Raw genomic sequence first — 117,500 nt, forward strand, 5'->3', positions numbered from 1 at the left:
GTGTTGAGAGGTGTGCTATGATATAACCCTGTACCAGTGTGAGTGCTGAGAGGTGTGCTATGATATTAACCTGTACCAGTGTGAGTGTTGAGAGGTGTGCTATGATATTAACCTGTACCAGTGTGAGTGTTGAGAGGTGTGCTATGATATAACCCTGTACCAGTGTGAGTGTTGAGAGGTGTGCTATGATATTAACCTGTACCAGTGTGAGTGTTGAGAGGTGTGCTATGATATTAACCTGTACCAGTGTGAGTGTTGAGAGGTGTGCTATGATATTAACCTGTACCAGTGTGAGTGTTAGAGGTGTGCTATGATATTAACCTGTACCAGTGTGAGTGTTGAGAGGTGTGCTATGATATAACCCTGTACCAGTGTGAGTGTTGAGAGGTGTGCTATGATATTAACCTGTACCAGTGTGAGTGTTGAGAGGTGTGCTATGATATTAACCTGTACCAGTGTGAGTGTTGAGAGGTGTGCTATGATATTAACCTGTACCAGTGTGAGTGCTGAGAGGTGTGCTGTGATATTAACCTGTACCAGTGTGAGTGTTGAGAGGTGTGCTATGATATTAACCTGTACCAGTGTGAGTGTTGAGAGGTGTGCTATGATATTAACCTGTACCAGTGTGAGTGTTGAGAGGTGTGCTATGATATTAACCTGTACCAGTGTGAGTGTTGAGAGGTGTGCTGTGATATAACCCTGTACCAGTGTGTGTGTTGAGAGGTGTGTTATGATATAACCCTATACCAGTGTGAGTGTTGAGAGGTGTGCTATGATATTAACCTGTACCAGTGTGAGTGTTGAGAGGTGTGCTATGATATTAACCTGTACCAGTGTGAGTGTTGAGAGGTGTGCTATGATATTAACCTGTACCAGTGTGAGTGTTGAGAGGTGTGCTGTGATATAACCCTGTACCAGTGTGAGTGTTGAGAGGTGTGCTGTGATATTAACCTGTACCAGTGTGAGTGTTGAGAGGTGTGCTGTGATATTAACCTGTACCAGTGTGAGTGTTGAGAGGTGTGCTGTGATATAACCCTGTACCAGTGTGAGTGTTGAGAGGTGTGCTGTGATATAACCCTGTACCAGTGTGTGTGTTGAGAGGTGTGTTATGATATAACCCTGTACCAGTGTGAGTGCTGAGAGGTGTGCTGTGATATCAACCTGTACCAGTGTGAGTGTTGAGAGGTGTGCTGTGCTATGATATTAACCTGTACCAGTGTGTGTGTTGAGAGGTGTGTTATGATATAACCCTGTACCAGTGTGAGTGCTGAGAGGTGTGTTGAAGCGAGCAGTGCGGTGCTGTGCTGCAGGGACCAGATCACCCTGGCAGTACTGAGGCTGAAGGAGGGAGGGGTGCTGCACACCTTGCAGCAGCGCTGGTGGATTGAGAAGGGGCAGTGTGGGGCGGCCGACATCGGGGGTGGGGGCAACTCCAAGGTGAGCCGCTAGCAGGCCTGCGTCTTGGGCTTGGAACAAAAATCTTTATTCAGAAAACACGTTACAACAATGACGGGAGCAACAAGAAGATGCTAACAGCTCATGTCGTGCTCAGGGATGTGGTGGATTTTTTTTTTTTTTTTTTTTTTTTTTTTTTTTGGTCGGTTTAGTTTGACGACTGGTGACCGTTACACAAATTGCAGTTGTGCCTGTGTTTGAATGGACGAGTCCGAGGTCGTCAGGGGGTGTGGTGAGGGGGTTGTCAGGAATAAGAAGATAACCGGAACGTTTATTTGTATTTGTATTTTTTATCACAACAGATTTCTCTGTGTGAAATTCGGGCTGCTCTCTCCAGAGAGAGTGCGTCGCTACACTACAGCGCCACCCATTTTTTAAAATATTTTTTTGTGCGTGCAGTTTTATTTGTTTTTTTCCTATCGAAGTGGATTTTTCCTCAGCATTTTGCCAGGAACAACCCTTTTGTTGCCGTGGGTTCTTTTACGTGCGCTAAGTGCATGCTGCACACGGGACCTCGGTTTATCGTCTCATCCGAATGACTAGCGCCCAGACCACCACTCAAGCTCTAATGGAGGGTCAGAAAATATCGGCGGCTGAGCACGTGATTCGAACCAGCGCGTTCAGATTCTCTCCCTTCCCAGGCGGACGCGTTACCTCTAGGCCATCACTCCACTTGATTGATTCAAACATTTCAAAAATCTGCCCCAAGGGCTCAAGAAGCGGCTGTAACATTAGAGAAACAAGTGCTGTAACTGCAGTCAAAGAACAGAATCAGTTTCCAAATCTTAGTCTATAACTGTACCCTTCAATACGGCATAACACCAATGAAAGTGGTGGTAGATAAAATATATATATATATATATATATATATATATATATATAATGGATACTTATATAGCACACTATCCAGAAATCTGCTCCAGGTGCTTTACAAAAACGCTTTTGTTAACATAAAACATTGTATCCATGTTACATACACACACCAAAATGTGACTACACACACACACACACACACACACACACACACACACACACACACACACACACACACACACACACACACACACACTGCATACATACATTTTAACATACATGTGTATCTAACAGCTACCCTAACACATACGCACACACAGGCAGGCACAAACGTACATAAACACACGCACACACAATACACATTCATATACATGCATGTAGTTATGTACACATACATATGTATACACACATAGTCAAGCACAGCTAACGCAAAGGAAGTGGACCTGCCACAATTATATATATATATATATATATATATATATATAATAAATGGATAAAAATAAATTTTAAAAATATATGTAATAGTAAAAAAAGAGATGGTAGATAAGATATGTATGTGCTGGCCAAGCATGGCTGTTGCTGAGATTGGAAGTGTGTGTGTGTGTGTGTGTGTGTGTGTGTGTGTGTGTGTGTGTGTGTGTGTGTGTGTGTGTGTGTGTGTGTGCTGCACAGATCAAGACCCCGCTCACTCTAAGCAATGTGGCGGGCATCTTCTACATCCTCATCAGTGGTCTGGTCTTTGCCATTCTCCTGGGCGTCTTTGAATTCCGCTTCTTCAGAAACAGAAACGGAAAGGTAAGATTCAGAGGGGAGGATAGGGGGTGGGGGGATAGGAGGGGTGGTTTGGGGGCGAGCGGGGGGGGGGGGTACAAGAGGGGGTGGTTGAAGGGGGAGGACAGGGGGGGGAGGGGTTGGGGGGGCAATGTCCTCAGTTTTTTCCCCTCAAGAAGGGATGAGCAGTGTTCACAACAATGCGTGGACGATCTCTCCGCCAGTCACACATGGTGGAGAAGTGGGGAGGGGGGGTGGTGGAAGAGGCATTGATGCAGCAGACAGGGGAAGGAAGGATGAGAGTGTTGGCGTGGGGAGTGAGAGAGATTGTGAGGGCCGGGGGGGCTGGGGGGGGGGGGAGAAAGGAGAAGTGACAAAGATGCGTATTATATAGACACCACCACTTGAACATGGCAGCGATGCAGGGTTAGCCTCCAGAGGGTGGTATAACATGAAGAGTTTTCTGTTGTGGTGCTAGCGCTGTGATGGATTGGGTCTGGGTGTGGCTGTGTGTGTAGGGGGACGGGGGGGATGGGGGAAGATATGGGACAAGTGGTAAGGGGATGATACATTGAGACAGCGTGAAGATTGGGACGGTAGATCTCTGCCTGTCTCTCTCTGACTGTCTCTCTCTCCCTCTCTCTCTCTCCCTCTCTCTCTCTCTCTTTCTCTCTTTCTCTCTTAATGTGTGCGTGTGTGTGTGTATGAGTGTACAGCGAGACAATAACACACACACACACACACACACACACACACACACACACACACACACACACACACGCACGCACGCACGCACGCAAAACCACCACCACAACCACAACCACCCCTGAGAGAGAGAGAGAGATGAGAAGTCCACCCACACAGAAAACTCCACCAGTGGCTGGCTGTTCCTGGTGTTTCAGTCCAATGGCTGGGGCGAGGCGGACATGAGGGAGAGCCAGACCCACACACAGAGCTCCCTGGTGCAGACGCCCTGCTCAGGGGAGGGGGCCAAGCTGCCCTTCGACGGCAACGACACTCTCTCCAGGGTGGCTACAGAGGTGGGTGGATGGGGGGAGGGGTGTGCATTAATGTTGTGTGTGGGAGGGAGGGTTACTCAGTTAACTCACTCAGTACGGCCGGTCCTCTCTTCTCCTCCACACAGACCCCTCGGATGTCCAGTGGGTGTCTGAATTGCCCAACCTTTAGCTTCCGTCGTCAGAATTGTGGTATTCTTTGTCAACATTCACGTCTTCAGTATAAGAGCCTTCCGCTTGCAATATTTTGATGATGGTAATTGGGGTGAAACGCTGTAACGTCGTCTCTTTCGCCGTTCGTATGGAGAGAGTTAACATGACACGTGGAGTGTTGGCCTTGTGGTAGCGCGTCCGCCTAGGAAGCGAGAGAATCTGAGCGCACTGGTTCGAAACACACCAGCAGTCGCCGGTATTTTCTCCCCCTCCACTAGACCTTGTTGTGGTGGTCTGGACTCTGATCATTCAGACGAGACGATAAACCGAGGTCCCGTGTGCAGCATGCATTTAGCGCACGTAAAAGAACCCACTGCGACAAAAGGGCTGTCCCTGGCAAAATCCTGTAGAAAAATCCACTTAGATAAGAAAACAAATGAAATTGCAGGCAGACAAAAAAAACAACAAAAAAATAGGTGGCGCTGTCAGTGTAGCGACACGCTCTCCCTGGGGAGAGCAGCCCGAATTTCACACAGAGAAATCTGTCGTGACAAAAAGAGTAATACAAATACAAATACTAAACATTTCAATGGACGATAGGTATGTTTCATTAAAGCACTGTCTGATCTTAACAACAACAACAAGAAGTTGGTGGGATGTGTCGTCTGAGATTCCTGTGAAATGACTAGATGTGCTGATACCACCTTTTTGTCATTATAAAAAGGTTGGGTTTTTTCATGGGCCTGTGTAGTTCTAGATATCACTGCCACCAGGTCAACAGGATGCATTTAGACCCTTTCACATACTCGTGTGTGTGTGTGTGTGTGTGTGTGTGTGTGTGCGTGTGTGTGTGTGTGTGTGTGTGTGTGTGTGTGTGTGTGTTACAATGACTTACTTATGATGATACTGCAATGCACTTCTGAAACAGGCATGAAAGATGGTTGTTTTGTTTTTGGTTTTTTTTTGTTTTTTGTGTGTGTGTTTTTCTGAGCAGTACACATATGACGCCCCACCTCGGTTGATTGGCTTCGAATCCTTCATGCATGACGACCAGCCCTGCTACAGCAACCAGTGACAGCAGCTCAACTTTTTTTGGTCTCCCTCTCTTCGAAGTTTTCTGCCAAAATACTTAATACAGGGTACGATTTATTTGGTTTATAAATACTCATTTCTTTTTGTCTGTTTTGGAGCTTCCTAAATCATCTTACCCATCCTGACCCCATTTATTATTTTCTTTTGATCATAACTGAGGGTGCTTCATGTGCTTTGGTTTAATTCCACTTTTCAGTTGTTCTTTCAACTAAATTGGTCAGCCAATGAAAGACAGAGAGACCATGTAAGATGGCGGAGGGTTTGGGGGGGGGGGGGGTAGAGGAGAAAGGAACAGTCTGCAGCTTAAACCATTTTAATCTTCTTCTTTTTTTTTATTCTCAAGCACTATTGCTTGTTACCTGTAGAAAGAGATACCTGCTTTCCACTGAAGCTTCACCACTGGAAACTGCTTGTGCCTCTTGGCTTTTTGCTTCAGTCCATTGAAACACAAAGAAAGGACCAACGGTATCTAGTTCATTGTTCAGAAAACTCAGTCTTATCACCACCGGCCAGGTTGCCTGCAATAATGATGATATTGTTCTGGACTCGACAGTATTTCTGCTAATCCAAGGAAGGCGAACTGGAAGGATTTTGTGAAGTTGTCAGCTAAATTTTGAGAAAAAAAAAATCACATCCAGCTTCATGGATGCTCCTCTTGCCACTGCTTCAGATTCCTTTACCCTTGTCTTACAGGGATAAGCTGATGTGTTGCTGGAAGGGGAGGGGGGAGGACACTCACTCACTCTGGTACCGTGACTAAAGCGATTGTCGTCATTAGGGGGACTTAGTAGGCAGCGACCTCGGTATGTTGAATCAGAACCGACACTACTGAACACCACAGAAGTGATTCAGCAGCAGTGCAGGGTCTCTTTTAGTGTGTGGCCTCCTGACGACCTAACATCGATGATTCCATGTGGACTGCTGAAGCTAGGACTGTGACAGATGAACCCGGGTGTGGCTGTGTATGTGGGACTCGGCGTGGGAGTAATGCCACCGAATCATAGCAGATGATGGGACAGCAAAAAAAAAAAAAAAAAAGTTGATGTGTTGTCAACATTCTCCAGACTTTGTTCACTGTTTTATGCTGTCCTTACACTTTCATAAACTTCTTGTACTTGGAGGTCTTGTGTAAACTGATACCATCAACATCAAAGGGAATAATTAAAACATGTCTTGATTAGAACTCCCATCTGGCTTAGAGGTCATGTTTTAATCCCCATGTGGCTGAATAGTATCTGCACCTGTGGGACTCTGAGCGTCGGTAGGCGAGAGAGTGTGGAAGGGACTGCACAACTCCTCTTCACTTTAAAAAAAAGTCACCTGTGCTGGTCAGGCAATCAGGCTACCCCATTAGGCTGAATATTTATAATTAAAAAAACAAAACAAAAAACATATGACTGAAGACTTTCACTAATTCATAAGCAACAGTAGTTTGAGAATACCAAGTTGCAGTTTGTGGAATCAGTCTGAACCCGGTTCGGTCCACAGAAAACTGATCACAATGTTAATTATTTGGATTCGTGCACCCTCTTTTATAAGGCAGCATCTGCTGATAATTTTTTCTTCTTCTTCTTCTTAATTAAACCAAGTCTGTCAGCCTGCCACGTTTTTGGCAGGTGGTGTTGATTTGTTTGTTTGTTGTTGTTTTTTGCCCCACCTTCACCATTCTTTTATTTTTGTGCCTTTAGTCAGCATTTAGTCAGAAGAAATATTGTTCAGTTGATTATAAGAGCAAAGAAGTCTGCTTCAGTTTTTTTCAGGAAAATATTGCCTAAAGAGCTGTTTGAGTAAACAAGTCTGGGTTTTTTTTCTCACTTCCTCTGCAAACCATTATGTGTCTGAAATACTGTCAGCACTTCTTTTTAGTCACAACAGGTTGCAGTAAAACACACACAAAATAATATCAACTTTTATCAGTGAAGTCTGTCTTGCATCAGCACGTTGTATTTATAAACACACTGCACACTGTAAAGCTGGTGCTGTGAAACAGACGCAGAATATTCACTTCTTTTTTTTTAAATGAATGCAGCATCATAACAATTTGGGTTTCTTTGTAGCTAGAAGAAAGAAAGATGCCTCTCCACTTGTCAGTCTTTTTTTTCTTCTTTTTTTTCCCAATTTGATTATGACATCCGCCTATGTGCTAAAACCATCAGGGCTGCTCTTTGATGATGATGATGATGATGATGATGATGATGATAATGTGGATGCGCTTGTACTCGGTCGCAGACCAAGCTCTGAGTGCTTTACAAACAGTCATTTGCGCAACAGGCTGCCTATCTGGGTAGAGCCAAATGACAGCATGCCCTGCGAAGCTTGCTGCAGTGTTCAAGTCATATAGGTCCTTGTTCAGTCAGAAAATACTGAAAGAGCATGCATTTGTTAGATCAAACAAGTATTTCAAAAAAGAATGTACAATTCTGATCAACCCACAAACATGTCTTCTGAATTTTACGCCTGGCGAAGATAACTTTTCTAATGATTTTAAGGTTTCGAGGGAGGGCTGGCTCAAATTTGAATTGGATCTTGCATAATTTAGGTCAACGCAGCGAGGCTTCCCATGGGACTCTTTACGGTGACAGCAGAGGTTCCCTTGAGAAGTGCCATAACTTTGTGCACCAATTGTACATCGCGCAAATCATGCACAGTGGTGCAGAAAGCATAAATGATAGTCCGGCGATATACCTTTCACGCACACTGTAAAGTACATGAGTGTACTTGGTTGTCAGTGTTGTATTGTGTGTGTGCGTGCGTGCGTGTGTGTGTGTGTGTGTGTGTGTGTGTGTGTGTGTGTGTGTTGTAAGTGTTCCAAAATGGGCGTGTTCAATGTATTCATGGGGCACATGTATTCATGCACATGGTAAAGAGCAGATGAGAGAGTGTGCATGTGTGCATTCATGTTCACAATCAAAGTGAGTTATGGTTGTGACAGAGAATCAAAATACTGAAAAATGATCTGTGTAACTGAACAAAAATCCTGTGAAGTGTTAATTTTAGAGCTTTGTACGTATTCGATATGATATTGCTGTCAGTTTATATGTCGTGTCCACTTTTCCTATCGATTTAATAATAATGATGTTAACCTGCGTTTAATGCATAACAAATTAAAAGCACTCCGGAAATGAGATATTTGGTATTTCAAAAGACTGGAATGTACACAAGATTTCTATTCCCTCGTGTGTCTTTTTTTTCTTCTTCTTTTTCTTTATATTTCTTTGAAATATTTGCCTGTGTGTTTGCTGTATTTACTCACCTAACCTTGAAATCGATGTGTCTGTTGTTGTTTTTTTAAATTCAGTGAACTTTGTTTAGTATTCATTTCACCATTTAAGATATATATATACTGATTGTTTGTCATTCATCTTGAAAGTGCAATATAGTTTTTGACTTTTGGCATTCGTTATCAGTTGTTTCGCTTGTCAGTTTAAACGACTTCTCTTTTACGAAGTCCTTTACGTAATGTCTTGTAATTGTATTTTGATTTTTTTTTTCAAATTTCACCCTCATTTCATCCTCATTTGCCCAGTTTCCCCTCAGCTCTCCATTCATTCACATCTCCCACCCCTTCAAACCGATAATACTCAAATGTATTCATGAATACTTTAACAAAATGTCATCAATCACCGATATGTGTGACGGGACATTAAACAAAATTCCTCCTCCTCCTGCAATAGATTTATTTTGGTTTATTTTCAATGTTGTTTGTCTTGTTTTGTTTTGGTGGTGGTGTTTTTTTGTTTTGTTTTTTGTTTGTTTGTTTGTTTTTGGTTTTTTGTTGGAGGGGGCGGGGAGGGGGGGGCTTGAGGGGTTATTTTTCAATTGATCTTTTCACTTGAAAATACAGGAATAATACCGTTTTATGACTACTTGCACTTAAATGTTGATCATCCTATCGAAATATGAATATATGCTCTTTAAAAAAAAAATCCAATAACATTTTAGATAATTTGTGATTGGAAGTAAAACGAACCTTTTACACAGCAATTCACTGAACCCCAGTTCAGTTTCTATTGTTTTTTGTTTTATTTTGTTGTTGTTTTTTGTTGTTTTTATTGTAACCCTTCGAATGTACATAATCCTTCTGCTCAATTGCACTGAATGTGTTCATGGATGCAGTTGTATTAATTGCACTCACTATTTTCCACTGGTTTGAATTTGAAATGCTTTTTATATGTGTGTGTGTATTCCGGTTTCATGGCAGTTTGACTGATGAATGTTTAACATTGTGTGTGTGCGTGTGTGTGTGTGTGTGTATGTGTTAGTGTGTGTGTGTGTTAGTGCTAGTGTGTGTGTGTGTGTGTGTGTGTGTGTGTGTGTGTGTGTTAGTGTGTGTGTGTTAGTGTGTGTGTGTGTTAGTGTGTGTGTGTGTGTGTGTGTGTGTGTGTGTGCTTGAATGAGAGAAACGGTTATTCACCATAGACAGAACGTGTTACACTGTGTAACAAAAGAAAAAAAAAAGATTGTTCAATATCTCTGCTTTCTGAATTTCTTTGTGTGAATGAGGTAACGCAACTAAGGTATCTCACGTTCTTCCGTGTCATAGTGGTGGGCCACACATGACTGGAGGAAAGCCTGCATGCTAGTACCCAGACACACAGCAGTTCAACATTCATTGATAACATACTGGTAGATTTACAGCTGTTAACAATATTGAAGACCAGTTTCCCGTCAATTCTGGAGTTGTGTTCTGCTGAAGAATATACATATTCCCCCGATACTAACTACCACCTCTATACAAATTCTTTTTCTTTTTTTTTTAATCCACGAGTTCTGTGCTTCAACGGTATTTTAAAGTGGTGTGACATTAGTGTGTTTCACAGAAATATTGGGTTGCAGAATCAAAATGATCAGTAAATCAAGTGCTTACAACTGTTTTGTTTTCATGCGAAACATTACACCAAGACTTCAGATTCAGTTGCATCTTGAACAGTCACGCTTGTCAATTTCAGTTTTGTGCAGATACTTTCCTGTCGATACACCTGAATCGGCGAATTATGGTAAGAACCAGTTTCTCTCTCTCTCTCTCTCTCTCTCTCTCTCTCTATCTATATATATATATATATATATATATATATATATATATATATACCCAAACTATTTCATCTTATATCCTTTTTTTAATTTTTAACCCAGACTATTTCATTTTACATCCTTTTTCTTTAAACACCTTTCATTGGGCTGTGGCTATGATCTGCATGAATGAGGAGGGGAGGGAAGGGGAGGGTGTGTGGATGGAGGTTGAACTTGAAGGAGATGGTGGGCTGCAGATGTCATGATGTCGTGATAGTGGATTGCATCTGCTGGTGTTGACACTGCGGGGATCATCTGAATGGAGTGTGTGTTCTCCTGTAGTGCGACTCAAGCTGCAGGTATTCTTGGATGAATTGATTTCTGTTTAATTTGTTGACTAATGTTATAATTTAGTAATTTTCAGGATGTTTATTGCGCTGTTCTAATTAATCATTTCTGTGAACCGTTTTCTTCATACGCGCGCGCACACACGCACACGCACACGCACGCACACACACGTCTAAGATCATTTAAGTGAAAAGATGTAAAGAAAGAGAAGAGTGGCTGAGCAGTCCAGTCCTGCAGCAGTCAGTCCTCCCTGTGGGAGGTCAGGTGGCATCACAGCTGCAGCTTGACGGGCAGCGTCCTGTGTCTTCAGTGGCCAGCTGTGTGGGTCACCTCTAGCTCTGCTTGGCTCACTGGATCCTCACTGCCACGTTAACCCCTTGACTGCCTTGTCTGTTAAACCAACGGAGCTCTCAGAGCCTTCTGTGAAGCCTATCTCCGTGCTCTCTGAGCCTTCTGTGAAGCCTATCTCTGTGCTCTGAGCCTTCTGTGAAGCCTGTCTCCGTGCTCTGAGCCTTCTGTGAAGCCAGTCTCCGTGCTCTAAGCCTTCTGTGAAGGCTGTCTGTGCTCTCTGAGCCTTCTGTGAAGGCTGTCTCCGTGCTCTGAGCCTTCTGTGAAGCCAGTCTCTGTGCTCTCTGAGCCTTCTGTGAAGGCTGTCTCCGTGCTCTGAGCCTTCTGTGAAGCCTGTCTCCGTGCTCTGAGCCTTCTGTGAAGCCTGTCTCCGTGCTCTCTGAGCCTTCTGTGAAACCTATCTCCGTGCTCTCAGAGCCTCCTGTGAAGCCTATCTCCGTGCTGTGAGCCTTCTGTGAAGCCTGTCTCCTTGCTCTGAGAGCCTTATGTGAAGCCTATCTCCGTGCTCTCAGAGCCTTCTGTGAAGCCTGTCTCCGTGCTCTCTGAGCCTTCTGTGAAGCCTGTTTCCGTGCTCTGAGCCTTCTGTGAAGCCTGTTTCCGTGCTCTGAGCCTTCTGTGAAGCCTGTTTCCGTGCTTCCAGAGCCTTATGTGAAACCTATCTCCGTGCTCTGAGCCTTCTGTGAAGCCTGTCTCCGTGCTCTCTGAGTCTTCTGTGAAGCCTGTCTCCGTGCTCTGAGCCTTCTGTGAAGCCTGTCTCCGTTAAACTAATGGTGCTCTCACAGCCTTCTGTGAAGCCTATCTCCGTGCTCTCTGAGTCTTCTGTGAAACCTATCTCCGTGCTCTGAGCCTTCTGTGAAGCCTATCTCCGTGCTCTGAGCCTTCTGTGAAGCCTGTCTCCGTGCTCTCTAAGCCTTCTGTGAAGCCTGTCTCCGTGCTCTCAGAGCCTTATGTGAAGCCTATCTCCATGCTCTCTGAGCCTTCTGTGAAGCCTGTCTCTATGCTCTCTCAGCCTCCTGTAAAGCTTATCTCCGTTAAACTAATAGTGCTCTCACAGCCTTCTGTGAAGCCTAATCTCTGTTAAACTAATGGTGCTCTCACAGACTTCTGTGAAGCCTTTCTCTGATAAATAATGGAGCTCTCGGTGTCTTCTGTGAAGCCTGTTAAATAATGGTGCTCTCACAGCCTTCTGTGAAGCCTTTCTCTGATAAATAATGGAGCTCTCGGTGTCTTCTGTGAAGCCTATCTCTGCTAAACTAACAGAGCTCCCCGAGCCTTCTGTGAAGCCTATGTTAAAAAACAGTGCTCTCACAGCCTTCTGCGAAGCCTATCTCCGTTAAACTGATGGTGCTCTTGGAGCCTTCTGTGAAGCCTATCTCTACTAAATTATCTCCATGAAATTAAGAGAGATTTCATTAAACGTTTGTGCCCATTTCAGGATGTGAGCCACTGACTGATGTTGATAGGCATAGAAAAGGTTCATTAAAGTGATATGCTTCCCTTTTCAAACTCACTGAGAGATAACAGGTCTTGCAAAATCTACCCCGCCTTCCCCCCCCCCCCCCCCCCTCCCCACATACCCCAAGTATTGAAACCAATCTTCTTCAAAATGGCAATGTTGTAACGGTCTCATACTCGCAGTCCTTTTAAACATTAATTTTGAGGAAATTATGAATGATGCAAAGATGAAGAAAACTTGCACAATGATTCAGAAGTTAATTCTGATGAAGAATAGACCAAGGTTTATTGCTTCTTTTTTTGTATGTTGTTATGCCGAGTGCTTGTGAGTTTTTTTTACGGAAATATTCACAAAATATAAACATGTAATAACTTTAATAAAAACTCAACAAATCATAAAGTGAGACCTTTTATTTTTTTGCCGTGTTCAAGTAGAACTTAGGCATCAGTCTGTGTAATTCCATGCACATTTCCCACAAACAGAGAAGCTACAGTAGTAGTATTAGAGTACATCATAGCACTGACTCGGCTTTTTTCCTTGACATATTGCACACAGCTGACCTCACAAAAGTGTTGGCAGTGTAGGGGTTAACCAGTAAGTGTTTTCTTCTGTGACATGTTCCCCATTGTCTGGATGTGAGTGTCAGCAAAGATCTAGTCTTTGGCAAACATCCCTGAAACAGGTGTGAGTGTCTGGGAGCTTGAGGTGCTACCTTCCTCAGGTGTATCCTCCGTTAGTGAGGTGAATCTAACAGCTGTTTGAACTGATCTTCAAAACCTTGGTTTTTCATTTAAGCATATGTTGAGGCCAACTTTTGCTGATGTGGATGCCAGCTGTGGATTTTAATTTTCCTGCATCTGCTTTTGGCGACAGGACAGTCGCACTTCTTCCATGGGTTAGCGACTAGGTCTCCACTCTTTTGGGGGAAAATATGACAATGAAAATATTTTATAAAACATTTTATTTTCCACTCCACAATCCAGCATAAATGCACTTAATTACAAAATCAGCTGAACAATGCCATTGTCTGTTCATATTATAAGTATAAAGATTTGTACAGTCATCACACACACACAACACACACACTGTTGCACATCAGCGCATACACTGATGTCAATGATTCTAAGTTCAGACAAGGCAGTGCTGGCAAAATCAAAGACAAACAATGGTTTATGATAATCAATGATGATGGTCACCCAAACCTCTTTCCTACACACATCAACACATGGGAACAGAAAGGGAACATAAGAGAAATGTGTTAGCACAATACAGTTGTTTGAGGGGAAAGGGGTTTGCTCTCTTTTCTTTTCTCCCCCCCCCCCCCCCCCCTTAATTTTGCAGAGGGGTTGGGGGGGATTTAAGTGTGAAGAGGTATATTAGTACACTTTGTTTCTTGTGAAAATTAATTTTCTTTGTGTAGAATTTTGCCAGATACTCCTCTCTGCTGCAGGTTCTTTACAATGCCTGCACAAAAGCACACGTTGCAATGAATTGATAGACTAATAGTCGTCAGTCCTTGTGGTACACTGACGTCCCACAACCTGCCAGAGACCAGTGCCACCAGTTTACTGCAGAATGTTTGGTAGGAGTTGAGAGTGCTGCACCAAGGACCCAAGTCACTGTCATCTGAAAGATTAACCGTCGGGGGGGCCTTACCCAACCTTTCATAGTGGGAGGAACGCTGCCAAATAACTCTGTCTCAATGAGATCTGAACCTGAGGTCTTGTACTGATGAGAGGAATGGCTGTTTCACTGCTCCAGGCCAATGTGGACATTTTTATCGAGGGGATGAACAAATCATTATTGACACGCAGCAAAAAAATAAGTTTTCCAACTACAAACTGATTTTACTTTCCTGATTGCTTTTTTCACTTTACAGTTCCTATACAATACTTTCATGTGCACTGGAGTTCTTTATAAGTAAGAGCCAGTCTATGTACACTCTGTTTATAATGCAGATCTCTATATAATGCAAACAGACCCATGATACCCGTAAATGCTGGTAACTAAATACTTGGATCAGTCAGACTGGAGCATCTACTTTGATGCATCCTTTTGACTTCACACAGTGTGCACAGATGTTTCTGGAACAGACGGTTTGTTTTTTTTTGACAACGGACCTTCCTGTACCTGAAGTCCCTCTCTCTCTTACACACACACAGTGAAATCCTGCTGCAAATCGGTGACATAGAAAACCAACACTGACAACAAACTGGGTGCAACATGAAGAATCTAAATGGTATGGTGGCAAAATGGTTAAGACGTGCTCATTTGACAACACAGTTTCCAAGATGGTCTGGCTTTGATTCCCACTCTCGCCCTTTCTGGCAAGTCTGACTGGAGTGTCAAGTCATTCGGACGAGATGATTAACACTCTCGCCCTTTCTGCCAAGTTTGACTGGAGTGTCAAGTCATTCGGACGAGATGATTAACACTCTCGCCCTTTCTGCCAAGTTTGACTGGAGTGTCAAGTCATTCAGATGAGATGATTAAGCAAACTCCCATGTGCAGCACACACTTCGCACACTAAAAAAAGAACCCTTGTCAACGTATGTTGTCCTCTGGCAAAATTCTGTGGAAAAAATCCATTGTGATATATATATATATATAATATATATATAAAAGAAAGAGGGATGCATACAAGACGTACACATATTCCTACACTTTCCCCTTTTTCTTTTCCTTCTTTGCTTGAAAGAAATACCACCGGTGTTAATCAAGAATATATAACTATTATAAGGATACATAAATACTAAATGTGAAACTGGTGAATTGTTGCAGTTGTAGGAGGAAGGTGGCAATATGGAATGGATAAGACACTCTCCTGCCAAATCAAGTGCCCATGAGGGTCTGGATTCGAATCCCACTCTCGCCCTTTCTCCCAAGTTTGGAAAATCAAACTGAGCATCTAGCCATTAAGATGAGACGATAAACCGACGTTCCGTATGCACCACGCATTTGGCACACTGAAAAAGAACCCATGGCAACAAAACAGTTGTCCTCTGGCAAAGTCTGTAGAAGAAATCCCCTCTGATGGTATACAATTATAAAAATACATCCACTCAAGACCTGACTGACTAAGCAAGTTCAGTTATGCTACTGGTCAGGCATCTGCCCAACAGATGTATACCGATTAGTTCGAACGCAGTGGCACCTTCTTGAGAAACTAAAACTGAAGTTCAAACTGTACTGTGGTGGTTTTTGAAGCAAACATATCTTGTTACAAGGGGAAAAAAAGGTTTGGATATAAATATTACACCCTGAACATAAAACATATGCTCCGATAAGCACAAGTGTGTACATCTTATCTACACACACACACCAATCACCCCTGATATGTATACACATAGACAAATATACAGTTTTAAAATAGAATTAACTGACTATCACGTCTATCACTTAACCGACTATCATACTCTCAATCACACAGATCTCTTAGCACAATCATATCATAAAAACTGGAAATTCCTCGCCCCTCAGCGCATATGCACAACAGATACATCTTTGTCAAACACTTCTTGGTAACAATTGTCATACACAGTTCCATCTCAGTCGAACACTTTTTAAACATAACACTCATCATATACAGTTCCACCTCAGTCAGATGCATCTGGGCAACAATTGATTCCCCCATCCCACCCCCACCCCCAAGTGTTTCAGCCACAGACAGAGTGTACTGGTGAAGTAGAATGTGTACAAGTCAGTATTTTATTTTTCATTCAGTTTTTCACTGTCCTGAATCATGGTGGGTCTGTCCCTGTTAGTATCGCTGAAGGCTGAGATCTGACATTAGATTCAATTATTCTGTTCATCAGATGCTGGTGCAGGTTTAAAGAAAAAATGCATTTCCATATACTTTGGCATTTCACATTCACCACTGTTTGCCTTCCATTATATTGCACACATGATGATTTCCACAGAAGTGTTTCACATATCAAGATTGGTCAACACACACTTATGCCAACTGAACACATTGATCAACAGGCACCAGAAAGAATCCGTAAAACCCGTCTCCACATCCCAGGGTGCAGATGCTCGTTAAGTTAACATCAGGAACACAACTTTTTACACACACACATATATATATAAATATATATAAATATATATATATATATTAATGTATCTTGGTTTCAAAGAAACTGCCTGCTGGTCTCTTAAGTCTTTCACTGACTTTCAATAAAAAGTGTCCGAACACTGGGTAAAGTCGTATTTTCACCCAAGTATGTTCAATGATTCAGTTTTTCATACATGCTACTAGACGCTTTCTGAAAAATTGTCCTTTAGCCACAAAATATGGCCAGCACAGCAAGAAGCCACGTAATATACCTGACACCAAATACTGTTTCTCAACGATGTCTGTTACTGTGTTTCTCACAGTCAAAATTATCACATTCAAAACAAAACAAGAAAGGCAAGGCCTTCAAGACTCACTTGTGATACACTTTAAAAAAAAAAAAAAAATCCAAGCTTTTTATGTATTGAGTATAATTTCAAAATGTCAGAATATCAGATCAAAGTGCCAAGTTTAGAGAATACAAAAAATATAAATATAACAGTAAATGCAGTTTGCATATAATTAGGCTTCATTTTTTTTTTTTTGTGCCCATCCCAGAGGTGCAATATTGTTTTCAACAAGATGACTGGAGAGAACTGAATTTTTCCTATTTTTATGCTTAATTTGGTGTCAACTGACAAAGTATTTGCAGAGAAAATGTCAATGGTAAAGTTTACCATGGACACACACACACACAACCTAACACCGGGTTAAAACATACTCACTTTGTTTACACAAGTGAGTCAAAAAACACACTGCTCCAAGTTCTCACACATTTCATAAGAGAACCTTTTTCTCTTGCTGCCAAACCAGTTGGTCCATGAAAGCTGCCGACTCAAGTTTCTGCACTGACACTTGACAAGTCAGCATCAGTTCTTCATGTCACAAACGCCTGGTTTGTGACCTTGCCACCAAACCAGTTGGTCCATAAAAGCTGCACTGACACTGGACAAGTCAGCATTAGTTCTTCACATTGTAAACACCTGGTCCCTACTACAGACACTGTAGAGACCCCAGGCTTTGTCACACAACCCACTCTGCACAGGGTTCATAGAGAAGAAAAAGACACTGACACTGTACCGTTGTTCAGCAGCTCTTCACTTCACAGATACTCATCAATGTCGAAACCCTCACTGTCCTGGTTCTCGATGGGGATGGGCAATACTTGACCAGTCAGCTTTAGTGTCATAAATACTCGGTTCTCTTACCAACACTCAAACAAGTCTTCGGCAGTCCTCTTTTTCACAAATACTTGTCAATGTCAAAACCCTCATTGTGCTGGTTCTTGATAGGGATGGGCGATGCTTGACCAGTCAGCTTTAGTTCTTCATGTCATAAATATCTGGTTCTCTTTCACCAACACTCTTCCATTCTTCAGCAGTCCTTTTCACAGATACTCATCAATGTCAAAACCCTCGTCGTGCTGGTTCTCGGTAGGGGCTCGTCCATGCTGTCTGCATCCCAATCCTTTTCACAGATACTCATCAATGTCAAAACCCTCGTCGTGCTGGTTCTCGGTAGGGGCTCGTCCATGCTGTCTGCATCCCAATCCATTTCACAGATACTCATCAATGTCAAAACCCTCGTCGTGCTAGTTCTCGGTAGGGGCCCGTCCATGCTGTCTGCATCCCAATCCTTTTCACAGATACTCATCAATGTCAAAACCCTCGTCGTGCTGGTTCTCGGTAGGGGCTCGTCCATGCTGTCTGCATCCCAATCCATTTCACAGATACTCATCAATGTCAAAACCCTCGTCGTGCTGGTTCTCGGTAGGAGCTCGTCCATGCTGTCTGCATCCCAATCCATTTCACAGATACTCATCAATGTCAAAACCCTCGTCGTGCTGGTTCTCGGTAGGGGCTCGTCCATGCTGTCTGCATCCCAATCCATTTCACAGATACTCATCAATGTCAAAACCCTCGTCGTGCTGGTTCTCGGTAGGGGCTCGTCCATGCTGTCTGCATCCCAATCCATTTCACAGATACTCATCAATGTCAAAACCCTCGTCGTGCTGGTTCTCGGTAGGGGCTCGTCCATGCTGTCTGCATCCCAATCCTTTTCACAGATACTCATCAATGTCAAAACCCTTGTCGTGCTGGTTCTCGGCAGGGGCTCGTCCATGCTGTCTGCATCCCAATCCTTTTCACAGATACTCATCAATGTCAAAACCCTCGTCGTGCTGGTTCGCGGTGGGGATGGGCGGGGGCTCATCCATATTGTCGTCGTCTGAATCTGACACCTGGAGGTCATCGGTGAGGTTGGTCCCACCCACCCCTGCCGCGGAAGCAAGGGCGCTGTTCATGAAGAACTCTGTTGGGTCGAAGCTGGCCTCCTCGTCCTCCGCCTGCATGGGGGCGCCACTGGTGGTGGTGAGGTAGCCTGCACCGCTCCCCTCCTCCTCGTCTTCCCCCATACCACCAAAGCCCTGGGCCGCTTCGTCCATGTATGGCTGGGATTCCAGGGGGGCTGTCTCCTCCTCTTCCATCAGGGATTCATCCTGCTCCTCCCCTTCACTCTCACTCAGGTTGCCTGCCAGTACACACAGCAGATTGTTGACACTGCTTTTGGTGGGGTTTTTCAACACGTTACACATTTCTTTTTTCAACATCTTTCCTCTTTTTCGGTTTTTTTTTTCTAACTATCAATGCAGTTTACCATTTCATAGTTCACATATTTCTTGAACTTATACACAAATTAAACCAAATATAACAAAAATACATCGGTGAAAAAGTGATAACATTGTTGCAATCATTATGTTCATATTTTGACACAGGATGGACCATAGGAAAAAAAAAGTTGTGTTAAAAGCACAATCTCTGTGAACTGAATTTAGCAACAAACAGAACAATAACAAGGCATTTTCTGAAATGAAATAACTGTTTTACAGACCAAGTAAATAACTAAAACATACTGAGGGGGCGGAGAGGAGATTCTCAAACAAAATAACACAGAAAATTGTACATACTTCACCATACTAACATTGTTTCAGTCACTCAACTCTTTCCACCGACTCACCAGGCTTCATCCTTACATTCTCACTGCTACTCACTTCCTCTAAGTCCCCCCGCACATTCACACACACGCCCAGTGACTCACCCAGAATGTCCTCCTGTGCCTGAGGTTCCTCCAGCTCTCCCTCCTCCAGGTCTTCCTCATACAGGGCAGAATTCTCCACTGCCTCATCCTCATCCTCCACATCCATCTGACCACCAAAAACACCATGCAAGCATTCAGCCTGGAAAGAGGTGGGATACAGATATGCAAACCTTTCTAGTTCCATTTACCATTTTCTTCCACAAAGTAGATCTCGTCAGACTTTCAAGGTTTGCAGCACCATTGAACATGCAATTCCTTTGAATATGTGTGCGAGCGCCCAAGCAGCATGTATATACATACATACATACATATATATATATATCAATGACTGAAACCGGTGGCTGTTGTGCTGTCAAAGCGCTGCCAAGTTTGCTGATACAACCCCCCCACACCCCCCCCCCAAAAAAACCCCACCCACGTGTTCTGAAAGTGAGACCTTCCGAAACAGTGCCCTGTTTTGCATGTTCTGCTTTGACTCTTACTTCCTGCATTCATCTGAATGTGTGTGTGTATGTGTGTGCACACGCATGTGTGTTTGTGTGTATACATGCATGCCTGTGCACGCATGTGTGCAAGGGGAAAGGGTGGAGTCACGAAATCTAACCCCCGTCATTCATCAGAACAGACTGGTGCTCCTCCCAGCATGGATTAAAACATATTTTGTTGACACACGTGAGACAGAAACACAACCACCCAGAAATATCATGAAGTGAACTGACGCACACACCGTCAAGCCAACCTCCACTGAGGACCACCACAAACCACGTGTGTACCTGAGAGAAGCGCCGTTTTCTGCCAGCCCTGTTGACAGTGCTCTGGTACTCCTCAAAGCTCTCCCCTTCCACATCCACAAACTCCGAGTCTGACCCAATCTCCATGCCCTGCAAACACACAGCCACACATGTGCATGACGAAGACCTTGACTTGTCTCACCTTGAATTCCACATGCATAGGTACACATACATTTTATTCACACACACATCAATGCTGGTATACAGTCACTCTCATACACACATGCCTGCATGTGTGCATCAAAACAAAAAACACACACATGGACACAAGCATACACACACACACACACACACACACACACACACACACATATGCATGTGAGCTCAAATATACTTGTCCCAGAGTTATCAACTCTTGAAACAATACACACAACAGAAACAATAAAAGCAATCTTCAAAACATAAAAAAGTACAAATACAAAGATTACACACATGCAATAATTCAAGACACACAATTTATAATTTCAAACAAGAGACTCAAAGTCATACCCATAATCAAGGAATGCAACATTCTTTATGACAAGAGACCTGGAAATAAGAACCGTTTACTAACAAGAACACAAACTAACAACATGACAAGAATGTTTACACAAACATGGCATTTTACAACTATCACTAACATCAGATAATAACAAAATGTGATCACCACCTACATTGTCTGGAAGTCCGAGCTGTTCAAAGCCCTGAGCATGTGAGGAGCTGGACATCTCGTCTTCAGCAATGGTGATGTTCTCCCGCATGGCAAAGCTGTCCAGGCTCTCATTGTCTCCTCCTGGTTGGGACAAGTGTCCTAGATAACTTAGCTTTAGTCTTTCTGTCTTTTGGAGAGCTTTCTCTCTCTCTCTCTCTCTCTCTCTCTCTCTCTCTCTCTCTCTCTCCATGTGAAACTGTTTAAAACATTACATGATACTATTTTTCTCATCACTGTTCTGTTGCTTATAGACATAGATGCATGAATTACCTCAGCGCACTCGGACAGACACACACACAGTTCATATTTCTACATATGTATAATAGTTGTCTCCGACTCTGACCATCAGAACAGCAGAGAAGTTAACTGCTGTCCAAGTTATCTGGGCTGGAATCTGATTATAGTGGAGAGTGTCTAGCCCAAGTTACATCCACCCCAACACTCTCAACCAAGAGGGCTTTAGATCAGTTGGCACTGGGATGATCCCCAAAGGCCAACTAACCCTCAAGGCTGCAGCACAAAGTGCAAGTCCAATAATGCCTCCTAATTTGAGTCATAGTCTTTCACAAAAGACTAAGCTGTAAATGAATTCCCATTGAAGTGAAGAAACGATTAATCATACTGATCTCATTTTGCTGTTGGCCCAATTGTAAGCTTTTAGTTATACCCATCTCTGATACATGCCGGGTACAGAAAAGGCCCATTTTCTACACATACATGCACCACATTCACACATCCCTTGTTGTTCTATGTCATTTATTCCATTTGGTGCATCTGATTGATGCATACTTCTGTACATCATATTTGTACAAGCCCCTTACCACCCTCACATCAACGTACTAAACCACGTAACCGCTCACTACACATTCACACACTGTGACACACACAAGACACATCCTAAATACTAACACATTCACAAAAGCACGCACCCTTCTACACACAACACACAAAAGCACACACACACTCCCCTCCCTGCCCCAATGCACTCGTGCACCACACCACCTAAGCACTCACTCTTCCATCCATCTAACCCTCCTCCCCATCCCCGCACACAGTCATCCCAAATCCCTCCCACCCCCACCTCCCCCACACAATACATCCCAGATTCAAAGGCCACTCACCCAGAACACTGTTGTCGTCAGGGTTCAGAGAGGTACCAGTCAGAATACTGTCAGACTCTGCAGCATCCAACGCAGCCTCCTGCGACGCTCGGATGTCCACTTCGAGCTGACCTATCTGCTCCTCATTCTGTAACAAACATAACAATAAAATCAATAATAATGGACATCTATAATGCGCTCTACCTCCTTAGCACATGCTCCCAGAGACACCTTGACATTCATGAAAGCAGTTTTGTACAGGAGTGTTCTATCTGTTCTGCAAACAGACCATGAAAAGGCTTTTTTTTTCCCACCATATTTGGCATGTCTAGCTACAATACTCTGCAAGCTTAGAGATGCAGGGAAAATGCTGTATAGAAGCATGTTATCATTTATTTATTGATTTTAGTTTTTTTACTACGAACACAATAGCTGGCAGGTAATGTATGGTATGGGTCAAGCGTGAGGAACAAAAAAACAAAAAAACAGAAAACTGGTCCATAGGTAAGCTGTACAGTTAGACAGTGAAACAAGAAATGAGGGGAAAAAAGAATATATGTCACTGAACAGAAACAGTCACACCCACAAGACGTCTTTTTTTTTTTATCCCCTTTTTCTGTACATCTAGCTTCTGGTACGTTCATTAAACCACTATGATGAAGACATTTGTCTAAATGGGATATGTCCAAAAAATAAATCAATTCACTTCTATTTTTTAAACACACACATGAAAATATATAAACAAATTTATAACATCCATCTACACAACTTGGGGATCAAGTTCAAGTAAACTTAACAATTTTTAACTCAAGAAACTGTACACACACACACACACAACAGCCAGCAAACGCAACGTCCACTAACAAACATGTCCACACCACACACACATAATCTCTTTAACCCACTCCACTCACCCCACCCCTTACCCTCCCCACCCACCCTCCACACCCCCTTTGCCACCACCCACCTCAGCGATGCTCTCTCGGCAGACCTCCATGAGCTTGCGAGCGGTGTTGGTGTAGGTGCTGTCGGGGCCGTTGTAGGCCAGGCAGTTGGAATAGATCAGCTCCACCTCCTCCATGAACTGCTCCCGGCTGTGGTACTTGTGGTTCTGCACATTCTGTGGCAACACCAGCCACCAGCACAACACATTCATCAACGACGTTCCAACAACCAGCTTTCTGAGGTCACCAGGTTCTGAGTAATGGAAAATCTACACATGAAATCTTGTGCTCCTCAAAAATGATAATCCAAAGCAAATTTGTTTGTTGTTGTTTTGGTTTGTTTTTTTTTCGTTTTTTCTCCTGGATCAGAACCAGCGTGTCAGCCTGTTGAATTTTACAGGTTAAATCTGGCTTCCCCCTATGAACCTCAGGGTCAATACAGAATAGCCTGGAATGAGAGACCTGGGGTCAAAGTTCAACTCTTCAGAACTGACCGCTGCAAGTTGGATTTTAGCCCTCACTGTAAAGGGTATGGGGGGGAGGTCATTCCAGGTATGCTGGCTTGAAATAATCCCCTGCAGTATATTTGGCCCACTCAGAAACAATATAGGCTACTGAAGTCCCTCACATCTGCTTCCATTAAGTTGTAATGAAGACAGGGGATGGGAGGGGTGGCAGTTAATGCTTTGTGTGTGTGTGTGTGTGTGTGTGTGTGTGTGTGTATAAAGGGAGATCAGACACTAGCAGAACTGCACATCTGTTGGCCTTGAAGATTGTATTTCAAATCAGAAGTCCAAGACTTTTAACCACAGCTTTAACTGTTGCCAGTCAACAGCTCTGTGCAACAGGAGGTGGGACAGACAACTCTACGGATTGCTCAGAAAGACTTGGACAGAAGCTTTAGGGGGGCTAAGGGGGGGCTTGCCATTCCTACCTTGTGCAGGGTGGACAGGTCCATGGGCTTCTTGATGATGTTGTAGTAGTCCTTCACATTCTTCTTGTTCACCGGCTGCAGGAAGGGCCAGCACTGCCAAGCACACACAAAGCACATGTATGTTTAGTTTAAAGCAACATTTCTTTTCCCTACAACTTCTACCCCTGCAGTTAGTACCAGATCACTTTCACCTCACCACTGTCAAAGTCCAGTCAACATTTTCCTGTTTTTAAAAATGTTCAATCATTTCACAGAGTTTGCTGCAAATCAAACACAACTTTCTCAACAAATCAATAGAACCACACAAATCGCCTGTGGTTCTGTTGAGTTGTTGAGAAAGTCTTATGTTTTGTTTGATTCACAATGAACTCTTCGAGCAATTGAAAAAATAATAATAATAAAAACTCAACAAAACTGTACCAGACTTTTTTTTTTTTTTTTTTTTTTTTGTTTAGTTGGTTTTTTTGTTTTTGTTTTTTGTTTTTTGTTGTTGTTGTTGTTGTTGTTGCCACAAAAAATTTCCCACCCCAAAGTCAATCCTAATAAATCACGGCCACTCACATTCTCCACAGCTTTCATCTTCTGCGTGATGCTTTCGAAGATGAATGACAGTGCCACCTGGTCATCATCCAACAGAGGGTTGATGGCTTTCTCCAGGCGCATGAACTTCTGTTCTCGCTGCACACAATAAAAAAAGGCATGGTTAATGAAGTCCCATCAGACAAACTAAATATTTTTTAATACTCCTAGAAAACCTCCAGAAAAGAATGTTTTAAGATGGGTAAGACCATTAAGGCCCAAAGTTCAGCTTGCATCACAAATTGACATTAGCTTACAGTTGGGCCAAAAGCAAAATGATAACTGTATGGTCAATGGTTTCTCCATTGCAATGGGAAGTCATTTACAGCTCAGTCTTTTGTAAAGGGCTCTCAAACCAGGAGACAAAATTGCACTGGCTCTTTGTGCTGCAGCCTTGGGTACTAGTTGGCCTGTGGGAACCATCACTGATTGTCCTAAAACCCTCTTGGCCAAGAGAATGGGGATTAACTTGGGCAAGAAACTCTCCATTATGATCAAATTCTAGACCAGATAGTTTGGACGGCAACTGCCTCCTCTGCTGTTCTGATGGTCACAGTTGGACAAGACTGTCTATCATACACATATAAAACAAATACAAACCCATTATGTACAATGGAGTTGAGTGGATTTGGTTCACCCTAGTTTGTGTATGTGTGAACATATACAATCACAAGCACAAGTGTGTGTGTGTGTGTGCGTGTGCGTGTGTGTGCGTGTGCGTGTGTGAGCGTGCGTGTGTCACTGATCATGTGAATAAAGTTTTAATATTTAACACACACCCTAGCCAAACCAGAAAACGAGAACACGCAGAACTGAAACTGACTGTGAGAAATACCAAGTGCCCCAGCACACAATCAGTCCCTGCCCCCTTACCTCAGCGAATCTCTTCAGGCACAGCTCCAGCATGGACTGGGCTGTCAGCGTCAGAATGTGAGGTCCTCCTGCACAACCACACCAACATGCAGCTGGTGCTACACTGCCACACACACTGTCATCCTCACTAACTTAATCACACCAACATGCAGCTGGTGCTACACTGCCACACACTCTGTCATCCTCACTAACTTAATCACACCAACATGCAGCTGGTGCTACACTGCCACACACACTGTCATCCTCATTAACGTAATCACACCAACATGCAGCTGGTGCTACACTTCCACACACACTGTCATCCTCACTAACTTAATCACACCAACATGCAGCTGGTTCTACATTTCCATACACTCTGTCATCCTCACTAACTTAATCACACCAACATGCAGCTGGTTCTACATTTCCATACACTCTGTCATCCTCACTAACTTAATCATACAACATGCAGCTGGTTCTACACTTCCACACACTCTGTCATCCTCACTAACTTAATCACACCAACATGCAACTGGTGCTACACTGCCACACACTCTGTCATCCTCACTAACTTAATCACACCAACATGCAGCTGGTTCTACACTTCCACACACTCTGTCATCCTCACTAACTTAATCACACCAACATGCAGCTGGTTCTACACTTCCACACACACTGTCATCGTCACTAACTTAATCACACCAACATGCAGCTGGTTCTACACTTCCACACACTCTGTCATCCTCACTAACTTAATCACACCAACATGCAACTGGTTCTACATTTCCATACACTCTGTCATCCTCACTAACTTAATCACACCAACATGCAGCTGGTTCTACACTTCCACACACTCTGTCATCGTCACTAACTAGTTTTACACTTCCATACAATCTGTTATGGTCACATACTAGTTTTACACTTCCACAAAATCTGTTATGGTCATATACTAGTTTTACATTTCCATACAATCTGTTATGGTCATTAACTAGTTTTACACTTCCACTCAATCTGTTATGGTAACTAACTAGTTTTACACGTCCATACAATCTGTTAAGGTCACTAACTAGTTTTACACTTCCATACAATGTTATGGTCACTAACAAGTCTTACACTTCAACACAATCCATCATGGTCACTAACGTTTTACATTTCCATTCAATCTGTTATGATTATATACTAGTTTTACACTTCCATACAATCTGTTATGGTCACACACTAGTTTTACACTTCCATACAATCTGTTATGGTCATATACTGGTTTTACACTTCCACACAATCTGTTATGGTCACACACTAGTTTTACATTTCCACACATCTATGTGGGTCATAACTAGTTTTACACTTCCACACAATCTATGATGTCACTAGCTAGTTTTACACTTCCACACTATCTATGAAGTCACTAACTAGTTTTACACTTCCACACAATCTATGATGGTCACTATGTCCAGGCCCAAGCCATCATTAGCACTCTGATATTTCACCCTACTGCTATATGGCTGCCAAGTCCTTGAAATGTAAAACACGTATTTCCAATGATTCATGTAATACACATTTTGTTTCTATTTGGAATCAAAACTTTTGTGTTTGCTTAGTTGCCTTAATAAGCAATCACACACACACACACACACACACACACACACACACACACACACAATCAAAAGCATGCATAAAAAACAGTACTTATTCTCACCATTGTACAGCTTGCTGTTTTCCACAATCTGGTTGACATCATTGAGAAAGTTTTCTCTGGAGTGGTACTTCTTATTGCGCACATTCTGCACACAGTCAGGAACACCACATCACATATCAGTCAGCACAGTCACCTTTCAGAATCTAGTTTATGTTACAACCAACCTGTCTAAAACAGCACTTACAAACAAGTCTGTAGTAACATCTCAATGCTTTCAAATCAACATTATTAACTTCCAAACACTAATGATAACAAGGATATATTTCTATTCATGCAGGCTTACAAATCAGTCATCATTTAACACCTATTCACTGTACTCTACACTTTTGGGGGTTAGGGGGCGGGGGGTGGGAGGGGTAGGAAGGGGAGGAGGGTACATACTTCAAATGGTATCAACTACATTTTTGTATCAGTAAAGGCTTTCATCTCCTTGTAATAAAAATTGAACTTACATGTCAGGATATCAGTCATGGACTTCTCTTGGGGATTGCATTACTCTTGTTGAACAGAAACAATTTTGTCACTTAAAAGTACACACACAAAAAAATTTTTTTTTTCTTTCTCAAGGCCTGACTAAGCACGCTGGGTTATGCTGCTGGTCAGGCATCTGCTTGGCACATGTGGTGTAGCGCATATGAATTTGACCGAACACAGTGATGCCTCCTTGAGCTACTGACACTGATACACAAAAAAGTGGTGGTCACTGCATTTTAGACTCCAGCCACATTGATCTCATTTCACCAGGGTTCAGCAGTTAAGGGGTTAAAAGTGTTAGGAAAGAAAAGAAGAGGAGCATATATATATACCTCTCTCATGGTCTGTAAGTCCATGGGTCTCTTGATGATTTTGTAGTAGTCCGGAACCTCTTTCTGGTTCACCGGGAACAGGAACGGCTGCGACTGGCAACACATCACACACCATAAATACCAGCACTCAAAAATGCAACAACAGAAAGCAACAACAATCCCCTACACCCCCCCCACTCCAAGCCATGCCAGTCAAGTAAGATTTTGCACCAGAGAACGCCAGCTGATCAGATAAAAAGCTGGACTGCTGGCTGCAGTCAGATATTCATACACACCTGATGACTATCTCCTTTCTCCTCAATCTAATACTGCCTCCATTCAGTTTGTTCTGTTCATCCCCTGCATTTTGTAGATCATACGTTCACCACACTTGTACAACTGTAACCTTACAACCTAGCTGCACCGTCAGTGCTTAGACTGGGCAGATATTTCAGGTCACATCAAAATTGCATTACTTCAGTCACCTCATACAGGAAAAAGGCAAGTGTCGCATCTAAGGACAGCTCAACAGCATTTTATTTCTCCTAAGACAGCTTTGACCTTAAATTCATTGGCAATTTATCTATCCCATATCAAGGAACTGTTACGTTGAATGATCATATATTTTACTCAAGAACAACCAATCAAAAAGTCACTGTAACGTCCTCATAAAAAAATACAAAAAAAAAAGGCTTGTGGGTGACAAGACAGCATCAGATAGCACAATGGTACAACAGCGTTAATACACATAAATGTGTAAAAGTATAGCAATTTCTAACATGAAAGTGAGCACAACATCAAAACAAAAACAAAAAAAAAAGAAAAAGAAAAAGAACGCACACAAAAAAAAACCACATCAATTCTTTCTCTCTTTCTCTTTCTCACATAAACTCCCCAACCTCCTCACCCCCTACCCTCTTTTGACCATCCCACCCCAAGACCCAATTCTTCCATGATCCCTCACAAATCCCACTTATACCCCACCCACTCACATCCACAAATCCACTCATACCCCACCCACTCACATCCACAAATCCACTCATACCCCATCCACTCACATCCACAAATCCCACTTATACCCCATCCACTCACATCCACAAATCCCACTCATACCCCATCCACTCACATCCACAAATCCCACTCATACCCCATCCACTCACATCCACAAATCCCACTCACCCCATCCACTCACATCACAGTGTTTAAATAAAAGGACAGTTAGAAGAGAAACGTGTTCAGGTGGTCACACTTACGCCCGACATCTGTCTCATCTCATTCAGGATCTGTTCAAACATGCTGGACATGGTCACCACGGGGTCTGTGCGTCGACGGTTGGACGACTGTTTGGGCTTCTGTCCAAAGGAGCACAAATGTTACTAATACCAAGACAGTGACTAAACGGTTCACTTATCTGTAGAATGGTCCCATCGGAGCCACAAACTCTTTGACCCACTCTCCTTCTCAACTCCTATGCCAATCGCCAAAGAAAAAAAAACAAAAAAAATTATTTAAAAAAATATATATAATAATAATAATGAATTCTTTTATATATATATATATATATATATATATATATATATATATCAGGAACAAACACAAAAATTCAGGAACACACTTTATTCTTTCAAATATGTTTTGTTTTGCTTTTGTAAACATGGCTACTGTTTAATGTATTCTTTTTCTGAAGGTCTGCCAGCATCAATTTTTCGTTCATTTGTTAAGGCGGTTTTTTTTTTTTTCACTCTCAATCTTTTTCATCAGTGTCACACATTCACTTGTGACAGCTGGCCACCTTTTCAGTCGAGCACACTTTCCCCAGCTGGTTATGGATGTACACACATGTGCACACTGTTGAGTAACAACTTCCCATCAACCATCAACATTTATCCATTCGTGAAAAAAAAGTGCCTCATATTTTTTTTTTTTGCCATAAAATATGTCCATGGCTGTAACACCTTGAATAAGCATCAACTGTTATGGGTTTTTTTTCAGTAAACAATCCAAGCTATTTCAGAATGTTCGGCATGTACACAGATCAACAGTATCCCCCCCCCCCCACCCCTTGTTCCTTGTTCTCCTCAATATTCACTGTAATATCACATCCTATCCTCTCCTCTCCTTCATCGATCCAAGAAATTATGTTCTATTATGCAGAACATCAAGTCCTACATTATTCGTCATGATGTTAATCAAAAAAACAAACAAACAAAAAAAAGATAACAAAAAAAAGTCTTTGAGTGCCATGATTCACCTTGAGATAGTCGCAGTGAATAGTGCTGCCGATGCGACGTTTTTTCTTGGTCTCCACAGCCTGCTTGGGGATCTTCAGCACCATTGATTTTCGCCTCACTTGTTCCGCTCTGTATGAAAGACACGCACACGATACATGTTACGATGGATCAGTGAAGTGCAAGAAAATGAAGGGTCGATGGGAGGGGGTGTTGTCAACTCAGACTTCCCAGTAGATTTATTGTTAGTCATTCCTTAATATTTCTTTTCTTAAATGGTAAAAAAATGAAGATTAAAAAAAACACTTTCCTTTCGAGGCCTTAATACAGTTTCTGACAAAACTAAAAAGAAAAAAAAAAAAATCTTATCAAAAATCAAATTGTAAGTTTAGCTTCAATTTTCACTTATTGAAATACAATTACAATAAAATAAGATTCTCTCTTCTGATTTCTTTGGCAGACAGTCTTTTGTTCCACCCTTTCATTTATAAATATATGTGACACAAGGGAGAAGATGTAAGATCAGCTGGATGTTGCAAACACAGACCACTTCTTTCGTTCCCCTCAATCTTCTCTTTCATCTTTTCACGTCAGCCTTTTGTATAACCACCCCCTCCATACCAGGCTTTCAACCATGTTGTTCCCCTCAACCCTCAAGTACATTGTTGTTGCTTTTGTTTGTTTTTGTTTTGTTGTTTGTTTCTTTGGGATTTTTTTAATCATTTTTTTGTTGCTATTTTTTGTTTCTTTTTGGTCTTTTTCATCAACAAACCACAACCACCACCACCACCCTATCTGACCCAGCCTCCCCACCCACCCCCCATGCCCCCAAACTTCTGACCTCTCAAAGACGGCCTTGGAGACGGTGATCTTGGTACCATCCACATTGATAAGCTCCTCGTCGGCCACAGGCAGGTTCTTCTCCTCCTCCTCCTCCTGCTCCTCTGTCATGGCCACCTGCACGGGGCCCATCACCCCGCCCTTGTTGTACATGGGGCACTCCTTGTTCGTGCGCATGTGGCCAATGCCCCCGCACGCCCCGCACTTCATCTGGTGGGGAGGAAAGTCAAAACCAGAATTGATATACAGGCGTAAACCATGAATTAATATACTGGTAAACCAGAATTAATATTCCGGTAAACCAGAAATAATACATAGTTTCGCAACACAGACTGGAGAAGAAGTAAAATCTGATTTCATATACAGGTAAGTTAGAGTTAATTCATATACAGGTATACCAGATTGGAGGGAAAGTAATCCAGAATGAATATACAGGTAAACCAGAATTAATATTCAGGTAAACCAGAATCAATACGCAGGTAAACCAGAATCAATATACAGCTTCGCAAAACAGACTGGGGGGAGAGGGGGAGGGTTACAATTTAAATTTACATACAGGTAAACCTGAATCAATTCATAAACAGGTAAACAATTAATCTACAGTTTTACGCCAGTCCGGGAGGACGTAAACCAGAATGAATATACATGTAAGCCAGAATTAATCTACAGTTTAACAACTAATGTCGGGAGGAAAAGTAAAATCTGATTTAATATACAGTTTAAAAAAAGGGTGAGTACAAAGTTAACCAAAATTAATATACAGCTTCACAATACAACATGGTTTGAATCCAATTCATTCTGCGTAGCTCAAATGATAGCGTTATGTTTCCAATGCCACCAAAGAGGAATTTTTGTTGGTGTTTTTTGATTTTTTTAATCACAAGAAAAAAAGAAAACGAAAAAAAAAAAAAAACCCAGAACAGAGCAGAGACACAGAATCTGTCTCTGTCTCTGTCTCAATACTTCCTTCAATCTACATGTCCATATATCTGCAAGTCATAGGGAAAAGAGAAAAGACATCAGGGATACAGACAAAAAGGGTGAATGAATGTAATAAATGTTACAATCACAGAAGAAGAAAAAAAAAGTTCAATATATTAGCCATATTTTCACCTTCAACAGCACTGCCGTTTCCTTCTTCTTCTTAGGCTTTTTGGGCGGTGGAGGGGCCGAGGGTTTCTCCTCGTTTCGTTTGATGCGGCGTAGCTGCTCCTGAATCCTGCACACAAAGAACACTAGTATAAATCTACACGGAGAGAACAGACTATGTATCTCCACCAAAAGAACACTGACAGTAAATCTTCTCTTTCAACTCGTGTACAAGGCATGAAAAGCTAAAAGGTAAGCCTACTTAGACTCGCATGTGATAATGAAGAGGTTTTCAAGCAATAATCTGTATCAGTCTTCGCTCTTCTGTAAAAGCCTTACCATCCATTCAAGTTCTACAGCTTAGGCTTCTTCCATGTCAAAATTCCATTCTTTTTAGTTTCAGCTTTGCTACAAACTTCCAAGCAACAGCGTGTTTGGGCAATGGCAAGACCTGTCTCCTGCTTTGTCGTTATGGTTAATTAAGATTTTTTTTGAGGGGTGAGGGGGGGGGGGGGGGGGGGGGGGGCTTGTGCGCTTAGAGTTGATTTCATCAAGATTTTGCGCCTTATCAATTGATACCATAATCATTATTATTATTATCTTCTTTTTTTCCTTAATTCTTTTTTTTTTTTTTCTCAAGGCCTGACTAAGCGCGTTAGGTTACGCTGCTAGTCAGGCATCTGCTTGGCAGATGTGGTGTAGCATATATGGATTTGACCGAACACAGTGACGCCTCCTTGAGCTACTGATACTAAGATCTTAAGATTATGACATGTTTTCAGCTTTCCTAGTGGTTTTCTGTCATTTCCTGAGGAGGACGAGGCTGGTGACAGGTGACAGTCCAAATTTGGTCAGATCTTCAAAAACATGGCTGAAATATGTCCATGGTTTACTTACAACTTCACTAATGCCTCTAATCTGCAGAATACCTAACCTGCAGTTGATTTGTTTCAGATTGCCTGTTAGCAAAGACTGCAATCAACAGTAAATTATTTCCCAATTTCAACTGAAGCACATTTGTTTTGTCAGTTGTGCTGTTTCTGGTTTCCCGAAGTTCAGGTACCAACTGTAGTTGTTAATGATTAATATGAAAATATTTACATCTTCTCCCAAATTTTTATCATCTTCCTACAATGCTGTTTTCATCAAAATGCAGGTTGTAAGACTCCAAAAGGTCAAATCCACTTCATCCCATTTCCCATGAAATAGACTGCAACCTCTGTTTCCTTCTTCTTTTTTTTTTTTATTTAATCAATGCAGATAAGCATTCAAACATTTGATTATATACATATTCTGCATGTATAAGCATTCAAACATTTGATTATATACATATTCTGCATGCATGTGTGTATGAGTGTGTGTTAGCATAATTTTTTTTCTTTTTTTATCGTAGGTAAGCATGCAAGCATTTGATTATATCCATGCACAGTACATATGTGCCTGTATGAGCATGCATAAGCATGAGTGTGAGTGTGAACAGGCAATGTCAATACATGTAGGAGGATGAAGAAACATGAAATACTTTGCAGTAAGCTTCTTGACCAAATCCTATCAAGTAAAATGAAACACACTTCCCTAACAAGTCGCAAAATAAGATGGTACAGTTTACATTAGTGCTAGAACAGAAGTTACTGTCATGAAAACAATGAAACCAACTATGTTCTTACCGCCGTCGCTCTTTCCTCATCTCCTCCTTCATCTGGTCATCCATGGCAGCAAACTGCTTTCTGCACACAGTATCACCATTTTCACAATGAGAAGCAACATTAAATGGGAAAAGGAACAAGAAAGAAAGAAAACAAAAAATGCACACACTGGCATACATGCACAAACATACATACTGGTCAACGATCCCGTAACCTGGCTCGGTCATGGGGCCTCTGCACTGCACAAACATACACCCTCAAACAGCATTTTCACAAGAACTCTTTTGATCACCAAAGAGTGATTCAAATAAATAACAATTATCAATTGAATCGAATCCCACCCTTAACAAAGAAAAACACCATCACCATCAAAATAATTAACTTCATTTAACACAGATATCCCTGATAGTAACATCAGTTTCCTCTAATACGGCTAATAAAAACAACACACACACACACGCACATGCATACACACACACACACACACAACATCAAAAAGGACAGAAATGAAGTCACTCACACACACAACACACACACACACATACACACACACACACACACACGACATCAAAAAGGACAGAAATGAAGGCACTCACATGAAACTCTCATCTTTGGTCTGGCGGATGCGGACATAAGTGTTGATGACGTGCGGGTCCCTGACGATTTCTGACCTTGTGTAGTGTTTCCCCGACTCATCGATGAAGGTCCTGGTGATCTTCAGCTTGCGGTCCTCCTTTTGATTTCAACACATTCTCATTTATTCCTTCAAAAACAATACAATGCAGCAATAAACAGTAAAACATTGAACACGATGAGCAGAACTGGCTGCAACAAGGAAACAGATCCTCCTCTTGACACAACAGAGCAAACAGGTGATGCTCATGGTTACTTATTTTCACTCCTCTCATCACACTAAATAGAAATTTTAATATCAAGGATCATATTTCGCAGTATCATCTTACAATATGCTCAAGAGACTATAAAGCTCATTTCTATCTCTCATCATGTACAAAGACAATTTTCTGAAATTAAGTAAATCGTACGACACTTTACATAGTGCGTAACTGCGTGAGCTACTGATATTTTTACAGCATCTTCAGCAGAGCTATCTTCTTCATGTGGATCTCAATTCTCTTTTTCTGTGCTCATAGGCTACAACTCTCACACTCACTCCAATTTATGAGCCAGGATTTTACAATGTGTGACTGTTTTTACCCCACTGTTTCTGATGGGTGAGCATGCTGGGTATGTTCATGTTTCTACTACTAACAGAACACCGACAAGGATCACAAGATCTTTAACATACATATTTTAAATTCTGCAAGTGTATACAAAAGAAGAAGGTTCAGGCCACTAGCAGGTCTGCATGCAAGCATGTTACCTAGGTGATCTGAACATCCCCACTCTCAACCCACCAGGCTCAGCTAGGGTTCAAACCCAGGACCCTCAGACTGGAAGTCTAACTGCACCCATCATGTGGATCTCATTCTGTTTCAGGATTTTTCCTGACTGTATCAACAACACCCTACAGCCTGTTCTTCATGTGACATAAAAACTCTCAAAGAATCATCTTCACTGATCGTAAGCCATCAGTCAAACCAACAGATTAGAAGAATAAAAAAAGTTCACTCATTCTTTCTCTATATAGGTAGGGCCGGCCACTGTGTAATGCTGTGTAACTATGGCTGACAGATCATATTTTTATCACTTTCACTTTGCCCTAGCAAGCGCAATACTGCATACATTGAGCTGAAAGATATATCAGAAAATAAAACCACCTTTGTTCGTTCCTGTAAGTGTTTCTTTTTTTGTGTGTAAGACAGTGTGACTGACACTGATCACCCGAAGTGGAGTATCCTTAGCTCTTCAAAATGCAGCGCAGGAAACAAGTTTGTCGACGTCTGCTTCTGGTCTGAGAGGGTTGGTGACAAAAATAGTTACGGACATTGCTCCTTACAACCAATTGACTTAAGAGACCTATCAAATAAAAGATCACGTTCTCTACTTTTACGTGGGCTAAGTTTCCAGTTGATATATTTTACTCAATTTATAAAAAATGTGGCTCAAAATGTACCTATTTTTCTTGACACTCTACTGCGCTTCCAGACAAAATAAATCTTCGAGTCGAACCCACCAATGAAAAATTCATTCTTTCATCTTTAAAATGCTTTATAAAATTACCTGAAAGCTTTTAAGGAGCGTCCATTTAACGAAAAATTGGAGACCTTGTATTTTTTATACCGCTGATCAACTAGATCTATTTTTAGATCTGAAGTTTCAAAGCCCGGCTTCATAAAAGTCTTGTTGTATAGCTCAACGTAGCTGAGGTTTTGATTCAAATACGGGGGGAAATATAAACAAAAGGGAAACCAACTTTATATTACTTATTTTAGTAAGTGTTTGAATGATAGGTTTCATAATTTTTGTTAATATCATCGTTTTCTGTTGTGAAAAAATTTTCTTTCTGACAATGAAAAACAGCCAAGAAATCCTTCAAAACAGCAGACGAATTTTTCAGTGAGAAGTTCAATTGGTGTTGTTCAACTTTGTGATCACACAACATACTCACTCTATTTTCTTACTTCTGTTTTATTTCACACACACACACACACACACACACACACTCATTTCAGTAACACTACCATCAAAACTGCAGGATTGGACATGCAGAAAATAAGCATTTTTCTCAGAATTTGACATTGGCATTCAGCCAATAACATGAACAGCCAACTAAAAAAAAATCTGATGTCTTCTGCGTACTACACAGATCAAATATGAAGACCATGAGAATGCATTAGTGGCAATTCTACACAGGTTCCAATTTGACATTTTGTGAAACTGTCTAAAATCGCTGAATTTTTTGAAAAATCAACACTCCGTATCTCCAAAACTTTTTGAGATATTACTTTGAAATTTGGTGTGGCTTCTTACTTTACTGCATTCTTTCATTCTTGCAAATATGAGGCTTCTGCTATGAATCTGAAAATTTGGCCGGACCTACCTACTCTATATAATTCAAACTTCAATTTCTTTTGACATGACCGCTGATCCATGTGTTAAACGTTTTCTCGAGGCTGTGATGAGCTTGTGTGCCCTTTATGAGGGGCTACTACGGCCTAATAATGAATAAAATAAATGGTTCACATTCACATTCTCAAAAAGAATCACGAACAAAAATGGTAAAAATCACTTACAAGATTGAGCGTGTCTTCTCTGGGGGCGCCCTTCTTCTTGTCTTTCTCCTTCTCTGGAGGCTCTATCAGCATACGCTGCAGCTCCTTCCGCTCAGCCTCCTCTCTCTCTCTGCTCAACTGCAAAGAAAAGCACCTGTTAGCTCCCTCCATCAAAGCTGACACACTCCCCTTTCTTCTCCTAAATAAATTAATAAACAACATCTGCAGCTGAAGATAAGTAAATAGCATCTGCTGCTGAAGCTAAATAAACCAAATCTGCTGATGAAAACAAATAAACAAAATCTTCTGCTGAGGAGGCAAAACAAGAAAAGTAAAACCTGATCCAAATGTCACACTGATTACAAGTGTACAACAGGATGAAAATGAACCAATTTCACTCCAGCAACAAGAACGGCCATGACAGAAACAGTGAAGAAAGACCAACAGAACAAGCCAAAAAGACAGCCTGAGACACTGTAAGAAAGATGTTAACAAAAAATCAAAGATACACTGATTGAAAACATGCAGATACAGACACAGACACTGAAAACACACACACACACACACACATACACAACAGTCTGCAGTCTCACCGACACAATGGCCCAACCCTCAAACAACAAACAAACATATGTGCAACCTGAACCATGACAAACAAACAATGTCACTGATCACAAGCACCAACCTGTGAGCTGGTTTTCTTGTTGGACAGCATGCTCTCAATGTTCTTCCCCATCTCCTCAAAGTCGGAGTCTTCGCCGGATGTAGACTCCTCATCTGTTGACAGCACCTCTTCCGAGCTAAGCACCCTGTTCACAGTCCACACATAAAGATCAGTCAACAAATAATGCTCATACTACTTCTGCTCAGGAAAATAATAATAATCCAGTTGCTGACAATTCTGTAATGGACTTTTTCGGACTTCTTACAATCCTCCCTTCCTCTACTTTAACAGAATCCCTGTCAGCAAACGAATCATCGCTGGTGACAAGGTCACTCATTTCCTGAGCTTTGTCAACTTCAGTGTCACTCATTGTTTACAAAAAATACGGAGATCTGGACTTGTAAACTCGGTCAAAGTTTGTGCAAACATAAGCAGAGAGGCAGTAACACCAGAACGAGGCAGTTTTACGAAGGCTGCCAAGTATAGCCAAACGATTTTGGACCTTATGTAAACAGAGCCACGATCGTGGCCCATCGCACTTCACAGGGAAAGCCACGATCGTGGCTCATCGCGCTCTCCAGGTTAAACACTGCATGTCAGTACAAGGTACCATCACAGTTTAACATTAAAAAAAGTCATGCATTCAGAGCATCAAGAATGGTTCAAAATACAGTGTAATCAATGAAAGAATAAACAAGAATTTTCAGTAAAACTAACTTTTTCAACCAGACAAAAACTGCTCTCCCCTTTAAAACAATTCTGATACAGCCTGGACTCAAAGAAGTCTGTACTTTTATTTAAGATATCCTTGTATAGTTGTTGCTTTTGCCAAACATTTTTGGCTATGCCTAATGCTCAGTAACAAAACAAAAAAAAAACTCTGTAAGAATGAAACCATGTCAACAAATCATACGAGTATCACTAAGACTGAAAGAGCATATTTTTTTTTGCTTGTGAGATATCGTTAGACGACCATTTCCATAGCACCTGCATGAGGTGTGCTTGTACGTTCATCAGTACTCACTTGTTCTGCAGTTCGAATAGCCTCTGGGACTCCTCTTTGTAACGTTCCATGTGCTCAGCTGCAGAGTAGCGATTGCCTCGGGCAAATTTCACCAACCCTTGGAGAATTGATACAACTCAATTAACCAGTGTTCAAGTTCTTTATACTCTTTCAATTAAATCAGCTAAAAACGGGAAAAAAAAAAAAAAAAAAGGCTTTGAAATTTAAGTAACAAACAACAAAACAAAAAATATCTATATAAAAAAAATTTTTTTTTCAAGTGTGGGGGTTGTGACAACAGGGGAATTTGGAAGGGGGAAATATTTACACATGTTTTCACTTTAATTCTGAGTAAATGCTCACATAAAAGCAGGAAGAACACATTTGCATGCATCCATACATACGCACACATGCAGAGAAAAAATAAACACACATTCTAAAACTACCTGCCCACACACCACTCAGCCACACACAACAGCACCTCAAAATTCATGTACACACACGCATGAGCACACCTGTACACTATAAACACACACCCAGAAACCCAAAAGCAGAAACACAGGTATACACACCTTTACCCGTTTCGTCCTGGCCCTGCTTCGCTTGCTCAGTTGACATCGTTCGGACAACATCAATCACTTCCCACCGAGACAGCTTCTTGATCTGCCACAACAATTTTTCTATTACTGTCTTTTTTTTCTCCCCTTTTGTGTGTGTGTGTGTGTGTGTGTGTGTGTGTGTGCTGGAATTTGGGGCATTTGGTTTTCTAATTTTTGATGAAGATGAATGATAACGCAGCTGCTGCTACTAAGACGGTCCATTTAGATTTAGAACTACTTGGCAAGGCCGCACTCTTAAAATATATCCAGGCATCAACCTGGCTGAGAGATACAGACACCTGCAGTGTTGGTCAGTAAATCTGAGCAATACTCACAAAGATGTATCCTTGAAGTAGACTAGATGACCCTCAACTGTGTAGTCCCTGTCTTCCCATATAAGCCTACAGCACACTCAGCTCTGGGTAAAAGCTGGCCACGGGCCCCAAAAAAAACACCTAATGGGACTTGAACCAATGTCCATCCAATCGTCAATCCATGATGACACTTACCAAATCACCATGGCGGATGCTTCTATTTCTGTCACAGTCAATCACTCACAGAATCAAACTGTATGACAGCAATTTACTTAGAACAGCAAAGTTCAGTCCATCACATCCACACACTTCATGAAAATTTGTTATGTCTTATCAACATCTCCACACGAACTTGGTACAATATTCTCCACTTAGTCCTGGCCTATTCACCAAATTTTTTTAGTCTTTCCTTTTCCATGGTCTGCTGTAACTGAGTGACATTTACTGCGAATGCCTTGTAAACACCCAAAATCTACTACAACCCACCCCCACTTTGGGTTAAAAACTGTGCACAGGCAAAAAAGAACCAAAAAACTTGTTAACACCCACCCCCACTTTGGGAAACTATGCATGAGCTAAAAAAAAAAATTAAAAAAAAACACACACATACACTAAAAAAAACTTGTTTACACCTTTGAAAAAAAAAAAGAGAGAAAAAAAAAAGAAGAAAATTATCATGAACTAATCATAATTCGATTTGCTATTTTGATCATGCTGTTTCACAAAGCAGTGCAGATTTAGACCCAGAGAAACAGAACAGAATACCTGCATATACTGATGTGTCACTTAAAACCAAGTGAGAGCATAATGCTATTCCATGACAGAGTGTCTTGTTTCAGAAGCAGGAGTGTTGTCTCCCTCCCTCTCTCTAACACATACACAAATGAGCATGTGCACAAAGGGTAAGACATCCAGGAAAACAGCCACCCACAACTTAAGGGTGAAATTTGTATAAAGACGGGGCCAGCTCTTACAAGGTAGTTTACAGCATGTATATATACACAGACATACAAGACATAAATACTTAAAGACATATACCTGAGCAACATTTCAAAGCACAGACACTGCACTGCTTCCCGTTGTCAGATGCAAAAAGCAGTCAAGTAACACGTAAGGTTAAATAGTGTGAAAGAATAATTCAGAAGCAAAGCTACCAAGTGAAGTTACTGTATTGTCAGGCATACATGCATGCTTCAGCGTATGCACATCTTTTCTTGTGTGACTTTTTCGCATTACCGTTTGTGAACAGTATTCAAACATGCACTTAAAGGTACATTCTCAACCCTTTACACACCAATCTGCTGTGAAACATAAGCCTGCAAACATATACTCTCAGAAGGTTAGGAAATGTACTGAGAGGCTACTAACCGTGGCTATTTTAGATTTCTTCACTTGGGCAGAGTAGTGTTTGCACAGAGCAGGAATAAAGATCCCTGCCAGAGTCTGCACCAGTGGTTCATGGTACAGTACATGTAGTTAAAAGAAAAGCATGGACAATCCTACACACTCTCAACTACATTTGTGTTGTGGTGTTGTGTTGTGTTGTTGTTTGCATCATGTTGCATTGCACTGCACTGCACTGCATTGTTATTACTGTTTCCAACGCAGATTCCTCTGACAACTACATTCCAACCCCACCACCCTTTTCCCAACCACCCCACCCCCCTCACCTCAGCCTCAGGCACGCCCATCTTCTTCAGCATCTGCTTGGCATCACGCAGGTAGAGACGGCGGAGATCAGCGTCAGTGCCGGTGACAGTCTTCTTGGCAGGCGTCTCCTTGGCCTCTTCCTTGGTGGTGGGCTTGTTGGGCACCTTGACATAGGAGAATCCCTCCCCACACCCTGTGGGGATCTGCCACCCCGTGCAGCTGAAGCAGGCACTTGCCCTTCATCGCCGCGATGTATGCGCGAGTCGTGTTCCAGGGGGCCGCTTTCACCTAGAACAGGAAGTGGGAGATGCGGGGGGAAGCGGGGGGGGGGGGGGGGGGGGAACACACGTTTGAGTGCACAAATACATTGTATAAAAAACAGTCATGCACACATGCAATCATGCATGCATGCATGCACGCACGCACACACACGAGGCAAATCATAGATTTTCAAGGATGTCTGATAGGGCTCTAAAGAAACAAAATAAAAAGGGAAAAACAAAAATTTCAACAGTCAATTTTTTTTCTTCCTCACTTAACATTTTCATGATAAAGATTTTACTGACTGCATAAAAAAATTACTATTTTCAGAAGAAGGCGTGACAGGGCTAAACAAAATTTTAAAATAGGAAAAGAAAATATTTCAACAGTCAAAATTTTTTGTTGTAACACTTTCACAATACAGATTTTACAGACAGCTCTAGAAAAAAATACTATTTGTTATGATTTTTTTTTTTCTTTTTCTTTCCATCATGGTAATTAAGTCCTTTCTGTACTGTATGACTAATCATTCAGTTTCAAATGGTTTAAACAGTATTTTATTTGGAACATGTCAAATGAATTTCTACCTCCTGGTAATCAAAGATTCTGTGTTAATCATGTTGACAGCGCAACTGACAAATCAAAGTGAGTGCTTTTGAACATCATCAAACCAAACAGACCGTTCTTTGCAGTCTTGTTTGTATTTCTCATTCTCTATCTCGGTCTCAAAGGAGCACACAAAAATTCTCTCTCTCTCTTGCACGCACGCATGCACACATGTACAATCACAATACAGATGCCTACATTTCTGTAGATGTACATCACACACTCCAATTAAGTATACTTGTGCACAAACACACAGAGAGCTACAGACACACACAGACACAGACACACAGAGAAACACACACACCACACACAGAGAAACACACACCACACACACACACACACCACACACACACACACACAGACACACACACACACAAGCATGAAAGCACAGTCAAATACATATAAACGTACATGAGCTCCAACACACACACACACACACACATTACCCTGCACCTCCTCTACCCCCCTCCTCCACACACTCATTTCTAGTCTATGTATCACAGCTTCCACGGCACGCACACACGCACGCACACCTACCTCTTCTTCGATCTTGGTCTGCGTGTCTTCCTCATGATCCTCATCTGGGGCCAGCAGAGATCTCTCCCCATAGCCAGCGTCCTGCAAACACACACACCAGATCTTACACTCACTGCCCACCATTTCTCACAACCCTTCCACTTTCTCATTGTAAAGACTCCAAAAGGCCCTCTGACTTCATTGCAATGCATTGGATTGGATTGGATTGTATTGCATTACAATGCATTGGATTGTACTGTATTACAATTTTGTCACAACAGATTTCTCTGAGTGAAATTCAGGCTACTCTCCCCAGGGAGTGCGTGTCACTACAGTGCAGCACCATACCCTTTTTCTTTCTTTTTTTTCCCCCTGCCTAAAAGCATGGGAATAAGAGATGAAAAAAGGACTGAAAAAAAAACAAAAAAAAAAAACATAAACATGAAAAATAATTAAACAATGAAAGAATAAATGGGAGAAAATGCACATCTGTAAATTTCTTCCTGTTCATAATGCAAACAAAACACTAAATCCAGCAAAACAACAAAAACAACCAACCATACACAAGAAGAGATAGGAAAAAAAAAAAAGAAAAGAAAAAAAGTGGGAGTAACCCCTAGACTGCTGAAACACCGGAGAAATGAGATCAGTGTGGCGTGGGTTTGAAGTGCTGATTGTGCTCTTATCAACAATTCTATTGATTTCGCTGAAAAAAAACAGTAATACAATCCAAAGAGGAAGAAGATAAAGAAAGGTAAACAGACATCCTGACCTGTAACATCCCGTCTTATCCCTGTGAGATTACAACCCTTCACTGACGAACATACTCATCAGTGAGCAGTCCAGAGGTTAAGTTAAAAGCAATGAGTACACACCCCCTAGAGCAGTTCAAAGAGAACTCAAGACCCGAAGCACACCAGGGTTACCATTCAGAGACTGGCCCAAAACGGACAAGAGTGGCGTAACGTGCAGTAAGTAAGTAAGAAAGTACCCACCTTGAGACGCTGTTCAGCGGCAGTCATGCTGTACCAGGCACAGCACTGTTCAGGGGACACTAATGACCGCATCTCTTCTTCATTGGGCAGGCGGAAGTCTGGCTTCAGCACCCACCAGTTTGAGTCCATACCTGTAACAGCCATCGCACTGAGGAAAAACGGACTTTAAACTTCTCCTTCGTGAGGATCAGAGCAAATCTGTCAATTCTTCAAGTCCTAGTGTTTCCATCCATCCCTCTCCCTGACTGTCCTCCATGTATTTGGTTATCACCCTCACATTCCACATTTAACTCACTTGGTACAGCGGGTTTTCTACTCAATTTTTCATCACTGATAGGCCATTCACAAAGGTCAGTTTAAAATTGGAAAGAAAAAAATCTTCCCAATTAGATAATAATGTTCATAAAACCTGGTCAATAACATCTTGCTTCAGCTGTTGACAAAGTATGAAGTTCGTAGGCCTTGCAATTGCAAAGAACTCAACAGAAATATTCATATGAGTCTTCACACTGTATATGAGTAAAACACAGGAATTCAAGCCAAATGCAGTCTTGCCATTCACACACAAAGTAAAGCAATCTCCTTTGAATTTGCTTTCAGATCATATAGGTCAATAATGCTATCATTTACTTTAAACATCACTGTGGTACTATGCCATCAAATCAAAACACTTCTAAAAATGTAATTCCCGATTCAGAACATGAGGGTAAAATAAGCGTAACCCAGACATTCCCACTCAAGAATGTTCAGGCGAAGAGAGTTAACTTAACCTGGATCATACCACCACTTTCCACGCTTCACCACCAATACCATCCCATCCCTACAACAGTCGCCTTCATAGTCCTTTCCACCATGACAGTAAAGCATGAAGGAGCCAGTCCCTTCAGATACACATTAACACATTGCATGCTGGTGAACAACCCTCCACAGACTGACACACAAACCACAGGCTTCTCCTACCCGTCCGTTTGAAGTCAGCACAGAGTTTGAGACGTTTTCGGATGCTGCTCTCAGAGTGTGCGCGAAACGAGTTCTTGATGTCTTCCATCTTGATTCTGCGAGGTCGGTCTTTGCTCTTCCAGAACAAGCGGTAGATGAATACCTGAAAGTAATATCAAGGTAAACACTCAGGTCTTTGCTCTTCCAGAACAAGCGGTTGATAAACACCTGAAAGTAATATCAAGGTAAACACTCAGGTCTTTTCTCTTCCAGAACAAGCGGTAGATAAACAGCTGAAAGTAATATCAAAGGTAAACACTTAGGTCTCTTCTCTTCCAGAACAAAAGCTAGATAAACACCTGAAATCAACATCAAAGGTAAAAACACTTCAATCTTTACTCTTCCAGAACAAGCAGTAGATAAACAACTGAAATCAACCCTTCTCTCCTTTTAAATCTCTCTCAATCCTTTTTTCCATCTCCATTTCTTTCTCTCCTCTTCAATCTCTCTCACTCCCTTTTTCTTTCTCTCCTCTTAAATCTCTCTCACTCCCTTTTTCTTTCTCTCCTCTTCAATCTCTCTCACTCCCTTTTTCTTTCTCTCCTCTTCAATCTCTCTCACTCCCTTTTTCTTTCTCTCCTCTTAAATCTCTCTCACTCCCTTTTTCTTTCTCTCCTCTTCAATCTCTCTCACTCCCTTTTTCCATCTCCATTTCTTTCTCTCCTCTTCAATCTCTCTCACTCCCTTTTTTCATCTCCATTTCTTTCTCTCCTCTTAAATCTCTCTCAATCCCTTTTCCCATCTCTGTTTCTTTCTCTCCTCTTAAATCTCTCTCAATCCCTTTTCCCATCTCTGTTTCTTTCTCTCCTCTTAAATCTCTCTCAATCCCTTTTCCCATCTCTGTTTCTTTCTCTCCTCTTAAATCTCTCTCACTCCCTTTTCCCATCTCTGTTTCTTTCTCTCCTCTTAAATCTCTCTCACTCCCTTTTTCCATCTCCATTTCTTTCTCTCTTCTTAAATCTCTCTCACTCCCTTTTTCCATCTCCGTTTCTTTCTCTCCTCTTAAATCTCTCTCACTCCCTTTTTTCATCTCCATTCCTTTCTCTCCTCTTCATTCTCTCACTGTCTTTGTCACTCTCAGATCACCGCTCCCCTCCACCCCTCCCGTGCCCCCTCCACCCAGACGACTCACCCAGAGCGTTACAGAAACAAACCAGCCCGCAATGCAAAGCCATAATAAAGACAACATCCAACCTGCAAGAAGTCCCTGACAAAGTTGTTGGCTCTCTTGGAATTGGGCCCTGGTACCTCATACAGAGGGCACTGCTGCCCCACCGTGTAGATGTTGTTCACTTCCCGGATGTAGTAGCTGCAGTAGGTGATAAACTGTGTCAGCATTTTGTCAAAAAACAACAAAAACACAACAACAACAAAAAAACCCATCTCACCCCCACCCAACTGATTATTTTACATCATTTGTTTTCTGCTTTGTCATGCAGTTTATCACTGTAAACATTCATGATCAAAATCACTGTCATCATCGTCTGTACCATCTCATCACAGGCCATAAGCAACATCATTTTATTCTTCATTAATAATCACTGTTGAAAATGGAAACTTATTGTCATCTTCCAAGACTGATAGTCCCATTTTCTACTTCAGTCTGTAACAGTTAACACACAATTCCAAACCACAAGAAGTCGCCACTTTGTAAAAACAATGAGAAGCTGCTACTTTCCTGAACTAACTTCCATCTAATTTCAGAACGTACTTTATAAAGCCTCGCGCCGTCTCCTTACTGTCCTGCCCTGCATTGCACTGTTTAATATTACATCACATGCCTTCTTTAGTATCAACAGTATATCACATCACATGCCTCCTGTGGTACTGAAACTTCATGGTTCACTGTAACAATTAATCATGCAATATCTTTATCCAAATCTACCATCATTACAATTACCATTTTCTTCTTTGTTGCCCTATGACTGATCCCACATAAACACATATACAAATAAACTGATCTGTCCCACATAAATACATAACATACAAATAAATCAAGTATCATCATTACCGCTACTTCATACACTGTATGCATATCATCGAACTACTATTACTACTACCACTGTCATGAGGTCATCCGCCATGAGGCAATGCAAAGCATCAAAGACAAGAAGTACTGTAATCAAAACAACAAGAACAACTACAACAGAAAGACATGTGGTGCAGGCATGTTAAAGAAAAAATTAAATGGAAAGACAAATAACGAAACAAAGATGGCAAACAAAACAAAGAAATCATTTACCACATGTAACAATTCATTCTCTCTCTCTCTCTCTCTCCCCCCCCCCCCCCCAATCCCCCCACATGCACGCACAAATATGCACATATGCGCAACACACACACACACACAAAGAGTATCAATGAGCAACACACACACAGCACACAATCTTACTTTTGTCTTGTGCGGATAATAAGGAAGTCTGAGGTGGGGAAATCATGCCGGAAGATCGGGGACCGGAACATGTTGTTCTCCAAGGCCTGCAGACTCATACCCGGTCTCAGAGCACCCAAGAAGGGTGACGTATGAGCGTATGCCAGCTCACCGTACTCAAAAGATGGCGGGTTCGAGTCTTTTCCTGGTTTCTGTTAACCAATGTACAACAATGCACTATTTGAAACAAAAAGGCCTATCTATCAAATATAAGAGGCCAAGAAAAAAATGCAAATCAGATGACACAAGTATAAAGTACTTAACACAGTTAAATGAAGAAAAAAATTTTTATGTATATATATATATATATATATATATATATAGATTTAGATACAGATATATGCACACAAAAAAATCAGATTCAAAGAAACTCTTCCGTCTTGGGCAAGAAACATGGACACTCACACTTGCGCGCGCGCACACACACACACACACACACACACTGTCACAAGCACACATCCACACTCATACATAATACACGCAGGTGATATACGTACACGCTTGTAATAATTCTTTATCTTCGATGCCATGCCAACTTGATTGAGGAGGGGAGGGTATTCCTCTGAATACTCCACAAGGATCAGATCCCCATCCATTCCTGTCAGATCCTGCGGTGTTCGCATGAAGAAAATCTCTCCTCCACCATAGGACTGTCGCTCCTGTTCTCTCAGCTGGAAGAAAATTGTTGGGAAAGCTCAAGGAACAATTTCATGTGAGACATGTTTCAGTTACAATGCTTGTTTTTATTGATGCAATGCTGGATTGAATTTTGTTCCATAACTTTTCATTCTCAAATCTATAAAAGAACATATGCACTGTCATGAAATCTTGTACTCATTTGTTTATAAACACAGACTAACATACCACGGCAACCACCATATTACCACCAACAACAGTGTCACTTACACATCAAGGTATATTACTGCTGTGGATAATTTTGTGTTAAGGTTGCTGTTTGTTTTTGTTATTTTCCCAAAATACTGTGCTGCTGTCTTCTTGCTGGTGTCATGTTGTATAAGAAACCTTACGTCTAACTGTACATAAATTCAAAATGAATAAAAGAAATAAAAACTATAAATAATACACATTTTTCAATGACAATTTTGTCTCATCCCTAAATTTCAAAAGTTTCTGTGTACAGATTAACGATATAACAATAAAAAGAATAATGAACTTAAACACTGAACACATTTATTACCAACAAGAACACAGAACAGACTGGTGATAAACCAGAAAACAGAAGAGACTCAATATCAACAACACTACTTTCTGCTCTCTTTAGGATCACACAACTTCAAGCCAGTGCTACTCCACACCTAAATCAAGCCAGCACAAATGTCATCAATAAAAACACTGCAGAGAAACAAAGCATGAAACTTATTTTCACCTTGGCCTTCCGCTTGATGTTCTTGACCAGGGTCAGCACTGCATGGGGACCACTCTCTCCAATCACCCCATGGGAATACCTCTTCAGTGGGGGCCGGTGGAAGTTGCGTGACCTTCCGGGGCCCATGCTGGTCGGGAAGAACGGCTGTCGAAGTTCAGCAGCTGGTGTGGAGTGCTGTTTGGACAAACACACACACAGGTGAATCAGAACAGTGTGAGCACTGGACATACAGTGAGCATACCAAGCACACAAGAGATACAAGAGTCATATGATCCACAACTTTCAAAGCATTCCAAAACAGTACTGGACAAACATACAGTACGCATCAAAGACAATATACCAAGCATACAAGAGTCACAATCTATAACTCTTTCAAAACATTTCCATACTGACAGACAGCCACAGGAAAACATGGCACCAACGCCTGGACATCGGGGCGTAAGATGAAAAAGACGGCATCCATGATCTGGACAGAGCAGCACAGGTCACAATCTTCAGACTGTGAACGGGACACTGTCAGCTCCTCTCCCATCTCTACTGTCTGAAGATATCAAATACTGACCAGTGCCCTTGTGGCACAGGACCACAGACCCCCTCCCATATCCTGCAGTCCTGCCCCACCTTTGATGCTCTGAGACGCCAATCTAGCGAGCCAGGGAAAGCGGAAGAAGAAAACATTTCCAGAGATGCCAACTTGATTTGGCCACATCTTCTCCTGTTTGGGCAAACGACCCACTCCATGCTGTTTCAATGTAAACACGCACGCCATTAGCTGAGCATCATCACACAGGACCAAGGTTAGTACTGACTGCCCTGGCCTCATGATCCATGGTCCAGAGCCTCTGGGAAATGTTACAACAGGAAAGCATGTGACCATGCTATGCAGTCAAAAATGAACTCGTCGAAACAATTTTGATGTTGGCGTAACGTCCGAACAAACTGCGATCAAGCATAACAAAATATGGCGAAATCATAATCATTGGCATCTCTGCATTTCCATCCCCACCCCTAAACACGTAAGTATTACTGCCTACATGATTGGGTAAAAACAGTCTTACATATAGAAGCCCACTCATGTACACAAGTAGAACGTGGGGGTCGCAGCTCATGACCAAAGAAGTAAACATTTTCAACAGTATCTGACAGAAGTACAGTGCATGACAGACAATATGCCAAACATGCAAGAGTCACCAATGACAACTTCTTTTAAACATATCAAATAGTATTGAAAATGCCCTCCTAAAACTGTGACTGACGTATCTGCATGAGGAAGAGCTCCTTTGGAGAAAAGTATACTTACTTGTATGAGACTGCTACCAAAATTTGGCCGTAGAGCATTATCCATCAGTTTGCGGCTATAATGTTCGTCATTTGACAAGTTGAATGGATCCCTTGTCTGCACAGCCGATGGTACCTGCAACATGAAGACATACACATAAGCGCACATGCACAGACACACACGCACACATACACACACAACCAGACACACACACATACATGCACACACTTTTTATTCTAAGTCCAAGTCATAACAATTAACAGAAACCATGGTAGTAATCTCACAAGCATGCTGCTAGACAAATGATCATACAAAAAAGTATGTGTATTCTGTCACAAGAGATTTACAGACAAAGGTAAAGCTCACAAGGCCCATTTACACAAAAAAATAATAATGACCCATTTAGTTTTTCAAATATTTATCTGCAGTAAGCACACAAACTGGTGAGATAACAAGCAATCTACCGAATCCACACTGCAAAAAGACCAAATAGTAATCATAATCAGATTATCTAACAATTACATCTTCATAAAAAAAAAACATATCAATGTTCCCCAAATGCTGACATGACAGTGTACATTATTTCATCTTGGCAGAATGGAAAAACAAAAATAACAACATCAAAAAATGGAGAAAACAGTAAACTATATTTACATCGTCTTTCTCTTCTTCTTCATCTTTGATGATTCCAGCTTTACCCAGGAGAATGCGAGACTTTCGTATTTCCTGAAACAAAACATTGACAGTTCATTTCAAAGTCAACATCCATGAGCTCATTTTCAAATTCAAACTTTTATCCAATGTAAAATATCATAGGGCTTCTACATTAGTGCATGGTTTAAACTGACAACTCCAAGATGTGGTTTCATTTGTCTCCAACCCCTCACTCTGCCTTACCACAAATGTAATGAATAGAAATAAATCATTTTCAACTGTTCAGAATTGGAAAAATTGACTACTATATTTGCATACATACTTAGAAGTGGAAAGCCATTTTCCTTCATCAATGATCACAGTAATGCACCTACCTGTGTATTCTATGTACTCATGTCATGAGTGTGTTAGGGGGAAGGGGAGGGGGGTAGACAATGTGTATATGTGTGTGTGTATGCATATGCGTGAGTGCGTCTGTGTGCGTGCTAGACAGAGGGTGAGACATACAGACACACACTGAAAATTTGATAGAAATTAGATAATTTAATATCTTTCTCTCACATAAACACACACAAGAACACACAGACATGCACATGCACACTCATATATGAGTGCACATGCACATATACACACGGAGGCATGCTCAACCCCCCTCCCCAAACCCCCCCCCACACACACACACACAAATTCCCACCCACCCGCCCATCTGCCCGCCCACCCACCAACATACACACACACACACACACACACACACACACACACATTCCCATCCACCCATCTGCCTTCCACCAACACACACAGACAAGCTCAGACACACTCTGACCCCTACTGCCCTCTCCCACCTTTTCCTTCTTGCCGGTGGGCTCAGTGGACTCCTCCGTAGGATCCACATCTTTGGGCATGTCCAGGATGATGTTCTCATCGTTCGGGTCCAGCGTCAACACCGGTGGGCTGGGGATCGAGTCCATGTTCTGCCCCAGCAAAAAGGGAAAACAACTGTATATCACTGGTCTTCTTGCTTGTTTATCGGTAAAAATAAAACAATCCTTTGCCATCAGCCTTTTTGTTTATCTATCTATTCATTCACTGCTGCACAAAGTCTGGCAAACCACAGAGGCCACATCAATGGACAGTTACTCCAGTAGAATTATGTCAGGAAAATAACGAACAGGCATAAGAAGGAAGTTAACAATAATAACTGAAGCTGAAGTGAGAGAGGGATGGGGTTGTTTTTGTTTTTGTTTGGGGTTAGTTTGTTTTTCATTTTTGTTTTTTGTTGCTTTGTTTGGTTTGGGTTTTTTTTGGGGGGGAGTGGGGGGGGGGGTGAGGTCAGAATCTGATGGGGGGAGGGGAGGGAGAGGGATCTCCTTTTCTTCACGTTTGTCTTGGAAACCTGTTTTCCATGTAAGATCACCGACTTCAATGTGATGCTGTTGTCGTTAAAGTGGTGTTGACAATGTTACAAAACACTGCTAGCAAAGCCCATTCACAGCATAATGCCATGCACTGTCTGAACACTTTACCAATCCTTGGACACTTTTCAAATTTATCAGAAACTGTTATTTTAGAAAATAATAACATAATAATAAAAACAACACATGATCTTTTCATGCAGAAACTCAGCAGCTGAAAAACTTTCTGCTTAGTGGATAATAAGGTCTTCATGATTTTTGTTAGCTTTTTTCGTAAGTGCTTGATAACCATCAATCTCACAATATTCTACAACCTATGCAGCTAACAAACTATGCAGCTAACAAACTGGTTCAGGCTACCAGTTCTTTCAGCAATTTGCTAGTTTTTATGCGGCTTAGACATAATGCAATATGTAATTTCAAAACATCCTGATACATAATGCAATCTGCCACACCAAAACATGATATAGTGATATTCTGAATGTCAGTTTAATCCAGCATCTGTCTTCTTCCCATTATCTTCTTCAGCACACTCACCTGGGAATCCCAGATGACTTGGTCCTCCCACCTCTCATAAACCAGCTCCTCATTTTCAATGGGGAAAATGGAGTACCAGTCTGTGTCCTTTCCGTCCCCTCCATCTGTACGGATGTAACCTTTCATAATCATGTGCCGGAGCATATGATTATTTCAAAATTAATCATTTTTTTTGTTGTAAAACACAGACAGGGAAGTTAATTGCCACACATAAAATGCACAATTGGAACACAACCCACACACCCACACACACACAATGTACACACACCTACCAACTAGTTAGCCTGGTTGCTTGTTCACTCTCCTTCACACACACACACACACACACACACACACACACACACACACACACACACACACAGGGGAAGCATTGGACAGAAGGTACCTGAACTAGCAATTTATGTGCACACACTCACACACTCAAGTACCAATACACAAACATACACAAGAATCTGACCTGACTGGACACAAAACCACACAATACATGCACATTTACTCGAACTGACAAAAGGCACAAGTTTACACACTGCCACAGGAATGCAAGTATACATAACATTCTTTCATCAAACTATTCAAAACCGCAACACACAACCAAACTACCCACCTTGCCTCGCCAGCATCTTAGCGAAGTTTGGACCATGCTTTGATGAACCTCCTTGCTGTGCTCTCGCTGTAAACACCAAAAAAAAAGACCAGCATGAATTACAAGTCAATTACTTTTCTTCCTTTTTTTTTTTTTTAAAGTAATCTTCATTCTGCTCTTCTTTTTTCTTTTCTTTTTTTAAAGCTTTTCCATAAAATTTGCAGAAAGAAAGTAAAAGGTTCAATTTTTTTCTTTTTACCTTAGAAACATAAAAAAATTTGTGTGTGTGTGCTATCATATTGTTCTTAATCATGCTGCAAGTTTGCTACATTTGGTACAATGTGTAGTGCAGTGTGGTGTGGTGAGTGGTATAGTGTGGTATGGTTTGGTGGAGTGGTGTGGTGTGGTGTGGTGTACTGTGGCATAGAGTGGTGTGATGCATAATAGACTGTAAATTTCCATCTTGAAACAAAAGTGAATCTGTCTGATTCTAAACTGTCTTTCTATAACAACAGAAAAATCATTCGATGCTACAAAGGATCGGATAAATTAGAAAGCGCCAAAACAGAACAACAACAACAAAAAAGAATAGTTTAGTACAGAATGTCTTTATCAGAATCATAAGGAAACACCCCTCACCTTGCTGCAAGAACTGGGCAGCTGTGCGACTGTGGGTGCTGGGCACCCACCCGGCAAACTCTGCCCGCTGTCGGTGTGACTGCATCACCTGTGCTTTGGACTCCTCCCCATCCCAGATCACGTCATCCTCCCAGTGCCTCTGTGGGTCACAGCCACAACGAAACACCACACACACACATCAAATATCTAAGCTGTAACAACAACACCAAGCCCAGGTCAAACAGTTCACTGTCATCAGCAGCAAGTTCTATCAGTCATCAATCAAAATCTGAATAACTTTATTATCCCAGTAAACTTTATTATCCCAGTAACAACACCGAGCCCAGGTCAAACTGTTCACTGTCATCAGCAGCAAGTTTCATCAGTCATCAATCAAAATCAGAATAACTTTATTACTGACCCAGGAAGAGTGGTGAAGTCTCAAATTCAAACAGATTACAAACAGAACAGTAAAATCTGACATGTAACACAATTGAAAAAAAAAAAAAAGGTGGCACTGCACTGCAGTGACATGCTCTCCCTGTGGAGAGCAGCCTGAACTTCACACACAGAGACCTGCTGTGACCAAAGAGTAACAAAACAAAAACACGCACAACAGTGACATGGCAAAGCAAGTCTGATAAAAACATCACCGTTCCTCTACTTAAAACACACACACACACACACACACACACACATCCACCTGTATGCAAGCACCCATGCACACTTTTTGCATAATATACTTGCATAACATAATGAACAAATATGGTGGTGGTCAATACAAAACAATACCAAGCTTTTTCATACTCGTAAGTGTGATCAGTGGTTGGTTGCTCTGACAGACTGTTGAAAGTAATTTGTGTGATAAAGATACTGCAAGCAATTCTCTCTCTCTCTCTCCAAGTGATCAAGTATAACAAAAAGAGAGTGAGCGAATATGTATGATTAGAAGCATGTGCATGCACAAGTGTTTATACATGCCTATCTGTGTTTGTGTGTGATTGTGAATAAGTTGGAAAGAAGAAAACATAGATGTATGTATGAGTACATACACAGCAGTAAAAAGTACATACACAGTGGTTTAAAGAACAACAAAAGTATGTATTTTGAACAGAGCGAGCAAGAGTGAGAGAAAGAGAGAGAGAGAGTGTACGTGCGTGCATGCGTGCGTGCGTGTGTGCATGTGTGTCTGTGTGTGTCTGTGTGTGTCTGTGTGTGTGTGTGTGTGTCGTGTGTGTGTATGTCTGTCTCTGTCTGTGTGTGTGGGTTTGAGAGAGAGAGAGAGAATGTGTGTCTGTGTGTGTGTGCATGTGTGGGGGATGGGGTGGGAGTACGCAGGGTGTGTGTACATGTGTGTGTGCATGGGAAGTTCAGTATGACTGTGTGCGTGAGTGTGTGCATGCTCGTGCACATATGCATGCATGTGTTCAACCCATGAATGCGTATGTGTATGCACATGCTTGTGAGCATGTATTCAAGGGGATGAAAGGCATGACAATACATCACACATACATCCTGTTTTCTCTCTCTCTCAACACCTTCCCCGTTGGTTCAGCTCACCTGAGTGACCATCAGGTAGGCTTCGTCATCCAGCTCCACAGGAGGAGCCCTTTCCTCAGTATGGTTGTCTTTGCTTTGTTCCTCCTCCACGTCATTCTCCTGCATCAAACCACCAACAAATCACCAATCTCTCTTGACTGAAGTTACTGTACATAAACACCCACCCACCCCTTGCCCAACAGCCTTCTTGCAAAACCATACCTATTTCACTTTCACTTTCCTTGATTTCAGGTGGTTGTTGAAAGGTAAGGTGGTGTCAGTGAGTGAACAGGTTGCTTTATTTTCATTACAAAAAACAAAATAACATCCCTGAACCCTGTGGATAATGAATATATATAGTCACACCTAACTCAAGTCTCTCAGACACACACACACACCAAACACCTAAAAAAAAGCCTCCGGCTGCTGCATCAACATGCACTCAGGCACACACACACACACACACACACACAAGCAAACAGGCAGGCACACACATACAAACATGCATGCACACACACAATCACTTTTTCAAATTCTTGTCAATCTGTCAAACAAACTTTCGCTCTTTAGCCTGAAATTGTAGTCAAAGTTCTCTTTCAAACTAGATTCCTCTGTCAAAGAAACTTACTCTCTTTAGCTTGAAACTCGTGTCAAAGTTCTCTTTCAATCTATAGGTCCCCGTGTCAAAAAAAAAACTTACGCTCTTTAGCATGAAAACGTCAAAGTTCTCTTTCAAACTATAGGTCCCCATGTCAATAAAAACTTACACTCTTCAGCTTGAAACCGTAGTCAAAGTTCTCCCCTGTGTCGTCCACTCCCATGCGGTCGTACCAGAACTGGGCTGGGCCATAGCGCCAGGGTGCCACCTTCAGTCTCTGATCCATGTCATTCCCGTTTTCCTGACTGTTGCTGGATGACTCTGCCTCCAGTGGCTTCATAATAGTCACCTGAAAAATCAAGACATTCATTTTTACTATTGCTGATTTCTGCGTTCATCGTATTATGAGTGGTATTTTTTTTCCATTTCTGTGTCAATGATTTTCGTTATTTGTTTTTGTGGGTCTCTGCTGTGTGCTTCTCAAAAACTTTATCTTCTGTGTCTATGATTTTTTTTATTCATTTCTGTGTATCTATAAAGTGTGCTTCTTTTTTCTCCTGTGTCTATCAGAATATTTGGAGTATAAGTGGAGTGATGACCTAGAGGTAACGCGTCTGCCATTTGAGTGAGAGAATCTGAGCACGCTGGTTCAAATCACGGCTCAGCCACCGATATTTTCTCCCCCTCCACTAGACCTTGAGTGGTGGTCTGGACGCTAGTCATTTGGATGAGACGATAAACCGAGGTACCGTGTGCAGCATGCACTTTGCACACGTGAAACAAAAGGGTTGTTCCTGACAACAAAAGGGTTGTTCCTGACAAAATTCTGTAGAAAAATCCATTTCAATAGGAAAAACAAATAAAACTGCACGCAGGAAAAAATACAAAAAAATGGGTGATGCCGTAGCGTAACAACGCACTCTCCCAAGGGAGAGCAGCCCAAATTTCAGAGAAATCTGTTGTGACAAAAAGAGAAAGACAATACAAAACAATTTCTACCAAATTCCGTATGCTTCATGCTATGTCTATCTCTCTCTGTGTCTCCCCTTCCATACCAAGACCTGCCTACCTTAAAAAAAAAATAATAATAAAAATAAAAACCATAAAACTAGTTAATGGCAGCTGCCCCAGTTTTCAGAACTCAGGCATGCTTTTCCAAAACATTAAACGGAATCAGTTCTTTTTCCCTCTTATCCTTGTCATAGACATGTGTATGCATACATATATCCACTTTTGTACTAAAACATCTGAACACACTCATGTATATAATACACACACACACACACACAAATTACCTCATCATCAGGAGCCAACTCTTCTGGTTTGGGTTTGCGACCCTTGTCCAGTTTCAATAATTTCACTAGGTCCTCCTCTGTGAAGTACTTGTCGTCTTCCTCTGAGCCGCTCCCTCTGTCCTGATCACCTCCATCCTCCACGTCTTTCTTTCCATCCTCTTTCTCCTTCTTCTTGCGGCGCTTCCTCCAGATGTGGGGATTGTGGACAGGTTTGAACAGGCGCGAGAAGCGAAGGACCTGAGAAGAACAACAGTAATGAAAACAGCTCTTAACTCCTTCACCACCACAGGCGACTTTAGCTGACTAGGCAGTGCACCGCCACAGGCGACTTAGTCAACATCAAGGGGTTATGCTAAAAGGACCATTTTCCACTTTGAAACAAAGCCTGACAGATCCAGGCAGTTTCCCACACAATAAGAACAATGACTAACCAATGCCCCATGACCAAGTCTGAAGTTAACAAGTCCATTATGTTGTTTTGACACAAAATGAAGCCTGTGACTGAGAGTATTGATGTCTAAAATATTTGACGCTGGGGAGTGTTTTTCACACAGATGAAAGTCACAGACCCCACGTAGAAAATGAGAACACTACCAACAATAATATAAACTAAATAACAATCACCACCACACATTCACGTATCAAACTGGTACCATAAATTCTACATTTACAACCTGAACTGTAAGCTCCCACAAAATCAGTTCCCTCCTCCCTCCCAATCCCCAATATTTTACAATGCTGACCTTTCCTCGTCGGAATTCCGGGAAAATGCTGGACACCTCAATGTTGGACAGCTCAGGGGGCAGCATCCCAGCCAGAGGTGTGTTCAGTTTCGTCCGGTCACCGTCCCCTGCTCCACCACTGGCTGCCTCCGCAGCCTGCTGTGCCGCTATCATGGATGGCGTGGGCAGCCACGTTGGTGGTGGCATCAGCTTTCTGTCGTCATCTTCTTCCTTGTGGTCTTTCCCTTCTTCCCCTGGACAATATAAACTAATATTCTCTTTTTTGCTGATGTTCCCTTAATCTTGTCCTCGACAAAATCCATGAATAATAAGGAGACCACAAAGCCATCCAATATCTGTTCTTCAAAGCATCTCCAATCTTCGAGCACAGCCGATGGAATTTGATAGTGGAAGAAATGGAGAGGTACATATCAAATGCACAACAAGTTATATAATACTGATCACAGAATCAGAGTCACTGTATCCTCAGAACAGTATGCTATGACAAGACAATACCAAATTATTTTTCTGTAATTTCAACAACTAAGCTGACCGCATTTGTGAACTAATTTCTGAATGAGAAAAACATGCTGCACAGGCAAGCATTTTTGTATGGATAGGAAACAGTACACTGTTTTTCCTCTGTACAGTATTTTTGGTAAATTCAGTGCTCTTCCTGTATAGGAATCAAATGATTGCACAACATTAATATTATTACATTTGATTTGAATGGCTTACACTGAGATTCAGAGTTGCTTCAACAGCCACAACTATTTTCCCAACCCAATCTTTGGAGAATTAACAAAGTAGTTCTAAAGATGTTCTGAAAAAGGATGGGTCATTGCACTGCACTCATTCAGGGGCAGTTGTTTTTGTTTGTTTTTTTAATTCCGCTGGCTCTTCAGAGAACAGAATTCACAGTACTTAAATTCAGTATAGGGCCTGAAAATTAATACATTTAAAGATAAGAACACTTCCAATGGAAATTTTCTTTCTGAAATTTAAAACAAAACCAACATGGGAGACATAAAAATGGGGGGGAAAGGTTGAACAAATCCAAGTCCCAAACTGGGCAGTGTCATTGTTTTGTCTTGTAAATAAATCTTTTCTTCGTTTCTTCCATGTGCATAAATGTGTATGTGTGTGTACATGAGTGTGTATGAAGCGTAAGTGTTCATGAATGAGCCTGCATGTGCACTCCTGTCAAATGATAACATTAATAACTTCATGCACAAAAGTTTACAGCACATATGATCTCTGTCACTCACTCTCACACTCATGCAGAAACACACACACACACACACACACACACACACACACACACACACACACACACACACAGATAGAGAAAGAGAGTCAAAAACAAACCCAGCATCTGTTCAGCCAGGGAGGAAGACAAAGACTTGTCATCAAAACCAGTTTCATCTTCCGCTGCCTCTTTGATGTCTGAGTAGTCCACAGCTGATGGTGATTTTGTTTCATAATCTGTGAGAAGAACCACATACAAAATAAATCCATATAAAAGTGACAGAAATTAAGTGCACTGTACAATACTGAACACCAAACAGATGATATTGACAGATAAAATCAAATCTACCGTACAGCATTTGGATCATATTTCATTGTGGTGCACTGTATAATAATATGCAACTCTCTCAATATAAAATATTTTTGTGTATCAAAATAACTTAGGTTGCTCTCCATAGATTCAATATTATATTCACCATTATTCAACCTTTTTTCCCCTTTTGTCAGTATGTACATGTTTATTTACATATCAATGTAGATTTTTCTGTAGAACTTTGCCAGGAACAACTCGTACCACCAAAGGCTCATTTACATGTGTTCATATGCAAGCCACACACAAGAACTCAGGTTATTGTTCAACCAAAGGATGGCCATCAGACAAATCAGGGTCTACAGGGAGGGAGGGGGGAAGGGGAAGAATTATCCAGGTTATATGCAACTCGAAAAAAATAGACCTGTGATTTTCTAACAAACTGGCAGGTGTGTTATGTCCCTGGCCACCACTCAAATAAATATATGCTGTTTATAGCTGATTTTCATTATAATGTCAACATCAAAAAGAAAAAAAAAACATATCTCAATTGTTGTTTTATTTCTGTCTGCATTCACTAACACCCAAGGCAACACAAACACATGAAAACTCACAAATAACAAGAAATACAGCAAGAAGGCACACCTGCCATGGTACTAAACACAAGAGCTTTGGCTGAAATGTAAGAACCAGTCAGTCCTAGCTTAGAGAAATAGTACTTCAAATCTTTTTATGTTTAAGAATATAAATTCATGAACCATGAATCCTAGAGTGATGCCAAGGTGCAACCTAAACTTTATCTGAAAAAGAAAATTAACTTAAGTAGTGCTCTTTTCAAAAATAAACAAATTAAATAAATTAGATGTGCACATTTAACCCAAAAAACAGGCTGCTAAAGAAGCTGAAAGCACAAACGGTTGCTAGAAATGCAAGATCGATACACTCTCTTATCTGCAACCGTCCCTGGTCTTTCTGCCACAGCCGTCAGTCATCACACAAGCCTACCCTCACCTGGAGACGATGGCCCATCAGCTGATGGTCTCCCTTCTTCAGCAGCATCCTGGGTGATCTCCCTCACCAGATTACCCAGCCCTTCCAACTGGGACAGCGAGCTGAGGTGACGTTTGGAGTCCTGGCCGGCAAACACCATCATGATTCACCAATCAGTTTGAACTCAAAGATTCAAAGTAATTTAGTCTTTTTGCCCACTTTGGGGTGTGGAGGATACAATAATAAATATAAATTGAATCACAACTTCTGCCCAGCATTAATCAAAACAAGCAAAACACGCACAGACACAGAAATAATAATATGCAATAACATAAATTAAACTTCAATATATTGACAAATACCTTCCATATAAATGTAAAAGTTACACACTTCCCAAGTTTTATGAATCTACTTACGTAAAGTTGTGTTTTCTTCCCAGCATGAAACAAATTACATAATGATGATAAACCGAACACTGTCAAATGCAACTGACATAATACTTGGTTTGGTATTAGCCTCTATATCAAACTGCAATATTTTTAGGACATTCTAAAACAAAATAAATTCATCCCCAACAGTTTCCATACAACACTTCTTGCAAATTCTGTTTCCTGTGTCTTCACCTTTTCTTCTTCCTATTTCAATGCATTCAGCGTATCATTACTGCAACGAAACTATATTAAAAGAAGTATGTATAATTATGAATCTAGAAGTTGTGAGATACATTTTTCTTGACAAAAGACAAGTTCAATGCTCAGGCTATAAAGCAGATATTTAGCACTCTCTTTAATAGTTCAAGAGATTTTCTATAAATGAATGTGCATGTATATATCTTTCAAACTTTGTGTGGCATTTCGAAAAAGAAATCCCTACTATGAAATCACACACTCTGTATCCTGTCCTCCAGAATGTGTTGATCCACACACCAGCTGTATAATATACATATGATATATATATATATATATATATATACATATGATATATATATATATAAAGTACAAGGTCACATACCTCATCCAAAAAGTCTTCTTCCAGCTCTCCTTTTTCATCAATGTTGCCAAACAGAAAGCCTGCCAGGCTGGCAAAGTTACCATGTGAATCCCGTTCCTCATGGGCCTCATGCTCCTCATGATCTCCATCCCCATGATCGTCATGGTCATGGTCATCACTATCCAAATCTCTATCCATCCTGGTTCACTGACTCGTATCCAAGTTCTGAACAAAAAAATGAAAAATGCTTAAATTACAGTAATAAATAAATGATTGGAACTAGTGGAAAATATCTTTCTGTTGTTTAGTCTGATAATGTAGTAATTTACTCAAGTATTTTGTAGTGACTACTATGGAAAATACAACAAGGGGCTGTTGAAAACGCTACATAGACAATAAAAAATAAAAACAGTGTGAACAAAGTTTTAGATGTCCTGTTACAGAAGACAGCTTCAAGGCTAAGACTGAGTAAGACGTAAGATCTAAAACAACTAATGAAAATATATCTTTAAGTTTCTACAATAAAAGATATTATCAAGGGGACGCTGTATCCCCACCCCTTTTCCATAAGAGTAAGACAGTGTGCAGACACACTACCATCCAAAAAAAAAAAGAGGGAATAAAAATCTATAGAAACTTATAAAAGGACAGAAAAAACAAATGATACATCAGATGAGATAAGTAAGTCAATTTCCTTATTCTGATATCACATCATTTACACTAGAGGATACAAAAGGGGGGGAGGGGGGAGGGGTTCTGTTATGAAAAAGAATTGTGGATCCTTGGCACATTCATTGGAAGTGCAAGCAGAACTAGGAGAATGAGATAAAGGAATAGCCGGTATCAAACAGATAAAGGAATAGCTGGTATCAAAATAATGTAAATTATAATCTAACAATACATAATTATACATAAGAAACATTATTCATGGAAAATAACTTATGAATCAGAATGACTTGAATCTGAAACAGACTTTTGAATTAACTTATGAATGACTTGAATCTGAAACAGACTTTTGAATTAAAATACAATGCCAGGAGAATAAAATTATGAATAAACTAGTTTTAAGATTTACATCTTTTTTTTTTAACTTTTTTTTTTAATGGTCACAGAATTAAATTATTAATTATTGATATTCTTGTCAATCTACTGGAATCTGGATGGTAATGTCAGATTCTTACTAAAAGTGTCACTCATCATCTCATGTCAGAAAATGGTCAGTAGTGTCAGAATAAAATGTATGATTTCTTCAATAACCTTCTCTAGAAAATATAAAAAAATGCCCGATCCTTTTTATCATTTTAAAAAATACATTACATATGACCCTCTTTCAAAATATGCCTTTTGATTAAGACCCCTTAGAAATCAGTTTTTATTTAAACAAAAACAAGCTTTTAAATAATCAGTTACAATGAGGTGGAAAAGGTGTTGTCACAATCATTTTTTTCTGAAATCTGCATTTGAAGAGATAAATTTACAAAATTTTTAAAAATTTGCATAGAACGTTCAATAACTTGTCATATTTCATCCAGAAGAAACAGCATCAAGCATCATTTTATTAAAATACGGTTATAGGTGCTATAGAAAGAATACTCATCACATTCACAAATGATATATATATATATATATATATATATATATATCGCCTTTGTTTTGATAACATGTCCAGAAGATGCTCAAGTTTGGGGTACTGATACCACCTGCATACACTGCAAACATTTGATTTACACTCATTCAGTTCTGTTCAGTTACTCACGGAGGCATGACTGCCTTCAGACAAATATATATACGCTACAACACATCTGCAAAGCAGATACCTGACCAGCAGTGTAACCCAACACACTTAGACAGGCCTTGAGGGGAAAAAATTACAAAACAGATAAATAACATGAACATGAAACCAATAAAGGTAATTAAATCAATGAACAAATATACTACAATAATAAATGAAAATAGGTGGGGTTAATAGTAATAAAAATAGATAGGCACATAGGGAAAGAAATGAAATAAAATAAAATGTAGAAAAACAAAAGAAATTAATAATATTATGATTATGAATAACAATAATGGCAATATTAAATAAATAAACAAAGAACTGTAATTAAACATGTATAATACACACATTCATAAACACACAAACATATACACACACACACATGCACAACAAATATGCGGTCTCACAGATATATATGAAAGCACAAACAATATACACAGACCCAACACTACAGATTACAGCACATGAGCCCCAACTCATAAAGTGTAACACACACACACACACACACACACACACACACACACACACACATTCCCCATCTCCCACATCACCTTGAGTGGTGGTCTGGATGCTAGTCATTCGGATGAGATGAAAAACCCAGGTCCCATGTGCAGCATGTATTTAGCACATGTAAAAGAACCCATGGCAACAAAAGGGTCGACCCTGGCAAAATTCTGTAGAAAAATCTACTTCCTGAGGAAAACAAATATAACTGCTTTTGCAGGCAGAAAAAAATACCAAAAAAAATGGGTGGCGCTCTCAGTATAGTGACATGCTCTCCCTGGGAAGCCCAAATTTCACACAGAGAAATCTGATGTGACAAAAAGAATTATATATAATACAATACAATATATCACAGCTCCAAACACACACACACACACACACACACACACACACACACACACACACATAAATACTAATTAAAATACACACATGCACTCGCACATGCACATGGCTCTACTTCATGACACACTGTATGCGTACACACACACCCCCACATACACACATACACACACACACACACACCACACACACACACGTACTCACAAACACATGCACACACATACTGTGACCAATTTGTTGCAAGCGGGGATGGGAAAAGATCTCTGGTAGTGGTACCATGTCTAGCCAGTTGCTCAGTCTTATACAGGTGTTTGGGAAAGCCCAGATAGACTTTGTTCCATTCTGAAGAAATTTGTGCACTACTGGTTTGAAAATTATGCCACTATTTGATTTGGAAAGGATCATACTCTACCTTTCATGTGAGACTTACGGCCACCTCCTCTCTCTTATCTTTTTTCTTTAAGTCAATCAGTGGTGTGATGGCCTTGTACCTGGTTTTAGAGGCGCTCTTATTTTTCTCAGGATTTCAGATTTTCCCAGATGTAGACCGCTTGTTGTGTTGCGCTACCAGCAAGCCTGTCAGCTTGCTCATTCCCCTTAACACCTGTATGTCCATGGCAGTATGACCATGAAAGTTTTTTAATGTATAAGATGCGAGATGCCTCATGCCAAAGATAGCCATGAACAGTAGAAGTCTGTCATTTGATTTTAAGAGAGAGAGAGAGTTTAGATACATTTAATGTCAACCGTTTAACAACCTTAATGACATGGTGCAGCTGGGGTACAGATCAGAACATAAATAATGATGAAAACGATTTTTTGGAAACGTACAATTATTTCAAATCAATTCTTAAAGAAACTATCAACCATCCATTTGTGAAAAAATCACAATGCATGTGTAGAAGAAAACAAATATGTTGCAGTCCTCACAAAAATCAATTTTCTTTATGAACAACACTCAACAGACAGAACAATTTTCATCTAACATAATAGAATTATACACTTTGGCAATGTACTTTTCAAGTGGCTGGACTGAGTTTTCTCGATGTACGTTAAGCACTCTAAAATTAGTAAAAAGATCTTAATTTTTTTGCAGACCACAGCTATTCTTATTGTATGCTTTACAATGAATAAAACAATATTACTATCTTCCCTTTGTTTTGTTTAATATATAAAAATAAAAAAATAAAAAAGCATATAGGACAAGGGGAAAATATGAACAGGCCAGTTTGCAACCAATACTTATCAGCATGCAGTCCAAGAGTTCTCTACCTAAACCAGACTTGATATAATTCTATGCCATTTGTTAGTTACGGCTGTAATATACTTCTTTGTTCCAAAGATACTTTTCAAACTATAAAACAGTTAAAATCCTTTTCAGTGGTTTTCATTCTAATTTTTATACTGCCTTGAGGGGTGTTCTCCATTTTCATGCCACCTTTGTATCAATCTTATGAAATTACAAGTCTGTAGTGCAAACTTTATCTCTAAATTCCAAAATAAATCCTTCCCATCTAATTTCCTGACACATACACACAGTTCCAATTCATCCATATACAGTTAATGTTTTCTCTATCAAGAGAGAGAGAGAGAGAGAAGAAGAAGAAGAAGAAGAAGAAGAAGAAAAAGGAGGATATAGTTAAATAAACATGTACAACATACCTAAACTACAACTGGTACAAGCTCAGGCATGTGTGTTCATTCCTCTCTGTCTTCCACCCAAAACACACAAACACACACACAATCACACATGCATGCACGCTCACACACAAAGGATTAGTCAGCTGCACTATACTGTCATGAAAGTGTGCACAGCAACTCATAGATAACTCATTAACTGACATGGTGATGTGATTGCCTCAGCCGACCAGGCATACATTCAGTCCATACTTCTATGTCCTTGATGTCACTGTGTGGTGTTTACAAGGTTATGTCCAACTTTAGCAACCTAAATTCCTGGAGCTAAATGCACAGTATATTTTGTCTTTTGCAATGCAGGCATGAAATATAACATAAATAACAATGATTTTACCTTTGTCATCCACTCCGAGTGGGTAAATTGTGGTGTATATTGCCCCAAATCCACCGTCATAACCCCATACTAACCTGATAATGACATCACACGCTTTGCTGCAATTGTAATTTTGGGGGTTGTACAGGAAAGCATGCATGTCGCTATCAGGTTACTATGGGCTTATGACCATGTTTTTTCTGGCAATTTATCCACAATTTACCTACTCAAGAGTGGTTGATAAAAATCAAATTATTGTTATTTATGTTATACTTCATGCCTGCATTGTAATATTAATAATAAATATATACATGAAATATGCCGTGCATTTAGCTCCAGGAATTTAGGTTGCTAAAGTTGGACATTACCATTTACACATATCATATCATATCATATCATATATCATATCATATCAAGGCGTGCAGGCCTGACAAGGCCTTTTGCCTGCTTGAAGTGGGGAAGAAAAAGAGAGTCCCCACATATGTCTGATGCATTTTTCAACAATGAGTGTGCAATGCTTGAAAAATCAATAAATATGTAAATGAGTTTTGTATTTAAAATTTTTTAAATGAATATCAAGATAATTTTTAAATGTATTCACTGTTCCTGCAGAAACAACATCTTGTGACAAATTGTTCCAAACATTTGTTACTCTGTTAGTAAAGAAATGTGCAAATCTGGAAGTTTTAACTGAAACTTTTAATAGTTTGTAGGAATGGCCTCTAGTGGCACTGTTCTCATTCAATGTAAACAAAGAGTTTATAGTTCTGCTGTCATATAATCCATGTGTCATTTTATACATCTCTATAAAGTCTATTATATCACCACGCAGTCTTCTATATTCTAAACTAGGTAACTTAAGTGCTTGCAACCTACTTTCATAGTCCATATCAGCAAATTAAAAAATCTTTAATTCAAATGGTGCATGCACGGAAGCTCTCGGGTTATGACCGTTGTTTGAACTAGTATAAGGCGCTGTGTGTGAGAGAGTAAACTTAAGTACTGGGACACTGCTTCTCAGTGTAAACGATATCAACAGACCAGACTCCTTTCCCATGCTTTGCAGCCAGAAATAGGTTCCCCCGACTATGACAGCCTTCAGTGAAGCGAGAGCAAAAGTGGTCAGGCAAAAAACTGTCGAACCGCGAGCGTGCATTTTGATATCCCGGTGATTTTTCGCGAGCGTTTTGTCGGCCAATAACTGAATAAGTCATGCAAAAAATAAAAAATAAAAAAGACGGGAATGCAATACGTACCAAATACTGGTTTTGCAACACGCCTTCTCGCCGTTTCACTGCACTTGTTGTCTGCGTTTTATCCAATGTGTTACAGCAACATCATTTTTTTAAAATAAACATTTTCAGGACAGAAACAAAACCTCTCTGCCGCCATCTTTTCAGTCCACAACAAAGTTTGAGTAATCATTATTCAGTATTTCCCTGTGCTATAAGAGACACTATGTGCGGTGAAATAGCATTTTCGAATAACATTTATATAAACACTCTACATAAAAAAAATATATGAATGCTCTAAAATACTTTCAGTGAGTCGCGGATTGCACAGATTTTATCTTCATTTAAGCAAAAAGGAATGCTCCCTTCAAACATACCTGACCGGACTGACTTCCTTCCGCTTCTCTCCTGGCCTGTTTGTGTTTGATGCATAGACAAATTAAATTGCACAGAGGCGAGGATCGAAAGAAAACAAAAGAAAAACATATCGTACTGTCCTCTTAATGAAGAAACTGTTCCCACCTTTCGGGTGGGAATATGTTTTACAAACACAAAACGACACGAAGAAACGACGGTTTCGACTGACTTGCGGGGTCTTCCACAGACATACAGATAAACACAGGCACGGAGACAATGGATAACTTCAAATTAGCTTAATGTAGCCGGGTTGGCTACGATCTTCGTTGGGCCAGCTTAGCAGACGATTTTTGTGACTCGCCGAAGGTTACCAAGGAAGTTGTAAATCGGTCACAAGTTATCTCCCTTTACAGGGAACCGTATGATGATTTTCATCAATTTGTTAAATTATAAACACTTCCTTATAGATGAGATTATAGTTTTGTGTTATGGAACTTCAGAACGATCATACTTCTCAACTGTAATGATATCATTTGGCCAGAAAGCCTATAACTTTTTAAAACTAATATTTATGTGAATGAGTTTTGGCGCGATCTTCGAAATCCACTCAGTTGAAACATACAAAATACCTTCGTTTTCTATAAATCGATATAGTTACCGTGGAATTTAGAATGTGCATTAAAATGTAAATGATTAAGCCTTCTTCTCGTGTACTGCTTTCCGTGTACACCTAAGTTATAGGCATGCGATGGTACGAAATGTCTGACGGCATTTCGGCGCCACAAAACTATCTCTTCTTCAAGCCATTGGAATTCGTCAGTGCCGATTTGAGCAAAATACGTTTTTACAATACCTACACATTTTTATATCGTGTCTTGCAGATGTTTGCATTTCTGTTATCAATCTGATTAGTATCGTGCATGTATAATTGTGTTGTAGTTGGTTTAAACGAAGTATTTCATTGTCGATCACAAGTGCCAAAAGCACCGCCAAGCGGTGCCGACACGGGAGCTATCCGCTGAGTTTTCTCTTGAATTTTTACATAAAAAATCTTTACTCTAGAAGCAGATTTTATAGATGATTTTTATATAGTTGGAAATTCAGGATGTTCAGTTACTTAATTGTTACAATTATATTAGATATCGCGACGTATTAATTGTTGTAATGTACAAAAATGATACATGAACTCGTTAAAAGCTCGTTCATTCAGTGACTCTTTTTATTTACAGTTTTTAACTACATTATTTTTGTAGAAAATGGTTTAGCTTAAGAAAATGCTCGTCTCTTGTAGTTTTGTGTGATATATAATATGTCTATGTTAGTTCCCCGAGCCGAAAGTCAGAAGCCGCTAAATTTGGTCAAACAAACACAAGCTTGGCCCCTCAAGGCTCGCGGAGGGCCGGTTTCGTGAGTCGCTTCGCGGCGCTGGCTTTGCGGTTCGGCGGAACAGAATATAAGGAGTGAGCGAGTGCCAGACATGGAGAGAACTCTCCTGGCCTGGAAGAATGAAAGAATAAAAGAAGAAAACCAGCGCACTGCCTTCCCGAGTCTACCTTGCCTGGCTGCAGCTCTCTTCTGCTAACACCTTCTACCTGTCTTCACCTTCTCCAACACCACCTTACCACCCCGTCACATTAACATATGTTGCCAAAATATGATAAATATGTGTGTGTGTGTGTGCTCAAGATAATGTGTATTCTTTCACTGTGGAGGTTTCCTTACCTATATTCCACCTACATTTTTATGATTTCTTCTTGTATATCACGCCTTCAAGTTCGTTGTCACCAGGGTAGATGTCCGGATTCCAGTGAAAAATTAGGCGAATAAGCCCGTTTTCTTCAAACCAGTAATAATTCAAGAACACAAGATTGCGCACGCACGCACAGGCACACACTCAGATGCACACAGAGAGAGATAAGACACTTGAAATACGTAGCCTAAACGTATGGACGCAAATCCGGCACTGAGTAGATGTGATGGACTGACTGAAACGTTGCAAAACCCAGGCTTCGACACACAACCGACGCACCCACACTGAGCAGCTGGAGCAAATCTTCTGCAAAACTGGATATAGGCAGGCTGGTTTCCTCCGACGTACCATCCGGGATTGGAACGCCTTGCCCCAGAGAGCCGTGGAGGCCAGCTCAGTCGACACCTTTGTGTCGATGGTCTCCAGGATATAAATGATAGAATATACCTTTTTTTTCTTCTTTTTCTTCTTTTTTTTAAGAAACCTAAATGTATCTTCCGCAGACCCCACTTTATTCGTTGATAGAATAGTCAGGTATTGACTGTGGTTACTTGGTTACTTTTCGGAAGGAAGGAAGGGAGGTGAATCTGCATCAGTGAGTGTGGTGAACAGTTCTTCAGTGTGACGCAAATGGCGGACTCTTCAGAATTTGATCAGCAAGAAGAACTGATGAACAACACACACACACACACACACACACACACACACACACACACACACACACACACACACACACACACACACACACACACACACACACACACACACACACAAACCAGCATGGGGTCGATTTCATAACCGATGGAAGGAAAAGTTTTTAAAACTTAAAGGAACATTATTCCCCCGAGAATATTATCAAAGAAAAGATACCGAATCCATCAGCTTGCTATACAAGATTAATAACCTCTACACTTTCTTCCGTATAAAACCTGATGCGCTGAAGACAAAGTATAGTAAAAATGTTACATGCATCTGTGGTAAGCAGTTCAGCTTGCACCATTGTTTGTTTCACTGTCAGCAGTTACGTACCTTCTTGCCCATGTATTTCAAAGAGAATAACAATTCTGCAGATGGTCACAGTGATTTTTGGAAAGTTATTTCTGACCTGAGGTTCTTATGGTCGAACTTTCACAGGCATAGCCCTATTTCTACCTTCCTTTAATGTACTTCAGAATGGCTTCTGATTGTTATTATCACTATTGAATTGTACTGTTAAATGTAACTGTATGTTTGTTATGCATTTTTTGGTAGTTTTCTACCTCTTCTGTTAGCCTCTTCTCTCCGTCTCCCCTACCCCCCTCCCCGACCGCCCCAGTCCCCCCCCCCCCCCCCCCCCCTTTTTTTTTCTTCTTTTTTTTCTTTTTTTTTTTTCCTTCTTCTTTTTTTTTCATTTTTTTTTCAAGTTTTATCGTCTAATATCACTGATAGTGAAAAGACGCTAAACTGAAGAACGAACACACACACACACACACACATACACACACGAAGAGTCAGTTGCTGCCAATCAGAAGCCCCCGTGCGGTACTGACGTCACAAGGATGTTGCGGCACGTATTTGTCGCCCCTGCATGTATTGCCGGCGACAATACGTGCAGCCCTCACTGCATATATTGTCGCCAGTTTTTAGAGTAAAAAAATTCACTGTAGAAATGATGACAGTATTATGATGATCATTACGATAAATGTTATAGTGAAAGAGAGAGAGATGAAAATGAAGATTTATTTTTCATCCACCCCTCAAACAGGAAAATGCCAAAAAACGATACGAAGAAAGACCACAAGAAATGCCGGAGTAAATGGTAACATACAAAATCTTGAAAAGATGTTTTATGGGTGGTTACTTTATTGAGCAGTCCACCCCCTTCTTCCCAGGCTGTCTCTTTGTTTCTGATTCTCTGTCTCTCTAGTATCTGTGTCTCAGTCCGCTCGCTCCCGTTTCATTCTCTCTCTCTTTGTCTTTTAAATACAAAGGTGATTTTTAAAAATATATATATATTGGTGTGTCATTTTCTCATGGCCGGAATCAGTGCGTGAGTGTGTGTGTGTTTGCCGGTGTGTGTGTGTGTATAAGTGAGTGTGTGTCTATGAGTATGTGTGTGTGGATGTGAGTGAGAGAGAGAGAGTGTGTGTGTGTGTGTGTGTATGTGTGTGTGTGTTTACATGAGTGTGTGTGTTGACTCGTATGAGTGTGTGTGTGCGCTAGTATTGTGTCAGCGGTTTATATGAGCGTGCGCGCGCGCGCGTATGTATGTGTGTCAGTTGTGCGAACGTCACGTGCAGTGACGGGGCTGGATGAATAGGAATGTGCTGTTCGTTTGTCCAGCGCGGTGCTAGTGAGAGTACAAAGAGGTTTTATTGGCTTTAAGTACAACGACCTATGAACTTATTCTGTGTGACACCTGCAAGCATGCGGTTGCGATGTTGTCGACGCCGCCTCTAGTCTTCAAAGACAGTCATAAAACCTTCTTCAGTTAGCTGTAGAAGCAGATGCCGTCATGGGGTGGGGACTGTCTTCGATGCTGCCGTCAGTCTTCAAAGAAACGTTTTGGGTTCTCAGCGAAGACGTTCTTCACATTCCGTACACCGTCGCATAAAAGTCTTGTTTGTTGAAGACCTACAAGACTGGTGACACACACTGAAGGAAGAAGATTGAACATTCTGTGTGTGTGTGTGTCTGTGTGTAGGTTCGGTCCATATACGGTATTTGTTACTCCGTGCTTACACACACACACACACACACACACACACACACACACACACACACACACACACACACGCACCTCTCTCTCTCTCTCTCTCTGTCTGTCTGTCTGTCTGTCTATCACGCATGTGCGAGCACGCACACACATGCACACACACACACACACACTCACTCAGGAACTCTCTCTCTCTCTCTCTCTAAAAGCACATGCGCACGAGCGTACACCCACCCACCCACCCACAACTGACTACACACTGTACACACACACACCACAATCATACACACGCGCGCACACGCACACACACACACACACACACACACACACACACACACACACACACACACACAGAGTCACTCACACACGCACCGTGACAAAAGCCGCATCTGACCAGTTTACAACCCATCCACTCTTGACTTTTCATCAACTCCAGTTCGGAACCGACTGTGTGAGGAGTTGTGACGTGACTTTTATGACCCAGCGTAGCGTTGTTGAAAAGTTGCCGTGCCCTCGCAAATAAGATAGCACACACTGACGCACGTACGCATGCACCGACACGTGACACTGCGCGCGCGCACACACACATACAGGGGAAAATGGGAAGTCATAAACAGGCCTGTTACGTGGTCACACACACACACACACACACGCGCGCGCGCGCGCGCGCGCACACAGACACATTTGCACGCACAGACACGTAAACATGCACACACACTCGCATACACGACAGTACACACACACGCCAAATACATCCACACACCGGCCTACCCCCACCTCTCCCACCGCATACCCCTTTTACACAAACACGAATGAACTCAGTCCCAAACACAAACACGAAATACACACGCATGCAAACACTCACACAGACAAGCACATAACAATATCATACGCAGTGCGTGTGTGGCACACGAACACACGCACACAACAACAGAAACATTAACAACAGCAACACACAACTATAATAAGAACAACAACACGACATTAGACTAAGTGCACTCCGACTGTGCAGTTCTTTTTTTGGCCATGGCATATATTGCAGAAAGGCAACAATACATGCAGTGAGGGTCTGCACATATTGTCGCCGGCGACACTACGTGCAGAGGGGCGACAACTATGATACATGCAGCGAGGGCTGTCGACCGGCGACAATACATGCAGGGGCGACAATACGTGCCGCAACAGGGTGCACCAGGCTCACTGAATCCCGGTCACGACGCTGGCATGTTGTATACACACGGGGGGGGCTAAGATTTTTTCCTATGTCAGTTCTAGATGTAGTGTTACAACTATCATTCATTGTTGCTTATTGTCCAGCCGACCGCACAGAGCCATGTCAGGACTGCCCAGCTACACAAATGTCCAACCGCGTGAAACTACATAAAAAAGAAAAAAAAGAAGACGAAGTAGAAGACAAACCTACAAAACACAGTTCATGACACGTTATCCTAATCATTTAGTTACTTTGGGCAAATAAGATTAGACCGTGCTGAGGACGTCATGCAGCCATTCTTATCATCCCCAGATTACAAAAAAATCGTTTAAAAAGGGAGGGGGGGGGGGGGACAATAAAAAAACTTCAAACGAAAAAAAAAAAAGGTCAGTAACACTGCAGAATGGACAGCAAGTCAGTAATGCCCATCCCCAGTGTTTACAATTTCACTACCTAATCGCCAGAGCAAAAAAACAAAACAAAAACAAAACAAAAAATAATACATCACAGACTGCGGAAAACAGGAAAACAAATTTTTTTTAAATTAAAAAGTCAATGCTTGCTCAATCGAAAAACGAAAGGGGAATGGACTTGGAAGGCAGACAAGGAGATAACATTGGACGGGGGAAGAAAAAAAAAAATATGCAGAAACAAAGAGAGCAATATAGGAAAGAGGAAATTTCTAGCACATACATGATGATTTGCAGAAGGCGGGGATGCTAGCTGTTTATACTGAAAGACCCCTAGCATAGGAGACCCAACTGAGGTGCAGACCTGCTAGTGCATGAACCCGCGGACTAGAATAGGAGCATGAACCTCCATTCGTGTGAATACGAATACGGAAAATTAACTGAACCAGCATGGCAATTATCCTGTAACCCACACCATTGGTATGTGGGTTATGGAAACAAGGTAATATACCCAGAATGCACAAATCAACCCAAAAACGGGAGTATGGCTGCCTACTTAGAAAGGCAAAAACGGTCAGTCATACACGTAAAAACCCACTCGTTCAAACGAGTGTGACGTGGGAGCTAAAGCTTATGACGCAGAACAAGAAGAGGCACGAGCAACCGGCTTTAGATGTGTGTGTGTGTGTGTGTGTGCGGTGTGTGTGTGTGTGTGTGCGGTGTGTGTGTGTGTTTGTGTGTGTGCGGTGTGTGTGTGAAGAGCACTGTAGTTTTCACAAAACGAAACCTGTATCGACTATGGCTGATCTGTTTTTCTTCTTATTCCTCCCCTTGTTCTTATGTGTTACATTGAAAACAGAAAAGTATCCTTTCTTCATCTCAACACTAGTTGAAGAACGAAAATACTAGTAATTGAGCACAAGAGTGCAACGTGCGAAATCAGTAGATTTGGCGTCCAGCAAACACGCGTGCGTGTCAGATTATGTGAACTTCCGGCCTTTTAAATCTGTCAGAAACAAACCTGATTCAGGGACGGGCAAATTATAACAAGGTGTGTTTGTCGGATTCCAGAAATAATCCAGTTAAATGAAGCCTTGCAATCAATCGCGATTTTCTTTTCCGGTGTAGCATCCCAGACTGTCCCCGGGGGACAATTTGACTGCTGGAAATGTCCCCCGGGAACTTTCTCACCGTTCATAATGTCCCATGCGGACATTTTTAGCGGCTAAAATGTCCCCCTTTTTTTGCGTTTTAGCCTTGTTTTGAAATGTCCCACTCACCCTGGAAATGTCACCCCCTTGTACCCCGTAGCGTCTCATTTGCCAAATAATGCCCCACCCCCACCACCCGCTACCCTCCTCCTCACTCCCCCAGCTTTTCTCCAACAGAACATTTGTTACATCTGTGAGTGTGCGCTGTGTGTGTGCGCTGTGTGTGTGTGTGTGTGTGTGTAACTATATTGGTGTAGGTCGTGTCAGCAGTCAAAACACGGTCCTCTATCTCTGAAATATACCAACTGTCACATCAATAACAGCGGAAGCTGTTTAGATATATATATATATGCGTGTGTGTGTGTGTGTATGTATGTAATAATAATAATAATAATAATGGTATTTATATAGTGCTGAATCTTGTGCAGAGACAAATCAAAGCGCTTTCGCACCAGTCATTCACACGCATGCATTACTCTAAAACTGTAGAAACTAAAGACAAGGAAGGGCAGGCAAGGGAGGCTATTTTGGGAAGAGGTGGGTTTTAAGGCCAGACTTGAAAGAGCTGAGTGTAGAGACTTGACGAAGCGAAAGAGGAAGTTCATTCCAATCGCAAGGTCCAGAGACAGAGATTGAAAGGCGGCCAACAGTCGAGTGTTTGAATCTGGGTATGCGTAAACAGAGTGGATCCGAAGCCGATCGTAGTGAGCGAGATGGAGTGTAGAGGTGAAGGCAGCCACAGAGATAGGAAGGGGCAGTTTTGTGATTGCATCTATAACATAGAGTGCTGATCTTGTACTTTCTTTGGTGTGAAACAGGGAGCCAGTGGAGATGTTGCAAATGAGGAGTGATGTGCTCAGATCTTTTCTTTCTGAGGACGAGTCGGGTAGCAGAGTTTTGTACGCGCTGAAGGGACTGAATGGATGAAGCAGGCAGACCAGACAATAGAGAGTTACAGTAGTCAAGGTGAGAGAGAATTAGAGAAACGACAAGTCTAGATGTTGCATCAGTGGACAGATATTTCCGGACGGCACTGATGCGCCGCAGTTGACAGTAGCAGGACCGACATGTCTGACTGATAAATTTTTGCATGGACAGTGTATTGTCAAGGACAACACCGAGGTTCCTGACTGACGTAGAAAGAGGGATGGATGTACTGCCAAGTTTGATTGTGTCATTTGTGATGGAAGACAGTTTTTGTTTAGTTCCTATGATCATTGCTTCAGTTTTGTCCGCGTTCAATTGTAACTTATTTCGAGTCATCCAGTTTTGAATGTCCCCACCTGGAAACATCCCCGGGAAACAAAGTGACCGCTGGAAATGTCCCCCGGGGACTTTCTCACTGTTCATAATGTCACCTGCGGACATTGCTCGCGGCCAAAATGTCCCCTTTGTTGGGTTTTAGCCTCGTTCTGAAATGTCCCTCTTACCCTGAAAATGTCCTCCCCCTGTATCCCGTAACGTCCCCTTTGCCTTGTTAGTGGCAGCCCTCCTATTCTGCAGCATCTGGTAATTATATAAATATATCCATAAATAGAGGCAGACATAAATGAATAAATAAATGAATAACGAAATAAATACTCCTTAAAATGAAACAGAAATGTACGTAAGAGGAGTATAGATACATAGATTAATCAGAACATCAGGTTCTGGTCGCAGGCAAAACTTGATTCCTTCTAGACTTACAAGAGTGCGCCACCTATAACACAAGGGTATCACACACACACACACACACATACACACACACACACACAAACCAACAAAAAAAAAAAAAAAAAAAAAACACCAAAGGGTCAGAAAAAAGGGATGGGGAGGCTTCACAGTTGGCTAAATACATAGCTTGACCACTACGTCACTTTTTCCATTGCAGGCAAAATTTGACGTGCGCGATTACATCAGTCAAGACTTTGGGTGCGCCACCTCGCTCTGGGTTATCACAAATCAAAGGATCAGATCCCACGCATCTCTCTCTCTCTCTCTCTCTCTCCACACACACACACACACACAACAACTCAATCCTTAAAAAAAAAAAGAAAAAAAAAAAAAAGAAATGAGTAATCTAGCAAGTAGATAAATGAATTTCACAATAATAGCTACAGTATTTCAAGCTTAAAGCTGTGTACTCTTGTCTTAGATAGTTGTGTGATCGGCTTTATTGTATTTTTTTTCCTGACCACCCTACCCCACCCCCAGACACTCACTGCACGCACCTCAACACGCTCGCTGCATATCCTCTTTTTTTCTCTATCTCAATAATTAATCTTAATATCATGGCAAAACAAGTACAATATCTGACTCTGTCTTTCTCTGTCACACACACACACACACACACACACACACGCACACACACACACACACACACATTTACTCAACGCAAAGATGAAGCATTCGGAATATAATTATGTACATAATCATGTATCCAATACTAATCAGACTGCATGGTAAAAACAAGAACAAAAAAGATTATTAAAAAAAAAAAAAAAAAAAAAAAACTGAATGCGCGATCTGTCTCAAAAGCCCACCATTATCTCCACTCTCACACACATAATATACACACGCCCCCAACACCAACCCCCGACTTCAGCCCGCGAGGAGATGGGGGTGGGGTGGGGGAGGGGGGGGGGTAGAGGGAGGAACGACCCCGGGAAGGATGAGATGGAAATAAAACTGGAGATGCAGGACTGACTGACAGGTGGGGGAAGGGGGCGGGGTGGTGGGGGTGGGGGAGTCTGTCCAGCAACAACAACAAAAAGATTTCCCTTGTCAATGCCCCTAAACTAATTGCACTGAAATTAGCTCGTTATCTTGTTTGTGCCAACATCAGCCATAACCCCCACCCCACCACGCCCACCTCAGTCCCCCAGACTACACCCACACCCACCCTTCCACCTCCCGCGATTTAAAAAAAAAAGAAAAAAAAGAAGATAAAATAAAATAAGGAAAACACCAACAACAACCCACATACTTTTACGGACTTGGCCAATTTGTGAGAGCCGCGTTAATGAGGACAGAGCGAAGAAACCACAGGTTTCTAGTTGTGCTGCGGTCAGTTGTCACGGCAATTTGTGGAGCCGGGGAGCCGAGCGAGAGGCACGGTTTCCTTTGTTTGCAGAGGATTTTGTGCTGTTCCTCCACACTGACACACACACACACGCACACACATCACACTCCCACACACATACACCCTCCCACATGCATAGTTGAGTATGCTTTAAAGCAAGCAAGAACGAATCTCTTCATCTCGTCTGTCTTTCAGAAACCATTCAAGAACAGAAAAAAAACACAATAATAATAAAAATTAAAAAGACACACGGTTGCTCTAAATTAGAGTGTGATAAAATGTATTGAAACGAACATAAAAAAAATATAAAAAACTTTTTTTAAGTTGTAAGTATTATGCTGTGACGTACATTGATCACAATTTCTCTGCATTGCTTCAGTGCAAGGCTGCCCATATTTCTTCTTTCTCTTTTTTATTTTATTATTATTATTTTTTTTTTAATCTGCTTGCAAGTGTATTTGACTCAATTTATGCTGATTTGTTTGGAGTAAAAACAAAATCACCCACAAATGTGAAGAGACTATAAACTCTTTCTCAGTGACTGGTTGAGGAAGAGTATTTCTACAGAAGCTATTTCCAGAGTTCTCACCTTTTGCTAAGTATCCACCCCTAAAAAAAGAAAAAAAAAAGAAGAAAAGAAATAAAGGCATCTTGCAGAACAAAATCTTGTCACTGTCTGCATTTCCCAAGCAAATTCAGATCTGTTGTGTGTGTGTGCGTGTGTGTGTGTGTGTGTGTGTGTGTGCGCGTGCGCGCATGTGTGTGCATGTGTGTGTGTGTGCATATGTACAAGTGTGTGCAATCACTGGTTTTTACATGTAGGTATGTGTTTGACTCTGAGCATGCAACCACAAAAATGAGTGTACATTTATGCACAAATATCTGTATAAAAAAAGCAACAAAAAAAACAAAAAAAACAAGACAAAATGAGAACACGCACACAATGTTCATTTCATATCATGTTTTTATTTCTGGCAGGTACCAAGCCAACAAGTGTCATACAACCACATATATGGTAACAGCTCATTGGAATTGAAACGCAGTGCAGAAGGAAAAGTCACAACAATTACAGGTGAAAGGTCAATTACATCCAATGAAAGCAACAGAAACTGTGCTCTGTAATCTTATAAAAGCTACAGCCATAAATCATTAAAAAAAACCAAAAAAAACAAAAAAAACAAATGAAATAAAACAAACTTTTTTTTGGCAATAATATACAGAGAAACACTTCAATACATGCATGTTTTTCAAGAATATTCATGTGTATTTGTGAACTTATGTATTTCATGGAAGAACATTTATAATGATGAACATCTGCGAATGTATGTTTGAAATGAATGAGATTTTCTCATGTGTGTAATCCTTATGAACGTATGTGTTAAATGGATTGGAGGTTATATATGTAACTTTTTATGACTGTACATATTCAAATAAAGATGGTTTTACGTGTGTAAACTTCATGAATGTGTATGAACAAGTGAGAGGTTATGTTTATGTTTTGTTCAACTTAATATGACTATGTGTGTGCATACAAACACAAGTAAGTGTGCATCTACTCCTCTACATAAACACACAGAGCTTTGTTTGTATGTATGTACGAATCTAGTTAAGAAATATACACCTACGTAACATGTTCATCTGTAAATCAACAGTGGCCATGGATGGCATGGCCTGGCCATTAACGCTATGCTTGAGTTATTAAGTAAAACAAAAGCAAAGAATTCAAGAAACAAAATCAGAAAAGTTCACGACAGAGAAACCAACAATATACAACCAATGCCGTTGAACTGTCACTAATCTTCCACAACAGGTAACCATCACAAGAAAGACAATGCACAAAACACAATGACCCTGTGTAAACCAGCGTTAGTGAGCAGGAAAATGGAGGGGAGGGCGCAATAATAATCAAACAGGTGGAAACAATAAACACTGTGATCCTGAACAGATCAGCATATTACAAAGGGAAAGGGGGGGGGGGATGAGGGGAAAGGGTGGTGATGAGAAAGAAGTGAATGTGGGAGGAGGGGGGAAGGGGTTTGAGGGGGGGGAAGAGGAATTTTACGTAACTTATTGGGATATCAATCGTTAATCGCCTTTTATTCATCGTCAGGGCATTGTTATCTCAGGGACATTTTCTGCCTGTCCCCACAACTTCTCCCTTCCCTCCCTCCCACACCCCATGCTTATCCTGTTACCTCAAAGAATCATATTTCATAATAAAACAAAGCTTAAGTTGCCATAGCAACATCAACCCTTCACCCTACACTGCAGTCACACATTTTTATTTCAATGGTGTCTGTCTTCAGAGTCGAGTTTGTTTGTTTTGTTTTTTGGTGGATTTTTGTTTGTTTGCTGTTTTGTTTTTTTGTTGTTTTTTTTTTGCTTGACCTATCCCTGCTCTCCAAGTTTTGTTGTTGTTGTTTGTTTTCATTAAAACAATTTTTTTTTTTTACCTAACCATATCTACAATAAATAACTGATATCTAAAGAATGGTCTCTGAAAAAGAAAAAGAAAAATGCCATTTGCCTTCCATCAAGATGAATATTGAGCTTTAAGTTTACAAGACATAATTTCCACACACACTTATTTCACGTGATCCTTTATTTGTAACTTCTTTTACTAAAAAAAAAATAAACCCCCAAACCTCAAGACTCAGAAGAAAAAAAAAAAACTGATCATATTCATGGCCTGCTTTTCAGTATACCTTGACCCCCACACCCCCTCCCAAACACACACTCACACACACAAAAAATGCTAGTATTAACCTGGACTTGGTTATCTGCTGTTATCTTCTTGTTTTATCAACTTTTAGCTGGTAATGTTGCTTGAGACTAATATGTGCCTGCCTGCATTAACTGACCTGTGTTCAAAAACTACCCTTTGTGCTGCTTGGTAATGCCTTCTTAAGAAAAAGTTTATGCCATAAGGTAACCAGGAAACAAACAAACAAACAAACAAACAAACAAAACAAAAAAACAAGAAAGAAAAAAAAAATCATGAAGAAGCCAACCAACCCTGACAAAATCAACAACACAAAAAAAATCTCTTGCATTTCAAAAACCCTTGAAGTTACCCTCTCACATTTCATCGGCAAACCTGATAAAATAAATAAATACAATAAAAGACTGCACTACTCCACAACTTTCTCTCTCCAACCTGAAACACAAAGAAGCTCCACAGGTGGACTCAACCTCTCCTTGACAGCTATGGACTTCAGTGGCCGCAGGGTGTGAACATTTCACAACTGATTCAATGAAGACCTATTTTCAAGGCACCCCACCTGAGGCCATTTCTCAAAAAGATTAAAAAAAAAAAAAAAAAAAAAAAAGGAGAAATGTCTTTCAACACCAATATACATTTTGCTTCTGGTTACACTCTTGCATAATTTTGATTGCTGTGGATTTTTTTTTTTCTTCTCTCCTACCTATAATGCAGTTAAAGGAAATCTGTAAAGTATGGATTGAAACTAGGGTTGACCCTGATCCGCTCCCCATTTGGTTTTATGAATCAATAGTTTTATTAATTTATTTCTCTTGAGTAAGCGCAACATCTTTTGTTTCAGGTTACACTCTTGCATAATACTGATTGCGTTTTCTCCCCCTCCTACCTACAGCGAAAGGGAATCTGTAAAGTATGGACTGAAACCAAGATAACCCTGATCCACTCCCCCTTTGGTCTTGTGGATCAATATTTTTGTTAGTTCATTTCTTTTGTGCAAGCACACCATCTTTTACAGAGCGTTTGTCTGCCCTTTCTCTCCCTCCCCTCTCCTCACCTCTGTGTGTGTGTGTGTGTGTGTGTGTGTGTGTGATTGCGTGCACATGCACTTGTATGTGTGCGCTCACGTGCATGTGTGCGCGCGCGTGTGTGTGTGTGCTCAAGCTGCTTTTACCAAAAAATTACAAATGATATTGATGCTATGCACATCACTGCACTGAAAGAATACCAGTTATTGCATCAAAATGCTGGTCACTATTTTCCAAACATAAAAACAAGCCCTCTAATCACATCAACAGAGAAAAACAGTATCAAAACAGTAGACGGTGAACTGTGTCAAATTTTCTTTCCTTATTCAGTAAAACAAATGTAAGTTTGAACCTTTTCTTCCTCTTCTTTTGTGAGTCAGTTACAAAGGCTTTAGTGCTTCCCCCCCCCCCCCCCCACCCCCCTTTTCTTTCTTAAATAAAAAATCTTCTTAAGCCTTTGTTTCTTTTATTTTCTTTCTTTTTTTTTTAATCTTTTTTTTTTTTTAATATAAAATTTTCTATTTATCATAGGTGTTCATATGTTCTTACATTCGTTTCAGTGTAAAGCTGTTTTTCTTCAAAGTCAGAATTACTTAAATATTACTGTAACAAGCTTCTTTCTTTTCTTTTGTGGTGATTTCATTTCTTCCTTACTGATTACGTCAGCCAAAGATAAAAACGCTGATGACAGCTCTTGCCATGTCTCATCTTGATATAGTATTTCAGCACAGCTTAACAAAATGCAGACGGCAGCATCTCTCCTCCATAACACCAGTGTTCAATCAACAGGTAATTCTAGTTACCTCTTCCCTTACCTGACCATTGATTCACTAACCAGTGGCTGTGCTTAAATCAGGTCGTTAAGCACAAAGATGGCATCAGACAAACATGGGTTATTCTGAAAGGAGACTGCATATATTTAGTTGTTGGCTAATGAGGAAGTATTGGTAATCAAAATACAATACTTCAAAACCGCCACCCACATGCAGGCAGCCTTGTGCTTTACTGCGATTCTGTTAACGTTTACCATCATTTACCAAACGACAGGACACCTCAAATGAAACGACAGACTATGTATTACAATCATGCACGCTCTAGACATTATACGTTATGTAAAAATTACATGTGAAGAGCTGCACGCCTTTTGACTGGTATTTACTTCTTGCAGGTGTCTGTTTTCAACCTAAGAACAGGATGTGCACTCATTAATGTAACCAAAAACATCACCTGTTCAGATTTTCTTGTTTTTCACACTACTGACAATTACTGACAGCAGACAATGTTGAGTCTGGAATGAGATCTGGTGACAGGACTAACTGATTAGTGACAATCACCAAAAGCAGACATCCATATCTGTCAAACTAAATCTGAACAAAGCAATATTTCTAAACATGACGTGGCACACAATGGCGATATGATCTGACTTGCTGAAATATTTGGGAATAATTTGCAAAATCATTTGTGTATCATCAGATAATCACATACTTTTTAAAGTTTTAAATCAATTAACCAGTTACAGCTTTTTATCCCCCCAACATACACAAAATGTAGCAGCTTACCAAAACTTGAAGCAATTATATCTTAAAAACCATGGGACATTTAAATCATTATCTATCTATACAAACATAGATACATATATGTGTGTGTGTGTGTGTGTGTGTGTGTGTGTGTGTGTGTGTGTTTTCATTTTTTCAGAATATATTTTGTCTTTTCTTCCTTACATTTACTTTATCCTTCAGGCATGAAGGAGTCACTGGATTGTGACATTTCCCTGCTATGATTGAGAACACCTCTCTCACATACAAAATTACAATCAATTCATTTCTGTTAGTTGCTTATATCCCAGCCCGCCACACAATCAGTATGAATGATACACGTGTCGCAGTTCTCTCTCAATGACGCATAAACGATACACAGCGCAGGGCAGGACGAATACCTCCTGGGGAACAAAGCTTTGAACAGAACAAAATAAAGTATTCAAAATACTTAACACGATTTCAGAAATGCACGCTTTCACGGGCACAACCAATTTCCACATATGCAGATAGTACTCAAAACCAAAGATGTGAATGAACACCAGTGACTGGTGAACAGCTGACAAAGAACTTTCAACGGCTTATAAGCAAACTCACTTTCCCTCATACCCTTTTCAGAAAACAAAAAATAAAAATAAAATAAAATGCTGTTTACAATGTCACTTTTTCAAACAAACTTCCACAAAAAAGACAATACATAAATAAACATTCCAAAAACGTAACCTGCATAGACAGGCTGACACAACTAAAACAAGACAAAATATACACAATCACATTCTGGTAACAAACCTAGAACATTACGAAACATGAAAAAACACACTCAAGTGAGAAAACTAGCATGTTACCAAAAATACACAACATACTCTTGCAATGCAAACTAAAACAGACAATAACCAGACACAATGCATTCTTGATCTATGGTACATTAAAGAAAAAAAAATAAAGAAAGAAAATTAAAAAAGCTATGAAACCCTCTGTCTCTGATGCAACTCGGAGTCTATGCTTCATTAGCTTCTTCTTCATCTACACTAGAATCAACAGCTGTATGGACACAGTTCATTCGTCACAGGTTAAAACAGGAATAGAACTGCCGAAACCCTGGAAGTCTGCATTCATTCACTGATCTTTGCTAGAATCTACACTGTTTTCAGGTACCAAGCAGACATGATATACCAGGGGCCATTTAGACAACAGGACTATTGAAGGTAGTGGTCTACCTGTCAACACTTACGCCCCAGGAAAGGGTGACAGGTAATAACGATGATGATAATGATGATTCCTCAGGTGCTCCGTGGGTACAGGTAAAACCACCCCGCACGGGGTAGCTGTGACACAAAGCCATCAACATCGCATCACAATGGATGAGAAGACAAAAACTGGTGAGTTGAAACAAAATTCACCGTCATTCCACAGCTAACACACAGGCTCTCTACCAACTGCATGACATTTGTCAAAATCAATGACGATCAAATTCCACAGGTTATGTGCAGTGTGCTAGGCTCTCACCTGGTGTCCACTGGCTACGCACTGCAAGGGGGCCTGGTCTGTGAGCAAGCGCTGACATTACAAGCTGCAGCCATCAACAAAAACAAGGCAACAGCTTCCGATTAAGACCCCCTGGAAACAGGACTGCAAATGTTCAGAATGGTCCATATAGACTGTTTCACAAGACTCCATATAGACTGTTTCACAAGACTCCATATAGACTGCTTCACAAAACTAAGATCCTATAAACAGGAAAGTGTACAGACTGGCCCATAAAGACTGCTTCGCAAAACTATGACCCCTATAAACAGGAAAGTGTACAGACTGGCCCATAAAGACTGCTTCGCAAAACTATGACCCCTATAAACAGGAAAGTGTACAGACTGGTACATATACACTGCTTCACAAAACTAAGACCCCTATAACCAGGAAAGTGTACAGACTGGCACATATACACTGCTTCACAAAACTAAGACCCCTATAAATAGGAAAGTGTACAGACTGGCACATATACACTGCTTCACAAAACTAAGACCCTTGCAAACAGGAAAGTGTACAGACTGGCACATATACACTGCTTCACAAAACTAAGACCCCTATAAATAGGAAAGTGTACAGACTGGCACATATACACTGCTTAACAAAACTAAGACCCTTGCAAACAGGAAAGTGTACAGACTGGCACATATACACTGCTTCACAAAACTAAGACCCTTGTAAACAGGACCGCAAGTGCACAGACTGGCCCAGACAGTGTTTGGGTTTTCAAAACAGAGCAGAAAGAAATACAGTTAACAAGACAGCGTGTAAGTAGGCAACTGCCATCTGATGAATGTTTGTGAATTTTCGTTTTGACCCCCCCCCCCCCCTTTTTTTTTCTCTCTCTCCTCCCCCCCCCCCTCAATCTCCTCTTCTGTTCACTTTGCTTATCTTGTTCACAATGGTCTGGACAAAAATCAACACTCCTTGGCTACCCTCTTCTTTCTCTTTCCATTTGACAACGTATAAACCCACATCATCTCACACGACTGTTGTGAGTTGTGGGAAGACAAAACAATCTTCTTGTGTGGGCGAGTGCAAAAGAGTGCTGTTCATGTCTGCCTCTTTAACTGCACACACCCTCCGTGTTCTTCTTCTCTGAAGACCTTGTACTGCCCAGCTCTCCCTAGAGTTTCTTATCACTGTTCCTAATCCCCAGTGTCCTGAAGCTGATGGAAGCCACACTACTGCCAGTGACATGTACCCAAAACATCTGAAGCCATCAAAATGCAGTTATGATGCACATAAATATTCAGTATCGTGAAATGCTGTATCGACACCCCCTTCCAGCCATATCTGCATCATTTCAATTGCCAATGTTATTAAGAAAAAAAAAAATTAAAAAAAAAAGAGAAGAAAAGAAGAAGAAAAAAACGAATGTGGGACAGGAATACCTAAACACTTCAGAAAAGAGCATCTGAAAGTCAGAAAGAGGGGAGGGGAGGGGAGGGAAGACAGGGAGGGAGGGAGACAGAGAGAGAGAGAGAGAGAGAAAGTGAAAGAACAAAAATGAAATGTGCATTCTGCAAACTTCTGCTGCCGGCAGTCACAGTCACGATTCACAGAACTAACAAAACAACCTGACCGCGATGCTAATGTTTCTGCACCGACAACTTGATGAACAAAGGAGAAAAAGACTCAATCAGTCACTGTGAGAGATCGCCACAAAGCAACAATAGAACACCTGTAACAACGAATCGGATGAACACTTATGGCCAACACTCAATGTCAAGGGAATCATCAAGTTTCACATATAATGCCAATGAGCTGTCACATATCTTCCTTGCTTTTTTTGTTTTTGTTTTTGTTGCTTTTAAAATAAAACATTTTTATAAAGTCAGCGAACTGACCGAAAGTATATCGAGCATTTGACACACTAAGCCAACGAGACAATATCTCTATCTCACTAACACATGCATACATAAATTACAGTGCTTGTGAATCATGATGAAACATGAGCTACAACACAGCGCATATTTCTAGTCAGAGGTCACAATGCTATACAAAAATAATGTCCATAAATTACGACTGCAACTTTGTCTTAAACATCCTTGGCTAAACATGTCCATCATGCTGGTGAACATATATATATATGATAAGCATTACACAACCAGCCCTTCAATCCTTGGCATCATTTAAAAAAATTTTTTTTTATTCAATTCACACGCAACAAGCAGAATAACAATGCACCATAATTCCATATCTTTCAAATCCTGTACACATATGAAACTGATAAGCTGCAATTTCATTCATTATGCAAACTGTAAACATCTGATGCCGGAAAGACAGTTCCTGTCAGCTCGTTCATTATTCAGACTGGACACGTACAATGCCAAAAAGGCAAACATTTCCTGCAAGTTCATTCATTATTCTTACTGGAAACATGCCATACCCAACAGAACATTCATACACCACCAGACTCACGAACAACATTCCTCCATGAGAGTGACCAACAGTAAGCACATACAAGCATTTCACACTCCGACACCATGTACAACAAAGTAGTGAACACCGACGTGCATGATATCCCGCAGGCCCACTTGTCAAATTCACACGCCCTTGGTGTCTTAAAGCTTCGAGCGTCACCCTGATTTGCCTCACCTGGCTTTCCCATTCCGAATTCACCTATCAGTGCACTGATGATCCCGATTCACCTACTCCCAGTTGACCTATGTACTTAGTTGCTGTGTGTGCATGCATGTGCATGTGTATGTCTTAAAAAAAGAAAGAAAAAAAGTACTTTCAGATTGGATTGCGCGCACGCGCGTGTGAGCAAGAGCAAGAGAGAGAGAGAGAGAGAGAGAGACTGGTGAAACGGGAACGGTGGGTGAGCAAAACGGGACAAAGGGCGACACTATCAAGAGGCCACTGAGGGTGAGGGAGGCATGACCAAAGACCAGGTGAAATGGAAACAGGCTGAACCGGACCTGCTTCCAACCTTCCAGTGCTGACAACAGACATTTCATCGCACCAAACAAGAACAATACTGGACAAGTTTAGTTACAACACACACACAGCTTGACAGGCGTCACATGGCAACCACCCCCTTTTCCCACCCCCCTTCCCTCTCCTTGGACTATCTCATATAGCTGTCTTCAATTACCTCTAGTGTGGTAATATTCTACTACCTCTCACACAATGAAATTCAGTTCTCTCACATGTAGTGATATCCAATTACCTTTCAAAACAGTACTACTCCATTACCTCAAATATAATATCCAATTATTTCTTATACAGTTACATTCAATCACCTCTGATGCAATGGAGGTTCAGTTACCTCTGATATATAAGATTAAATTCCCTCTAATGAATATTTCAATTCCTTGTAATGCAATATCCAACTACCTCTAAATGCGTAAAATCAAACATTCTATTGCAATGGTCAATCACCTCTAACACTGCAATATTCAATGAACACTAATGAAGTAATATTCCACTAAATGACTCTATGGTTCTGAACAGTTACCTTCCTACCTAGGCTGGCTCGTCACACACTTGTGGGAAAAAAACAACCCAAAACAAACAAACCAGCAAACAGATGATGCTATACACACACGCACACACACACACACGCACGCACACATGACATATGATATACAAGGAGACAGTCAAATGCATCATGATGATACACACAGTCTGATTTTGTTTATACACCATAGTTCAAGCAGGTGCTTTAACAGACATGCTGTACATATACTGTATTCACCCAATATTTGTTAAGCATCTTTGGTAGGACAGACCACTGTCCCAGCTGAGGGAAAAAAAGTCAAGGATTCTTCTCGCAGTACTAAGCACATATCCGATACCAGACACTTGTTTAATGCATACATATGTTGACACCCACAGCCACACGTCTTGCAGTTGAATTCACTTTACACAAAAAGTCAGTAGTGACAGTAGTTTGTGTGTGTGTGTGTGTGTGTGCACGCGTGCGTGCGTGTGTGTGTGTGTGTGTGTGCGTGTGTGTGCGTGTGTGTGTGTGTATGTGAGTGCATGTGTCCATAATATACAAGAGCACATATACACATATATATATATATATATATATATATATATATATATACTGCAACCATTTTCAGAATGTACAGGTACACTTTCCTGGAGAAGTAAGAGTGAGGATGCAGAGGCATAAGAATAATCAAGACAATTTCCCCTACTAACTGTATACAAGTAAATGCATAAATATACTGTGGTAATTACCTATAGGATGTACTTTGTATGGCTTAATTTATACAGTATATTTACCACATAAACAAATAAGTGCTCTTCTGAAATATTTAAAAAAATCTTTAAAAAAACTGAACAAAAACATCATCATCAACAAACAAAACACACAAACAAATAAAGTGTTAGAACGATTTGATTACATTTTTTTTTCACACTCATTCGCAAGAAATAAAAATGAATGAAAATTTCAAACCATTACTGACCATATCTCAAAAAGTGAGAAAAAAAGAAAAACAACAACAACAAAAACAAACCCCAAAAAACGGAAAAGAAAAAAGAAAATGTGGAATTTTCAATGAAATTAACAAGACACTGACAATGTAAAGGATTATATATATTCTTCTAATTCAAATCTCACAATACAAATGGTAACAAAGTTTTCCCATGACTGGTAAGGTTAGGCAGAAGCAGGCACACAGACACATAATGTATTATGGCAACGCCAAGTCAGATGCCAGTTGATAGCATAACACAAGGACCATCAGTATTAAATTCTATACAGCCCTACATTTCCATAAACATTTCCACTGAAATGATACAATGATTTCTTGACATCTGACAATGGGCATCAATGCAAACACACACACACACACACACACACACACACACACACACACACACAGAGCCAGTTATTGTCATGAAACATCAGTTACAATTGCATCAGAATATCACACAAATGATTATGTGTACAAATAATCATGTACACATGCAATTCATCTTTTGTACACCAGCACTTTGTGCGCACATACACATGAAAACATGCAAACATGTGTGCACAAACACACACACACACTCACTCTCTAATCTCAGAAGTTGCCTTTCACGATCTGACTTGATAAATGATGTCTGACATAAACACAAACACACAAATTATACACGCATATGTGCGCACACACTCACACTCACTCACGCACACACTAAGTACCAACCAATCACACAAACGTTGGTACACAGAACAAAAAGCATGGAAAACAACAACAACAAGACTTTTCAAAACATGAATTCCACAAAAAGAATTTTTTTTTACCAGTGAATCAAACACAGCTCTTCTGTTCCACCAGCTTCACCCTCATGGGTTCCCAGCAAGTTGTGTTTGTTCATTCACTGGCATAAGCACTCTTCAAGGCTGTACTGTGCTGAGGTTCCGAATACAGAGTTCACTGCGATGGGAATCACAACCACAACACTGAGAATAGTTCAAACTGATGGTTCGGTTCTCCTCTTTTTTTGTTGTTGTTTGTTTGTGCCATTCCGTTCTCCACCACGTAACGCCGGGATGGTGCATCTGTACAGCTTTCTGTATAGTTCAAAGAGTGTGATGACCACTGTACCAGGCATGGTTGCTGCTGATTAACTGTTGTTTGATGCTACAGGGAAGTGCAATTCTGTGTTCCTCCCCCCCCCCCCCCCCCCCCCCCCAAGTCTCTCCCTCATCTACCTTGACTTTCCTTGAATCCTGTTCATCCCAACGTTTTTCTTCCAATACTGACCTCCCATCCCCACTCCTCTTCTCTCGTTTCTTGCTTTTCTTCAGAAAATCACCCGAACTTATCAGACTTCAAGCTTTTTCGTGTTTTTTAAAAAATTTTTTTTTATTCAGAAGTCCTTCTCCACACCAATACTGTACTGATCAAATCTTATCATTTATCAACGATCCACAATACAAATCACATGTCCTTATCCTGGTGTCTTCAGTCCCCCCCCACCTCCAACACCCACACCCCTGTCCTGTGATTCCTGTTCATTCACCGTAAACCCTGATTTCTTCCTATCAACAAGACCTCCACTGCTTCCCACTACATCCTCCTTCATTATCCTTTCTGCCGGTCTTCAAAAAACAAAAAGCAGTCAACAATTAGCAATCTTTGGCCTCAGCGGTGGTGGTCTCCTGCTCGGCAGCAGCCTCCCCAGTCCCCGGGACTCGAACCTCCAGCTGCATGGCCCCAGCCCCCAGGTCCACAGCCGCGTCACTCCCCTTCCGGCTCCCAGACTGCAGCGCGCAGCGGTGGCGCTCGTCAAACCCTTCGTCTTCCTCTTCCTCCTCATCGTCATCGTGACGCGGCGACATCAGCGCCTGCATCTCCATGTCGTGGGTCGTGGAGGAGGAGGCTCGTGAGAGCCGGTCAGCACTGGGGCTGTGACGGACGGAGTGGGAGCAGGACGGGGAGTGGCAGGCGTCCTGGGAGGAGGTCCCCGCTGCAGAGTCCGGAGAGGAGGCGTCATGGCTGGGGTGGAAGTGCAGGCAGGTGTGGGGCAGGAGCAGCACCTTCACCTCCGTGTCCGCTGTAGCCTGGTCGTCTGTGGTGGAGCTCGGCTCATGATCGTCCACAGCAACCACGATGTTGCCGCTCTCGGGGTCCTGGTGGACGCTTTCCTGACTGCCAAACACCTGCCATCAGAGTCATTGCTTTCTGTATTAATGCTTTCCTCACTGCCAAACACTAGTCATCAGTCAATGCTTTCCTGACTGCCAAACACCTGTCATCACAGTCATTGCTTTCTTGACTGCCAAACACCTGTCATCACAGTCATTACTTTCCTGACTGCCAAACACCTGCCATCAGTCATTGCTTTCCTGACTGCCAAACACCAGTCATCCGTCATTGTTTTCCTGACTGCCAAACACCGGTCATCACAGTCATTGCTTTCCTGACTGCCAAACACCAGTCATCCGTCATTGTTTTCCTGACTGCCAAACACCGGTCATCAGTCACTGTTTTCCTGACTGCCAAACACCAGTCATCAGTCACTACTTTCTTGACTGCCAAACACCTGTCATCACAGTCATTACTTTCCTGACTGCCAAACACCTGCCATCAGTCATTGCTTTCCTGACTGCCAAACACCAGTCATCCGTCATTGTTTTCCTGACTGCCAAACACCGGTCATCAGTCAATGCTTTCTTGACTGCCAAACACCTGTCATCGGTCACTAGTTTCTTGACTGCCAAACACCTGTCATCACAGTCATTACTTTCTTGACTGCCAAACACCTGTCATCACAGTCATTACTTTCCTGACTGCCAAACACCTGCCATCAGTCATTGCTTTCCTGACTGCCAAACACCTGTCATCACAGTCACTGCTTTCCTGACTGCCAAACACCTGTCATCAGTCACTGCTTTCCTGACTGCCAAACACCTGTCATCAGTCAATGCTTTCCTGACTGCTAAACACAAGTCATCAGTCACTACTTTCTTGACTGCCAAACACCAGTCATCAGTCATTGCTTTCTTGACTGCCAAATACCAGTCATCACAGTCATTGCTTTCCTGACTGCCAAACACCAGTCATCAGTCATTGCTTTCTTGACTGCCAAACACCTGTCATCACAGTCATTGCTTTCCTGACTGCCAAACACCTGTCATCACAGTCATTGGTTTCCTGACTGCCAAACACCTGTCATCAGTCACTGTTTTCCTGACTGCCAAACACCTGTCATCACAGTCATTACTTTCCTGACTGCCAAACACCAGTCATCAGTCACTGTTTTCCTGACTGCCAAACACCAGTCATCAGTCATTGCTTTCCTGACTGCCAAACACCTGTCATCACAGTCATTGCTTTCCTGACTGCCAAACACCAATCATCAGTCACTGTTTTCCTGACTGCCAAACACCTGTCATCACAGTCATTACTTTCCTGACTGCCAAACACCAGTCATCAGTCACTGTTTTCCTGACTGCCAAACACCTGTCATCACAGTCATTACTTTCCTGACTGCCAAACACCTGTCATCACAGTCATTACTTTCCTGACTGCCAAACACCTGTCATCACAGTCATTGCTTTCCTGACTGCCAAACACCTGTCATCACAGTCATTACTTTCCTGACTGCCAAACACCTGTCATCACAGTCATTACTTTCCTGACTGCCAAACACCTGTCATCAGTCAGTGCTTTCCTGACTGCCAGTCATTGCTTTCCTGACTACCAAACACCTGTCATCAGTCATTGCTTTCCTGACTGCCAAACACCTGTCATCAGTCATTACTTTCCTGACTGCCGAACACCTGTCATTAGTCATTGCTTTCCTGACTGCCAAACACCTGTCATCAGTCATTGCTTTCCTGACTGCCAAACACCTGTCATCAGTCATTGCTTTCCTGACTGCCAGTCATTGCTTTCCTGACTACCAAACACCTGTCATCAGTCATTGCTTTCCTGACTGCCAAACACCTGTCATCAGTCACTGCTTTCCTGACTTCCAAACACCTGTCATAAGTCACTGCTTTCCTGACTGCCAAACACCAGTCATTGCTTTCCTGACTACCAAACACCTGTGATGACAGGTGTTTGGCTGTCATCAGTCATTGCTTTCCTGACTGCCAAACACCGGTCATCAGTCATTGCTTTCCTGACTGCCAAACACCAGTCATCAGTCACTGCTTTCCTGACTGCCAAACACCTGTCATCAGTCAGTGCTTTCCTGACTGTCAAACACCTGTCATCAGTCAGTGCTTTCCTGACTGCCAAACACCTGTCATCAGTCAACTGTTTCCTGACTGTCAAACACCTGTCATCAGTCATTGCTTTCCTGACTGTCAACACCTGTCATCAGTCAGTGCTTTCCTGACTGCCAAACACCTGTCATCAGTCAGTGCTTTCCTGACTGCCAGTCAGTTGCTTTCCTGATTGCCAAACACCTGTCATCAGTCAGTGCTTTCCTGACTGTCAAACACCTGTCATCAGTCAGTGCTTTCCTGACTGTCAAACACCTGGTCATCAGTCAGTGCTTTCCTGACTGCCAGTCATTGCTTTCCTGATTGCCAACACCTGTCATCACAGTCACTGCTTTCCTGACTGCCAAACATCAGTCATCAGTCATTGCTTTCCTGACTGCCAAACACCTGTCATCAGTCACTGCTTTCCTGACGGTCAAACACCTGTCATCACAGTCATTACTTTTCCTGACTGCCAAAACACCTGTCATCACAGTCATTGGTTTCCTGACTGCCAAACATCAGTCATCAGTCATTGCTTTCCTGACTGCCAAACACCTGTCATCAGTCACTGCTTTCCTGACGGTCAAACACCTGTCATCAGTCATTACTTTCCTGACTGCCAAACACCTGTCATCACAGTCATTGCTTTCCTGACTGCCAAACACCTGTCATCAGTCATTGCTTTCCTGACTGCCAAACACCAGTCATCAGTCATTGCTTTCCTGACTGCCAAACACCTGTCATCACAGTCACTGCTTTCCTGACTGCCAAACACCTGTCATCACAGTCTCACTTTCTTGTGAAGGGTGTTATGGAAGTGGTTTGTGCTGTTTCATCGTGACATCCTTTATCAGGGTTTTGTTGGGAAAGCTCCTTTTTCGTGATCATTTGTCAAGTGCTGCTGTCAAAATGAATGTTCAATTGAGGAGAAGAAAATGTCACTTGTCTCAACATTTTGCTGTCCAAAAAAAAAAAAGTCATCTTGTTTTGGAACTGATTAACCTGATTCACTGCTTCCTGTCTATATTCAAATGGAAAATGTTAACACTATTTCGCTGTTGTTAAAAATTTTTTTTTAAAAATTAAAAATTAAAAAAGTTCTTGAGTGTTCCTAGCTCTGAAAATATTCTGATACAAAGAGGCTGGTGCACAGACACATATGTGCACAGGGCTACAGATACAAAGATGTGACTCATGATAAAACAAGAGGCACAGAGGAACATACCTTATTTTTGTGAGAAGTTAAAAAACAACAACAACATACCTACAGTACAAAAAGCAAACATTATTAGACCAATAAAATTTCAACACCTTCACTTCATCATTTTAAAACCATCAACACATTAATAGTTTAACCAAGAATAAATAGCAAAGCAGAACAACAAGGTCTAAATAAATCATAATAAAATGAAAGGTAAAGCAGAGCAGAACAGTTGATCACAGCTGCTGGTTCAGCCTTTCAAAGCCCTGGAGTTGATCCTATCTCACACACTTCATCTCAGCTTACCCCCCTAACCCCCTCTCTCTCCTCTCCACTGGCTCCCAATCAAAATAAACAGTAAAACAAACAAACAAAAAAAAAACAACAACAAAAAAAACAGATCTAAATTTAAAAAAATAAAATAAACGAACAAAAAACCAAACCAAAACAGAACATGGCCTAAACAAAATAAACTGTATGTACAACGGAACCACAAAGATCTGGACATGAAACAAAAACAAGCAGCAAAACAGAAGAGAACAAGCAAGGTGTGGTGCAGTCACAGACAAGACACCTGCACGAGGCAGGCAGGTGGGCAGGCACCTACCTGCATGCCATAGGCTCGCAGTATATCCAGCTTGCACATGGGGCAGCTGCGCTGGTCCAGCAACCAGGGGTCCACGCACGATTTGTGGTACACGTGCCTGCAACACACACACAGACATGCCAACCCCCTGTAGGAACAAAATCTGGAGTGATAGCCTAGAGGTAGCGTGTCAGCCAATGAAGCGAGAGAGAATCTGAGTGCGCTGGTTTGAGTCACAGCTCAGCCGCCGATATTTCCCCCCCCTCCACTAGACCTTGAGTGGTGGTCTGGACGCTAGTCATTTGGATGAGATGCTAAACCGAGGTCCCTTGTGCAGCATGCACTTAGCGCGCGTAAAAGAACCCACAGCAACAAAAGGATTGTTCCTGGCAAAATTCTGTAGAAAAATCCACTTTGATAGGAAAAACAAATAAAACTGCAGGCAGGGGGTCAGGGGGGCGGGGGAGTGGCACTTTCAGTGTAGTGACGCCCTCTCCCTCAGGAGAGCAGCCCGAATTTCACACAGAGAAATCTGTTGTGACAAAAAATGAGAAATACAAATCTGGAAATTTGGTAGGAACATTTTGAATTTGGCAGGAACACTCAGACTCACACTCCAAGCCACATCAGCAAATGTGCATTTTCTTTACAAAGTATACAAACACCTGGGCCAGCTTGCAACATGGTGTTAACTGCTATGATTAAGCTGATTGGTCCACTCAATGCTGTTTCAATGTAAACATGCACGCGGTTAACAGAGCATCATAACGCGAGACCAAAGTTAGCAGTGACTGCCCTGGCCTTGTGATCAATAGGTCTAGAGCGTCTGGGTAATGCTACAACAGGTAAACATACATGTGACCATGCTATGTAGTCGAAAATGACCTCATCAAAACAATTCTGACGCTGGGGTAACATCGGAACAAACTTGCGATCGAACACACCAGTTGGCATCTCTGAACACAACTCCGCACTGCAGGTTCAAGGCTGAAGGAAGGTTCAAGATTGAAGGAAGGTTCAAGGCTTAAAGAAGGTTAAGGAAGGTTCAAGGCTGAAGGAAGGTTCAAGGTTAAAGGAAGGTTCAAGGCTTTAGGAAAGGAAGGTTCAAGGCTGAAGGAAGGTTCAAGGCTTAAGGAAGGTTCAAGGCAGGTCCCTTGACCTTTTACGGCCATCAAGGCCGTAAATTCATATCCACTATGTCAAGGGCTTGGCATGGGAAGGTGGGGTGGAGAGGAGTTGGGGGGGGCCCAGTCCTGTCATTTTAAATTAACCTCCCCCAACCGAAGTCTGGTACCCATTCACACCTGACCCAAAAGGAGTGAAGGAAAATCACAGTGAAGTCATGCCTTTCTCAAAGACACAACACCAAGAACAAAGCAGGGCCTCAAACTTTGATCACCGAAGAACACTGGATCATAAGTCCAGCACCTAACCAGCTGTGCCAGGGCACCTACTCTGCAAGACAAGTGTTGAAAAAGCATAAAGCGCTATAAACCCCTTGACTCCTGAACGCTGGTGACATGACATCAGTGTGGCATGATTCTAAAAAACAGTGGGTACGTTCTGCGTACTTTTTAACTGCTGTGACTGATTTAGCTGAACACAAGTACTGCAATCCCCAGAATAAAGGATGGTGATCTGACACTCCGCAATAGCCAAGCGGTTAAAGAGTTGGACTTTCAATTTGAGGGTCCCGGGTTCATATCTCGGTAAGGATGCCTGGTGGGTAAAGGGTGGAGATTTTTCCGATCTCCCAGGTCCACATGCCCAGACTTGTCTGAACCTGAACCCCCTTCGTGTGTTTACACATGCAGAAGATCAAATAAGCATGTTAAAGATCCTGTGATCCATTTTGGTGTTTGGTGAATTATAAAAACAAGAACATAACCAGCATGCACACCCCCGAAAATGGAATATGGTTGCCTACATGGCGAGCTAAATAAGCAAAACAGTCATACACGTAAAATGGTGCATGTCTGTACGAGCACATGTGTGCCTGATTAAAACCAACTGAATGAAACAGGAAATGAATGAGAGCCCAAATGGCAGCTGTCAGTCAGCTCTCCCCAGGTAGGCAGCCTGTTGTGTAAATGACTCCATGTTTGTAAAGTGTTTGGAGCTGGTCTTCGACTGCAGATAGGTGCTATGTAAGTATCCATTTCATCATCATCATCATCGTCATCATCATGACATCCTGACGCCCATAAACTTAATCTGATCTCAGTGAGGTGACAGCCCCTCCATTGACAAAAGTACTTGTCAGCGGCAGTTGTGGGGTTAAACAGTCTGTGCTTTGTTGTGGTGTTGTACTGATGCTTCTAGTCAACCCGGACTCCATACATGAATCTATAATTTGTTAAAACCATTCCAAAAATATGTTCAACATGAATCAAAAACAAGAAGAAATTAAAAACAACGACGAAAACACAAAGAAATTTCCAAAAAGATTAAAAACAACAAAACAAAACACCAGGGACGTCTTCAACATTCCCAGATATTATCATCACCATACTGAACATCCACTAATACAAATAGCATGCATGTAATGCTGCTTATACAAAGTCACACACACACACACACACACTTACTTGCAAGGCAATATGCGGATGACATCATGAGGCCTGTAACCCTCAATGCACACTGCACACTGATCAAAGTCGCTCTCCAGCTCCTGCAACACAAACACAAACACAAACACATCAATATTCAACACAAAGTCATCAATAAGAGGCACTCCAGTTCATGACAGGTAAGAGGAAAGCATTCAAACTTCAATCTGTGGCCGAAAATGAAAAAACTTATTCAACAGTATTGCACTGGCATTATACTGCTGGACTGTTCTGAACAATGTGCTATTGTCTTACACTATGCTGTAGCACACACTGTACTGCTGCTCCTTGTATTATACATTATTTAGATCTGGGAGTGAAATGTTGTTTTGATCACACCCAGACAGATTTTCATCACAACTGCACGATCTGTCAACTTGACCAAATCAAGACAGATTTTCTTCGCAACTGTGGTGTATGTCGTTTTGATCAATCTGAAACAATTCTTATCATTATGACATAAAATGTTGCTTTTATAGAATCGTAACAGATCCTTATAAAAACTGAGCGATATCTCATTCTGATCAAATCGAGACAATTCTTATTGTAACTGTGTGATATGTCATTTTAATACGAAGACAAATTCCTCTCACAACTGAGCACAAGGAAGATGAGTGTCTGTTGAGAACTGATCAAAACGACGTATCACACAGTTACAAGATTTTTTGTTTTTTTGGTCTCGATTTTATTTGAAAATGTAACAATATAAATATAACAAAATCAACAGGACAACAAGAAAGTGTTACATTAAGTCCTGTCAGAAAGTACAAATACACATATATGATGTAATTTATCAAGTTGCAAAATTTCTTTTTCGTCTGCAATTGTGGGCATTGTATGAGCAGGCATTTATGTGTATCGCCGTTTTTAACCCTGCCATCATTTAGGCGGCCACACTCTGTTGTTGTTGCTTTGTTTTTTGTCATTTTGGGTTTTTTTGTTTTTTATTGGGGGCGGGGGTAAATTGCTGCAAAAAACAAGCTGGTTTCTTCCTGCCTGTCTTCACCTTCACACTGTGCTGGTTTTCAGGATAAAGCAAAACAAGAGAGGCAAGGCCTTCAAGACTCACTTGTGATAAATTAAGTCCCCTAGCATTAATTACAGAGTAATTTCCCTTTTTTACTATCTGCACTAAAACGTTTGCAAAATAAATAAAAATTCCATGCTTAGCAAAAGAAGTTCCTGTTTGAACAAAAATTGATAATAATGACTCCTCTTGTTGTTGTGTCAGAATAAGAGGTCAAAGTGCCAAGTTTAGAGAATGCAAAAAATATAAATATAACAGTAAATGCAGTTTGCATATAATTAGGCTTCTTTTTTATTTTTTTGTGCCCATCCTAGAGGTGCAATATTGTTTTAAACAAGATCACTGGAAAGAACTGAATTTTTCCTATTTTTATGCCAAATTTGGTGTCAACTGACAAAGTATTTGCAGAGAAAATGTCAATGTTAAAGTTTACCACGGACACACAGACACACGGACACCCGAACACCAGGTTAAAACATAGACTCACTTTGTTTACACAAGTGAGTCAACCAGGTGAAAAACCATGTTTCTGTCATTTCTCTCCCTCGTCTGTAAATCAATCCTTCTAAAGCCCATACCTTAGAGAATAATTCTCGAAGCACACCTCACCACCCACCACACCCCTGACCACTCCTTTGAACCCTTCTCTCTTGCTCTTCTACCTGACCCTTCCCCTCCACCTTTCCAACCTCTCTGTCTACCTGATTCCCTTTGTATCAAAGGATCAGACAAAGCAAGGCAAAAACTTCTTTCCAAGAAACAACCAGACAACACTCATTTTTCAGAAGCACTCAGAGAGCAGTTCAATGACCTGTAGAGGAAATCAATGAGACTTTTAATTGAACAGCTTGTCTGACACTCCCCTGTCAGGAAGGAGGATGGTGGAGGAGGGGGGGGTGGGGGGGGGAGCAGGAAGTGAAGGGAGAAGGAGCAGGATGTGGTCAGTCAGACACTGTCCCATTTTGGGGGAGGGGGAAAGGGGGGGGGGCTGTCTCGGCAAACAATCAGTCTATTGTGCTATCAGGGATTGGATTATTCACATGCCTGTGAGGTTGTTAGCATGGCTTGACTTCTGTATTGGTGTATCTCATCTGTGTCTAATGACAGGTGGGGGGAGGGTAGTGTGTGTGTGTGTGTGTGTGTGTGTGTGTGTGTGTGTGTGTGTGTGTGTGTGTGTGTGTGTCTCTCTCTTTTTTTTTTTTTGTTTTTGTCTTTTTTTCTTCCCCTTTTAATTTTTTAGTGGGGAGGGATGGATGTTGGGGGAAGGAGCATGGCACTGAAACCGCACTTGTAAAAATCATGGATGGTATTTTAACATCCCTTGACAATAGTAAAATATGTGTTCTTACACTGCTTGATCTTTCTGCTGCTTTTGATACCACTGACCATGCTATCTTGCTAAACAGACTTAGATACTCCTTTGGCATCTCTGGCTCCGCACTGTCATGGTTCCAATCATACCTTACAAACAGAACAGAAACAGTCACATTAAATGGCCATCAATCTTTCCCATCAACATTTATATACGGTGTTCAGCAAGGATCTGTGCTAGGACCGGTTCTGTTTATTCTCTATACTCAACCACTTTTCGATGTTGTCAAAAACCATTCTGTAAATCACCATGCCTTTGCTGACGATAACCAGCTCTACAAAGAAATGACTTTTTCCAATCTTGACTCTTCCATTGGGGAACTTCAAAGGTGTATTGCTGACGTTAAGGCTTGGATGAATCAAAACAAACTACAGTTAAATGACTGTAAAACTGAAGCTATTATTATTCCTTCAAGCAGACTGTCTATAAACAACTTATTGCCTTCCTCTCTTAAGATTGGAGATTCAGATGTAGACTTTGTATCTTCAGTGAAAAATCTGGGTGTGACGTTTGATTCAAACCTCACAATGAAGAAATATGTAAACAATCTCTGCAAGGCTGCACAGTTTCAAATTCGAAAGATCAGTTCCATCCAACATCTCCTTACTACTCAAGCAACACAAACTCTGGTGTGCTCTCTTGTCTTGTCCAGACTAAGTAACTGTAGCTCACTCCTCATTGGTTGTCCTAGATACTTAATACAAAAACTCCAGAAAGTTCAAAACGCAGGAGCAAGATTAATCTTTAGAACCAAAAAGACTGACAATATCACTCATCTTCTGCGTTCTCTCCTCTGGTTACCAATTTCTGCCCGCATTCAGTACAAAGTTGCAATTCTCACCTTCAACTCCAGTTTGGGTGCTGCTCCTCAATATCTGAGAGAATTGATTCAAACCTACACACCCCGTTGACAACTCGGATCATCTTCCGATTCATGGCAGCTACTTGCTCCCCGTGTTAAAATCCGATCCTTCAGTGATTCTTCCTTTTCTTATTCAGCTCCATATGTTTGGAACAGTTTACCTCACGATCTTCGCCACTCTCCTTCATTTCAATCTTTCAAAACTGGTCTGAAAACACATCTTTTTGAAAACGCCTATCCATAGACCTTCCATACCTTTTCAGTTATAAGCCATGCAAACTCACTCTCTTTTTCACTGTGTGTGTGTGTGTGTAATTATGTAATATGCGAAGTCTCTGAATCTGTTTTGTTTCATTGTGCGCTAAATCGCTTTTTTTCTTTTTCTTTCTTTTGTGAGATATTGTGCACGCGCACGTGTGTGTGTGTGTTTGATGTTTATTGTAAAGCGCTTTGAGCTCTCTTTAAGGGAGGAAAGCACTCAACAAATGTCTATTATTATTATTATCATTAAGTGTATGACAACTGATCAGTGATCACAGACATTTATTAATCAACATCATTTGTTGTTTTACCTACAATAACACATACACAAATGTCCACACACATACTCATATAGTGAGACAAACACAAACACACTCACACACCATTACACACACACACAAAGTGACACACACACACACACACGCGCGCGCGCGCGTGTGCATGCGCGCACACACACACACCTCCAAACACAACCACCACCCCCACATGCACACACAAAAACCGCCAACCCTTCCCAAATAAAAAGCACTTGTTGATCGTGCAATATGCTGAGCAGACAAGTTAAGAAAGCAAACAAAAGATAAATAACTGATTAACAAGCATGACACTGACTGACCTTGCGCACTAATTTCATTCCATTTCCAATGATTCAGTGTCAATGCCTTAAAGTTAACTAAAGCATAGCTTTTCCAACCCAACTCTATCAGTGAACAGAGTAAACAGACAGGAAGTAATGAACAAAACAAAAATCCACAACTGTGTGTTGCCTGAAACAACTGTATTTCTCCATAAGGTCACCAACTAAACACGATTACCACCAAACAGACAGCTATATTTTTTCCACACAAAAAACATCTGAACACCACAACTACCGCCAAACAGAGCTATATTTTTCAACAAAGACACCACCTTAAGACCACATCTACTGCCAAGTAAGCAAACAGCTGTATTTCTCCAACTGATATGTATATAATAGGTGGGTAGTGCCCCTTTGCTAACTGAAGCCAACGAAGTGTTTAATCAGCCATTCTGCTGCTCGTGTCAGTACAGCGCTAAGCTGTAACTTCATATATGTAGCCAAACGCTCAGCTGGCTACAATGACTGCTCCATATCAAGCTTTCACTTGCTCGCGACATTAGTTAAGCAGACATTCCTGTGTGTGTGCCTCCACAGCAAGTTTGCGCTACGTGTCACTGTGGTAAATAAACCATTGGCAGATATCAATCAAGACAACATTTGGCAAGTCATGGGGGCAGGCATGACACAAATTTCATTAAAGCTACATGGTTACAGTTCAGAAACTACCACCAGTTAGTAGACGACTTCTCAACAGACTGATGGCCAGATACAAGTACCAATGTGGCGTCCAGTTGGCTTCAGCGTTCCTGGCCAATGAGCGATCCATGTATTTTTTTTGGATCAGTGTATTTATCCACAAAGACACCATCTCAACACCACAACTTCCACCATGCAAATAAACTGCTATATTTCTGTACAAAGACATCATCTTAACACCACAACTACCACCAAACAAACAATTGTATTTCGCCACAAAGCATCTTAACACCACAACTTCCGCCATGCAAACAAACTGCTATATTTCTTTACAAAGACACCATCTTAACACCACAACTACCAACAAACAAACGAATTTCTCCACAAAGACAGCATCTTAACACCATGACTACCACCAAGCAAACAACAAACAGCTGCATTTCTCCACAAAGACATCACACCACAACTGCCATCAAACAAACAAATATAAATTTCTCCACAAACACACCATCTTAACACCACTACTGCACCATAGTTCTCCAAAAAGACACCATTGTAACAACACAACTACCCCTCAAACAAACAAACAAATAAATGAAGGAGCAAACTCGCTTCCAAGTGCCCGTCCCGTCATGCAGACCTGCACAAGGGCTGTGAGTAAAACAAGTTCTGTCGCCCAACCAGCCCCACAACCGAAATGTCTTTTCTATTAACACGATGCTTGGCACGCCATTACCGACCCTGTCCAGCAAGCAACTGGCCCCCGAAAGGATTTGCATATTCATAAGCTCTTACAAACGCTGCTGCCACGACTTCTTCACTTCTGCTGCTTGTCACACGCCAACAGGGAGCGGGAGGCATTTTGTCCCCCCCCCCCCTCCCAAACACACCTCCAAAACCTCCTGCCCAACTTTCCCTGTCACCCCCACCCCCCCTGAGCAGTACGACTGTTATGTTATGCATCTAACTGAAGCTGCGGCCAGGACTGGGGAGGGGCTGGGGGTAGAGGGCTTGGGATGAGGTGTGTGGGGTAAAACTGCTCACACATATGATACATACATGCATACATATATATATATATATATATATATATGTGTGTGTGTGTGTGTGTGTGTGTGTGTGTGTGTGTGTGTGTGTGTGTGTGTTTGTCACTGGTGCATGTGTGTGTGTTGTTGTTGTTTGCATGTGTGTGGTGTGTTAACGGTTCGATGTGTGGTCAGACACAAGGAGAGGGTGAGATTGGGGTGATGATAACAAGGGTGCGTGCATGTGTGTGTGTGTTTGTATGTATGGGGTTGGGGGAGGGGTGCACATGCATGCATGCGTGTGTGTGTGTGTGTGCGTGCGTGCCTGTTGTATTTTCATCTAGTAATATTCAGGGCATGGTTATGTTAAATTAATTTTGATATTCAAGTGATAGTTGAATTTTGTTAATTTTTGTGAGTGTGTGCACATGTAATGGTGTACATGAATGAATGAATGAATGTCTGTGTGTGTGTGATGAATGAGTGAATGTGTGTGTGTGCATGTGCGTGCGTGTGTGCGTTCGTGTGTGCGTGTGTGAGTTGACTGTGAGTCTGTAGTGTAAGCATGTGTCTGTGCAACCGAAGGAGGCAAAATCTTAATTACTGAAGGCCAGATGAAAGGTATCATGAAAAATCCAAGACTTTTCCAGAATCTGCAGGGTGTAGCATTTATTTCTTTCTGTGAGTTTTCCAGCCCTTGAAATAAACAGTCTTCCTATTTTTCAAAGACTTTTCCCGGCTTCCCTGAACCCTGTGATATACCATGGACAGAAATTCTGCATTGTGCTGGGTGAATGCCTAGACTGCCTCATGTGTCGTGTGACTTGGCAGCCTCTGTGTATGTGTGTGTGTGCATTGTTCCACGCTGTTCTACACTGTCTGTGTGTCCTTGACATGGAGATAAAGAGCTTGTTTTGTTCACCACATCAGTCTTGTTAGAAAAAAAAAAAAGTGTTGGTTACAAAGCATGACTCATCAACACATGTTAGGGGTTTCAGCACAGCACTTAAAAAAACAAAAAAAAACAAAAAAAAACTTCTGGTTTTTTTTTTGTTTTTTTGTTTTGTTCCTCAATTATTCAGCATAACACTTTAAAATATGAATATGAAAAAAAGACATCAAAACCCAACAAACAACGACACCCCACTTCTTCCATTCTTAATGAAGACCCATTTCTATCTCTTCTTCACTGATAATGAGATATTTCTTATGTGGAAATGTGTGTGCATCATTGCAATTTCTTCACTGTCAGCAGATTTCTCTCCCCCCCCCCCCCCCCCCCTCCCCCCTTTACAAAAAAAAGTTGCTAACATTTTTCTAAAACTCAAGATATGCATGCATGTATTATCACATACGATATCAACTTTGTCTACGCTCTCTCTCTCTCTCTCTCTCTCACATACACACATATTCCACTGCCATCTCCTTGTGATGGTTCTGTTGTAACAATACTGTCTCTGATATCAGAAACACATATGGGGAAAACCCGAGTCATCTGCGATGGTTCCTGATCCATACAATGTCAAACAGCCTTCATTAATAATATGATTAGTAAGTTGTTGCATTCTTTTCTGTTACATATACACGTATCTGTTGTTGCATTCTTTTCTTTTTCTGTTACATATATGCATGTATGTATTGTTGGATTATTTTCAGTTATATATATATAACTTTTTTGGAGAGAGAGAGAGAGGTGCATCTAATGTTGGATTCTTTTCTGTTATATATATACATGCATCTTATGTTGGATTCTTTTCTTTTTCTGTAATATACATGCATCTATTGACAGGTTCTTTTCTTTTTCTCTTTCATCTACACACACACACACACACACATATTGTCATACTCTTTTCAATTTTGTTTCTGTTATACATACATACATCTATTTCCTGTAATACTGAAATCATTATTTCTTAATGTCAGCCCTGTTAGTCCTGACAGGATTTCCAGTTCACTCGCTACACCTTGACATTCCCCACAGGGAATATATGCGTCACACATTATTTTCATATGAGCAATCCGGACAAGGAATCAGGGAAATTTTTACAAATTTCTGAATCTATGCAGTTGCAACATATAAGCTAATTTCAGCACTTTTGACCTATTTCTCTGTCAAAAGCAACCAATCAGAACAGATTTCTTTGCTCTGTGTGAGTCCGCAAAATATATTTTTTGACTTGACCCTCCTATATCCCAATAGTGTGAAAGACGGAGTACTTTTCAAACACAAAAAGTGCAGAAACACACTGAAATATGAACAAAGGAAACTTTAAGCTTTGAAACCAGCTAACTCAGTGTATTACTAACACTGAAAAAAAGATCATTTCCTAACTTGAGACAACTCTTGTTTTTTGGGGTTTTTTTATTTTTTTTTTATAAAGAATTCGTTTTAATCTAATTGACAACAATAATAATAATTATTATTATTCTAATCAACCCACACAAATGGGCAGTCGGTGGAGAAAAACAGGGAAGAAATTGACAGGACAGAGAAAGTTTACTAATCTAATCCTGATTTTATGCTACAGAGACAAATACCTCACTTAACAGATCCATTATTACTGGAAGAATTGTCTGTAATTTCGCAAAGTATTTTCAGCCTGCTCTACCATAGCACTACCCCCACCCCCCCCTTTTTTTTTTTACTGCCTGCGAGCCTTTTTGTTTTTTTCCTATCACTGAAAGTCTATTTTTCTACAGAATTTTGACAAGGACAACCCCTTTGTTGCCATGGGTTCTCTTATACACGCTACACACATCTCATCAGAATGACTGCACTGTTGTCAACAATGATACTGGTGAATGGCATTTTGTACAGTGAATTTGTCTCAAGTAAAAAAGTCTGGCTCAAAGCACAGGCAATCACCCATTCGCATGCAGACACGGGACATGATATTCACAGCCTTCTGGGTCGTGGGGTCACAGAAGAAACTATCCCCACCAACCTTACCTTCACACCCTCCAACATCTCCCCCCCCCCACACCCCCCACACCCTGTCGCATGGTGGTGGCTGCCCAGACAAACTGTTGTTTTGCAGAACTTTATGATTGGTCAACAACCAAACCAGACATGGTCATGGTGATTATTTCAGTTCCCTTTTAAAAATAAAAAAGAGATTAGTTTCATTAGTTCCCTTTTAAAAATAAAAAAGAGATTAGTTTCATTAGTTATCTTGGTGTGCTGTGACTACTGCTTTTGTTTGTTTCCATGTTGTCAGACCTGACTGCTGGACTGACTGATTAGACAGCAAACAAACGACGACAAAAAAGTAACAACAACAAAAAAAACCCCAACAAAAAAACAACAGCAGCAAACACACACACATACAGACACAGACCCACACAGCCTCCGAAAAAAAAAAACCTAAAGAAAGAATTTAAGACTTCGTAAAACTTGTTTTCTTTCATTATTTTCCTCCCTCTTTTCCCTTCTTTCTATCTGTCTCTCTTTCTATATGTGTGTGTGTGTGTGTGTGTGTGTGTGTGTGTGTCTGTCCCTGTCAGCCAACTGTGTTGTGTACAAACCATGAGGCAGAACAATAGAAGGCAAAGGTCTCTCTACAACAACACGATGCAGTTTAGGCAGGTGCAGTTCAACCCTTCCTCTCTTCCCAACAAAAGTTGGCCCCCACATGTATGTCTGTGACTGCTACCTACAACCCCCACTACACACTTCTCTGGTCTCCCTGTAAGTTCATTTATATGCGACAACACCACCACCACCAAATCAATTTACATACAAGTGCAAACAAATTAATTGTGTGTAAACACCAGGCCTCCCTTGTTTGATGTTGTTGTTTTTTGTTTTTGTTTTTTTTGTTGCTGTTGTTCTTGGTTTTATCTACATGTGCAAAGCGACAGCTATGAGTAAGTCTCAGCTGATATTGTTCTTTTTTTTTTTTCACTTATACGTGTTAACAAAGTGATTGTGTTGGAACACCAAGTCTCCACTGTTTGTGTGTTAATATTGTTGTTGTAACTGTTATTGTTTTAACCCCTAGGCTGCCTATATGATGAGATAACTGGCAAGCATGTATGCTTCGCTGCCACAATAAGGAGATAACTCGTCATCGAAATATTCTGACTTTTCCCTGCTTTGCGTTCAGTTCGTTGACAAAAATACTGGTAGCTTTAGCTTGGGGAATCTTTCTGGATTCTATTCACAGCTAGAAACCCCATCTACGTCATGAGGCAGTCCTTTATTTGAACGTTTTGGTTGGGTTACTGTCCCAGTGTTTGCCTGGCTCCTCTCCTCGCTTGCTCAACAAAATGTCAGACTGACGCCGTGCTCAAGACATGCGATCGCAGCGAACTAAATCAACCAAGACTGCTTTCTTTAGCTGATGCTCAGAAATAATTGAAGCGTAAATTCGAAGAAGACAGTGATGAACATTTATAGGACGATTTGATAGAAAATAAAGGGAGCAATCAAGAGAGTGGCCAATATAGACTATCAGTAAGTGATGCCGGCTGTGCAAACCTTAGGAGACGACAGAAAGTAACTGAATTATTAGCAGGACACAGTGTGAGCGATTTTCTTGGCACTTAGCCAACACGGACTGATGAGAACTGGATAAAGTGACCATGTGTGAGATGGGTGAAGAGGAGGGGGATGGAGACTGAGGGGGCGTGGCCTCTCATCCACATTATCACTTGGAGAAGTCACAGTGCATTGTGTATCTGTCTCTTTTTAATTTTTTTTTATAATTTTTTTTAAAATTGTGGTTGTTCTAGTATAATTCTGTGTGCGCAGATATCCATTTGTTCAGAAAATATATTTTAGTACAAATTACGTGACTAATGGCTGTAGTGAACAAGTTGAAAGTATGACAAAAAACAAAACACTGATTTCAAAACAACAGCATGTCACTAAAAACATATAAAATGGGAAAACAACACGTGTTTTGTGTTCTTTATTCATTTACCTTTCAGAAAATATATACTTTTATGGGTCTTTCTCCAATAAAAAAGAGCACAGAATTTTTTGAAAATTTATACCCTTTTTTTGTGCTCATTGTCTCCTCAGTCACACGCACGAAATGGAACAATTAACCAATATTCTATCATACCATTCAAAATGAACTGTGAAATGTGGAAGAAGTTATATTTAAAAAAAAAAAAAAAAAAGAAAAAAGAAAAAAATGTACTTACCCTATCACCGTTTTTCACCGTCTTCTGGGGTATTTTTGCAATGGCCTTTTTCGCTGCACTGGCAAGTCGTCTCTGTGAGAAAGAAATAAAATCACTTTGTAAGTTTTATTGGGGGAAAAAAAATCATAAAAAAGGAATAACTTTAACTTAACAATCAAATGAAGAATCAATCAATCAAAAAATCAATTTTATAAATGAATGAATGAACAACAACACTGGCATATAAACAGATAAAAAAAGATAGATCTAACGCCAACAATAAACCGCTGTATGCTCTTTCATATAGTTAGTCTAGTTCAATCAATGGCACAAATGGGTGAACAAACAAACAAAGGTATCTGAAAGGGTACAAAAATAAATAAACCTATGTAATAGAAGAAGAAGAAGAAATTTGCACAATTTAATCTATTCTATTTTATTCAATCATTCATAGTTGAGTTTTTGTACTTGTAAAGTGCTCTGAACTCGATTTGATAAACAGTACTGAATAAGTGTCCATCATCATTATTAAAGAGCAGAAACAGAAGAAGCAGAAGAAGAAGCAGAAACAGAAGAAGCAAAAGAAGCAGAAACAGAATAAGAAGAAGCAGAACCAGAAGAAACAGAAAAAGAATAAGAAGAAGCGGCAGAAACAGAAGAAGCAGCAGCAGAAACAGAAGAAGAAACAGAAGAAGCAGAAGCAACAGAAACAGAAGAAGCAGAAACAGAATAAGAAGAAGCAGAAGCAGCAGAAACAGAAGAAGGAAAAGAAGCAGAAACAGAATAAGAAGAAGCAGAACCAGAAGAAGCAGAAAAAGAATAAGAAGAAGCGGCATAAACAGAAGCAGCAGATACAGAAGAAGCAAAAGCAGAAACAGAAACAGAAGAAGCAGAAGCAACAGAAACAGAAGAAGCAGAAACAGAATAAGAAGAAGCAGAAGCAGCAGAAACATAAGAAGGAAAAGAAGCAGAAACAGAAACAGAAGAAGCAGAACCAGAAGAAGCAGAAAAAGAATAAGAAGAAGCGGCATAAACAGAAGCAGCAGAAACAGAAGAAGCAAAAGCAGAAATGGAATAAGAAGAAGCAGAAACAAAAGAAGCAGAAACAAAATAAGAAGGAGAAACAAAATAAGAAGAAGCAGAACCAGAAGAAGAAGCAGAAACAGAAGAAGCAGAAAAAGAAGCAGCAGCAGAAACAGAAGAAGAAAAAGAAGACGAGCACAAGAACAAACACAACAAAAGACCAAGACAAAGAAAGAACTCTGCTAGCTGTCCCCCACTCACGGCCAGCCTCTCCTTGGCGTGGGCGTAGCGGAAGCGCTGAATGTAGTAGAAGACGAGCCAGGCCAGAGAGATAATCATGAGGACGATGAAGGAGATGGACACGAAGAGCACCGAGGTCTTGCTGATGGTGTTGTGGGTGCCCAGGTCGTTGGTGGCCTGCTTCTCCCCCGGGGAGATGGTGATCATAACGCGCACCCCTTTGTCCGCCAGCTCCGCCAGCTTCCGGCCCGTCTTCTGAGAGACGAAGATAGACACCTGGTCCTCGACTGTTTCGCAGAAAAAGAAGAAAGAAAAAAAAAAAAAAAAAAAAAAAAGAGAGTAAAAGAATCAGTTCAGTGTTACAAGTAAAGGGTGAAAAATTTTACTTCACTGGGGCAAAAAACGCATCAGCACTCAATCACACTTGTTTGAGATGAACCCACACACCACCATGTCATTCATGATTACCTTTCAAGCTGGATTCCAGATTTAACAATCAAGTTGCACAAACAAAAAGCTTGACAGCAAGAAATTCCCTACTGAAAGGAAATTAAAAAAAAATATATTTAAAAAAAAAAAAGACAGGCACTTTTAGAGCATGCGTCAACACATGGAAAACTCTGAGATCCTGGTTGTCAGAATTCCAGAATAATGGAGTCATGTTTATTATGATGTGCATGGTTTTACTGGCTTGTGTTAATGTCAGTTTTACTCCCTGTCTTTCTGTCACTTAATCTATTTCAAAATCAATCAATGACACTTTGGCAGCGAACTGGGGGAAAACACTTTGGTATACATTTGGCCCTATTCATCACCCATAACAAATATTCTTATTTAATCTGCAGCTTGAAATACCCAGCCGCCCAATTATCCAGAACAACTAAACCTGGTGGATAAGTGGAAAAGTGTTCTTCACTTCTCTGTTGGGCAACCAACGTTTCAATGTGTGATTGAAAGGGTGACTGAGCAGTCATCTTCTGTGTACATCACTTGTGTCTTCCCCTCTTTGCCTCCACCTTCATCTCCTGCCAAGCTCCCACTCTTCCCCACTACTCCCCAGAATGAAACCCCAGCGACCCCCGAAATCGGAGTATGGCTGCATACATACTGGGGTAAGAATGGTCATACACATAATAGCCCACATATGAGTGAACGTGGAAGAAACCCCAGCAGAGGGCACTCACACCAAGATGAGGCGTTTTCTATACATAAAACGTCAGTGTGAAAACAATCGCACTACCTTCATTATTTTTTTTCTTCCTCTCATGAGCTATGTCTGCTGACCTGTCAAATTCGCACTGCCAGTAGTTACTTCTATGAACAGTTTCTTGACTTGGGGAGGGCAAACTGAAACTTTCCCCACCTACTTGTCCCCAAGGACAACTCAAACATCACCTGGGAATTTCTAGTCTTGTAATCTGTCACAAAACTGCTCAGCTCTTTCCGGATAACACTCTTGCATAATCCATGACCCTGGCCAAGAGAGCAAGCAGGGCTGGAGCATGAGACTGGATAAGACATGAGACAGGATAAGAGGAGGGCCAACATACAGCCAAGTGACAGGTAATCAAATGGGGCTGTCTGGGAGAATCCATAATTTTCTCACCAGGACCAAGGTACCCAACACTGAAATGTCGGTTCTCAGAGTTGGAGAGACAGTAACAGAGAAAGTGCGAGGGAAATTCTTTATATATAATATCACACTGTCTGTCTGTCTCACACTCACACACCCACTCACTGGATCCAGTCCAGAGCTTAAACGTCTATGGATATGAATAAATCATTTCCTCGCCTCTCGGTCTTTCTCAGTGCCGTCTTACACCCCTTTGTTTGGAGCCATGGCCAATGCATTTTTCATTTTTAAACACACACATACATATATATATCGATTGATTGATATGGATACTTATATAGTGCCTATCCTCAATTGGAGACCAAGCTATAAGTGCTTTACAAACACGGGGTCATTTGCACAACAGGCTGCCTACCTGGGTAGAGCCGCCTGACGGCTGCCACTGGGTGCTCATCATTCGTTTCCTGTGTCTTTCAGATTTCAGGCACACACACATACACATTTTCTATATGTATGACCTTTTTGTTTATTTACCCCGCCATGTAGGCAGCAGGGTGTGCAATCTGGGTATGTTCTTGTTTCCATGACCCACCGAACGCTGACCTGGATTACAGGATCTGTAACATGCGTATTTGATCTTCTGCCTGCGTATACACACAAAGGGGGTTCAGGCACTAGCAGGTCTGCACATATGTTGACCTGGGAGATCAGAAAAATCTCCACCCTTTACCCACCAGGCGCCGTCACCGAAATTCTTTAACCATTCAGCTATTTCAAAGAAGAAGAAGAATATACATTATTTTTCCCATTCTGTTGAGTTTCTCCCTCTCTGCACAATGGGCAGAGACAGAGCATGTAGCAGTAAAGGGGGCCAAAGAGCTGCAGTTAATGTTACTGCAGGTTTGAATTCTGAGGACAATTATTCAGACACACTTGTATGGGTTCAAATCCAGTTTTCTCTAAACCTAGCTCCTAATCATCAGTTTGTGATGCTTACCACTTATCCACTGTGGATGGTTAAATGAACCTTCCAAAAAAACAAAACAAAAAACAACAACAAACAAACAAACAAAAAAAATCCCACTCTTTCAGACATGGTACACTTTTCATAAATGTGATGGCAATCGCTTTCAGGGCCTCATCTGAGTCTCTCTCTCTCTCTCTCTCTCTCTCTCTATATATATATATATATATACCTAAACCTGCAATAAAAATGTGTTGCTTCAACCTGACACAAGCCTGACCCTGAAACTGTCACTGTGCAATGCACTTTGTATTCACACAGCAACTACCTTCATGATCTGCAATACAAAAAGCTTAAAGTCGAGGGAGAAGAAATCATTTGAAAATGGGGTGTGGTCAAAAAATGTCATCATAAATGACTGTATAAATAAATAAATAAATAAATAAATGTTCTCTCACAATCAGAGAAAAGGCACAGAATGACCTCACATTAGCTTGGAAGGGTGCACACACACTAGGTGACCCCGAAATTGTTCTGTTCAGCGTAGCAATAAATAACAGGAAACCCATTTGAAAACCAAACCACATTTGACTGCATATCATGTGATGTAGGGCTAAGCACAAGCAGTAAGGGTGTGAGAATTATATTCAATAACAGTTTTACCATATACAAATTACACAACAGATATTGACATGGGAAACAGGTGACATTAGTTGACATTTATGATCCAAGCAGCTATGATTCACTCATCTTTAAGATATATCACATTAGAATTCAGTTATATGGGAAACAAAAACATAATCATTGGCTGTGACTGGAATGCAGCTCTTGATGTGCATAACGACGTGTTTGAGTTTACGTTTATAAACAGCTACTGGGTGAGACAAATGTTAAAAAGGGAATCATGGAGACATACAATCTAATTCATATCTGGAGAGCATTTAACCCTGAAAAGAGAATACTTATGGATAAAATGTAACTCAGCTCAGCAGGGTCAGCTGGATGATATTTCATGATAAAACTTGTGAACTACACACACACACTGGGTGACCCCTAAAGTGTTCAGCTCTGGAATGCAAACAACAACTACAAACACCACTCATGCAGACTCCTCACTGAATGTTCTCCATTGAAACAACCTTGAGATGCACATTATTTGTTTGTAAAGACCGCTTTATTTCCCCACCCCCAAACAAAAGCACATTTTCCATAACAAGAGCAAGCAAAAATCAAGGTGAGTTTAACACAAAATGGACTGGTTTTGGAAGCAACCTGGTAAATCACTGAGGTTTTCAAACTGTCATCTTCTCTCTGATAATTTAAATAAAGTTAACAACCCCCTCCCCCACCCCTCCCCAAACACACATACGGACAACTGAAATACAGAGTTAGTACAGATTCATGTTGTGTGTAAACACACATGTATACAAGCCAACAAATGTGATGCAGTGTGAGAGGAGGCAAATGGTTCTTTAGCAAGATGAAATATTGAACAGCGCCTTTAAATTTATTCAACCATGCCTACACTTCCATAACAATGATTATATAAAGGAATACTTTGAGAGGTAGACGTGTGTCAGATTTTAAAATCAATATGAACATACATTCTTTGCACCAGTACAATTTGCACAGCCACAGGTATCATTAAATTATTGTCCACTAGTTTGGAGAGTTGCTTACATATAGTGGAGCAATGGCCTAGAGGTAACGCGTCTGCCGAGGAAGTGAGAGAATCTGAGCGCGCTGGTTCGAATCACGGCTCAGCCGCTGATATTTTCTCCCCCTCCACTAGACCTTGAGTGGTGGTCTGGGCGCTAGTCATTCGGATGAGACGATAAACCGAGGTCCAGTGTGCAGCATGCACTTAGCGCACGTAAAAGAACCCACAGCAACAAAAGGGTTGTTCCTGGCAAAATTCTGTAGAAAAATCCACTTTGATAGGAAAAACAAAATAAAACTGCATGCAGGAAAAAATACAAAAAAAAAAGAAAAAAAAAAGGGTGGCATTGTAGTGTAGCGACGTGCTCTCCCTGGAGAGAATACAAATACAGGGTTTTTCATATCCTTGATTTGTCTCATCCAAATGACTGGATGCATAGTTTATTTTTTTGTGAAATTGGGGAGAAATGGCAAGACTAGGATTCAACCACACACCTCTTTATGACACTGTATTGGCAGATATACTTCAAAGATAATTTTCATGCATAACGAACAGTAACCATTTTTTCAGAACCACCCCCCCCCCCCTTTTTTTTTAAAATTTTTTAATCTTATTTAATCATTCATAATCTAACAATTTCTGATGAATGTAAACATTAAGAACACACTTAACAAATCTGCATTTGCACCATAACATCACCCCCCCCCCCTCCCCCACCCCCCTCGCCACAAGAACGACTATTAGAAGTCTTAAAATATGACTTCATCAGTGTTTGTATTTTTCAACAATACTCAAGGAATATACTATTTTCAGTGTCTATGACACATTTCTATTTACTTTTCAATATGACAAGCCTGGTTCACAGGCCAGTGAAGAAAAGAAAAAAAAAAAAAAAAAAAAAGACCAAAGGAGGTCACAGCACCAGACAGTATCAAGAGGGCTCTCTCTCTCTCTCTCTCCCAGGATCAATAGGAGCTTATACATAAGAGCAGCTGGTTTGATGCCTGCTTACACAGGATCATGAGGGTATCAGTGCCCAGAGTGGGGATGATGAACTATTCCCCTCCCAAATAGGAATCAGAAACACAGAGAATTGACAGAACAGGGCAGGGGGACTGCCCATTACCCCCCACAACCCATCCCCAGTACCCATGTCTCGGCATGTGTGTGTGGGGGGGTGGGGGGGCAGGGAGAACATGAAGGGCAGAGGAGCACAGACAGATGGGAAAATACATTCACACACATGCGTGCACATGCACCCCCCCCCCTCTCTCCACAGAGAGAGAGAGAGAGAGAGAGAGAGAGAGAGAGAGAGGGAGAGAGAGAGAGAGCAACCAAGAAAGAAATAGACCCACTGAGTGACTGGCAGGGTGAGACTGAGCAAAACTAAAAAAAAAATTTATCACCACAGAGAGAACGAGAGAGAAAGGGCAATAGCAACAATGGTCAACGTCATGTTTAGATCGAAACCAACTGGCTGAGAATAAGACTGACGGCCAAGACACACAGAGGCAGAAGGTGCTCTTCAGAATGGGAGGAAAAGGCAATGGAAGGACAGAAGCGACGACAGACTGACAAGAGTCCAATGAAAAATAGCTCTGAACATAATCAGAGAAAATCACACACACAAAAAAACCCCAACTCATCCTGGCATGAGAGAGTGAACGACACCGACTGACTTCTGTTTTTCTTTAACCCCCACCCCTTTACTGCTGACTGGTGTAATGAGACTGGTAAAGCATCAACATGAAGTGCACTTAGTGCGCTTTGTATAATTTTAAAATGGTGTAATCGGTTTTGCTGAACATAAACAATGCTGTCCCAAAAGGAAAAAGTCCATATATATATATATATATATATATATATATATATATCTACTGAGTGGAGACTGATGCCCTGACCAGAAAGCTTATGCCTTCTATTAGTGAGGTCACAGCCCTTCCTTCACTGACTAGCATAATTGTCAGCAGCAGGCAAGGGGTTAATCAGATTTAGCTGACAAACAGAAACGCAAGACACACACACACCCACACACCATACAGTCAGGTGAGCTTCACTGCCTGGCGATAATTAGTGAAAAGCACCGTCTCCTCCTAATCAAGGAGTCACAGCCTAATGACTGCCCATGTGTCGTCGGGGAGGCAGGTGTGGACACAAAGCATGGAAAGGACCAGGCAAAAGGCCAACGGACAGCGGACAAAGACACGCACACAGTGATGGACCCCCACCCATGGCCTGATCAATACCTTACAGAAACCTGAAGGACACACATGCAATCATCACCGGGTACATACATGGGAGAATAAATGAAAGGGCGGAGAAAGAGAGAAGAGAGAAAGGGGGTGGGGGGAAACAGAGAAAGTCCAAGACAGCCAGACAGAGAGAAAGAGAGACGATGAGAGAGAGAGAGAGAGAGTGAGAGAGAGAGAGAGAGAGACAGACAGACAGACAGAGATAGGTGAACAAAAGTCTTTCATCAACTAATGAATGAGAGAAATGGCCCTCCCCCTGACTGTTGTTGGCTCAGCACTGACTGATGAAAGGCCCTGACTTGAGTGGATCTATACATGACACAGACAGTGGGTCACACTGACACCAGCACCCTGATCATTGTGCTGACTGTCAAGTAGTACAACATTTCACTTGGCTTCAACTGTGTTTTGTGCAACTTGGGGGGCTGATTAACCCCCTGATGACTGCTGAACCGTGGTGAAATGAGATCAGCGTGGTAAGAGTTTGAAATGCAGTTACTGCTTTGCGTGTACAAATGATCAAAGGTGTATGACTGATTTTTTCCTGAACACAAGTAACGCAGTCCCAAGAGGATGACGTCCAAATTACAGAATGGTGATCAAACACCCTGATCACTAGAGCTCAGTCTTCATCAGTGAAACTGAGGCGACAGCCCTCAAGGACAAGCATATTTTTCAGCAGCAGTCGAGGGGTTAAACCTGACTCCAAAGGATATCTGTCTCACACCTTACAGCAGACTGCTTCCCCTGACACAGGATCATCATCACAGTAGTGACAGATGACAAAAGACAAACAGAACAGAGACAGACAGACAGGGAGAAACACAGGACCTTCAGGAGAGGGACAGAGAATGAGAGAAGCCAGAGAGCTGAAGCAAGTAGGAACAGAGACACTGAGTCAACATTTGTGACAGATCTCCCAAGAGAAAGAACACACACACACACACACACACACAAGCGCGCGCACGCACACATGCACACACACACACAAGATGGGGATGGTGACAATCAGCTAACTCAAAGTGCTCAAGAAAGTTTTAAAGTGACCCGTTCCAGAGGCTTAAAAAGCCCAAACTCAAACAGGAACAGAAAACAAGAAAAACAAAGGAGGTGATTTCTACTTCACTGGAAACAAATACCAACCAACAGTGCATCTGTGGAGAAACCAACAACTGTCGCACAATACAATGCAGTGACTGTGTTCGATAAATTCACTGGGTGGGTACAGACTTACCTGTGTACCAA

General features: G+C 41.2%; 3 protein-coding genes across 3 annotated transcripts in view; 1 reads left to right on the forward strand and 2 right to left on the reverse strand.

The window, feature by feature from the left end:
* LOC143284235 (glutamate receptor 3-like) overlaps positions 1-5,518 on the forward strand; it is a 446,731-nt gene extending 441,213 nt beyond the window's left edge. Inside the window, exons 17-20 of the mRNA XM_076590909.1 lie at positions 1,311-1,437; positions 2,941-3,063; positions 3,942-4,079; positions 5,203-5,518. Of these exons, the coding sequence (XP_076447024.1) occupies positions 1,311-1,437; positions 2,941-3,063; positions 3,942-4,079; positions 5,203-5,283 (469 nt within the window). The 3' untranslated portion in view covers positions 5,284-5,518. The remainder of the gene's footprint in view (positions 1-1,310; positions 1,438-2,940; positions 3,064-3,941; positions 4,080-5,202) is intronic.
* Positions 5,519-14,560: 9,042 nt separating this feature from the next.
* LOC143283977 (transcription initiation factor TFIID subunit 1-like) lies at positions 14,561-67,180 on the reverse strand. The gene is given in 44 exon segments (XM_076590462.1): positions 14,561-19,045; positions 19,613-19,718; positions 20,386-20,493; positions 21,057-21,175; positions 22,216-22,342; positions 23,162-23,314; positions 24,073-24,165; positions 24,634-24,750; positions 25,525-25,592; positions 27,200-27,284; positions 28,006-28,098; positions 29,238-29,336; positions 30,236-30,344; positions 31,054-31,262; positions 32,166-32,271; positions 33,809-33,868; positions 34,384-34,520; positions 36,982-37,098; positions 37,646-37,769; positions 38,649-38,745; positions 39,200-39,290; positions 41,211-41,390; positions 41,392-41,478; positions 42,595-42,675; positions 43,569-43,699; positions 44,529-44,670; positions 45,762-45,876; positions 46,960-47,150; positions 47,496-47,669; positions 48,386-48,559; positions 49,686-49,799; positions 50,319-50,390; positions 51,161-51,289; positions 52,268-52,371; positions 52,872-52,937; positions 53,490-53,628; positions 55,029-55,127; positions 55,775-55,954; positions 56,901-57,137; positions 57,644-57,876; positions 58,991-59,107; positions 60,192-60,312; positions 61,182-61,385; positions 67,045-67,180. Coding segments are annotated over 43 exon segments (5,667 nt in total). The 5' UTR covers positions 61,359-61,385; positions 67,045-67,180; the 3' UTR covers positions 14,561-18,659.
* An 11,483-nt stretch (positions 67,181-78,663) lies between these two features.
* The window catches only part of LOC143283978 (RING finger protein 150-like), a 59,995-nt gene continuing 21,158 nt past the window's right edge, over positions 78,664-117,500 (reverse strand). The window contains exons 2-6 of the mRNA XM_076590463.1: positions 109,828-110,093; positions 108,565-108,636; positions 97,570-97,652; positions 95,003-95,099; positions 78,664-91,139 (exon numbers count right to left, since the gene is read on the reverse strand). Of these exons, the coding sequence (XP_076446578.1) occupies positions 90,606-91,139; positions 95,003-95,099; positions 97,570-97,652; positions 108,565-108,636; positions 109,828-110,093 (1,052 nt within the window). The 3' untranslated portion in view covers positions 78,664-90,605. The remainder of the gene's footprint in view (positions 91,140-95,002; positions 95,100-97,569; positions 97,653-108,564; positions 108,637-109,827; positions 110,094-117,500) is intronic.

This window comes from Babylonia areolata, chromosome 7 (assembly GCF_041734735.1).
Source record: "Babylonia areolata isolate BAREFJ2019XMU chromosome 7, ASM4173473v1, whole genome shotgun sequence".
Classification (NCBI taxonomy): domain Eukaryota; kingdom Metazoa; phylum Mollusca; class Gastropoda; order Neogastropoda; family Buccinidae; genus Babylonia; species Babylonia areolata.